We start from the raw sequence: 144,179 nt of genomic DNA, 5'->3' as shown, positions 1-144,179 counted from the left end.
CTCCACCATAACAATTTCACGAGGGGAGAAACTCCCACTTCCTCAGCCCCAACACGTCTCCTTCCTCTTTCACATTAGGCGCGTGCCGATTGCGTCACCGTTCGCGCCGGGGCAGAGACCAAAAAAAAAAAAAAAAAAAAGAGGCTGATTTCTATTTGAATTCAAGAGCAAAGAACTGCGGCCCGAAGAAAGGAGGGAACAGAGGGAATCTGTTTCGCCTTGGTTGCTAAGCAACGAAACAGCTTCCACTGTCGTCCCACGCCGCCTCGGTTCCGTTCAGTTCAGGGCCTTCCCCGGGGTTGGGGGAGTGGAGGATGGAAGGTGGCTGCTCTTTTTTTCTCTCTTCCTCGGCTTTTAATGTTTTGTTTTGCTTTATCACACTGCTTAAATAGCTCCGGGGGACACAGCAAAGGCGCGCTAAAGAAATGATTGGAATAAAGATTTGGGGTGGGGGGTATATTCGATTCAGTTATTGATTCCCGGTGACTGCCTGGACTAGTCAAAACTATTCTAGTCGTATAGGGCAGAGGTCTCCAACCTTGGCAACTTTGAGACTTGTGGACCTCAACTCCCAGAAGTCCTCAGCCAGCAAAGCTTCTGGGAGTTGAAGTCCACAAGTCTTAAAGTTGCCAAGGTTAGAGACCCCTAGTATAGGACGTATAATATGTTGACATAAACCCATTACGTTATTCCCTTTGGGGATAAACATTGGGAAGTACAGAAAAACAATCACAAATAACAAACTAAATGCACCGAAAGTGGATGATAACAGAAAAGGACATCTAAGGATCATGCAACTAAATGTCGGGGGTCAGATTTTGTACAGGCTGTAAGCACTTTGCACTGGCACCCTTGCTGAGGCCTCTTCTGTGAAAGCTGGCACACGATGCTTTCTTACTGCTTTAATGCTACACAAATTAAAGCCATTGGGGCCCAGGAACCTTTTTGCTTTGCTTCCTTTTCACTGAGGATTAACTGTGAAGCATCAGGTGCTGCCTGGAAAAGCGTCACTAACTGCTCAGGTGCAGGGAGGCTGAGAGAATATAGGCAGGTGCAGGGCATGTTGGAACCCAGGTGTGGAGCTTAATCATTGTCTTATCTTCTGTGCCTGCAATCTGTCCCTTGGGCTAAGGTCAGACAAGGCTTTAGGGCTCAAAGAGACAGAGGATCCCAGAGAAGGAATGATGAGAAATATTGTCTGCCTATCCCTCATCCATCTGTGCTTGTGATCCCTCCGTTGGGCTAACAGTAGCAACTGGGCTACATTTTTAACAAAATATTTGTGTGTGGAAGAACAGATTAAATATTCCCCCTGATGTGAATAAAGTAGAAATTATAGCAAATAAGAAATAATGTGAATAAAATAGGAATCATACAGAGTCAGATATATGGGCTCTGGGGGACCCTCTCTATTCACATTATTATAAGGGGAAGACGTGCTTAGATACATGAACTCTGAGAGAACCTCTCTATTCACATTATTATAAGAGAGGAAAGTGCTTGTTGGAAATTACATTAACAAACAGTTAAACCCCATTAAGTGGTAATATATCTTCTGAGACCTAGATGTCACAAAAGGACCACCATAGGGAAAACATCTGAGTGACCTCACTATGAATGACACAAAGATCTATATGTTACAAAGAGTTACTTAATCCAATAAATTTACCCAAGGACAGTAGTAACTCTCCCATTAGCAACTCCGAGCACTTAAGGAAAAGTTGTGTGGCTAAGATAATTTTATAAACTAAGATTAATGCTTTAAGTAATTAGATGAACTTATTATCCAATGTATGTAACCATATAGGGAAAATTGGATGTATGATCTCATGATTAACCATATATGGAAAATGTATGATCTCACTGAATCCTTTGTCTTAGAAATGTATAAAACCATTGTATCAGAGTTCTCTCCTTGTTCAAAGCTTCATGTACAAAACTGGCTCTGAACCTTGCGCAATAAAACTGTCTCTGGCTGACCTAGGAATGTTGCTTGGTCCTTCCATTCCACAACACCCCAGCCTTATGATCAGGAATAGAGGAATTCCTTGAGTTGCTTCTTTTAAGAAAAATGCATGCTCTATTCTATGTTTGCTTTTGTTGTCCTTGGTAGGAGATGAAAGTGTTTTTTTTCCTGTATGAGTTCTGCCCTTGTGGGGAAGCAGAAGTTTTATAGCAGAATATTCATGTACAAAAAAATGTATTCATTTTATTTATTCAATTCATGCTTATACTAATATATATTATCTAATACGTACTCAACAAAATAAATAAAAATAAATAAAATACATTATAAGGGATAGCCAAATCCTAGAATCTAGTTATATGCTTTCTACCAGTAAAAGAGTAAAAGATTGAAGTTAGTTAGGTGCTAGGCTTTATTTCTCTCTTTAATATATTTATTTTATACATTAATCTCAACCCTATTTTTTTCACTGTCCTCCTTCACTTTCATTGCCTGAGCTTCTGGATCATTACAGTAGTATCGTGAACATAGTGCAGGTTATTTATTTTTTTCCATACAATTTTAAAACATCATTTTGTTCCATTACATTTTCCCTCAAAATATATTCATAAATCTATGAGAATGGAATTCTCAGAATCATATATTAGTTACTGATAATATTTAGTTCTGAGGTCAAAAATGTCAAATATAGAAATGCATATGCTAATTTCATTGCTAGCTTAGTTCTTCCATTGAATCTATGCTATTTGCTCTGGATAAACAATACATTTTTAAACTGAGGGTTTTCTTTTTTTGATAAGGCCAAATAAAACTGGTACACTGTTCTGAATGTTTTTCCCAGCAGATGGCAGAATGGTCTCCTGACTAATATTTGTATGTTTCATTTGGGAGAGACACAGAATTCATAGAAAAGCAACAACACAATCTAACATACACTTTTTGTCTAACATGAAAACAGAAAGAACAAAATAATACATTCAATTGGATTTCCTCTCTCTTTCAGAACATTTCTCTGGAATATTTTCATCTGTTAACTTCTACATAAGCAAATAGTATTAATATTAAAGGGCTAAATGGTTGCAAGCTCTTTAAATATAAACAGATGAGTCTGATGAAGAATCTTATCCATCTAAACTAAATTTAAAAATTGTTTTTCTTTAAAAAAAAGTATCCAAAAAGTTTTGGATTACATTATCTCCTTCCCACCAATAAATTTACAAGTAAGCTATAACCTTCTCTCATTTTCCCTTTTTTATATAGCTGTCAAATTGAGTTCGTTGAAAGATTTATTCATAAATTTCTTTTGCAATAGTTTTTTTTAATGTTTATGAATACAAAGATGAAAAACTAAAACAAACTAAGGAAATATAAAAAGTAAAGGAAAAAAAAACAGAAAAATGGAAGGGGTAGAAAAAAACAGAAATAAAATATATAAAAGGTGATTTCTCCCTCCCTCCAGATAAGTAGAAACAATTTGACAAGTATAACTTAATGCCTTCTGTAGTACTTCAATTTTAAAAAATTTCTTCTTCCCATATTTCGTCCCACAAATTTATTTCAAAAAAGCATGGTCTTTGTAAACAATCTCCTTTAATAGAATGTATTATTTAATGTTAGCTTTATGTCTAAATACATATAGATTTTCTCTAATATACTTTTTATTATTATTGATAAATTGCATTGTGAAATAAAGAGAACTATGAATTTTGAATTTTAAAAAAGCGTCTAGTCAAAAGCTTCCAGTGACTATATTTAAATACAAATTAAACACCACAACTACCGTTTTCCCCAAAATAAGACATCACCTGATAATAAGCCCAATCGAGCGCATGGCAATAAGGCCAAGCGCTTATTTGTGGGTTCAAAAAAAATATAAGACAGGGTCTTATTTTCGGGGAAACATGGTAGCAAAATGCTTAGAGAGTGATATAGAGATGGAGAATTAAATTAAGGGGGACATCCAAATACGAAAATGTAGCAATAATTTAAGATTTAGACTGGTTGTATACATGTTCAAATCATGATAGTTGAAAAAAATGTATCCTTGGAAAATTGGGAGTCATAGACTAGCTAAAGTTTGAGAGCCAGTTTGTTGTAGTGGTTAAGGGACCAGACTAGAAACTAGGAGATCCTGAGTTCTAAGCCCACTTTAGGCACAAAAACAGCTGGATAAGCTTGAGCCAATCACTCTCTCTCAGTTCTAGGTAGTTGGAAATAGCAAACCACTTCTCAATAGCAAATTTTGCCAAGAAAATTGCAGGGACTTGTCCAGGTAATTGCCAGGAATCAATACTGACTTGAAGGCATGCCAGCGCATACATGAGTGTGACACACAGACTAGACAAAGTTGAGGTCACCTTGGAGTTAAATAATGCTGAGGACTGTTCTAATTTGGAAGAAAGAATTTGAAAACCCAGTTCTAGCAAGTTATTGGCTCAGTTTTTTTAAAAAAATATTGAATATGTATAGACATATAGACGTAACATGGTATGAACTGATGATACATTTCTTTTTGTATCTACTGAATTTTTCAAAGAATGTTAAAAAGAATTGGCTATCTATTAATCTATGCTGGAGATACAAACATTTAAAGATATGTTAATACATGAGATTTAGTCATATCCCCTGGTTTTTCCATATCCTTAGTACCCTATGAGGTCTTCATCAGAGAAATTAGATTTAAAGACATTAAGGTTAAAATATATCTCCAAAATTTGTAATGTATTAATTATGATAAAATTTAGACCTATCATGCTTGGAGAGGAAAAAATGTTACATATTCTTAGGATAGTAATTGTGCAACATAAACCAAAGGTTGGCTTGATGAAATGTGTGCACTGTCAACCATTGAACTGGCTCTTTATGCACAAAATGGATGCATTACTTTTTAGTCATAGACAATATTAGTGCTTCTTTCCCTTCTCTTTTGCATACTTTGTATTATGTTTGTTGTTGTATTGAAGCAATCCTTTTTGTTATGAAAATTAATTTGGTGAAACTGTTTAATTTGACCATAATTCTATTAAATATAATTTAAATTTAAATATATGTGTTAGATTGGGCGAATGAAGAGACGGGAAGCCAGGCTCATACAATGAAGTAGGTGTATTGCTTCACTGTTAGTATCTAACAATATGCTTTCTAAGCTGCTCAGAATAGTACAGTAATGCAGTATTTGAGATCCAACTGAGGAGATTTGAAAAGAAACAATCGTGAGGTAAAATTTATTTAGAAAAACTGGATGTAATTCAGATTCACAATGAAAGAAGGTCAGTTAAAATATGTAGAGTAAATATATATATATATATATATATATATATATATATATATATATATATATATATATATCCAAAATGAGAAGAAAAGCTTACCAACTAAAATAACATGATCAAGAAGAACAATGTTAAAGAAGCTGGTAGAACCTAGAAAGCATCTTTCAATTTCAAATTAGCCTAATTTCATTTTTTTTCACTTGTATTTATTCTTGGACCATTCTTGTTCATCTTTGTTTTAGATACTTTCCTCCTTAAAAGCCACATTAAAATTTCTATTTAAAAACATTGCATACAGCAATCTTTTCAAATGATGGTCCAAAGGCTTCATTTATACAGCCTTCTTTATTTTATAAGAAATAAAAACTCTAAGACTCTAAAAATCCTGGTTGTCATTGCAACTATAATACAATTCCGCAAAGCATCTGAAGGCAGGACTAGAAGCAGTGGATGGAAACTAATCAAGGAGAGAAGCAACCTAGAAATAAGGAAAATTTTCCTTGCAGTTAGAACAATTAATCTGTTAAGGTTGACTCACAAAACACCTTTCTGCTTGTAGCGTGACAGTGAAGCAAAGGAGTGGTATGATTTGAATGTGTAGGAAGCTGGGAGGGAGAGAAAGGATTTATGTGAGCCATTTGCAACTTGAGAAAATCTTACAACCCTAAGGTCATGAGCTGAAGACTTTCGAAGGGAGAATACTATTTTCCCAAAATAAAATGCTTAACCTGGATTGGTGGACAATGAACACTGGGTGGCCTGGGGAAAGGAAAAGGGAGTTTCATTATACTGTACTTCGTGCCAAAACCTTAGAATTGGCTTTGCTTCTTCTGTGCCTGTATGGATCTATCAGTAAAGTTTTACTCTTGGTAATAAAAATGTCCCAGGAGTTTCTTTTGCTGTGCATGCCAATAGGATGGTTGACATAATCAGTGGAACAGCTTACCTTTAGAAGTTGTAGGTGGAAATTTTAAAGAAGAGGTTGGACAACCACTTGTCTGAAATGGTATAGGACCCCCTCATGAGCAGAGGGACTACAAGATCTCCAAGGCCCCTTGCAACTCGGTTATTTTGTTGTTCTGTTACTTGTTAATTGAACCTCATACAGTATAGAAATACATGGTGGCTCTTTCTTTTATTTGTTTAGCTACTAAAGTAAAAGTATGCCGCCAATCTTTTCAGATCAGGAGAACATAGAAAGCATAGAAAATCAAAATCCACCATATGTCTCTCTCTCTACACGATAAAAACTTGTAAGATACATACAGACATGTATATATTGAGAAACACATATAACACGTGCACTATAAGCAACTGAACATAATATTAATTTTCTTTGTTTAATATAACAATAATATTAATATTACAGGCAATTAAATTTTTACAACAAATCTGTCAGCCTTAGACATTTTCAATGAAATCAAATCATATTGATTTTAGTAGAGCTTACTCCCAGTGACAGTAAATGGAAATAAGAGTATCACTGTATTTCTGCTTAAAAGTAAATCCAGTGAATTCAATGAATTTTACTTCCAAGTTATATATACAGAATTGTAATTAAAAACTTATTTATTGTATGATTTTCCTGATTTTTTTCTCAGAAGAAAATCATAATTTCAGGGTTTTTTTAATCATAATATGATAGGCAGGATTCCATCTTGAAATATATTGGCATTTATTCAGCTGGTTTCCTGAATCAGCTGGATTTATTTATTTTACTTTTTGGGGGGGGTTGCCTAAAGACCTTTTTTCCTCCATGTGGTTTGAGTTACATTGCAAAATATAGAGCATCAGAACACTGTGACCCTGACTGCAAGATAATGACACAAACAACCGATCAAGGGGTGGCAGAATCCCAGTTCCTGGAACCCCATGACCTGTTTGAATTCAGAAATTTTGAAAAAAATCTCGATATCTGAAAAAGCCAAGTTGGTTAAAATATTTAGATTGAACATAAAATCATAATAAAAAGTACAGATAGTTCTTGCTTAATGACCATTTATTCAGAGACTGTTCAAAGTTATGATTCCACTGCTGCCTACCTGTTGCCCCAGCTGACCTTCAGCATTTTCTTCTTCCTACTGCTGACAAGGCCTCTTGGTCAAGGCAGCTGCTGACCCTTAGTGAGATTGTGGGAGACCTCCACAAGCCTTGCAAAGCCTATGTGCAGCCTGCATAATGGGCTTGTGGGGGTACCAAGAATAGGTGGGGATAGAGTGAAGGGCAGCCAAAAGGGTAGAGATGGGGGGAGACAGGCAGATGGGAGGAATTAAATCAGAGGCAAATAAGGCAAAGCAAAAGAAGCATGAGGTCCTCACCTAACAGTTTGGTCCTCACCTAACAATTGCTAGTGGGACTACTGGAACTGCTGTTGCTAAGTGGTGTGGTCATGTCATGTTTCACCTGATAGCCACCCCACTTAGTGATGGAAATTCCAGTCTTAATTAGAGTTGTTAACCAAGAACTGTAGTCTAATCTTATATTAGAGGTGCACAATCTGCAGCTGACCCTCTCTCCAGTGCATTCTCTCAATCTCCTCTTTAAAGTTGCCATTAAAATGTAGTTTTAATATGATAGAAGGGGGCAATTATTGAATGTTTGAGGAATAATACTGGTAAATCTACTTAAATAAACAAGAGATTTGGACACTGTCAATAGAAATAGCAATGTTTACTGTATAACAGTACTCGCCTTCATCTTGTCACGTCTGTGAATGAGGAAGCTTTAAGATATCACCAAGTACACTGTTATAAAGGTAATATTTCCTTCATTATTCTGACACCATCCAAGCATAGCCTCACATTATGTAAATGTATTATGTTTCATCATCATCTGCCTTGAAGGCACAGTGAGGTGGCTAATAATTGGTGTGATCAAGGTGTGTTTGGGAGTTTGGAGAGGACACAGGTATGCCACTTCTTTTCTTGCCACATAGGCTTCAAATCTAACTAAAGCATGTATTCTGTTTGTTTTGTTTAGCAAATGCTTATCTTTCAAGTGAACAAGTTATTCTGATACTCAAAAGAGATAATAACACTGTACAAGATATTCATCTGATTAATCAATAAAAATTATTGTTATTTGTTACACAATAGCCATGTCCATATATCTCACATCCAAATCAGGGGTGAAATGCTACCGGTTCGCTCTGGTTTGGGCAAACCAGTAGTGATAAAAACTACTGGTTTGGGCAAACCGGTATTTAGTCTAAAAAGCTACCAGTTCGGGCGAACCGGTAGTTAAAAAAGCTACAGGTTCCTCTGAACTGGTATTTCTGACGATCAGCTGTGCAGTGGGATTTAGCTTTGCTAGAAAGCAGGAAATCCTGTTTTCTAGCAAAGCTAAACTGTGCTGCACAGCTGATTCCTCCCCCTCCTGTTCTACTTACCTTCCCAAGCCTCCCTTTGGCGCCTACTAAGCATTCTAAAGCCCACTGCACAGCTGATTGTCAGAAATCAGTAGCTTTTTAAAATCCTGCTTTCTAGTGAAGCTAAATCGCGTGCCACAGCAGATCCCCCCCCCTCACTTCTACTTACCTTCCCAAGCCTCCTTTTGGCATATACTGCACATGCGTGCATGCGTGCAGCACGCAGGTTTGGTGTGCACTGTGCATGCGCACACAGTGTGCATTTGTAAGGTGACCAGATTTTAACATTGGTAAAGAGGGACATTGTGGGTGTGGCTTATTTTGTGGGCGTGGCTAGCTGGTCATGTGACTGGGTGGGCGTGGCTAGCTGGTCATGTGACCGGGTGGCCATGGCTATGTGTATAGGGACTACTCAGAGGGCTGAAAAGTCATTTCTGACAGGTCCTCACACTTTTGACTGGTCCTCACACTTATGACCATCCTCACATTTATGCCCGTGCAGCATTCTTAACAACCATGTCACTCATTTCACAACTGCTTCTCTTCACCATGGTGACAAGATAGGGCAAAAACGTAAAATGTGAGGACAGTCATAAGTTCGAGGACTGGTCAAAAGTGCGAGGACCAGTCAAAAATAACTTTTTCAGCCCTCCGAGTAGTCCATATGCACAAAAGGACTAACCAGAGGGCTGAAAAAAGTCATTTCTGACAGGTCCTCGCACTTTTGACTGGTCCTCACACTTATGACCATCCTCACATTTATGCCCATGCAGCATTCTTAACAACCATGTCACTCATTTCACAACTGCTTCTCTTCACCATGATGACAAGATAGGGCAAAAACGTAAAATGTGAGGACAGTCATAAGTTCGAGGACTGGTCAAAAGTGCGAGGACCAGTCAAAAATAACTTTTTCAGCCCTCCGAGTAGTCCATATGCACAAAAGGACTAACCAGAGGGCTGAAAAAAGTCATTTCTGACAGGTCCTCGCACTTTTGACTGGTCCTCACACTTATGACCATCCTCACATTTATGCCCATGCAGCATTCTTAACAACCATGTCACTCATTTCACAACTGCTTCTCTTCACCATGATGACAAGATAGGGCAAAAATGTAAAATGTGAGGACAGTCATAAGTTCGAGGACTGGTCAAAAGTGTGAGGACCAGTCAAAAATAACTTTTTCAGCCCTCTGAGTAGTCCATATGCATTAAAGGGTACAGCAATAGAGAGGGATGAAGGAATGGAAATTAGAGTAGGAGTGAGGGTAAGAGAGGGAGGAAGAGAGGAGGAGAAGGAGAAAGGAAGAGGAAGTAGGGAGGAGAAAAAGAGGGTTGGGGGAAGAGAAAGTAAGAAGGAAAGAAAAGAGAGAGGTGGTAGGTTTGAGGAGAAAGATTGCTGTACAATAAAAAAGATGAAAGGGAAGAAAGCCAACCCCAAGCAAATATAAAGATATTAAGATAAAGAATGAATTGTTAAACTTTAAAGAATAAAAGAGAACAAATAGCAATAAATAGCAATAATTAGAAACACATATACAAACATACAATGTATTTTCTTTGAACAGAATATTTGGCCGGTTCACAAATTTAAACAGCGTTTAGTCATTTCAATTAAATTTACAATTTCTATATTTCCTTTTTGCCATATTTATTCCTCATCTATTTTTTTAAAAAAACAATATTACCCTTCATCCTCATCTCTAATCTTAATCAAATTCAATTTTTCCCTTCTATTCTATATTATATCCCTTCCCATTGTCATCTATTTTTATATCCATCCTCACATTGTTTAATTATGTAATTATGTAATACAGTTGTTTAATACAAATTCAACATTTTAATATAAATCAATTAGTTATAAAACTATCTTTTTTGTATATTAATCAATATGAACATGAATATTCCAATTATTTCCATGCAATCCAATTTCTTACAAATCAATTAATTATATTTACCAATAATAATAAACCAAATAATTTCCCCCATATATTCCTCTGAACCACAACTTAACCATTTCTGCTTTCAACACAATATACAATTAATAGTATCTCAATTATTACAATTCCCTAGTTAAATACAGCTTTTTTTCTTTTGTGTTTTAAAATCTTGAACTCTCCTCCTAAATTTCCCATTGTTTGCAGTTTTTCACCTACCTTTTTTGGGGAGGAAAAATAAAAATAAATCTCTCTCTGCCTCATTTTGTCACGTTGCACCAAAGATCCTGGTTTCGGTTTCGTTTCTGCAGCTTAGCTAGGGGAAAAGAAACTGCTTCAGGAACTCTTTACACTGATTGCCTGTAGGGCGGCCCTTTGAAGCCCCGGGCAAGAGTTTAAACAGTTTTTTTTTCTTCTAGCCATCAGCTGGGGCTCAAGAGGCAGCGGGACTCAGGAGGCAGAATGAAAAATCGGGACTTTTTTGAAACGCCGTGGGACGCGGGACAAATTGCTAAAAATTGGGACTGTCCCGCCAAAAGCGGGACGTCTGGTCACCTTAGCATTTGTCACGCAGCACGCATGCACAGCCAGAGAACCAGTAGCAAACTGGTTCGGATTTCACCACTGATCCATATATCCCAGTAAGTCAGAAGTGGGAAGAATTCTGATTTAATATGAATTTCCCAGATGTAGTGAAACAAAATCCCTTTCCATTATTTGTTTACCATGATGTGTGAATCCAGAATATCAGGCAAGGCTCTCTAACTTAAGTTAAATGCTAAAGAAATTTAGAACTATTACAAAGAAATAATTCATTACATTATATTATAATACATTGGCCTTTTTCACATATAGGAGAATATGCTCATTTCATACAGGCATTGAGTTACGTACAGACGTACATAGGAATTTGCATGACCGCCGCAGATTGTATGGAATTCGCGGCGGGAAAAAGGCGAACCACGGCTGCCGCACCAGCAGTTCCTTACGGTGACCAGCTAAATAAATTTACAGGAAAAGTTCTGGAGTCCCGTCTCTTCTTTCCCACGCTTCGAACTCAACACATTGTCTCCTTGTACCCTCTTATCATAGTAAGCTTTGAAAGTAATGCAGAAACCTGACTCAACTCAGCTCCCACTCCAGAAGGAATGCTATGAAGGCCCTTTCACAGCATTTTATCTAGAGTTGCATGGTTTCTCAATGATGGAAACTCTTGCCTTGTCCAAGCATCCCTATCTGAATCTTTCCTCCTCTCCTTTATTCAAAAGGTGTGGGGTTACAGACAGCTCCCCCAATGAATGGAGCCCAATTTCCCTACTTATATTTTTTTGGAGGCTAGGACTCTGAAGAAGCTTAAGGTTCTGTGAGTCTCAAGGCACCATTTTCTCCCTTAGAATTCTTGAACACCTTCCAAAGCAGCCCATTTCCCTACTTATTTTTGACAACCGGCCACCACCCAAATAATCTTAAAATGATATAATTTGTGCACCCCTAATTCAATGTGTGCATGGACATAAAAGAACATAAGAAAACATGAAGGAAGAATATCTGCACATGTTCATATATATTTCAGTCCATTTCTCTATTTCCTCCTAAAACTGGTATCTATGATAAAAATAGTACAAAACTTCTAAGTTTTTAATTTTAATAATCTCTTTCAATTTTTAATGTAGCAGGATCGTGGAAGAGTGCAGCTTTTGTCCATTTTTCAATGTATTATTATGTACCATATTTTTTGCACTATAAGACGCTCCAGACAATAAGACACACCTAGCTTTGGGAGAGGAAAACAAGAAAAAAAAATCTCCCTCTGCCTCTCAGCAATTTACCTCCTTGCAGCAAACAGCAAACAGCCTGGTCAGCTTCAGCACAGCCTGATTTAGCACGAGCAGCTGATTGGTGGTTGGATCGGTGTCACAGAATACGACCCATCAACTGTTCCAGGCTGTGGAGATTGCCGCCACCCATCGTTATTGGCACCGCCAATTGTCACCGCCACCTATCGCCACCTCTATGCTCCCCATTTTTTGCCTCCATGCGCCCCGCTTTCAGCCTCCGTACGTCCCGTTTTTGGCTCATTCCAGGCGGCCTATTGCTGCCTAACGCTGCCTATTGCTGCCTAACACCACCTATTGCCACCTAACGGTGCCAATCACCGCCTAACACTGCCAATCACTACCTCTGCTGATCACCACCACCGTTCAGTGGCTATAGACGGCGGCAGCAATCCCTGATACCTGGAATGGGCCAAAAACAGGATGTGTGGAGGCTGAAAATGGGGCATGCAGAGGCTGAAAATGGGATGCACAATGGCTGAAAATTGGGCACGCAGAGGCCAAAAATGAGGTGGCAATAAGCAGCGGCGATGGGTGGTGATGGCGATGAGCGGTGGCAATCCCCGCAGCCTGGAATAACTGATCAACAGTATTGGTTGTTTTTTTTTCTTTTATATACATATGAGGATATTCATTACTGATGGGGGCAGATGATGACGGAGGATTTTGAACAAACTGTTGCACTAGGATGCTATGTTACCCTAATATGGATGATGGACTCAACAATCCAGTGGAAAGATGTCAAAGAAGACATTATATGGATTATAAATTTAAAGTCATTGATTTTTTCTATATAACGGAATATATTTTTTTAGCAGGGCGGGCAGTGGATTAAAGATATTAAGAATTGTTGTGCATGGCAATTTTGTAGGAAAGTGGGTGGAAATAGGTTAGTTTACTGATTGTTTAGTTTAAGAAAAGGGATGTTTAAGTGATATATTTAGGGGAGTGGAGAAAATGGATAGAGTTGAATAAATGTTAAATTAGGATTTATGGGGAAGGCTGCTTTGAAATGTTATATTAATATACACAAAAGATTAAATGTTAAAGTAGGATTTATTATATAGTTTTAAAGTGGAAGGTTGTTTTGAAATGTTGTAATAATATACAGATATAAGTATGGGGGAGGAGAAAAAGGGCAGATTATTGCTAAATTGGGAGTTTTAATAATATTATGTTAAATTAGAAGTTATCATACAATGTTATAGTAGAATGTTTTTTTTGAAATGTATGGTAAAAGGGGGAAGTAATAATATTAATATTATTAGCAAGTAAGGGTCAGTATTTAGAGGAGGGAGTAAGGGGATGGTAAAATATTATATAATCTGTTATGAATTAGGTTGTTGTTGTGAAGAAGTCACAGGGGGGGGATGGGTGGTGAGGGGGGGTTAGGGAGGAGGGGGGGAGAAAAATGGGGGAAAAATTTGTATTTGAAAACTTTTTCAATTAAAAAAAAAACAGTATTGATCCAACCGCCAATCAACTACTCGTGCTAAATCAAGCTGTGCTGAAGCTGACTAGGCTGTTTGCTGTTTGCTGCAAGGAGGCAAATTGCTGGGAGGCAGAGGCTGAAGGGTGGAGGCCGGTGGGTGGTTGAGGCTTCGGCAATATTTGCTCTATAAGATGCACAGACATTTCCACCCACTTTTTTGGAGGAGGAAAAGTGTGTCTTATAGTGTAAAAAATACAGTAATCTTCTACTGTGCGTGCTTTGGAGTTTTGAAAGCCAAGGTGACCCAAGATTTCATGGTCAGCCAAAGAAATCTGTCTGTCAGTCAGTTTATATAACATTACAGAGAATTTGTAGACATTGTGTATGGCTGAGGCCAGAACTCTTCTTGAAATATGATTTTGGCGGGTGTCAGAGTTCTACCACTTCAAAAAATGTGTCAACGCAGCCCTGCCAGTTCCCACTGGAAATACCTTTTTTTAATGTTTGCATTTATACCTTTCCTTTTTTGCTTGCCATTTTACCTGCACATGGATTAGAGAACAAACAAAAGTATATGTTATCATCAAGAGAGTAAAAGAAGTGAAATGGAAATGGGCTGGTCACATAGCAAAAATAACTGATGGAAGATGGACCAAGGCAATCATAGAATGGATCCCACTTGATAAAAAGCATCCACAAAAGAGACCTAAAACAAGATGGATCGACGACATCAGCAAGTATTGAGGGCCCAATTGGCAAAAGAAATCTCAGGACCACATTGGTTGGAAACATGTGGAAGGGACCTTCATCCTGCAGTGGATAGACAATGGTTAAAATGATGATGATGACCTTGCCTTTTTATGGAAGTCAAGGTCGTACAGAGATCTCAGAACAACAACTCTGAAGCTTAGTCTGAGAGAGAATGACTGGTTCATAGCCATTCTGAAAACTTTTGATTCAGTAGAGACCTGTATCTAGCTTTCCTTGTCCAAATTCAGCACTTCAGCCACAACAATATACCTGGTGAAATACCAATGTGAATGTGGAATTGTACTTCACACTTACTCTACTAAAATATATTTGTGAAAGTTGATCATCCATGCTCAACAGAAGGACTATGCTTCCTTCTGAATTATCTTCAAATTTATGACATTTAGCAGGAGAACAGAAAAAAGAGGTCACTGAGCCATTCTAGAATTGTGCAAAATGTAAATATACAGTAGATATTTAAACTCTATGTTCAGCCAATATAAATATACAGTTTGCTCTTTTACAGTTTATTTTAGATTATAAAAGCGAACAGTCACTTGATTCATTAAACATTACTCTGAAAAGAACTCAACAATCTTGAGACACTTCCCAAATTTTCCCCCTCCCCTCTTTTTTTTCAGCCTGAGATAATCCAATCACAGTCAATGTTGTTTTCCCGACAACATGTATTTAGGGAGTTCTTTGGCATTGGCCTTTCTTCATTCTAGTTACCCGTAGATGAGCTGCCCAGGAAGGAAATAGTGGTGAGTATATAGATATTAGAGATGCCGTTACAAAAAAAGCAGACAAAAGAGTACCATTTCCCAAAAATATACTAGGGGAGAAATAGAAATTTTAATGAAAATAGGCAAGAAAACAGAAAAGATAATATGTGAATGATAGACTCTTCAAGAGTTATCTGAATTTTATTTTAGAATACATAACAGGGACTGCCAAGCAGTGAAAAGTTTCTTGGATTGAACAAGTTCAGGAGTAATGCTTGGGTAACAGTAACTATATATGTGGTTATTCAGCTGTTACATGCAAACCACATCGCAAAGCAACTTCCATCACAACAAAGAGTAGCATGTCAGAGATGAAATGGAAGCCTTTCATTGTTTAGAATATTAACTTTCCAGAATAGAGGGTTAGAGTGCCGGAATAAAGTATTTGGCATTGTGCTAAATAGAACTCTGACTGCTGCCAAGAAAATTCTTCCAGATGACATTCAACTGTAATTTGAAGCCAGTATAGATATACTGTTTGACTAATATCAGCAGGCAAAAAAGCCCAGTGAAATGTTTCCTCTGGGGATTATAAAGGATAACATCTCAACTCCCCAAATAAGAATGAATTCAGGATCATCCTTGTGGCTAATGGACCTGTGTTGGGCTAAACCAACACCGTTTTCTGCCAACTTCAGCACAAATTGTCTAATGATGCCTACAGGATTTATCATTCATAACAACAGTTAAATGTTCTCCCAGTAACAGCAAGCCAGCTCTTTATAGCTGAAAATCAGTACCTCTTTTCTCCTTTTAGTAAAGCCTGTCAAACAGTGATTCCATTCATGCCATATTATGATGCTAAATAATTTCCATCCTCCATTTATTTAACTCCTATATTTAACTTAACTGACACAAAACTTTTAGTGGATGAAGACATTTCTCAATTCTGCCTGTCAGTAATAATGTGAGACCACATAATTTAAGGGTTACTCTCTAGCAAAACTAATGTTAATACATTTGATTTGACAAAGTTTTAATTATTTTGTTCATTTTCTTTGCAGAATCTAACCAAGATTGCAGTTTCAGCAGGGATGGGGAACTTCTCAAATGGGCCTTTTGTTGTGCTTTGTTTACTGATTGCAGGATCTGCTACAAGTAACAAACATAAATTATTATCTTATTGTAATGTTATTAAATGTACTTATTAATGTGATACATTACAAATTAATTCATACATTTATAAAATAGTTGCACTTACTCTTGTTGTTCCACTAATTAAAACTTACTGGAATTCAGGGTTTACTTGGCTTCTTAGATCAGGATAAGACTTGGTTTGCTTAACCATGGTTTGTTAAGTAAGCCCCAATTGGCTAAATTCACACATCCTGCAATAACCATTGCTGGCTAGGGAATTCCACACATCTTAAAGTTGTCAAGGTTGAGAAACAATGATGTATAAATAGTCCTTTTTAGAATTTTAATGCCCATCAAGATCATAAGTCATGATGGTCATAAAATAGGTTAGTCTTCCCAGACTCTGATTTTACAACCTTTTTTTACAGCATTATTTATGTGAATATAGCCATGAATATAAAGTGGCTGCCATAGTCGTTAAGTGAACATGTGGTTGTTAAACAAACCAATGGTTTACTGTGGATGCAATTTTGCCAAACACTGGAAGTGTGGGGCTCTGCAAATGGCTGTAAATATGGCCATGTTGCCACGCATCTGAAACCCAGTCATGTGACCATGCGATAGGGAGACTGACTGTTGAGATTTCAATTCCGGGTCATAAGTAATTAATATAGCCTTTATTGTCATTGTACATCATGTATACAACTAAATTGGTTTTAGCCTCACTGGTGCAATCCGTGACATAAAATACAAACAACATAAATGCCGTAGTATAAAGAATAATCCCTGTACAAGTAATTAGGGGAAAAAAAGAAAAAGAAAACTAGTCATACATTTCCGCGTGTACGTGGAGTGATTGTGGTTGTGTTTAAGAGTCTGACAGCCCAAGGACAGAAACTATTTTTAAACCTATTTGTTCGGCTGGCTATGCTTCGATGTCTTTTGCCCGATGATAGAAGTAGCCCTAAGGTAGTTCCATTGTAACTTTGAATGGTTGCTAAGGGACCAGTCATATGTGGAGTCAATACAGAGCATAGATGAGTTATTGTTCTAATTTAGTATAAAATAATTTCATATGTATTTTATCTTTCCTGCAGAATATTCAACTGAAGAAAAATTGAAGTATAAATTTTGCAAACATTATGTGGAGATTGTATACCTTACAGGAACGCTGAAGCCTACAACATTCTGGCATGTGGACTGTCATGATCAAGGTTAATAGTTTCTATAGAATTATTCCTGTAGGTCCTCTGGAAAAGATATGGGTAGCTGTTCACTTAAAAAAGGAAATGTTAATTAAATTAATTTCATAATTTAAATAAAAATGCAACACATTTGTAGTGAGGAAAACTATAATGCATGTCAGTGGTGGGTTTCAAAAATTTTTACTACTGGTTCTGTGGGTATGGCTTGGTGGGCATGGCGGGGAAAGGATACTGTAAAATCTTCATTCCCACCCCACTCCAGGGGAAGGATACTGTAAAATCTCCATTCTCTCCCCACTCCAGGGGAAGGTTACGGCAAAATCCTCATTTCCTCCTGATCAACTGGGACTCAGGAGGCAGAGAATAGATGGGGGTGGGGCCAGTCAGAGGTGGTATTTACTGGTTCTCTGAACTACTCAAAATTTCTGCTACCAGTTCTCCAGAACTGGTCAGAACCTGCTGAAACTCACCTCTGATGCATGTGTTCCCTCAAGTCATTGTTTAGATGTTAACAGTCTATTGTAAAGAAGGAAATGTTAACTCCCAAGAAAGATAAAACACATTCATTAGCTATCTGTTCGTTTAATTATATCCAGAATATGAATATGTTAAAGTTCTTTGAAAAGGGAAGGATTTTCTAGGGAGCACAAAATCTTCCTGGCTCAAATATTTTAAAAGCCTTGGATTATGTGTCAATTCCAAGAGTTAATTAAACCCAGATGAGATTAGCAAGCCTGCAATACAGAGGATAGTGGATAGTGGGATTGTGATGACAATCTTTATTTTTTTCCCCCCAGATTATTTTTCTCTTGGAGACATAGTTGTACAAGGTAAACGTAAACCTCATAATAGGGCTGTAATAGTGAAGGATGAGAATAATGGTCTTCTTGGACATCCCAAAGGTTTGAGGTATTTAGAAGATATAAAATATTGAACATTAGTATTTTGTTTACTAATCCTAAAGATACAATAATACAATAATTTGCCTGCCTGAAAAAGATAGGCCAAAAAGCTTTGGCAAAGAGGCTATAGATGTTGCCTGAAAACCTTCTCTGAGGATTCAGAGTCATAAAGAATACTGTTGGATATGGTGCCCAATGAAGTCTCTCCAGTCTTCTTTTTCCAGGCTAAACGTGGCTAGATTCTGCATAAGATTTCATTTGGAGACCTTCTACTGCCCAAACTAAAAAACTCACAGGATTAATTGGAAATATTATTCTATTCTATTCTATTCTATTCTATTCTATTCTATTCTATTCTATTCTATTCTATTCTATTCTATTCTATTCTCTCTAACCTACTCTACTCTACTCTACTCTTCTATTCTATTCTTTATATTAAATAATTACATTATTTCTTTTGTCAATGCAGATAACTGCATTTCTAAAGCAACAGCATGGCCCAGAAACAATACACATATAAATAAATATGACTTGTACCACGGTTATATTGCACTTTTTATTTCTTGTATGTAAATATTGGATTTGCATCCTATTCATTACAGTGAACAATTACAATTGTTCAACAATTGTTAACAATTGTTAACAATTCTAAAAAAAAAAGTATGCAACCTTGACTTTTCATTTTAATAATGGATTTCGTATCTCGAATTTTCAGAGAAATATGGAGAAATTCAGGCAATAACAATTTTACAGTTTTTGAGATGGATTGTGAACATGGGTTCAAAGCCTTAGGAAATGTAGTTGTTAAAGGCTCTAGCCTACCTCCTGATCTGCCTAGCTACAGGTAAGCCTGGTTGTCAAATTTCCTTTTTTTAGTGGTTCTTTTTTTTTAATTAAAATATTTTAATGATGATGTGGATGTTATCCATTCAGTTGTGTCTGACTCTTGGTGATTCTATGAGCTATGTCTCTCCACATCTTCTTCCTGTCTTGCTTTTTTAAGATCCAATTTTCACAACCATAGATAGCTAAGGTGAACCCAATAAAGTGGACTAACCTATATTTGGTTTTAATGATACCATTAAAATAATATAACAAGACTTCAATAAAAGATTGGAGAATATAATAAAGTTGCTTCAGAAATTAAAACTCAAAGCCAAACCATAATGATAGCAAACACTATGGAAAATGTATGAGTTGACTCTAGTCTCCAAACTAGATTAGAAAAATAATGTGTAGATATAAAAAAAATAATAACATAAAATATTGGGGTAAAAGTAAAAAATAAATGGCTAACATTTTGAAAAAGAAGTTGGAAATCTATTATTATTGTTTTTATTATTCTTACATCTAATTTTTCCTCCAAGGAATTCAAAGTGGCTGCACAATTCTCTATTTTACCCATACTTATTTTGCCTACTCCTGTAAAATAGATTATGCTGAGAGATAACTCATGAAAATTAAATTCACATGTGTTGCTAACCTATTATTTATTTCGCTGTAGTTTCAGAGGTGGGTTTCAGCAGGTTCTGACCAGTTCTGGAGAACCGGTAGTGGAAATTTTGCGTAGTTTGGAGAACCGGTAGTAAAAATTCTGACTGGCCCTGCCCCCATCTATTCTCTGCCTCCCGAGTCCACCAAGCCATGCCATGCCCACCAAGCCACACCCACAGAACCAGTAGTAAAAAAATTTGAAACCCACCCCTGCGTAGTTTGTAAAGTAAACCACAACTGGCTGGGTGTGCATAATACAGTATGCTGAGTCAAGCTACTATAGTTCATAACACGAACTATAGTAGTTTGAGTCATACAGCACATTTTGCTCCTAAGGCCGGGGACACTTGCAGGGAGAGGTTAACTCAACATTCTGTAGGCAAATCTTATTTCCTACACATATTTCCTACACATCTAATGAAGTCAAAGAACATCCTTGCTGCAGCAGTCACTACCAGGTATCATCTTTAGGAAGGAATGGGCAAGCTCCTAAGTTAGTGTTATCATGAGTCATTTGATATGCGTTCTGTTTCAAAACATGAGTATCTCAGCTTTGTTCAAGATTCTAGCTTTCTTGGTAGTAGAAAGGTTCCTAGTGAAAATGTAGCTATTCTACATCGATCAATCAGTTCCAGAAACTGGTTTCACAATAAGAGATTTGTGGAATGAAAAACAGTAGCACTCTGGACCTTCCTGAATTTAGGCTGGAATTCTAGGGTCAACTTGGATGGAAATATTTTCAAAATAAGTTTGAGATAGTAGGCTTCTCCATTTTCATATCTGCAGTACAGCCTTGTCTGTTAGGTAGTGCTAAGCTTACCTTTTCTATCCAAATGCTTTTTGGTACAGCAAAGATACAAAAACATAATCCATGCCTGGTTGCTAAAAGCCTGAAATTAGGCACAAAGTAGCTTCACATATTCTGAAACATTATTTTCTGGTATAGTTTCTGTATACCCAGAAGCCACTCATCTGTAGGCTAAATGTTAAGATTCTAACTTATGCCCTTATATTTTAGTGTTTGTGGCTATAATCCATAATTCAGAACCATTATCTGTTTCTTAAGTTAATAAACTAGAAAAATAATTTAGCTTAAACTAATAGAAACCACAAGTTAGAATGAATTCTGAATTCTTACTTAAGAAGCAGAACAGATATATTACAATTATGAATAAAATGATCTTAAAAAGTGCATTGTAAACTGATCAATTTCTAGATGCGTCAATGAAACTATATTAGTAAGAGGAAAACTTCGTCCAATCTGGGAAGAGATTGGTCATGTAAAACGTACAAATATTGGAGTTTGGGAAGTTGCAAGAGATCCTTATGTAGCACCAGGTAAATCTATTCAGTACTTCTACTTAAATTAAGAATAGGAAGATTATGGAGAAGTGGATCCTTTATTTTGATCAGCAAAGATGTTATATACATCAGCTGCTTAAATCCTGTTTGATTGATATCAGGTAACTGTGTTTTATACCCTGAAAAAATCATTGAACTGGGAAGGTGTAATGTTTCTGTAGTATTTAAAATATTTTTTCTACTTTATTTTGTGTGTAAAGAGAACTATCTACCTTATTTTGCTTTAGTTAGTTTAACTATAATCTCTTCTCTCTCATTATGTATATAAGCATATAGCATTTATATCAATAATGAGTGGCATATAAATTGAATAAATAAACAAACAATAAACTATTCTAATCTATGCATAAACAGATACATTTATAATTACCCATAAAAACAAACAAATACACACACATATGGATGCTGGGAAGACATTGATAGTACACAAAGTGAATATATTTGGCTAATTTGGAACTTGTACTACATATAGCCATTGAAGAGCTATAAAAGAGCTAGTAAATTATGACAAAGAAACAGAATTTACTTTTATAAAATATTTTCAATAATGAAACAGAAATTTAAAAAGTGACAAAATGCTTTTATGGAGAAACACCCATCTTTCACTTCACTTTAGAAAATCAGTCTAGAATGTTCAGGTGTCAGTCTATGTTCAAATTTGAGAGCTTGGTGGTAATTACTATGCCTGTTTTTATTAGCTAAGCTTCTTTGTTCCAAAATTCTAAGCAATACTTCACATTATTACAAGAGAAATATGCAGATTTTTTTAAAAAATATTATCTCTGCTTTTAGTGAAACATATTAAGTCCTTTTTAGATAAATTATAAATGTAATTCTTGTGCTACAGTCCTAAAAAGATGTAATTAACTAATTACTGTGTGTTTAGATAGCATATCTGTGTGGACTTTTGTATTTGGGAAAAACCGCAATATTCATGCTAAAACGGTCTACGCTTTGAATCAGAATAAAGTGATGAATGAAAAATATGCATCTATCCTGTTGATGAAAAAGAATCACAGTGGTAAGTTTGCAAAGGAGAGCGCTGTGCTCTGCAACAACATTTGAATTGTGTGTTGATTCTTTCAGGCATAATCCTAAATAAAATATGTTACCCAGAAGAATTTAGCCTAAGCATATTTTATTTCTGCTCAGAGCACTTTCTGCCAGCTAACATTAAGAGGAGAGAAACATTAGCATTGCTGAAGTTACCTAGTTTGGGTAATGAAACATCTGCAAGAAAACAATGAAGCTCAGAGAGCACCAAGGACCCTTCATTTCAACCCCAAGTTACAAATATTCTTCTTTAAAGATAAAAAAACCAACCAAGTGATATGATGTCCAGGACCACGCCAGATATTTATAACTGACATTACTCTTAAATGAGCAGCAGTTTAGGGTAATTGGTGTTATCAATGGGAAAAATGGATAAGAATTAATATAATTAACAGAATTATGACAATATTACAAGACAAAAAGTTCTAGATATTGTACAGTGTTATAATGGAATCGTACTAAATTCTGTGAATATTTAATTTGTATATAAGATACTGAATATTAGAATAATAGCATTAGTTGATTAATGCCATTAGAAAATATTTTTATACTACTCTACTACTATCAAAAGATAATTTGATAATTGATACTCCTAGTAAATAAGAAAGATTTGGATCTGCCACCTAAAATCTACATAAAACAAAATTAAGAATGAAAGGGACACTGAATCTGTAATTGCTACCATCAAATGCAGTGTTTAATAATAAAAGAAGTACAAGATAGATCTATCATTTTATTCTAGGTGTTTTCAAGAAATAGGGATTTTAACTCCCAAAATTTTCAGAAATGGCCATGCTGTCTGGGAATTCTGGGAGTTTGCCCATATTTTTAGAGGGCAAACAAGTTTGAGAATCTTGAGTTATAATTGTGGACATTATTGGAATAAAATAATATTTGGATCTTAATCTGGGTACTAGGGCACTACATATTAATTATAAGAATATTTATTAAGTAATTCAACATTTGAAATATTAAGGAAATTATTAAACAAAATTTATACAATAGCAAAATTAAAACACATTTTGAATCAAGATAATTTGATTAAATATTTGGGAAGAAAGATCTCTGATGAAATTTGGAGGTAGAGACGAGAAAGAGTCACCTTATAGACAACCTGAAATAGAATGTACAGTCAAATGGTATTAAACCAGCAAAAGTTAGAATCTGTACCATTCAAAACACCGGGGAAAGGATGTGAATTCATTTCTGGAAGTAGACTTTTGGAGAATTAAATGCCCTTCCCAAGACATGTACTCTGTGTCTTGGGCGTGAGCCAGGAGTTCCTTTCCTCGCTATCTGATAATTGAAACTCTGAAAGTAGAATTACATTTAAGAGTGGGGACTAATCTGATAGTGCTTGAAGTCTAATCCAGTATAGGGCACATCCTCTTTGTATGAGTTTTGAATTTTTATTAATTTTTTCTATAAAATATTTTATCAAAACGTATCAAGATGTCCATATCAAAAGGTACGGCATATATCTCTCCTCATTAAACGAACTTTCTATCTGTTTCTTTTTTTTATTGAAAAAGTTTTCAAATACAAATTTTTCCCCTTTTTTTTTCCTTCCCCCCCTCCTCCCTAACCCCCCTTCGCCACCCATCCCCCCCGCGACTTCTTCACACCAAAAACCTAATTCATAACAGATTACATAATATTTTACCATCGCCTTACTCTCTCCTCTATATACTGACCCTTACTTACTAAAAATATTATTAATATTATTACTTTCCCCTTTTACCATACATTTCAAAAAAAAAAAAAGCAGTCTGCTATAACATTGTATGATAACTTCTAGTTTAACAGAATATTATTATAACTCCCAATTTAGCAATAATCTACCCTTTTTGTCCTCCCCAAAACTTATATCTATGTATTGTTACAACATTTCAAAGCAACCTTCCACTTTAAGACTGTATAATAAATCCTACTTTAACATTTATTCTTTGTGTATATTAATATAACATTTCAAAGCAGCCTTCCACATAAGTCCTAATTTAACTATTCAACTCTGTCCATTTCCTCCACTACCCTAAATATATCACTTAAACATCCCTTTTCTTAAGCTAATCCATCAGTGGACTAACATATTTCCACCCACTTTCCTACAAAATTACCATACACAACAATTCTTAATATCTACAATCCACTGCCCACTCTGCTAATATATATATATATATATATATACATATATTCCGTTATGTAAAAAAAAAAAGACAATAACTTTAAATTTATAATCCATATAATATCTTCTTTGATGTCTTTCCACTAGATTGTTGAGTCCCCCATCCATAATTGGGTAACGTAGCATCCTGGTGCAACAGGTTTCCGGTTTGCTCTTCGTAGCCACCAGACGGTCTCTTGGGACCGCCAGCCCCTTCGCCTGTAAAGAGCCGCCTGTACAGCGCAAAGGCGGCTCGAAAAACCCCATTTCCAGGAGGAAATGTGGGATAGAGCAGGTGAGTGTAGGTAGAGCTCTCCGTAGCCCCCAGGGGTTTTTTTTTTACTCTTGGGGGCGGGCGGAGGAAGCTCCCTATAGCACTCGCCGCCCGCTCCGGGCGTTGGGAGACTTCTGCCTTTTTGCAGAACAAGGCTACGAAGACAAGCCTTTTAAGATATTTAACAGATTAACTAAAGATGATGAGATTTGGATTTGGATCTGTGACCCTAAATTGCAAGTATTAATACTTATTTTACAAAGGATATTCAACAAAGTAAAAAAGACCTTTTAAAATGGCGATTGCCGAAACTGGAGCAGGGAAACTGAAAAGAGAAAGTCCTTCCGTTTCTTATTAAGTTACAAAATAGCAGAATAAATGCTCCTGGTTACATTTGAAGGGATTTGAGCTGGACCTGTGACCTCGAATTGCAAGTATCTCACTTATTTTATAACAATTATTGAAGAAGGAAAAGGAAAAGGAAAAAAAGAACCTTTAAAAAGGGCGACTGCCGAGGCTTGAGAAGGGGCTGAAAGGGAGAGTCCTTCCGTTTCTTATTGAGATACAAAGTAGCTGAATAAATATTTTTGGCTACACTTTAAAATAAAGCTCTACTTTTGTGTTTTTTCTCTTCCTGGAGATTTGATATTGATCTTGGTTGGAAAGAGGTTTTTTTTTTTCTCTGCTGCCTCTCTTTTCTTTTTTTAAAAAAAAAAAAAAAAAAAAAATAGTTTGTCTGTGTTGAAACATGGCATTAAAGTCGGACAAACAAGCAATGGGGGGGGATTCCCCCATTAACAAATTACGTGACCAAGTTTTAAAGCTCCAGTCTCAGAAAACTGATTTTAATATAATTGAATTTCTTTTGGAGGAGATTGTAAGAAGGGATGAGATTGTGAATCAGAACTTTGAAAAATTTAAGCAGGAAATTAAAGAATTAGTGCAATTAAAGTTTGATATTTTGAACCGAAAGATTATAAAAACGGCTAATGATTTGGTAGGATTTATGACTAAGTTGGATGAAAATACTAACTTATTAGAGTCTAAAGTGGAAGAAATTGAGGATAATTTGGATAATAAAATACAAAAAATTGAAAATGATTTGACAAACACTCAAGATAATAGCTCAGAAGAAAAATCTAAAATGGAGGTTGAACAAAAGTCTTGTAATGCAGAAAATTTACAACAACGGATTGAAAGAGAGGTCTTAATGCTGCATTATAATTTTACAGAATATGCGATCAGACTCAGAGGTTTACAGGAAAATAACAGAGATGATTTAAGGAAAATATCTTCTGAAATTCTGGCTGGGATTTTAAAGGTTCAACCTGAGGAAGTGTTTTGTAGGATTGATAGAGTGTACAGAATAAACTCCTGGATTGCAAAGCAAAGGCAATTGCCTAGAGATGTGGTGATTTATTTTACAGATAAGGAAATTAGGAATAAAATTGTGCAAAATTCCTTCCTTTCTATCTGTTTCTAATTGAATGCCAAAGCTTTATCCTGGAAGCCTCAGCATTACTCTGATTTAAACAGTACAGACTCTTTATATAATAGTCACAGTTCTAAAAAACATTAATATAAGATTATTAGATTTTATCCCTAGTCATGCAGAACTCATCTAGCATCTAACATAAATGCTTTCCGTTACTATTTTCTTTTAATAATGCCAGTTCATAATGGATTTTCTGGGTTGGAATCAGAAGCATCTATAGAAAAGGGAAGCAAGAAGTCAAGAAGGTGGGTGTGACTGTTCAAAACCCACTCTTATCTGCATATGGTGCATACTAAAAAGGGTGTGGGGGTGGGAGTGATTGCATGGTTTCAGGGACAGTCCTGCCTTTTGATCAGTGCTTGGTAGATACTTCTGATTGTAATAAGGCTATTGAATTGTTACAAGAATCTAAAGATCTGACTTCAAATATTTCTTTCAGTATGTGCTGCCTTGGAATCTACGGAACCAACAGGAAGCCCTTTAATCACACTTATTCCTGCACCCACTTTGAATCCTAGACTCCACATCTCTGATCCAAGTACATTTTGTAATGACAAACCTGATGGTAACTATGCTTATCCAGCAAATCCACACAAATATTATAGATGCTCTAATGGGCAGACAGTAGTCATGAACTGTCCAGGAGGCTTGGTCTACAATGCCATCAAGGATTGGCCAAGTGATTTGATTGTGGATGAGTTTTGTAAAGACAAACTTAATGGCAATTACAGTTACCCACCAGATCCACACAAGTACTATGTTTGCTGCGATGGGAACACTGAGCTCAAGGATTGTCCACCAGACCAGATTTTTATTAACTTTGAACGGCAATGCAGTTGGCCACGCAGATTTTTGTAAAAACAAATATATGGTGGCAATCGTTCCTAGTTACAATTAACCTAAAAATTGTATTTGCTCAATGGATTCATGATTTGTTCAAAAACTCTTTATAATGTGATCACTGACAACTGCATACAGCCAAGAGATATTCCTTTTAATATCTGTAATAAAGTAGCAACTAATTATGCTTATTTAGATATATGCTATATAAATACTACAGATGTGTTAGAAAAGGCATATAAAGTCTTGCATTAGTAGCTGAAGTGATAACATTGCATTAAATCATTATTAAAATACAGAAAAGCAGACTGATTTGTGGATTTTGTACCAATATCACTACTATTACTACTACAGCATGTATGTTTGCCAAGCAGCTTTATCAACATTCATTAGAAATATACTGAAACATTCGATGAACATTATGGATTTTCCAAAGGAGAATATATTTAAATAGGGTCCACATTTTGTAAATCCACCAAAAATATTTGAAAGGGATAAAGATTTTAGGCAGACCAATATATTAAACTATTTATCCACGTAAGTGCTAAAAAAACATTGGAGCAGAAGTGGGCAATTAACTTTCCCAAGGGCCACATTAAAAACTGGGACTGTTGTGGAGGGCTGCCCCCATGGTCACTGCCCCCTGCCTCCACCCTGTTCCTCTCCCACTGCCACTACTGCCCTGCCCCACTGACACCTCTGACACTGCAGGCTGGACAGGGACAACAAAAGGGCCAGATGAGGCATGTGAATCATAAAATGCCCAAGTCTGCATTGGAGGGACACACATGTAACAGTAACAAGAGTTGGAAGGGACCTTGGAGGTCATCTAGTCCAACCTCCTGCTCTCACAGACATATACTATTTCTGATAAATGGCTGTCCAGTCTCTTCTTAAAAGTCTCCAATAATGGAGCACGTATAGAGTGGCAAGATTTTGAAATACTTCATTAACTTTGCAAGGCTTTATATACTTGTTGCTATTACTGATGAATCTTCAAAGTAAATGGAAAAGCATAATTAACTCTCATGTCTGTTGATCACTCCATCTTCTTTAGATGCAGCAGTGAGAGCTATTTTTTAATATTGGTACTGTACCACGATACTGTTCTTAGTTTGGAAGTAAGGGAAAGCAATCACTGTTTGGCTTTATACCAGATATGATGATTAGACTCTCTTTCCTCTTCATATTCCAAAACAATAACTTTCATGAAAGTTATATAGGTAAATTTACTGCAGAAAATTAGGAAGCCATATGCACAAGAAATTCTCTAATAAGACCTTGAATTCTGACTCTCTCTTCCCATCTTTTCAACTCAATAATCATGTGGCTACTGATTTCTTGCTCCTGAATATTCCTGCATCTTCCCCTTATTTATAAAACAGATTTCTTTGACATGAGAATATGCACTTCTCCAACTTCCAACTTTATAATGAATTGTAAAATTTATCCTTACAATTGTAATTTTTAAAATAAAGGTGGCAATTGCAATGAAGTTTCCAAAGTTTGTGTGTGTGTTTACCAACCTTTTAACTATCACCCAAATGAAAAGCCCTATTAACAGAATAACAGAGTTGGAAGGGACCTTGAAGGTCTTCTAGTCCAGCCCCTGCATGAAACCCTATACCATTTCAGACAAATGGTTGTCCAATCTCTTCAAAAAAGCCTCCAGTGCTGGAGGACCCAGAGTTTCTGAGGGCAAGTATTATATCATATCCCCTACGACCTTATTAAATGTAACATTTCTAGACAGAAATGGAAAACCATCTTCTTCCTGTCATCCCTAATTACTGGAAAGGTTGAAAGGTTTTCACATCATTTCACACCATTCCTTCATTTACAGCAGTGGTCCTCAACCTTTCCGGCTTTGCTGACCACTGCGAATAGGGAAAGGGTTCTATGTGACCGGCGAGCAACTGGCACGTGCAGTTCCATTTTCTTTCCCGGTGTTTCGGGTGATGTGCAGAGAACTTTTCCCCAAAGCAGGGTGGGTGATTTCATTATCATGTGCAGAGTGCTTTCCTGGTATTTCTGGTCATGTGCAGAGAGCTTTCCATCCAAAACCAGGTGGGTGATTTCATGGTGTTTCTGGTCATGTGCAGTGCGCGATTGGATGGAGAATCGCAGCAATGTTCCCCCAGACACCGATGTTGTGAAAAGAGGGCTTTTTTCCCGTTTGGACTCCAAACTGTCCATGCAGCCCCATTTCTGTGGTACATCAGACCACAGCTGAATGCGGCTGCAAACTTTGCAATCTGCTTGATGGGCAAGGATTTGAATGCAACTCAAAGGAAACCTTTTTAGTCTGTAAAAAAACTGACATCCCACCTCACTGCTTCCCAAAGCTGCCCTTATTTTCAGAGCAAGATACCCTCAAACATTAAGAAATTTGGCCTTTAAAAGAAAAGTTGCAGAGCGGTGAGGTTGCAGAGCGGTGACACCCCAACCCTCCTGCCTTTGCCTCTGTGCAGTTGCCTCCAACTCCACTCTCTGCTCATCGCCGCCCCCCTGACATTCACTCACTCGCCTGCCCACCCGGCTTTCCATCCAGCACACACAGCAAATTTCCAGTGTTGAGATGTCCTGCAAAGAGGTGGTGGCAGCAAGTTGGCAGAGGGGACTTGGCAGTGGTGAGAAGGCTGCTCCCAGCTGGCTGCATCAAGCTAGCAGTGTTGAATTGTCCCATTCCATTGACACAAGCACCAGATATTAAACCAGTCTTTTTCAAGCAACATTAATGAGCTGAACTTTACAGATAAATAGCATAAGCTTTGGTGCATTAGGTATTCTTTTCAAACGTTTTTTGGATGCGATGCTCCAAGATCAAGACTGTTTGCTTTTAGCTCTCCCAAAATCAAATTCTTTCATTCTGCGAAGAAGGAACTGATATTTTTCCACCTGACATGAATTATAAATCATCTCATATCATGTATCTCTTCACCTTTGGCTACTGGTGTTCTTAGTGATGCCCTAATCAAAAACTTTGCTTCTGTATGGTGACACAGTGCTTCAGTCATAGCTGAGACATCTATGGAATATATATATAACCCCAGATTTTGCTTTACCATCCCAAGGTACTATACTTTGTAAGTACAGTACAAAGACATTGTAGCATTTATTTTCTGGACCATACTTCAACACATAGTACTCATTTATAAAATACAGGAATATGATACAATGTGATCTCAAAAATCCAAGTAACAGTTTTGAAATTTAAACTATAACATCTACAGTCCTGAGCGCACTATTCACTATCTCATCCAGTAATAACAAGAAGCATTGAAAACAATCTTAACTCTTAAAAACCTGGTGAAAGAGATGTCTTTAATGATTCTGTAAATGGAGAGAAAGTGCAGGTCATCCACAACCCAGGGAGATATTCCACAGTCTGACAGCAACACAGGTTGTCTCCCACATGTCATCAAAGCAGGTCTCTGCCATGTGCCTCTCTTCACATCTTAATAATCACATGGGTTTGGTATATTTTAAAGACGAAATAGAATAAAAGATAAAAAGAAAAGAGGGCCAAAGTCCATAAAACAAAGTGTTTCAGACATGTGGGCCAACATGCAAGAAATGGAGGGGAGGGAAGAACCATAAAGCAAAACCCTTTTTGGTGCCTCAGAAATCATATCTTCTTAAACTTGGAACAGCAAAAGTGAGATTTGGGGAACAGAGGAAGTGCAAAAGAGTCACAAAACAAAAGATGCCCAGAGAGGGAGAGGAAAAGCTAATGGAGCGGGGGTGGGGGAATCAAAAGCTAAAAAGTGAAATCTGTGTTCATGCTAAGGGTTGGAAAGAGCGATGATTCAGGGAGAGGGCAAAACAGGTACTAGTGGCTTAGGAACACACTGGCATCCACAATGGCAGGAGAGAAGATATGCAATTATAGTGCAATTAAAAACCTGCAACAATGAAGTGGGATTACAAGTCAGAAAATAAGGCATATGGAGACATGCCCGAACAATTGTGGATGATGAACACATGCTCTGGATACTTGGCTGCTTGGCTTAATTTTGCACTTTGACCTGGCTGAGCATCACTGACGGCTCCACCCGAAGCATCAAAGGATTTTGAAGCAGCCTTGTGCTCCAGACTTTCAGGGGGAAAAAATCCCACCTTATGTTCACTGACTTGTATAAAAAGGAAGCTTTGGTCTGGATGCAATTATGATAAAATAAGAGTTTTTCTAGTGATAAGAGTGTAAATTTCATGGTTTTTCAATGATTATTTAGGGGTTCAAATGTCCTTCATTCACAGGCACCAGCTTTTAAGGAACATGGAGATCTTGATTAAGAAAGATTTGGCTCCAATAATGATTTTAAGGCAACCCTGAACGGAGCAAACAACTAGAAAAAGTAGAGACACTTTACTGTGCAAACCCAAGATTGTGATGGCTGAGCTGTCAAATTCTGTCCCTGGAGCTTTCCTTGAAGGGGGTCCTTAAGACACATTTTGCAGTTGTTGAAAGTTTGAAACATTTTTATGTTTTCCCATTTAAAATCGGTTTTCAAAATAGCTGTTACTTCTTGCCACGTTCCTATTATGAGTTAATGCCATTTAGTGTCCCCGTCCCTCTTGCATACCATTAAGTTTTTGTTATGATCCTTTAGTTTTTAATTGTGACAAAAAATTGTGCAGAGAACTTGGAAGGCAGAGAAACGAAGAGTTAAAGACACTTCCCTCAAATTGTATAGTGAGGAACTGTTGCCTTGCTTTTCCCTTCATTCCACCCCCTCCCCACGCCATGCATCAGTTTGAGACTCTCGGAGAACACAAATACCCATAGTTCATTCCCGCCCCCGCCCCCCGCCTGCCGACTAAACCGGTTTGCGACGAAAATTACGGTCTTCGCTAATCCCGTAACAGGCCCCTCAGCTCCGACAGCCCGGCCCGGCACGCAAGAAAACAGCTCGGTCTAGCCTCCCACCGCGGTTCGCGCTTCCCATCTTGGGAAAAGAGGAGGCGTCCCCCCCCCTCGGATCCGGTTTCTCCGCGCCCGCCCCTTCCCGCAGCGTCGGCCGGGCATCTGGAAGCCTTTCAGAAGGACGGCGATGGGGAGCTGGGCCCTGGCGTGGACGGTGCTTTGCAGCCTGGTCGCTGCAACCCTGGGTAAGGCCGGGGGGAGCCCCCCCCGGCGTGGGTCCGACGCTAGGCTCTCGGCAGGAGGGGAATAGGAGTGAGGCGCAGGCCCGCTGCGTGAAGCAAACGCCGGGTCTGCGCCTGGTTAGGGGAGGGTGGGGGTGAGTGATGGTGCTTCTCTGGGCTTTTTTTGGTTGAACCTGCTTTCTGCTTTGGAAAGTATTTTTGTATTCCCTCTTGAAAGTAAAGGAACAAGGGCGCTCCTGAGCATGTGTGAAATGCCCCATCACAGCTAGAAGAATTAGAAGAGGGGAAAAAAAAACCCCTCATGATTCATCCTTCTCTATATCTGTGATTCAAGAGTGGGACATGCTGTGTTATTTTGCTGCCTTGATGTCCCATTGATGTTTCATCTAAAGCTACATTGATCTCTCTTGAGCTGGTCTGTATTTTTTTCTGTAGAGGATAAGAGAGCCAGAAGGGGTAGCTGTCTGTGTCCTTTGGATTGAAACCCTCAATTGGAATATCACCCCAAATGGAAACTGGAGGACCAGAAAAATAATCATTAATAAAAATAAAGGTCATACAAATAAGGGGAAACTTTGGAGTGTATTCCATTGAACATACACAGGAGCTGTGCAAAAGTGTCCACACCATGGACTTTGGGATGGGGAGAAACAGCACTTGACAATTACACACCAGAACTTTGTGACAGTTGGCCCCACTCCTTTGAGCAATGCAGGCTCTTGGAAAGACTTACAAACAGAAATGCCTGCATCTAATCATAGTTGGGTCTATTTCTTTTTCCTGAAATGTTTATGGATGATGATTCCATGAGAATTATTTTTGTCTGTGGTTAAAGAAGGATGCTAACCCGATAATTATAGCAACCTGTGGGAGTTAAATAACCTGAATTATATGAGATTTAAAAATAAAGAAGCTATTTGTAGAAAGGTGAAATTGTGTCTGGACTGAAGAGCTTGCGGTGACTTAATGTTTAGTGACTGAACATGTTGCTGTCTGCTACTCCCAATACTGCATTGCTGATCCCTGGAAAAGCGGAGTTACCTAACCAGATATAAAGTTGCTCTGATACAACAATTGTACCAGTGGTCTTTTTGCTGATATTAGTGTTAACAGTATTATTTTCTCAATGTACAACTTTTGCACTATGGGATTCCGAGTGTTCGGAAAAGACATGTGCCTTTGAAATTATAATCTACCAACATTTATGAAAAGTTAACAAATCAGGGATATACCATAGAATAGTCTCCAAGTTAATGCTTTCAAAAATATGGATTTGTAGATCTGCATAAAATATCTAAAAGAAATCAGACTAAGTTGTTCTGTGAAAGACCATGAAGTGAAATGCTAGTAATTCTAATCATTTATAAACTGAGTATGTTGATCATCCTTATGTTCATGAACATAACAGGATGGTTTGTTTTCAGGAAGACCAACTCACTAGTTTCTAAGGCACTTTTCTCAATCTAGTGCAGGGGTGTCAAACTCATGGCCCATGGGCCAGATGGATCAAGTGCTAGCCCCACCCCCGCCCGGTTTAGCGAAGGGGAAAAAAGTCCCAAAATGTCATGTGACGCTGCCATGATGACACGAGTTTGACACCCCTGATCTAGTGTATTCAAGTGGAGGACTGCAATTTCTTTCATCCTCAGCCAGAATGAAGAGAGACGGACCATGTCCTAATCCTAGTATATCATATATCCTGCAAAAAAAAGAAAAAAGAAAAAAAAAAGAAATTGTGCATAAAACTTCATGAAACACATTTCATGATGAGAAATGTGTTCTCAAGTATTGGTGGCGTGTGGTCTGTTCTCAGAGTATTGCTCCATACCTACTTGAGAACATTTAATATAAACCAGTTATCCCCTAATTTTGCTAATTACGCTACTGTGGCTGAAGTTGAATAAATTACTGAAAACAGATTTCTTGTTGGTTTACAGTTACAACAGACAAAGGCTTTTTTTTTTTTCTTATCATAAGAGAAAAATTGTGTTGTGAGAAGAATACTTCATTATTCAAGATATAAGGATAATTCAGATTAAAAAAAAAAGTTCTGGCAACTTTTTCTAGTATAATTGACTTTTATGCAATGTGTCTAGTGATCCCATAGTTTCTTTGTTTTTACCTGATTTGCGAATTCTGACCATTCTGGCGGCTTATGACTTAAGGTATTATGTGGAAATCTAGGTATTGCAACATACTGTGGTTAAAAATTCTGGCTCCTGAGGAATTTGTTTCAGACAATTTTGATTATGATGTAGATTCAGGCTAACATTTTCAACTGTAGAAAGGTTTTTAAAAGGTACTTTAGACAAAAAAAAAATCTTTTAAAAACCCCAGCTGACTTCCATCCAAGTCTCAGTTAAACCACCATAATAGATTTTTCCCATTTGTTTATAACAGATATTGTACTTCTGTTAGCTCTAATAACATTTTATTAGATGATGAATATTTTTTCCTCCCAAATAACTACCTCTGAATTGTGGTATCATTTTACCTTCCCTAATGAGTAGAAGAAGCTGTTTAAAACAATACATAAGCAAGAGGTCCAAAAAGAGGTCCACACCCTTCATCTTACAAAGCTTCAATACTAAGCTGAATATTGATACTGTGTAGAAGAAGTTTTGTGCAATACCCTTCTTTCTCCTTGCTTTTCTTCTTAGTCCAGCTATCTTGTTCATGTGCCTCACACACATCCAGTTTGCATCTCCATGTAGTTACCTTTCTCTCACTTAATATTCATCCAGTTTCTCCTCTTACTGAAAGGGCATGCATGTGTGCATACTAAGTAGAAGTTGTTTGTTAAGTGAAAGTTGTTTATATGTGTGAGTTCATGTGGGGAATCATTTAATATTATAAGTTATATAATAAAGTTATAAAGCTGCTTTATAATAAGTTATAAATAAGCCTTCGTGGAGGGGAATGTTGCTTCTGACAGCCAAAGATACACACTCTTGTGTGACATACGGAGTAATTTGCTGGGTGGGAGAGAGAAATTTCAAGGTTTGGTTTTAGCTGGTGTTCGTAACCCTAAACAATGCAGAAGAGTTTTGTCTTTTCTTTGGAATTTTCCCCTCCAATGGTTCCTTTGAGGATAGGGTTTTTTAAATTTGAACTTTTGTGTACAAAATGTGTTTAGAACCCTTTTCTTTTTAAATATTTTGATATTGGGAATTACACTGATCTTTGTGCAGTAAAGTGCTACTTGCTTGGGTCTTGTTTTATTTTACACCATTTGTAATCATAATAAAAATAAATACAATTAAAATGAAATCTTGACATATTAAAAAAAACTGTAATATCCTTTTTGGCTGTAGAACAGCATCCGAAAGGACAGACTTCTAATCATTAAATGAGGTTTCCATTGCTAGAGCCAAAGTGCTTCTTGTCAGCTTCACAGAAAGTTAGAAAATATTAATTCTGTTTTTACCATGGGGGATGGAGGGATGGAGCTGTTGGCCCAAGATTGCTAGCGTTAATTGAGAAGACACATTCAAGGCAGTTCCAAGGTGAATACCATAGTGGAACTTTGGATTCTTTGAATCTGGGATAAATAAGAATTTGCTGTGGATCTTTGAAGGAAAGGAAGTTCCAAAATACTTGAAGATCAGGACATTCCAATAACAAGGAGGAAAAAAATTAAGATATCCACTGAGAAGCTAAAATTAGATAGGAAGGAATGGATTGTAGAATGAAATAGAAATTATGGCTGATGACTGAAGTCCCACTGACTCAGTAATTACTTGATGAAAGGATCTAGCTGGCTTTATTTTTAATGCCTAAAACAATTTATTCAGTTTGAAAGTATTTCGTATCCCATTGTCCAGCAGTTGGATGTACAGCAGTTCTCAATATCCCTTGTTCGTTTTTGGACTCATTATTGGGACAAATGAAACCTGCTTGTATCTGGAACCTGGTCATTCATTTGTGTGGTGCTGTCCATGGTGCTGACACCTGCAGCTGATTAAGACTCTCTGCATTCTTTCACACAACCTGAGGGTGTTTCTCCAATGAGGCCCTGCTTGTGATGGGATTGCTATATCTGCAAGCTATGTTAATGATATTTTATTGGTAGCTAGTTTCTTGGCCTCTTGATAGTGGCTTTATATGCTGAAAAATTGTTGAGAAGAACAGGATATGCAATGTTTCATCACTGTGTCTTGTATAATTCAATTTTAATTCCCAGATAGTGTGTCCAACTAATACAATAGCTAATGGATGTTCTGGCTAGGGATCATAAGAGTTGAGGGTTACAAACTTAGAGAAGTGGGATCTAATCTTATTGTGAGTCTACAAATAGTACTTAACAGTACTTTGACTCCTGTAGTCAAAGCAATAATTGAACTATTTAGCCCAACCTTTCCTAGCTTCATGCATTCTAAATGACTTTAATTTTCTCATGATTTCTAGCAGATATAGGCTTTGGTCATGCTAGAAAAAGTCCTGGACATTTTATTTATTATTGTTGCATTTCTTAACATACTATTATGTTTATAACTTGCCTTTTTTGAGAGTTTAAGGTTTTTGGAAAGAATCCTGTGTGTTATGTTTGTCTGAGTTTGTTTCATTGGCTCAAGATCCCCTGTTGAGCTCCATGATTATTTGAAGAATCTGGGTCTCTATAATCAAGTTTTAACATCTTAACAATGTTGGGCATGCTGGCTCAAAATAATTTTACTTGCCAAAGATTGCACATTTGTCAAACTGTTTATTGAGGGTGAATACATCTCTGAAGATTTGAAATGAAAAAGGGAAGTTAAGAAAACTGGACTAGAGATAACCCTTTCCCATCACAAAGAGGGAGGATATAACTCAGTCAGGAATCCAGACCTCTTGCAAATGCCCATTTTCCTCCAGAATAATTGATGAGGAAGAAAAGTTTTTCCCAGTTCTACATACAATAAGGGGCAGTTGCTTTTACTGCATTGAAGGCCAGAAATTTTAATTATTCAAACTTTGTTATGGGAAAGCCTTTCCCATGCTTGGCAATATCCTTGAATAAAATATAAAAAAGTAATTAAATTCAACAATAAATAATTTAAGAAAAACCAATTATGTTTCATGAGTTCATCATCTAAGGTTTAAATGGATATGGATGTACGTGTTATGGTGGCTGAAAGACAAGCACTTGCCATATAGCACCGTGGGCTTAACAATTGATAAAAAAGATGAAGAAGTCTGGATAGACAGCACAGTGGGAGAGAAAAAAACTGAAGAAAAATCAGAAAATACAAATATAATCCTGATGAATATGCATTAACATCTTTCTGCTCCCAGATAGTTGACATTTCAGGAGATTCGGTTTACGTTGCCTTGCCGTTTCATCTCTTCATTGTGTCAGTGGAGGGGAATTCCAGCTGCCTTCTTCCATCTTTTAAAATGACAAAAACACTAATAAGACCACGTTAAAGGACTTGTTTGTTAATTGTTTCTTATAGTCATCCGGTGCCAGGGAAAAAAGAAGGCTGCAGCTTTTCTCTACAGAAAAAGAGAAATGCAACTGTTTCTCTTACAGAAACAGAGAATCAAAGAAGGGAAAGGTAATATAAGACAGAAAACGAAACATGAGTCCTGCTTGTCCTTGTTCAGTGACTGAATGGGGAAATTTTGTGTTTCCTGAGTCTCACTTCTGAATACCAGTCTTTTCATAAACATGATTCATTCCAACAGATCCAGTTTGCAGAATTCTTCTGTATATTCCCGTTAATCCAGTTAATAATCAAGAACCTTACATGGATTAGAGCAGAGGTCTTCAAACTTGGTAGCTTTAAGACTTGTGGACTTCAACTCCCAGAATTCTCCAGCAGCAAAGTCCACAAGTCTTAAAGCTGACAAGACCTCTGGATTAGAGGAAGGGGTGTGGTGGGAGGTAGCACCGAATGTGCATATTTGAAAAAAGACACTATGTTCATAATACTGTTCACATGAGTCATCATAGATTTATGATTGAATTTTGTTTCATATAAACAAGCAAAGAATAGAAGTATTCTTATTTTTAATAAGTGGTGTATAGTAGTGAGTAGTTATCTTACCGTATAAAAGAAATATCTTCATATGTGAGGAAATTGGTTTTAAGATTACGAATCCTGTGCAAGGAGTTTAGAATCATTGTACTAAAATACAGCATATTATATAATGGGTTAAAGTACTGTATTGTCTCAGATTTGGAATATCCAAATTAAAATATCCACTTGATTATGATACTCTCTTGCAACAAATCTATTTACTTAATGGGGTTGTCTGGACAGCAAATTTGGGACAAATGATAAATAATACCAGGCAGTTGAATAAGAGAAAGGGACATTGGGACAATATATGAAGGACACTGAAGAGGATGCACTGAAGTTGGGATCCAGTGAAGGCTTACTGAGTAGTGGAGAGACCAAACTGGCCTACCCAATGAAGAACAGAAAAGAGATAAGGAAAGGCAAAATATTATATGACCAATATTTTTTTAAAAAATAGCAGGCAAAGCAGATAACAAGGCAGACCTGGCAATGATTAAGAGCAGGAAACTTGAAGAAAGAGACAGACGGGCAAATTCTGTCCACACAAGACCAAGCCAAATGCATGTAAAGCCAGCATTGAGAAGAAAGCAACAGACAACAAATGCTGCCTCTGCAAAGATGCTGAAGAAACAGTGGACTACCTGTTAGTGGCTGCAAGAAGATCACAAAGACTGACTACAAACCACAGCATGACAAATCAGTGGTGCATTGGGATATTGGTGCAAGAAATACCATTTGCCTTCAAGCAAGAACTGGTGGGACAACAAAGTAGACTAAGTAATAGAAAATGAAGAAGCTAAAGTCCTCAAGCAGACAGACATCTGCCACATAACATACCAGATTTAACAATTGTGATTGTTAAAAAAAACCCAAAAAGGTCCGTATAGTGGACAGCAAAACAGAAGAGAAAGACTGTGAGAAATCACAAAATATAAGAATCTGCAAATAAAAGTAGAATGACTGTGGCAAAAGCAGCTTTACTTGAAACAACTTAGTATTTTTTGGTCCATAAGATGAACTTCCCCCCCAAAAGTGGGTGGAAATGTCTGTGCGTCTTATAGAGCGAATGTTGCCAAAGCCCCACCCATCTCCCACCCCCCACCCTTTGGCCATTTTTGGCCTCCGCACGCCCCATTTTCAGCCTCTGCACGCCCCATTTTCGGCCTCCATGCATCTCATTTTTGGCCCGTTCCAGGTAGCAGGGATCGCTGCCGCTGCCACCACCACCTATTGCTGCCAATTGCTGCTGCCACCAGCAATCCCCGCCACTAGCAATCACCAGCGATAGGCGGTAGCAATCCCCGCCACCTGGAACGGGCTGAAAACGGGATGCATGGAGGCCGAAAACAGGGGAGGCCAAAAATGGGATGTGCAGAGGCCAAAAATGGGATGCATGGAGGCGGCGATAGGCAGCAGAGGTCCCAGCAGCCTGGAATAGCTGATTGGTGGTATTCTGGGAGGCCGATCCAACCGCCAGTCAGCTGCTCGTGCTAAATCGGGCTGCGATAACATGCTGAACCTGACCAGGCTGTTTGCTGTATGCTGCAAGGACGCTAGCCAGATGAATACCAATGGATGCTGGGAGGCAGAGGCAGATTTTTTTATTTCTTGTTTTCCTCCCCAAAAGCTAGGAGCATCTTATAGTGTAAAAAGTACAGTACATTTTTCAATAACTTTAAAATCATCAATTAATAACGTCTACCTGTCCCAGATTCTTGGGAAGGGTGAAAATGCCAAATCCAGTCTAAACAGCTGGCTGACTGTGTGGGCAACCATAGCAATAATAACATATTAATCTTCTATGCTACCCAACCCTCAATAACTCTGGGCAGCTCACAACAATGAAAGATACTATAATTTTATCAATAACAAATAAAATATGACAAGCATAATAAAGTAGTGGGTCTCACTCTCTTGTCAAAGACATGGGAGAAGGGTCAGAATTGTATACATCCTTTGAACTTTTGGAAAAGAGGCATAATGTAACTGTAATTAGTAAAATGGTTGCAATGTTTAGAGCGCAGGGTAAGCACTTCCAGTCATCTGAAGACAGCTGGTCATGTTCTATATGTGGAGGTCACATGTTTAAATGAAGAGGATTGAATCATAGGAATGAACTCATTTGATATTCTGGGTGGTAATAAAAAACCATAGCCGTGACCAAACCTAAGCATGCCAGAGAGTACAAGAGTTTCTTCCTCTGCTTGGCTAAATTTGACATAACATGATCAACATATGTATATTTTTTATTGACAGTATTTCTAAGAAATACAGGAAGCTGAGTATGTATCCCTCTTTATTTTAATGATACAAGGTTTCATGTAATTCATTTTGTCTGTAAAGTTTTTTTAAAGTAACAAATACTACAACTTTAGATAACGTTGACAATTTACATATTCACTTACCTGTTACAACAATGATCAAGAACATGTATCTTATATTTGAATATGCCATATGTTGCATGTAGTTCACAATCTGTTTTAATTTTATTAAAAGAAACAATGCATTGGGACAATAATCTACAAATTTAAGCAGTGTTTCTGTTTCTGTTTATACTTTAATTTTTATAGAACATAGTTGCTGTGATGATCATGGCCAATAACCAGTGGTGAAATGTAAAATTTGTTACTACCGGTTCTGTGGGCATGGCTTGGTAGGGGGGTAATATGACTGAGTGGGCATGGCGAACTTTTTTTTTTTAACTTTTAAAACCATTTTTTCTACAACCTCTTTGGCTTTTTTTTTTAAAGCCTCTGACGATCCCAGCTGATTTGCCTGATCGGCAGAGGCTTTCTTTTTCTTTTTAAAGCCTCTGATGATCCCAGCTGAGCCGCATGATCATCAGAGGCTTTTTTTTTTTTTTTTTACTTTTAAAAGCATTTTTTCGGCCAAAGAGATTGTAGAAAAAATGCTTTTAAAAATAAAAAAAAAGCCTCTGATGATTGCGCGGCTCAGCTGGGCAATGGGGTGGGCAGGGATTTTTGCTACCGGTTCTCTGAACCACCCGCCTCCATCGCTACTGGATCAGGCGATCCGGTCTGAACCGGGAGCATTTCACCCCTGCCAATAACCCTTTTCCTTGAAGACAAAATGATGTGGATCAGCCCCCAGAAGATATTGTCTCTTATACTAGCTTTTAATTTCCTTTTGTTTTGTAGAAGGCAAATTCCCAGAAAATAATGAACTATAGGTAACCCTCCACTTACAACTGTTCATTTAGTGACAGTTCAAAGTTACGACAGCACTGAAAAATACAACTTATGACTGTTTTTCAGTTACAACCTTTGCAGCATCCCCATAATTATGTGATCAAATTCAAATACTTGACAACTGGTTCTTATTCATGGCTGTTGCTGTGTCTAAAAGGTTATGTGATCACCTTTTGCAATCTTCTTGCAAGCAAAGTCAATGAGGAAGCCAGATTCACTTAACAACTGGGTTACTAACATCAACTGCAATGATTCACTTAACAACTGTGGCAAGTTAAGTTCTAAAATGGGGCAAAATTCACTTAACAAATGTCTCACTTAACAACAGAAATTTTGGGCTCAATTGTGGTCATAAGTTGAGGACTATCTGTATGTCCTTCTAGTATATTTAAATTATATAAATATATGTTATAATTTCTGTTATTCTGAGTCATTCTAATATTTGTAGAAGCTGGCACTTTACTTTGTTACATAGCAGCTTCCTACTAAACTTTTTTTATTTTTAAAAAGATCTGAAAAATATTAAGTCTTAGAGTCTTACAACTTCCAAAGAAAATAACCATTTTCATTATGTTGCTTTCTACATTATTGCTTTTATATTTAAAAAGAAAAAGATAGAATGATGTTTATAGCCAGTGGCAGCAATGTGGGATTGTGAATGGTATAACTTGTGAGAAAGTCATAAATAGTGTAATTAAATTAAATTAATTGAATATTTTAAAAAAAAATTGGAAAAACTTACAGTTCAGTACGCAAATTGTGTGAGATTTCAAGAAAACCAAAATCTTACAAGTTAAGGAGATTTTGGCATTCTTACCTAATATCAGAGAACATCTTACATGATTTTGTAAGATCTAATGATCTCACAAACATTTTTCAAATTTAATTTTAAATTTTGGGATGCCCCTGCTATTGTGAAAGACCATGTAATGATAGCTTGCAAAATTCTGGAAGGCCTTTGACTATGGGTCCCTGAGGTATTCCTAGAGGCTGATGTGTAGGAAATTTCAGGGTGTTCCCTGTACAATGTTCTTAGAGCAGGGGTGTCAAACTCAAGGCCAGGGGGCTGGATTCAGCCCACGGGGTACTTAGATCTGGCCCGCGGGGCCGCCCTGGAAACAGCAAAGGACCAGCCCACGGTGCTTCTGCCAACAAAAACAGGCTCCCAAGCTCTGTTTTCGGCTGCCGTGGCGTCCTGCAACCCTCTGCCAGTGAAAACTAGGCTCAGGAGGGCCCGTGGCAGTCAAAAACTGAGCTCGGGAGCCTGTTTTCACTGGCAGAGCGCTCGGGACACCGCAGGTGCCCCCGACAGGAGTGACATCAAGCTGGCCATGCCCACCCTGCCAGACCCATCCCAGTCCCCCGAGGTCAAACACAACCCTGATGTGGCCTTCCATGAAATTGAGTTTGACACCTGTGTCTTAGAGGATTTCTCACTGCTTTCTATTTTCTTTGGAATTGATAAAGGGAGTGTCTTCTTTCTCCTTTCAGTCTCAGTCTCAGCTGATGAAGACTGCAAGTGGTACATAGACAGAAATGGCTCCTGGCACCGTGGCATAGACTGCAACTTCCCTTCTTTCTGCTGTGGTGACTGCTACCATCGCTTCTGCTGTTTTGATATCAGGAACCTTCTCACTGAACGGCAGCAGAAGCACTGCATGGCCTTTGGGTAAAAATATGTAATAGCCACAGGAGGTGGTTGAAAGCATCAAAATTGTGATTGAAGACTTGAGTTACCTCTTAAGTGCCAAAAGAAACAGAGCAGAGGGATATAAGCAACCCCTCAGATAGATAGATATACTTGTTCTTATGACTGAGATATACTGTAACTAGGGGCTCAGTTTGATCAGAGTAGAATGGAATGGGGAAGACATGCTTCATCCTTTCTCAGGAGGGTGTCCAGTTTTCTGAAGTCAAAATACTTCCTAAATAGCTGTAGTAATAGCAATAGCACTTAGACTTATATACTGCTTCACAGTGCTTTACATTCCTCTCTAAGCGGTTTAGAGTCAGCATATTGCCCCCAACAATTTGGGTCATCATTTTACCCACGTTGGAAGGATGGAAGAATGAGTCAACCTTGAACTGGTGAGATTTGAACTGCCAAATTGCAGGCAGCTGGCAGTCAGCAGAAGTAGCCTGCAGTACTGCACTCTAATCACTGTGCCACTGCAGTAATGGTAATTATGGTTGGAAAGAAAGGCCATGGGGGAAGGAATGAGCTCTCCTTTCTTCCTTGTCCTGATCAAATCCAATTTCCCTTGCAGTTAAATCTGAATGATGGAGTCAGCACCCAAAGTTTTCATGACTCACACGTGGTAGTTGAGCCTTGATTATGAACCCATGATTTATAAGCCATGAAGCTTGGTTCACATAACTTGCTAAGCCAGAACCGATATGCTATATGGATTAAGTTGAGAACTGAGACACTAGTTGCACACTTTATAAGAGTTGAAGGTGGAGAGGTTGAAATCTCTAATTGTCATTGTCAGAGAACAGCAAAAACTTCCAAAGGCAAGTAAGTAATCATGTGGCGTCTATGTTTTAACTGTTTTTAAAGCAACATGAGACCAATTAAACTGTAGACAAATGTATATAAAGGTCATTGGGTGTTGTTAAGAGAACTTCTAACATAATTTTTGATACGTAGATCTACTTGCCTAAACTTTTCAAGCCTTTTTAGGAATGCTGAGTAGGAAGAGTTTCTAACACATACCTGATATACCTTCACACATTTCCTATAACTAGATCCAAAGTACAGCTAGAAAAGTCTTGTTCAAGAATAAATGGTGGATATTGGATATCATTCCCAAATGAGACCAGGCCTTACAGAGCTCCATAATCCTGAAAAGATTTTTTTTTAAAGTTTAATTAGAGCGTCCTTTTTCAAATGCTGAAGCAAGATTTTTTCTTCTGCTATCAAGAATTTTCTACTTAGATTGGCCAACTCTCTTGTTGATATCCTTTTGAATGAAGTTGTGATTTTTATTTTCATTTTCAACCATAATGATGATAGTAAGAGTATTGAAAACTATTGAATTTAAGTATAGTAAGTACAGCATTGAAATATTGAAATAATTTGATCTATTCCTTCAATGGTTTCTGAAGCATAAAGTGGAAATTCTTATATTTGTAACTGTGGGACAGTTTAAAACTATTTTAAATAGTTTTTTAAAATTATTTTTAAGATAAACCCATTTGTTTGTATCTTAATTAAATCTAATCTTCAGTAGGAATGCACAAATGTGTTTAGGAATTCCTCTAAGTGAATTTTGAAGGGGGGTATTGTTTGAGGAATTCATGGTCAAATAAATACTACCAACAAGATTCTCATCTTTCCTCTTCTTCCATCCCTGTATTGGCCCAAACAGGTCACAAAAGGGCTGGGGAAATGGTGCATTTCTTAAAGCAGCTTTGTTAAAGTCCATCTTTGCTTTAAAAGTCCACCTTGATCACAATCAGCCCAGACACTGCCCAGACACTGGTTCTTTTGTGCATCATTTCCTGGACTGTCCATTTGACAGTGCATGACACCCCGATCCATCCAAGGTCTCAAGAAAGGAAGAAGCCTTCTTCAAATAATATCTGAGTGCTATTGCTACTACATATTTCTTTTAAAATATTACATAAATCAGGAGGAGATTCCTTGGTCATCTGCTGTGTTTTTAAAATATATTTGCTATATTTGACAGGTTTTTTTTCATTGTTTTTTTAACTGGACCCAAAGATGGTGGGCAGTAGAAGGTGGGCGGTAGAAGTGACTGGATTTTTTAGAATTCATCCATCCCTGTCTTGTAGAGGAGTCATTAGTATCTGTTTCAGTAGCAGATTCTGTAACATGAACATAATTTATCTTTGTCTGTGCTCTGCAGTCCGAGGACCATTGCTGGCATCGCTTCAGCTGTGATTCTCTTTGTGGCCATTGTTGCCACCATTGTCTGCTGCTTCCTGTGCTCCTGCTGCTACTTGTACCAGCGACGGCATCACATGCAGACTCCTTATCAAGGTAGAAAATGCCCTTCTGTTGTGACCTACTGGGAGAGATTGGGAGGAAACTGGGAATGCTGGAGGGGGAGTCAGTTGACTGATAAAGTCATAAATAGCAACTCAACTCAAGATGGGGAGACATCTGTTTTAATTAATTCTCGCTACAAAGGAAAATGGGGATTTCCTAGTACAATTCCAGAGCTCCATATTTTACTTCAAAGTAGCATTATCTTATTGAAATCTACGTCATTCTTGTTTTTTTGATTTTGCCAGCTACATTGGGCTTTATACCAAAATCTTCTCTCTCATAGATGTAAGACCATACTTCAATTAGTCTTATGCTGCTTAGAGGAACATTCTGATGGGAGAATCTTTTCCAAAGTCAGGCTGCCAGAGAAATGATTGCAGCTGCAATCCAACATATCTCTACTACAAACTAGAAAATTGGGAGGAGAATTATCAATAATGTTTGTGGTGACCTGGATTCAAAGGAGGAAAGGTGATGCACCCCAGAGAAGAGATTATACCTACTGGTATCTCCTGAAATCAAACATGTCTTTTCCTGGAATTGTGTTATAAGGCTGGGAAAAGATGCGGCTTCCAACAGATGTGATGCCCAGTGTCCATGCATGCTCCAAGCCACCTCTTCTCCTTCAAATCCAGATTGCTCCACAGATTTATTATCAACACAGACCATGCACTTAACAAAAGTTTGTCAAATCCAGGTCAAGAGATTCCACTTTCTGGTTATCCTGATCAGCCGCCAGACCCTTATCCCATGGATCCAAAAGCAGGGCCAGCATTTCATCCTGGATATGCCCCTGTGTTTCCCTACCCACCTACAGTTCCAGCACAGTATCCTCTATATCCACCTGGGCCACCATACTACAATCCTTCAGGTAAGAAAAGAGTATAAAGTAATGATAAGCTGGACTTACTTCCTATGCAGGTATTGTGCAGACATATTCGGTATGAACTCTCAAAATATCATTCAAGCATTATAAGAGCTGCAATTCTCCAGAGACATTGTTAAGAAAATGTCACACACAAATGATCCACAATATTCATTGAGTCATAGGCCCAGAACAAATCTTGGTAAGTGTAGATAGAAGAAATTCTATTAATGCTTGCTTCTGATTAGACAAGGGTGAGCTTTAATTGAGTTTCTTGTGAGAGATTTAATCTCTTCAGCATCTCTTAATTGGTAGGACAAAGATTGATTAAAACTGAGGATGTATTGAAATAACATGAAACATCAGGAAAGGAAAATTAAGGTTAGAGGAACAAGAACAAAGAAAAACATGGAGGTAGGTTTGTCCTATAAAACCCAAATGGCCATGAGTAAAGCAAGGCAAAATAAGAGGCTTCTCCCCCTAAATACTACAGTAACCTGAAATGTAGCAATGTAACAGAATAAAATATATCGAAATATGACATTTCCACAGGACTTCTATATCAGGGCTGCAAAGGTGATGATCACTAGATGACAACAAAGAGTTCCCTTTGCTATCACCTAGCAGTTATCTGGATTTTTGCAGGCCAAAATATGGTAACTTTATAATCCTCATATATATGGAGAACAGCTAACCTTGAATTAGACCCAGTTTCACATTTGGCATTTCTGTAAAAATCTGCTTCAAGTTCAACTTTTTGTATGGCAATTTACTGACTTAAGCCTTCCTACTAGTTTCCTATCCAAGTACTAAAGTCTAACCTTGCTTTATTTTTTCAAGACCAGCAAAGATTGGCAAGGTGCTGCTAAGCTTATTCTAATGGTCAGTTTCTTTCTTCTGCAGCTCCCCCACCATACATCCCACCGCAACCAACACAGCCTAGCACTTGAGAAGAATCTTGGAGGACTAATTGAAAGAAGACTTTCTCTATGGGCCTGCTAACTCCCTTTTTACAGAACTTGTAAAAGTAGGGGGACTCCTACTGTCCTGAAACTCCAGCCTGTGTTAGTATTTGCCAGTGTTTTTTCTAAACTAGTTATTCTGCATGGTAGGAAGCATTGTGACTTTTAATTCTTTTCTCCACTCAATCCAGATATTGAGAGAATCACCTTGTCCTCCTCACTTCCTATGTGGTTCAGGAAGTAGCTGATGATTACAAATGCAAGTGCACAAAGCTGGTGCAAGCACCATTTGTGTAATTTGACAGATTTCCCCTCTCTGAAACCAACCTTTTCAGAGGGAGTGGTAGGCAGATTGCCTCCAGGGTTTTGCAAAGACTAAGTGAAACTCTCTTTCCCTAAACTGCCAGGAGCTCAATTTTAGTTCCATTCTTCATAACTTCCAGGTGATGCTTTGTGTCTTAAGGAAGCCCTAAGGCCTAAGATGGATATACATATTGAAAGTCTGAAGATATTTGGTGCTGCTAAAGATCCTTACACTAAGTAGATCTTGATCAGAATCTGGAGGAGAAGCTGTTTGAAAGCCCATAAAGATTCCCAAATAAAGCTGTAAGTGCAATTAATACATAGGAAAAGCAGATGAGCCTAGATAGACTCTTTTAAAGATGAGATGAGGAATAGACAAGAGAAGAAGGCACGTTGTTTTTGGTGCTCCACAGCACAGAATGATAAGAAGTCCAATATCTGAAGATATAGAGATCAAACTGGGGGCATTTCATATACAAGTGAAAATACAGATTTTCTATGTTTTTCTAGGGAAAAAAAGGGTGATAAAAGTAATTCTTCTCAATTGAGCATAATTCTGATTTTCAAAGGGATTTTTTTAATGATTTCTCTATTGGATTGAAATTTCTCTTGTGCATTCCACACCATTCTAATGAGAGTTAACCTTTCACCATCATATTATAACTTTCAGTATAAACTGCCCTCATAGTAATATGAAATCTCGATATTTGAAAAGATAAAGTAAGCATTTAAATCAGATTATTTTTTTTCTAATGGCAGAGGTTGATTTCACATGTTAACTCTGTTGCCCCACTGTAAAGAAATCATACTGCCCATTTCCCAAGGAACAAAAACAACCTGCCAAGAACTGGCATTTCAGATGAGCAGGGGCAGAATTTAAACAGGCTTGAAAATGGTTCTGCAATGCCATTAGGGAGATGCCTTAGTTAAACTACAGATATGGTAGTTGGAGGAGTATTGAAATCTTAGTCCATTCTTTCCTGGTTAGTTCCATTTCTATACAAGTCCTTTCCCCGCAGCATCCAAATGGGTTGATCTGGAGTTTCCAGCATTCCTGGCTAACACAGCTTTCCCCAATCTGGGCATTCTTCATGGTTTCTTTTTCAAATCCCAGAACTCATCAGCCAGCATCTTTCACTTTGTTTTTATGCAAATGTGAAGACAGGACAATATCATTTAGAATACTTGCTCCTTTTGTTTTTAATCACTGCCCAACAGTAACTGTAAGAATTTCTTTCAAATCTTATATGTTTTCTCCCATGGTGAGACCCCTTTCATATACATAAATACATGTTCTTTCATAATATTCTAACTCAGTTTAGATTCCTTTCTTTTCACTAAGAAAGATTAGTTAAGATTAGCTAGCCCCTTTACTTGTCCTGAATCCAAACTCTCAGATTTGCCTCTGATCAATTAATTGTACTCCTGAGGCATGGAAAATTAAGAAATTAATTAAGAAATGGGTGCCTATTATTTATGCAGTATAGCCTATTTCTCCTGAAAATCCTTGTTTATTATGGCTCTATCTGCATCTTATTGTGTGCAAAATCTAATATTCTGCCACTGGAATGTTGCCGAGAATACTGGAGTTCTCTGTTTTCTTCCTGACTATGGTCAGTCTGGCCATTCTAGGGCAGTCTCAGAGATTTCCAGAACAGAAAGTCATTTGTGGTGTAGTTTAGAAGCTGTTGCAGAATAGTACAGTTTTGCACATTCCTGCTGCATTCTTGCTGCATGGCCCAATTTATCAATCTGCCACTACATCTCATTGTTCTTTCCAAACATCAGCAAGATTTAATGTGATAAGGTTGGACAGTCCCACCTATTCCTCCCCACCTGCTGAAGGGATATTAACTTTGTACCTTCCAGTATTGCAAAGGCTGTATTTAAATTATTTGGAGCACACAGAGAAGGGCTAGGAAGCAAAACAAATGCATGATGCTTCAACCAGAGTATAAAGACAATTCCTGTGCAAGAAAATGAAAAGGCCACCATGTGCTATGATGCCCACTAACTTCATGGCTACCAGTAACTGGGAAAACGTGTTAGCCCAGTTGAAGAAGCCATGCATTGGGCATATGCCTTTTGATGTTGCACAGAGCTCTGCAAAACCAAAGTGTTTAGCAATGCTGAAGCAACACAATGTAGACATCCTCTCCATGCGTTTGACCATTTCTGAGTCCTGCAAGAAAATTTTGGAGGAAGGAGTTAATTGAGTCAGCCCTTTTGCTCAAACCACATTCCCACTGTGTGGGAATGGCATGCTGAATTGCGGCAACAGTTGCACCGCTGTCTCTTATTCTAACCAGAATGGCAAACGTTTGCTTTGCAAAATGTTCGTTACAATGTGAATTAAAGTTGTAAATACTGATTAAGTTACTGCTATGTGTGTTTGTGTGTCTTTCTTCTACTTCTGCTGTATAGTTAGCTGATAGGTAGTCCTAGAATAATTTCTTAACAGGAGAAATAAACTTTCTTTTGCCAACAATTAAGAACTTGATAAAGGAAAATGTTAATATTTGATACAGAAAAGAGAAAGCATTTCATTCCTTCCAATGCATTGAGGAGGGTGTCCACAGGGAAAGGAACAAAGAGCCTTAATGTTTCAAATGAGTATGTTTTGCTGATTTTTAAATTTAAAATTTCTCCTTACTTAATTTATATGCCAGATCATCCCATCTGGTATGTCTTAAACACTGAACAATGGTCTAGTTGCCATAGAAACATGGGTTTCTGTTTGGATCAAAGTTGGTATTCAGAAAAAGTTTTGGCCCAGTCCAAGGTTTTAATAGTTGTTCACTTGCAGAATTTCCAAATATTATTTTCTCTTTCACTTTGGAACAGCCTTCCAAACCCTGGCTTTCTCCAAATGCATTAGACTTCAACTCCCATAATCTGTAGTTGACACTGCAAATGGCCAGAGATGATGGGCTTTGAAGTTAACTAGACTGGTCTTTCTGAAACAAAGCCATCTTCCTTGATGTAACCTATAGTGACCATTGCATTGGAGTCAGGATTGTTTGCCACTTTTAGATATGCAGTATATAAAAAGACAGGATAATTAATAAGAATAACCACAGACAGCAATTGCCATCTCTGCAAGAAACCAATGAAACAGTAGATCACCTAGTTAGCAGACAGACTACAAACAATAGTATGACAAAGTACAAACAATGGGGCACTGAACAGCTGCAAGAAATACTGTTTGCCTGAAAGCAAGAACTGGTGGGACCACAAAATAGACAAAGTAACAGAAAATGAAGAAGCTAAAGTCCTCTAGGACCGTGATGGCGAACCTATGGCACTCGTGCCCGAAGTGGCACATGGAGCTATGTTGCCTGGCACGTGCAGCGTCACCTGTTCCTTTTCTGGGTTTCTAGCGCACATGCGCACGTTACGATCAGCTGGCCTATCCGGCAGTGCCGGAAACCGGAAGAGCTGGTCTTCCGTTTTCCGGCGTGAGCATGCACTCTGGGCAGCTGATCGGCGTGTGTGCATGTGCGGCAGTAACTGGAAGACTTGCTGGAAAACCGAAAGTATCTTATCTGGCACGTGCATGCCCCCTGGGCAGCTCCTCTTCCTGGTCGCGGTCCTGACAAGTGCGCACAAAGTGCTCCGCCATCACTACTCTAGGACTTTAGAATTCAAGCTGACAGGTATCTGCCACATAACACCCAGATTTAAGAATTTTGATTTTTAAAAACCCAACAAAGTCTGGACAGTGAAAGTTATAGTACCTGAGAGAGCAGAAACCAATAGAAGAGAGAGCAATAGAAGTAAAAAAAAACCTGGAGAAAATCACAAAATACAAAGACTTGCACAGAAAAGTAAAATGACTGTGGCAAAATAAAGGTAGTACCAATACAGGTAGTCCTCAACTTACAACAGTTCATTTAGTGACCATTCAAAGTTACAACATCCTTGAAAAAAGTGACCTAGGACCAATTTTCACACAACCGTTGTAGCATCCCTATGGTCACATGATTTATTCTTCAGATGCTTGGTAACTGACTCATATTTATGACGGCTGCAGTGTCCTGAGGGCATGTGATCAGCTTTGGAGTCTTCTGATAAGCAAAGTCAATGGGGAAAGCAGATTCACTTAACAACCTTGTTACTAATTTAACAACTGCAGTGATCCATTTAACAAACCTGGCAAGAAAAGTTGTAAAATAGGGCAAAGCTCACTTTAAAAAATTCTCACTTAATAACATAAATTTTGGGCTCAATTGTGGTCATAAGTTGAGGACTACCTGTAGTATACTAGGTGCCTCAGGTGACATTTCAAAGTTTCTGGAGCACCACTTAACACCACATTGACAAAATCAATCATCAGTCAATTGCAAAAAGTAGCTTTACTTGGAACAACTTATATCCTGCAATGATACTTTTAACATCATACATCTGACTCTGCCACATTCTTGGGAAGGATTCGATGGGTTGATAAAAATGCCAAATCCAGTTTAAACATCTGGCTGACAGTGTGACCAATCATAATAATCCTCTGACCTCTTTTTCAAACTCTTAACTGATTTATTGAATCACACACATAGGCAACTACAAGGGGAAGCGTCAAATGATGAAATGTGCACTGAAACTATGCAATGAATACTTTATTCAGCTGTTAAATAGTAATTTCCTAAAAGGAATGCAAATTGCTTTAAGTTGCACAAGTGTTGTTTTTCAAAGATCTCATGCTCATTATATAACTGGACATAAATATCCTACATCCTGGTTAACGGGATATTTTTTCCTCCAAATCAGCCTCTTGAAATATATCATGAAGGGACCTTTTTGATTTTTTTAAAAGCTATTTTTCACAAGTCTTTTCATAACTGGGTGGAACCTTGAATAGGCATTTGCCATATCTGCCATCACTTCAGTCTTAGATCATTTTCACTAGATTATTGTCATCTGCTAACAAAAATCACATCTTCACTTTCAGTAACAACTCTTGGCAATTTTCCTTCTCTAGAGGAAGATTCCTCAACAAGACCTAAGTCTTGCAGATTTTCAGAAAAAGAAGTCAAGTTCCCACAGTGTCACAGAGCAAAACAAACAAGTCCCGGTGCAATCAGAGGTATAGCAAACACTTCCAAGGCCTTTGGTGTATAGCATTGAGTGCTCAGGCCTGTGCAAAAACTCCTTGGAGTATCTTCATTGCTTCAAGCAGGCCCCCAGCAATTGAAAGGAGAGCATTTTGTTTGGTAAGTTGCTTTTCATGTTTCTATTTGTTACAGTAAAGTAATAAAACTTGAAATTCTCCTTACCTACCAGTGGGATCATTGTCTCTGGATCTTCAAAAGAGCTATTTATCTGGCCACTGCCTGACACTGGATAACACACTTGCTACAGGTTTTCAGATGGATGCTGAATAACTACCAGTGGGAGATGGCTCAATGGATTTCCTCAAGTGATTCGCAGAATCCTTCCAATTCTTACACCCTTTTATTCTATTCCTGCCTTATAGTTGTGGAGCTGAGTTTGCAGAATCTTTGCCCAAGAAACAGCCTAAGTACAACCCTGAAATGGACACATGCCTCTTTTTAGCAGTTTAACAGAGTTGGAAGGGATCTTATAGGTTGTCTAGTCCAACCCCGCCCCCCCAAGCAGGAGACCCTACTACACCATTTCTGACAAATGGCAGTCCAATCTCTTCTTGAAAGCCTCCAGTGATGAAGCTCCCACAACTTCTGAAGGCAAGCTGTTCCATTGGCTGATTGTTCTCACTGTCAGAAAGTTTCTCCTTATTTCTAGGTTGAACCTCTCCTTGATCTGTTTCCATCCATTATTCCTTGTCTGGTTTTCTGGTGCCTTGGAAAATAGCTTGACCCCTTCCTCTCTGTGGCAGCCCCTCAAATATTGGAAGACTGCTATCATGTCTCCCCTGGTCCTTCTCTTCACTAGACTAGCCATGCCCAGTTCCTGTAATCGTTCTTCATGTTTTGCTCCTCCTCAAGCCATGGTATCTATCCTTCCATGCCTGCCAGGATTCAGTGTTGTTGGGAAAGACAACGGACTTCATCCCTGCCTATTTAAAATGTTTCTCAGAGGCATCTGTTTAACTCCTGTTGCAAAAAGGACATTGTGCTAAATGGCCATTGCCTAAGGGGGTGGGGACATGAGTGATTGAAAGTCATGAACTATTTTGTGCTCCCAGTACAGGTAGTCCTTGACTTACGACCAGGGGTGGGTTCTAGTTACCTTTACCACCAGTTCGCAATGGGATCGCGCACATGCGCGAGCAAACGCCTTGCTTCTGCACGTGCGCAGATCACTGATGATGACATCTGGGGCAATGGGCAGGCTTCCCGCCAGTTTTACTACTAGTTCTTGCAAACTGGTCCAAACCGGAGGCAACCCACCACTGCTTATGACCACAATTGAGCCCCAAATTTCCATTGCTAAGTGAGACCGTTGCTAAGTGAGACCGTTGCTAAGTGAGACTGTTGCTAAGTGAGACCGTTGCTAAGTGGATTTTGCCCCATTTTATGACCTTTCTGGCTTCTCCATTGACTTGTCAGAAGGTCGCAAAAGGGGATCACATGACCTCAGGACATTGCAACCATCATAAATTTGAGTCACTTGCCAAGTCGTCTGAATTCTGATCGCAAGACCGTGGGGATGCTGCAACAGCGTAATTGTGAAAAACCGTCATAAGTCACTTTTTTCAGTGCCCTTGTCACTTTGAACGGTCACTAAATGAACAGCTGCAAGTCAGGACTACCAGAGGGTGGTCCTCACAAAACAGCCCCCAGGAAAAAGGCAAGGCCCGTCACTTCCCCATAGCAATCCAAGGCTCAGTTTTGGTGGGAAATACCCACCCGGAGGAGCTGCCCCAACTTCCAATGGTGCCCCACAGTCACGTGGTCCAGAGGATACGCGCCACAGAACTGCCCTTCGGCTGCCCTCGGGAGTGAGGGGGCCAGCGGTTCTTGTCCTCGCCAAATCCGCCACCAGATGTTCTCCTCCATGGTCTTCCTTCTGGCGACGCCGCGCCAAAAAGCAGCTGTTCGTCCATGTCGCTCCGGACCTCCTCCGGGATGAAGTTCGACTCGCGCTCCCGACTCCGCATCGTCCCCTCAGGGCGCCTCTGTCGCCTGCCGGTTGGCTCTGGTCCGCCTCCTCGCTCTCTTCCTCCGCACCCGATCCTGCGGGAGAGCTCCAGGCAGCAAAGCGCGTGGCACGACGGCGCAGAGGGCCGAAAGCATTGGGGTCGTTGTGGGAAGAGACGCCCATAGCAGGCCCTTTCTCTAAAGCAGGGGGTCTCCAACCTTGGCAACTTTAAGACTTGTGGACTTCAACTCCCAGAATTCCTCAGCCAGCTTTGCTGGCTGAGGAATTCTGGGAGTTGAAGTCCACAAGTCTTAAAAGTTGCCAAGGTTGGAGACCCCCTGCTCTAAAGCCTCCCCGCTGTTTCGGCTGCCGCTCTTTCGCCCCCTGGCGGAGGCGACCTTCGGGGAAGCAGAGGCGAGTACTGTAACAGCTCCATAAGCAACGCGTGGTTAGGATCGGTGCGGCTGCTCGCGTATGTAATATCGTTTTCACGGTAACGTTAGAGAAAGGGCCTGCTGCTGTTGCATTCTTCTAAGACAGTGTTTCTCAACCTTGGTAGCTTGAAGATGAGTGGACTTCAACTCCCAGAATCCCCCAGCCAGCAGTGCTGGCTGGGGGATTCTGGGAGTTGAAGTCCACCCATCTTCAAGCTTCCAAGGTTGAGAAACACTGTTCTAAGCGGTTTTGCAGCCTTCCGCTCCAGTCTACAAGTGGATCTAGGATTTCTGGGCGGGTTTCCTATCCAAGTACCAACAAGGCATAACGTAGTTTAAGTTTCGGAATCAGACAAAATTGGGCTGCTGCTGCTGCCCCCATCTTAGCTTTAGCTGAATTTGATGGGGCAGTTTTCAGACTCTCTCTCTCTCTCTCTCTGGTCTTATTGGGGAAGAGTTCTGATTTTCGTGGCGGAGGCAAAGAGTTATATCTCTTAGTACCTGGTTAAAACTTGCAGCAATGTTATCCCCTTGAGTGACATGTTCTGATTCTTATAATTTTAGATACTGAGCCATACTTTGGATGGGGCCCTCTCTGTGTGGGATGTTGGGACTGCAGCAGTTTGTAAATGAGATAAATACATTTGCTTCAGAGGTGGGTTTCAACAGGTTCTGACCAGTTCTGGAGAACCAATAGCGGAAATTTTGAGTAGTTCAGAGAACCGGTAGTAAAAATTCTGACTGGCCCCATCCCCATCTTATTCTCTGCCTCCCAAGTCCCAGCTGATTGGAAGGAAATGGGGATTTTGCAGCATCCTTCCCCTGGGAATTGGGGTGGGAATGAAGATTTTACAGTATCCTTCCCCTGCCACACCCATCAAGCCATGCCATGCCACACCCATCAAGCCACACCCACAGAACTGGTAGTAAAAAATTTTGAAACCCACCACTGATTTGCTTGCTTGCAATCTGCTTCTTTTCTGCCCACCAGAATGCAACCTTGCCATTTTCCAATAGCTTAGAAGGGCCCTCCTGACTATTGAGCAAGACACCTCTACTGCCGTTGGGTGCCGCTGCCATCAACTCTGGTGACTCAATCTGAACTAGTTGGGGAATGTTGTTATTCTTGACCAGTTGGAGCAGGTAGCAGTGGAATGCAGCCATGTTCTGGAAAATCCAGAGCTATAGTTACTCTGCCACTGCAAAAGAACCTTTAAAGCAGCTTTTAAAATGTTCTAGGTATTACAAAAAAAAATTATTCAGATCCAGAAAATGGCACATACAAGAATCAACCATTCCCACCCTCAGCTCCATTCCAGAATGATCTAAAAAGTTCAGTGGGTCTGATTTCCAGGTGTGTGTATAGCATTGCTTTCTTGAAACTACATTAATTCCAAAGAGAGGGCTAAGAGTATCCTAAAGAAATTACAGATCTTAATAATGGCTGGAGTATTAAAATATCTTAAAGCCATTAAATCAGTGGTGGGATTCAACCGGTTCTGTCTGGATTGTGCGAACTGGTAGCGGTGACTGTGGGAGGGTCCGCCCACCAGCCTGGACATAATGTGTTATTACACATGCACAGAAAGCTGTGCTCATGCACAGGTGGCACGTGCAAACGAAGCTAGTGCGCGTGTGCACACGCTCCCATTAGCAAACCGGTAGGGAAGGTAAGTGAATCCCACCTCTGCATTAAATGAATTAATCATCTCTGTATAATCATGAGTCTGTGTATTCTTTCTGAAGATACATATTACTGCAATTAAATTTATTGTGATAATGTCTGCTTGCACAGATGAATTTCTCTGCTTCACAGATTTCATGAGGCCCCATAGTCAGAATCTTTCCTTGCTACAAAATGTATTTTTATTGGTTATGTGCCATCAGATACTTTTCAACTTCTAGCGACAGCATAGAGTTTCTCCACAACAATCTGTTGTCAGGTCTCCCAATGGTACGGTCCTTTACCTTTACAACTGTTTAAACATCTGGCTTGCACAGATCGCTGATGACGACATCCGGGCAGTGGGTGGGGCCTCCCACCAGTTTTACTACCGGTTCTTGCGAACCGGTCCAAACCCACCACTGGTACATTCACTGCTACAGTGTCTGTCTGCTTTGCTGCTGATCATCCTTTCCTCCTTCCTTTCCCAGTATTGGAGCCACAGTACCGGTCTTTGCATAATATGTCCAAAGTAGGATAATTTGAGCCTGGTCATTTATACCTCCAATGAGTTGCTTTGGATTGATTTATTTGATGATCGATTGTTTTCTTGGCTGTTCATGGTACTCTCCAGAGTCTTCTCCAACAACAAATGCTACAAAATATGGGATCATATGTGCAGGGTCATAGTACTTTCCCCAATGTCTTTATACTCTTTTTCTTCCAAAGTGTGTTTGGAGGAAAAGATGGAATACTTGCAAAAGTATTGCAGGTAGTAGCACTAGGAACTATCCACTTGAAAGCAACATTTGTCTCTTGATAATATGAGGTAAAAATCTTGCCACATGAGGGCATTCTGTCCCAAACTCTTTTTCATTCATTACAGTGCTGAGTTATTACCAAAATTGAAAAACCAGCTAATAGAGAGCAGAGAGCTCTTCCGGTTTAAGGCATAAGCAATTTCAGCATTCCGTCTACATAGCCCACTTAAAATCCATTGCTTCACTCTTTTTACGTAGATTTTTCTGATCATGATTGCAAGATCCATTGCTTTAACTCTCCCATTCTGTTTCTAATGCTTAGAAAATAAAAACAAAGTGCCCCAAAACTTTGCCTGTCGTCCAATTTCTGCTCTCGTGTCAACTAAGAAAAAGCATTTTATACAGAAATGTTTTGATCATAACAAATTGTTTCTTTAGAACACCTGTTTGGAATGAAGGCCTGGAGTGGGCTTTGTGCCATTTTGGCTTTACTGTTTCATGCTTTCAGGAAAAATTACATTGAACAACTCAGCTTCTTGCCATTACTTCTGGGTAGGTTCTTGGGTTCTTTCAGGGAGGAAGGGAATGAGGGTTGATGAAACAGTATCTACTTACTCTGATGTAAAAGTGGTACAATATGAGACTATAAAAACCAGAAGCTTGTTTTTCAGTCAAGGGTACCAAGTATCATTATGTATAATTTTTCTATACTTGTTGTTTCAGCCCTGGCTAAACTACTCAGGATTAATGGGCTCTGTGCATCTATATTAAATTATAGCATTCTCTCCAATTGAAGAAGCCCAAAGTGTCTTTTGGTGCCAGACATTTCAGCTTTACTCAAGATACTTGAATGTAAGGAACTATAAATGTCATGTCATGTCATGTGATAAAATGCATTGGAATAACACATTCCAGAAGACTTTTCTTTTGATGTAAATTATGTTGGAATTCTACCTGCTGTTTTTAGAGGAAGCCTGGCTGTGAAGAAAGCGGGAACCTCCTCTCCTTGCAGATATAGAGGTATGGAAGGAGCCACAAAGATCACTTTTCCTTCTTTTTCCAGGATTACCTGACTGATCATCAGTCTGGACTCTCACCCTTAGTGGATTGGCCAGACTACTTATAAGCATATGCTCACACGCATGCACCAGCAGGCATTCATCAGTAGGTCCACAGCTATCACAGCTATGATCAGGCTATCACAGACCACCCCTTTTCCTATGCTTATGCTGTGTGTCTCTCACACACGAAAAGGTGGTGAGGCTTCAGTAACCTGGGCACTTTCAGCATAGTTCTTGACTTCTCCCTGCTCCTTTGACAACCCCGATACCCATGGTAAGCAACATGACACAGTGCAGAAAGTGAATAAGAAACAGTAAGCCAGACTGCAGCCTGTTATAACCATAAACCAAAAATACTTTCTAAGTTGTGGGAAAATGAAACTTCAGAAGATATGGTATTGTTTTCATACCATCTGTCATTTGTGTATCATGAAAGCATCAGCCTCTCCTGATTATCCATGATAATTATCTATAGAACATTTGCCAAATGTGGTACAAACTTACAAAATCAGGGACATCTGTGACGGCAACAAGTCCGTAGGTATTTCAATAACAAATGTGTATTGATTGACAATAAACAGACATGCACATGCAGTGACAATGGCAGAGGAGCCGCAAGAATGGAAACCAATAAAGAAAAGATGGGGCTGTGAATGGCTAAGGGAGAGCTGTGTCAAACCAGGCGTTGTTTTTCTTCTCCTCCGGGCTGTTCTGGGCAGCTGGAAGGCTTCCCACTCTTGTGGAGTGCAAAGGAATGAAGCTTTGCTTGGGCTACTCCATGCAAAATGCCCAAATATAGACATTTCTCTGGGCTTCAGAGAAATAACTCAGCTGCCTTGGACTCAGTCGGATCTTCAGTTTTTGCAGTGTTGGCCAGCAACCCAGTGATCTGGCAGTAAGGGAGAAGCTACTTCCCTCTGGCACGATGCCCCGCACACTCAGACCACACGGAGGATTTGTGTTTGTATGCAAACAGGAATGTTCCACTCCAGTGGAAGTGGAATAGAATTTCTTAAAATTCTATGCACAGAACAACTTATGACCATCAGTGCTTGTCTCCTGAGGAGATACACCAAAAGTCCCCTATCCTAATCAGTTTGCCCTTGTGATTTGCTCTGTACTGCAATTTCTACAGGGATGTAAGGAATTTTCCTACTTCCATCTTTTCTGTGACAATATCCTCTACAAACACTTACTATACTGTACATACATAAAGTTGCTACTTTTTCATTCTAATGCTAGCATTAACTGTATTGTGATTAAATTTTGAGCAGCTTTAAATTAAGTAAAAAGGCATCATCAGATCCTGAGTTCAAGGTTATTATACTTTTGCATCTTTTTTTTTAAGATCTACGTAATTTATCACAATAAAAGTATATATTAAATTCTATACTCTGGTCAGTAGTTAGAGCAACCTTTTTGTCGTCTCAGGTTTTAGAGCCGAAATGATCCTGGGAATGGAAAATCTAAAATAAGAAATCTGGCTTCAGTGATCAGACCAATCAGAACCATATTACCCATTGTGAAATAGCTATAATTTTAAACAGTTGGGAGACAGGTTGGAAAATGATTCCATTGAAGGGTTTTAGGCTCCACTTTGTGGAGTCCAGCTCACACATCAATCAAGTTTGTACTTTCTGTACAAACTAGCACATCTGAAGAGTTTCACAGCCTCTGGGTCAGAATGTTTCATTACTCACAATCAGGGGACATTTTGTGAGCTTTATTAATGAAAGTGCAGGCAATGCTATACATAATGCAAAATTCAAGAGAAACAGTTGAAAATGGCAAAAATGTCTGCATTTTGAGATCACGTGCTCAGGTGGTTTGTCTCTTGGTTTTCTTTTTCCCTCCATTATTTTTGCAAATGTGATGAAAATATAAACCTTTCTCTTCAGCAAGCATACCTTTCCCCTATCCTCTGCCTATTAAAAGATAATTGAAGCACACATAACATCTCTTCAGATATTTCACAAATGTGAATAAGAACTGCTTGTCTCTGTTTCTTCATTTGGTCAGAACAAGAAGACCTTTGTCAAGTAATGATCTCCATACATTAGCCTGGTCATTCTGGTTGGAGATGATGGGAAATGGAAACCAACATATCTCGGTAGGTATACCACTTGTGTTTGAAAATACGAAGACATGCAGTTTGGGAGAGGGAGCTGTATTTTTGTTAATAGCTGTGAATTCTTGCTGCTTTCTATCAGGCTGCTGAGATTTCTTCAGTGCTTTCCTTATTTGGAAAGAAGATGAAAAACATGTAATTGCATACACTTGCACACAAGCTTGCATTATCTCAATTCAGATACACTTTGGCATTTTGTGTGAGCCATGAAACATGGCTCCAAGAGAGTTAGATTTATCTGTTCATTTATATATTAATCTCTTAAAGTCACTTAAACGCAAAAATATGTTTTAATTTACAGCCCAAGCCAGAAATTAATTGAATTCAATACTTGGATTTAGATACAGGAAATTATTGAGCCTACCAGGAAGCTAAACTGGTTTGCTGATGGAGTTGCTCTTGCTTCATTACCCTTCATAGAGCAAATAAAATAATAATAAGAAAATAGTCCCTTTACTATTGTTGTCTATTACGTTCTTCTTCAGGTCAAGTATTTGGTGCTCCCTGTCCAGTTCATGCTGTTTGTGGTATCTACTTCATTCAAAGCTGACCCCACAAACCTGATATCCTCTTGAAGTGTTGGTCTACACTGTCATATTTTGCATGACCAATGAATGGGGATGTGTAGCCAGTACATACAGAAAAGCCAGATTATTATTATTATTATTATTATTATTATTATTATTATTATTATTATTATTATTATTTATTGAATTTCTATACCGCCCTACTCCCAAAGGACTCAGATGGGGCGGCGGGGGAGATTTTTGAGACTGAAAACAGATTCAACAATTTTCTCAAAATATTGCTGTCATTCCTCTACTATAACAGAAATGGAAGGGACCTTAGAGGTTTCCTAGTCCAACCCCCTGCCCTATATCATTTCAAACAAGCGGTTGTCCAATCTCTTCTTAAAAACTTCCTGTAATGGAGCACCCACAACTTCTGAGGGCAAGCCATTCCACTGATTAATTGTTCTAATTGTCAGGAAATTTCTCCTTATTTCTAGGTTAGGGTTAATTTCCATTCATTGCTTCTCATTCTGCCTTCAGGTGCTTTGGAGAATACTCTCAGGATCACTTCATACATTCCATTTGTGGTTTATTTGCCATGTCAAGACTCCTTACTGATGACTGACTTCAGTGTTCTGTCAGCATCCCATGCCCTTCATCAGGACTGATGAGGGTGTATACACCCATGTGATCCAACCGCAATGTGATGCTAAGGAGCCACATATTACCAGAAAGTATTTGACAGCTATTATGCTAAAAATATAATTCATGAAACTGGGATTCATTTGGAGGGAAGGAAGACCGAGTTTGCAAGGAAAGGAAGCTGACACAGAGTAGATGGAGCACATAGCATTCTCATAACATGGCATATTGATGGACATTTCCAAAACAATGTTTCTTCCTTGAGAGTGTTTCTTTCCACAAATCAGCATAGTTTAAAAAAGTGTTACAAAAACCTTCTGGTCCCCAAATTTATTCCCATGTCTATAGTAAACAAATGTCTTGAAAGATATTTGATGTGATCTTCTAAGTTATGGCCCACTTGATTAGATAAAGTTCAAACTGATTGTTTGCCCCAAGCCCTAAAGATGCTCCTGAATTTTTCAAAGTTCAGCTGATTATATATGTGGACTCCTTGCCTTTTTCATTACTTCCCACTGACAGCTAAGCTTGCTCTTTTTCTCTTACATGAATTCTAAAATTAAGTATTGTAAATTCTAAAATGAGTTGGGAAACTGCTGTTTACTTCAGAAGTAGAAGCAGCAGAGCCCAGCAGTAATGCAGTTCATTCAGCTGCCTTTGCTTACAGCTACATCATGGCACCATGACAAGTCTTTAGCAATCAAATGTGGAGCACATACCCATTTCTTTTCACCAAAGGAGCCATGGCCTGTAAGAACCTGTGTTTGCTTTTTGCTATCCGAGAAATGGAATCCTTGAAACCACAGAGACATTGAACAATGACTTTTGTCTCCACGATTTCTCCCCCACCCTCCTGCTTCAGTACACAGGCAAAGCAGAACATGACATTGCCATTTCAATCGAGCAGCGATGGGCATAAATGTGACATGGCTCCATTTAGAGTCTTCTTGTACTGACAGTATGCTGGACACCTTCTCATGATGCCGCTGCTCCAATGTAGCTGTTTAGATGTTCCTAGTGGCAAGCGATTGCAACGTTGCTGCCTGGGAAATGATGAGATAAACAGAGATACCCCAAATTCAGACTTCTTCAAGGTTGATCACATTTGCCCCTTTACTTTCTGAGCTCCCACAAGGAAAAACTAGACAAAAAGCCCAAATATACCATATCTGCAGATCCTTCTTTTCAGGACAAAAACAAGTTTTGTTATTAAAAAGGACTAAAAATAAATATAACTTCTTCCTGATAACAACGCCTTTTGGCAATCCATGTAATTCTTGTATCCAAATTAATCCCACAGAGAACACGGTTCATCTGGGACTAACACAGGGCGGGCTGTTGCTCCGTTGCGTTCTTCTCATGTAAACAGTCACCCGAGAGACAAACACAGTGATTCAACCTTGGCAATCTCCACTGTCCAAGATTCCGCTCCCTACTATTGAAGTAACTTGGGAACCTCCACCTGCCAAAATAAGACATGAACTTAGTACAAATTCTCAAGTTAGAGGCATCTAATGGAGATCCAAATAGCAACTCAAGGTTAAAGCAGTTCATCAGACAAACAAGCATGTTAATATCTCCTCTTTCATTCTCTTCCATCATCCCTTTGTGGCTCCCTCCCATCTTAGATAGCTTTATTATTAAAAAGCACATCCTAATTTAGATTAGTCCTAAAATAGCTTTGTCAAAAAGGGGTTGTCTGTTGAGAATGGTGTTTTTAAAGGCAGATGCTGAAACCTAAAAGATCTTGATATCATGTCTCAATTGCTGTCTGTTTCATCTCCAGAAGATAATTGAAGAGATGATCTTAATAAGTGGGTAAACAGAGGTGGTGTTTTAGCTATCCATCTTCCCACAGAATTGCTAAATGGAAGCCGTTTGTGTGTGAAACTCCAACAGGAGATGAAGTGTTTTTTCCGGTGGGCCAGTCTATCAGGGCAACCTGATTATGACATGGAGGATATTGCTTCATCTTTTCAGCTCCAATCCAGGAACCTTCGCAGGCAGTCGCTTTCACGACAAACTATTTTTGTGTTGAATTTTATGTTTACCGACAAAGAAATAAAGGGAGACTAGTATAGATCTATTTCAAGCTATTTAGCTCTCATCAGCTAGCCATACTCTTCTGGGATTTGAATCCAGAAGCTAGCTGATGAGAGCTAAATAGCTTGAAATAGATCTATACTAGTCTCCCTTTATTTCTTTGTCAGTAAACATAAAATCCAACAGGAGATGTTAGTAAATGCCTAAGGAATGTAGCCCCTGGAGAAATGCTCCAATCATTAGACACAGAAATGTGAGGTGACTATGTGCAAGTAAGCATTAAAATAACTAGCATTATCAATGTGATAGCTTTATTGAACCTAGCAATAACTGTCAAGTGTTGCATCCCAGCATGGTATATATGGCACTATGCATAAAATATGGAGTATAAACCACAAGGTTCAGTCAATGTGTATATTATAGATTAGTGCTATAATGATGTACCTTTTTCAACTGCTTCTTGTTGCTAGAGCGAATGGCAGCCAGAAGTTGATCTCTGGAATTCTTCTCCTGGGGAGGAAGTGCTTTCTCCACCATCTTCCTCTGAGTGGCCGGAGAAAGGGACAAGCGTAAATTTTCATTAATCAAGGGAGGAGCAGGTGGAGGGGCTAGAGGTGGGGGTGGGGGAGGAGGAGCATCTGGGGTGCCAGATTTCTTAGGAGGAGCTTTAGGGGAAGACCATGGGGAGGTTTTGGGAGATGGTTTTAGAGAAATCTTTGGTGAGCCAGCTGGCAAGCATCCTGCCTTTGGCACCTCAAGGAAGTCCTTCTTCTCCAGCTTTTCCTGGGCCTGTTTCTGCTCTTGTAAGCGTTTCTGTCTCTGTTTGTCCATATTCCTGCTTAGCAGGTTTGTGACCGTCATGCGTGGCCCAGCTAATTCAAAATGGTAGCCCAGTTTCAGCAATGTGGTGTTCTCTTTCAGCAACTTGGCTATCTCCATCTCGGTCTTCCCTCCACAAATATGTCTCTGATTGTGAAAGCGCAGCTCCGTCAGAGTGTTGTTCTGCAGCAGCGCACGAAAGATGGCCAGGATCCCTCTGCCTGTGATATGATTGGAATCTAGATTTATACTTGTCAGACTCTTATTGGACTTTAGCATGATGGCAATGGCAAATGCAACATGATCATCAGCACGCGTGTTGGTCAGGGCAAAGACCTTGACCACCGTGTTGAATTCCAAGGCCTCAGCAAAGCGTACCAGGATCTCATTGTTGATGCAGTCAGAATTGTTGACGTTAACTTCTACCATCTCTGGGTCATTATTCTTGATCTTTTCCAAGGGTTCATCAAAGATGCTGGTGGCATCATCCTCCTTGCTCTGGCTTGAAGAACTGTCTGCAGATTTAGAGGTGCTGCTATCAGGAGGCTCTTGGATAATGTCCTCTTGCTCTACAGTTGGGACTTGTGTTTCTGGAATTCCTTTACTATCCTTCAAGGGTTTCTCTTTGTTGTCAACCTTTGAGCCTGGCTTTGTAGTTGAACTTATTTCTGCTGCTTTGGTGGGTTCTTTTTTATCTTCTCTCTTTGAGACTGGCTTTAAAGCTGATCTTTTTTCTCCTATTTTTTCACATTCTTTTTTATCTTCAGTCTTTCTGTCCCACCCAGTCCCTCTCTTATATTCTGCCGCCCTCTCTTCTCTTCCTTTATCATCTACTGACCTGCTCTTTAGCAGTTTACCCCTTTCTTCCCCTTTCACTTGGCCTGTTACACGTTTATCTGCCGCCATGGATTTTTCTTTCTCTTTGGAAAACCTTTTTTCATCCTTACTGGTTTTCTCTTTTCCTTGTCCTAGTTTGTTATTGCTGTCTGTTTCATCTTTTCCCTTCTGATTTGCTTTCTGCACCTGTTCTTCTTTTTTCTCTTCCTTTATTGTATCGGGAGTTCTACTTTTTTTCAGATCTCTGCTGTAAGGCTCCTTACGTTTGTCTTCAAGAACCTTTGCCTCTTTCTTCTTCTCTGTTGTCTTTGCTTCCTTGTGAGTGGGGAGAACAACAAAAAAAACTTGGTAAGAAAGAATGATCTTATCAGAGGTGGGTTTCAGCAAGTTCTGACCAGTTCTGGAGAACCGGTAGCAGAAAGTTTGAGTAGTTCGGAGAACCAGTAAATACCACCTCTGACTGGCCCCGCCCCCATCTATTCTTTGCCTCCTGCGTCCCAGCTGATTGGGAGGAAATGGGGATTTTGCAGTAACCTTCCCCTGGAGTGGGGTGGGAATGGAGATTTTACAGTATCCTCCCCTGCCACGCCCACCAAGCCACACCCACAGAACCAGTAGTAAAAAAATTTGAAACCCACCACTGGATTTTATGCATGTCATCTTGAGCTTACAGAAAAAAGACAAGATATATACGCAGGAATAAACATTTAGTAGAATAAAAACCAGCAACCAGTCAATGAAAACCAGAACTAATATTATTGCCATTTCCAAATATTAGTTAAAGCTAGTTATATAGATGCCTAGTTAAAATAAAAACTGCATACAACAGTGGTGTTGTTAGCACAGAGTGTCACAGAAGAAGTCTAGAATTGGTAGCTACCAGGCAAACTGTACCAGTTATTGCAATTGGGATGCTTTATGCTGAAGCTCCACTCAGTTATGAATTGGGAGAAAGGTAGAAGTTGGTACAACCTTACAACCATGTTTAGCAATCATTTGGGATTACAACAGCACTTTAAACTTACAACCATGTTTAGAAACCATTTGAAATTACAGCAGCACTTTAAAAAGTGTCTTGTGACCATTCCTCACACTTATAACCATCACAACATCCCCACAGTCACATGATCAAAATTTAGGTGCTTCACAACTGGCATGTCTTTTACAATGGTTGCGGAGTCATGTGACTGCCATTTGTGACCTTCCTGCTGTCTTCTTACAAGCAGATGCAATGAGGGAAGCTGGATTCGCTGAATGATCGCATGATTCACTTAGCTTCAGTGATTCGCTTAACAACCATAGCAAAAAATGTGGTAAAATTTAGCATGATTTCCTAATTCCTTGCTTAGCAGCACAACCCAATTGTGTTGCAAGTTGTAAGTCAAGGACTACTTGTATAAATATGATGGATACTAGATGCTAAGATACTGAAGCAAGATATTTGAAAAATGGTCAGGGTCATGGAATGAAATCATATTCTTGCAAGGGGCAAGCTATATGTGATGACTTTTGAACCTGATATGCTGGTGGTAGTGTTCATAAAGATTACTTTTATAGGATCTAAGTTATTCTGCTTAACTCGGTTAGTTTCAGATGAAATGTGTGAGGCCAATCTTTTCTTCAGTGCATTGATGGATTTAATTTAGCATCCCTGAAATGCTGCTCAAATTCATGCTGTGATTTTCCTGAGAGTGCAGAACCAGTGTTTGATTGCTATGATATATTTTGACTACTGTTTCTGGGATGAGCCATATTGTTGGTCGCATTTCACCTTTCATGCTGTAGCTTTTTAGGGTTTTGTTTTTTTTTATTTGATTTATATGCCGCCCTTCTTCGGAGACTCAGGGCGGCTTACAATGTGCTCAGCAATAGCCTTCATCCTTTTGTATATTTATACAAAGTCAGCTTATTGCCCCCACAACTGGGTCCTCAATTTACCTACCTTAGAAAGGATGGAAGGCTGAGTCAACCTTGAGCCTTGGCGAGATTCGAACCTGCAGTAATTGCAGGCAGCTGGTCTTAATAACCAGCTTAATAACAGGGTGCCTTAGACCACTGTACTACCAAGGCTCTTTACTCTCAGGGTTACTCTCCCTGATACGTTTTCATTATCAAATACTTATCTATGTCATACAATACTTCACTCCTTTTAATTAATATTCTGGTTGCTTATTTTTAGGAAATGATTTGTTGTTTTAAATAAGAGGCTCATTAATAGAGCCCAGTTTATTTCATTTTCTGCAGGTGATTTCTTTAAATCTATATTCAGCTGGTATGTGTATAATCATATAAGTGTTACTCTTCCTATATCTGTTTGTTTATTGTTTTTGCTGCTCTTCCTCCCTTCAGAAAGTAAGAATTAAAAGGCTTTTATTTTACAATACTATATTGTCAATCACTACTGTGTTATTGATCACACAACTGATTAATCACACAGTTGATCAAACTCATTAGACTTAGCACTCACTAGGCTTTCTGCTGCTTTTCTGAAACCTTTAGAACAGCGTTTCTCAATATTGGTTCTTAGCAATTTGAAGATATTGCTAATAGTTGGACTTCAACTCCCAGAATTCCCCTTGCTGCCTACGGAATTCCAGGAGTCCAACTCCAGACAACTTAAAGAATTTGGCAAGGGTGAGAAATGCTGTCCTAAAGGAACTCCAGTGAATCTGCAAGAATTGCAAGACATACAGGCAACCACGGATAATCAAGCAACAGTGGACGATCATGGGCAATAACCCAATACATTGCAGAAATGATACATTTAGAGTTGAAAGGTACTCTTCACCACTTACAAAAAACATACTCTCCAAAATTACAAAATTATTTATGCTGAAAGTCAGTGATTTAGAGAATATTTTGTGGGCATTCCAAGATTAGTCTTGGTATATATTTTCTGCAACAGTAGCTAAATAAATCAATAAGCACAAAACCAGAAACTGAGTATTTCAACTGAGGAAGCCCCTTGATTCATTTACTGTTAAAATGTAATTTCGCATCTCCCATTTTGGACTCAATATAACTGAGAAAATGCAGCTGTGCAAGGTATGTTCTATTTTGATCCTTAGACCAAGCTACTTGGGCATAAGGTACCCCTTCAAATAAGCATAATGTTCCACAACCAGAAAGAGCTGGGCCAAAATAAATAATTGGCATCAGACAAGAATGTTGTGACTAATCGGCAGCATGTTTTAAAATTGGAAGAATAACATGTGGATCACCTGCCAACAGCTTTAGAGGCTCAAGGGGCATCTGGAGCCTTCTGATCCTATTGCTTTACCTTGTTCATTGGTATTGCTGCCTGCACTTTCTGCTTTTTACCATGACAGTCAGAATTGTGAGGAGAAGCACAATTAAATACACAATATGCATCCTTTCTCTGAACACTTTTATAAGTGGAACCCCCTCCCCGCAAAAAAAGATCAAATAAATAGAGTAGAAAATGAAATTAGCCAGTTTGGTAAATGGGAATTCAGTCTGCCACTAGAATTACAGATCCAATCTGAGTCAGTCACCAGGATCAGAGGTTTAGTCTTCCGAGTTTTTAGACTTGTGCTGGAGCCCATTCTCATGAGGATGGGCTCCAGCATTATGTCCAAAAGCTCTGAAGACTAGACCAGAGATTTTGTCTTCTGAGGTTCATGAGAATGGGCTCCAGCACAAATCCAAAAGCTCAGTGTCAGCATTCCAGAAAAACCCAATTCCAATTAAACTCCGAGGCAAGCATTTTCTCAAAGTTCCATTTATTAGAGTAGGTATACTGGCACATCTGGGAAAATCCAAATCTGAGAGTTCTGGGTTTTCTCTCAGTAAATCAAAACCCCCAAATCCATTCCCTGGAGCCATCAATCCATCACATGCTCCAATCACCATCCGTCCCATCTCCAGACATCACTCCAACCACTCCTTCTCCAGATGCAGGATTGTCATGACCTTGACCGAAAAGAAGAATGGTATTTTGTCGAACTACATTCCCTCTACTAAATCCCCCCTCCTACTTTCCCACACACAAGAAGGTGGCAGTGTGGAAGCTTCCGGTGCTAATGTGGCTTCCAAAGCTGACACTCGGAAGACTAAAGTTCTGGGCGTGGTGCTCCTGCAACATTATGCTGGAACATGTATGTTTGCCTTCATTTACTAGAATTACAGTTGTCACTCTTAATATCAGCTGCTTTGGATTACATAATATAGCTTCATTTCATTTGTTTGTAAAATAACACAGGGAAGGTGCCAAGTGCTTCTCAGAATACTTGTTCATCAGTGTATAATATGACTGAAAGTGCAAGTTGAATAACTGAGAATTAAGAAAAATCCCCACAACTCTATAATCTTTTACAAAGACATTTTCCTCACCATTTATTTATTGCATATTGCAGTGGTTCCTAAATTGACACATTTAACCTTTTCCCCAATATTAAATAATTCCTTTACATCCAGATTTTTATACAAGTGTCTCATGGCAGTCCCAAACTGGATCCTTGACTCACAAAGAAGCAATTATACATTGCTCTGTGACCCTCAGGATTTGCCCAAATTAACCCCTTGAGCTTAATTATCTCCAGTTTAAGAACTATAGGCATATTGTATCCATATTCCTGCAAAACTACTGTGCTGCTTAATGAATGTTAAGCAGAAACTAAAACGATGGCAGAGGCAACTGGAAAACAAGAGGAATGTTAAAACTTGTCAGTGTTGTGTAGATCCAATTAAATTCCATGAACCAGGTGAACCAGGCACATAAATTACACAATAAAGAGAGATACATGAGAATCATTGTTTTGTTAAAAGAATCAGCAAATAAAGTACAAAGATTATGAACTTAAATTATGTTTTGCTATTTCTGCTGAAAATGAGAAAGAACTGTCATAAAACAGTTGTTTAGGATGTATTAAGCCAAATTCTCTGGTCAATATACTTGTCCTTTGGAGTGGAATCACGATGTATTAAACATAACATCTAGTTCTCCATTCCCATGTAAGAATAGCTTAGCTAAAGTATCAGACTTGAATCTCCCAGGCTTATATGGATTTTCATTTTTGGCATTAGCAGGAGTCAGTGATTCTCTACCTTCTGGTTCAAGAAAATCTACAGAAAAGGCCATCTGTTCTAAAGAAGTTGAAATAACAGATCACATGATTCAATAGAGTTTGCCTTAAGCTGTTGTTTATATATCGAAATAAGCAAGTTCCGTTTTTGGAAAACAAGAATCTGTAATTAGTTTGAGATTACTTGGCCTTATTTGCACTGTAAGTATCTAGAGTTGCTCTTCATGGTTAGGAATACAAACAAACAAAATATTCCAGGGTGGACAGTTTTTTAAAAAAGTTTTTTATTTTTATTTCTCATAAATATAATTAAATGTACAGTCTCTTATCCATTGTTAACCATACATATTATCTTTTGACTTTCATATTAGTTCATTCTTCATCCTAAAAAATTAAGGTATATTCGGGGTTGCTCTTCTACCATTCCCTCTCTCTTATTTTATAACAACCTTTCCTCTCTTTCTTCCCTTCCCTTCCTTCTTCTATCCCTTTCTATTTTCTTCTTTCCTTCTCTCCTTCCCCTTCCCTTCCCCCACTCCTTGCCTCTTCCTCCCTTTCTAGCCCTCTCTCCTACTCTTATTTCCCATCCCTCTCTTCCTCCCCTTTTCCCTTTCTTCTATCCCTCTCTCTCCTTTCCTCTCTTCTCCTCTCCTATCGGTCCCTCTACTCCTCTCTCCATTCCCACTCCATTGTTGTTTTCATTTTCAATTCAATATATTTATGGTGGACAGTTTATGATCTCATTTATCTGAAGTAAAACATCCCAAGGATCACTTAATATTTTTCTCCTCTCTTTGCTGCTGCCATATTTGAAGCTCAAATGCAGCCTTACTAGAATTACACCATCATCCTTTTCTCCCTCTCCTCAATTTGCAGTCCAATCCTCCTTATTGTTCAAAAAAGAAAAGAAAAAGGCAGTTACTGTGTTATAGTATTTAGCTCTAGTTTTCTCAATTAACATAGTTTTTTTAATTCACATGATACAGTAGATCATAAAGTTGTGGTAGGTTGATTGTTTGTGTCATAATTACACACAGTTTCACCTTGACTAGCCTATTCCATTGTCAGCTAACATTATCATATGGTGCAATGTGTGAATCCAGAAATGTGCTTTTTGTTAATTTAATAATTAAGGTGCAAGGAGTCTTGGCTATTCAAGACCTGTCTTGCCATTAACATTGCATTGCCCAAAGCAAGGAAAGAAATACGGTAGTTACACTGTATTGATTCAGTATTTTTTAGCCGGGTACTTTGTCTTTTAGATTATACTGTAGCTGATTCTTCCAACTATTGTGCATCAAATTCAGGCAGGATTTATAATAAAGAGATGTTAAATTTTGATAAAAATCAGATTTTAACTAATGCTCTTGCATGACACTGAACAATCAAAACCCAGCCACTGTAATTTTTTTCATGCTCAGAAAACCTTGGAAGTTTTTGAAGCACATTTTGACTTTAATTTTCTTAAACTTTAAACCTCTTTTCCCATTATTTTAAATTTCTTACCTATATAATTGGCATGCCTGCAAATAACAATACTACTAGAGTAGGGGGAAAGAACATAAAATTTGACTATAAGATGATCTGAGTTAAAATATGTTAGAACATCTTATTTCATTATCACATCATGCCACTGCCGTATCAATGCTTTTGAGAAGAATAAGATTGATATAAAAATCCCCAAGAAATCTCAAACAGTAAATCAAAACTTACCCATTATATAAATGAAAGAAAATCCAGATAGATAGTCTAGAATTTCTTTGAGTTTAGGGATAAGATAAATATAATTAAGATTAATCTAAGAATAAGATTACATTTTGAGAGGACTTTCAGAATTATTTTACATTAATTTACAGAATAGTGATTCTCCTATGAGACTTTCATTATACAAATTACAATTACCGAATGGAGTTAGTTTTCCACTTTTAAGCAGTTTTAGAATACAGCTCCTCTTTGGTCTGCACTTTCCAGTTATTATTTGATTTTTAAACATCTTAGCAAGTATTTGGATTTGTTTTTAATATCTGCATATAATTCCACAATAGTGGGATAGAGAAAGAGATGGATAGACAGATAAATTTGACCCTTCAGGAATATGTTCAAACTCAGCTCTTCCAATGAAGCATTAGTAGGCTGATTGGTGCCATTTAATCTGAATGTATATACTGTGTTTTCCCGAAAATAAGACCCTGTCTTATATTTTTTTGAACTCTGAAATAAGCGCTTGGCCTTATTGCCATGTGCTCAAAAACCCGATTGGGCTTATTATCAGGGGATATCTTATTTTGGGGGAAATAGGGTATTATTAAGGTGTTCTTATTAGGGCTGATTTTGTTTAATTTTTGATGTTTCTCTCTGTTTTAAGAACATCTTTTATAGATTTTTTTAATCTGTTCAGCATCATTAACCATAGCCTGTCGGAGTTAGTAGTATACAAGTTAAATGAATGAATGAACAAATACAACTATTGTTATAAAAAGCTTGATTCCTATGCCATCTAAATACTTAAAAGATTGAAGGCTGCCAATTCTTGTTGCTTTTGAATCTGGTCAATTTATAAACAACCCAGAATTATAACACTAAAGCCTTGTTCATGTGTGCCATCCTATATGTGATGCCATGTTGAGAATGCAGAAAATGCCTTCCAGGTTCACCATGTCTTATAACTCTTGGCACAAACTTTCCATTCTTTGCCCCTGCACTTCCTTTAAAAAGAAGCAGTCCTTTAGGATTAATCACAAATGTTTTGACAAACTAAAATGGAGCTAGTTTCTCCTTAAACATACGAAAGCACTGAAGTACTGTTGGTAATTGCTGGCAAATGCTGAACTTTACTCCACTGCAATGTTCCCTTAAAAGGAAAAGGCAACTTTGGAAATGTCTTGTTTTGGAATCTAAACAATGATGCATTCATCCTGCCTTGATGTTCTTCAAGTGCAGCTACTCTGCTGGATTTGGACCCAGAGAACAAATGATTTAGATATTATTAGCCTATACCAATAAATTTATTCAAAAGAGCTGCAAAACTTTGCAGAAGTTGGAAAAGAATATAAATTATGAATTTGTTTCAAGAACAGTTAACAGTCAAAAGTTAATAAATAGTACCTGTTTTCTAATAAATGTGAATAAAAACTATGATTGGATTGACACATCATGCTAATCTTGTTTTGTGCAACAATGGTTTATTGAATAAGCATAAATCATACTTTACAAACCACAGCAGCTGGATTCATGCAACCAAACCAAATTAGGACATTCGGGTATAGTGTGACGCTTTAACCTAATCATTGATCCCAACTGATATTGCCACTTACAAAGGAAACAGAACAGAAAAGAACAGAACAACAGAGTTGGAAGGGACTTTGGAGGTCTTCTAGTCCAACCCCTTGCTCAGGCAGGAAACCCTATACCATTTCAGACAAATCGTTGTCCAATCTCTTCTTAAAAACTTCCAGTGTTGGAGCATTCACAAATAGTTTAGAGAAATATTTTAACTCTTTCCTCCAGCCATTTTTTCCAACATTTTTTCTTCCTCCTGAGGATATTAAAAACAAAGCAAAACACTTCAATGGTACCAATGGATTTAAAACGAAACTCTTCTTGAGGAATTTTACAAAAGATGTTGCTAGGAGAGGTGGTTTTAAAACTTCTGCCTCTTCCCAGAGATTCCTAACCATGCAAACCATGCATTTCATACAGCTTACAATTTTTCTAAAGATTAGGTATACACTGCATGATAAAGAAAGAGAGAGGAAAAAAATACCCATATATAAGAAATGCAGAGTTTAGTCCCACAGGACTGCATAACCTGGCCAGAATCAGTTTATCAGCTCACCAGGAATATTTACAGTGCAGCTCCCTTTTGCTTTGAAGGCTCCAGCACAAAAATATGTTCTAATGCAACGGTTCTCAAACATGTTGGTCTTACAAGCTCTTTATATTCTTAAAAATGATAAGGTAAAGGTAAGGTAAAGTTCCCCTCGCACATATGTGCTAGTTGTTCCCAATTTAAGGAGGCGGTGCTCATCTCCGTTTCAAAGCCGAAGAGCTAGCGCTGTCCGAAGATATCTCTGTGGTCATGTGGCCAGCATGACTAAATGCCAAAGGCGCATGAAATGCTGTTACCTTCCCACCAAAGGTGGTCTCTATTTTTCTACTTGCATTTTTTATGTGCTTTCGAACTGCTAGGTTGGCAGAAGCTGGGACACGTAACTGGAGCTCACCCCGTTATGTGGCACTAGGGATTTGAACCACTGAACTGCCGACCTTTCGATATACAAGCTCAGCGTCTTAGCCACTGAGCCACTACGTCTCTTTAAAAATGATAGAGGGTCCCAAAGAGCTTTTGATTATCTGTGTTGTATTTATCATTCTGTATTGTATTAGAAATTACAATTGAGAAAATTAAAATATTTATCTGGCTCCTCAGACCAAAATCTATGACAGTATATATAGCCTTCAAGCAGTAATCCGCATAAAGAATATCAGCTTTTTCTGTTTGGTGCTTTTCAGATTAAATATTAGCTGAACGGCCTCTGAAAGGCAAAACTGGATTTCAGAAAGCACAGAATACTGGAGTTTATCAACCTGCTCTGTGTAATGCAGTTCTGGGGAAAGCTCTTACAAAGTACCTGCCTGAGGTGACTTAGAGTCAAGATGGTGATTCTTCTCAACATAACTTCTGTCAAGATGCCATTGTACCTATATTTTCTGGCATTCCTAGCAATATTTTCATTTTAAGCGTACCTATTGGTAACAGAAGCAGGTAGGTGTTTTCTGTTTTGAATATCAGAGACAGTCTCCTTGTTTTTTTATTTAGATCACAACTGTCAAATTTGCGCCGTCACGTTGCCGTCACGTGATGTATTGTGATGTTTTTTACCTTTGCGGAGCTGGGGTGGGTGTGGCCTGCACATGACACATCCAGCCCACAGGCTGCCAGTTTGACACTCCTGATCTTGGTGACGTCCAAGACTTGTTAGTTATGGGTGGTCCTCAATTTATGACTGTAATCAAGCCTGCAATTTTGGTTGTAAGCTGTGACAGTTATAAAGTAGGTCGCCATTTGACCTTGCCTGACCTTTTTTGCAGCAATCATTAAGTAAATGCTGCCATTCTTAAGCAAATCCATTATTCACTATGAAGTGGGTTTGCCAGAAACTGGAAGTAAACACCAGTTTCCAGCAAAAACATTGTCAACACAGTCACCTGACTGTGGGGTCCTGCAAACTGCCATAAATGCAAGACCAGTTGCTGAATGCCCAAAATGGCAAGGATGGACTTTGGAACTTCAAATCTGGGTTGTAATTAGCTTTTTCAAAGTCTGTTATAACTTCAAATGGTTGCTAAGCAACCAGTTATAAGTTGAAAACTAGCTGTAATTGTAGATTTGATAGACTTGAATAAAGAAAAATTTCTAATTTTATCATTAAATGGTTAAAAAATACATTTGACAAAGTACGTAAACTGTATAAGCTTGCTGTACATTCAGATTTCCCCTGGAATTCATAAAATGGATCAAGGTATTCTATAGGTCACCCACATCTAAAATAAAGGTTAATGGTATGTTTCCTCCTACTTTCCCACTATTTAGAGGACCTAGAGAAGGACGTCGACTCTCACCCTTGCTTTTTAATATCTGTATGGAAATCTTGGCCTGTGCTATTGGACAACATAGGGCCTTCTATGGAGTAGTAGTGCATAATTCAGTTGAATACAAATGCAAAGGACATTCTTATTTGCAAGTGACATTCTTTTGTCTTTTGTCTTTTGTCTATTTCTAAACCTCACATTACAGGTAGTCCTCGACTTACTACCATAACTGAGCCCAAAATTTGTGTTGCTAAGTAAGACATTTATTAGTTGAATTTTGCCCCATTTTATGACCTTTCTTGCCACATTTGTTAAGTGAATCACTGCAGTTGTTAAGTTAGTAACACGGTTGTAAAATGAATCTGTCTTCCCCATTGACTTTGTCAGAAGGGTGATCACATGACCCTGGGACACTGCAGTCGTCATAAATATGAATCAGTTGCCAAGCATCTGAATTTTGATCACATGGCCATAGGGATGCCGCAATGGTTGGAAGTGTGAAAAACAATCAAAAGTCACATTTTCCAGTGCCTTTTAACTTTGAATAGTCACTAAGTGAACTGTTGTAAGTTGAGGACTATCTGTACAATGTTGATGTAAATGAGAGATGCCTTCAGTAAAATAGCAGAATACAATATTAACTGATCCAAATTGGAACTGATGTTATTTGATGAAAATTTGCTTATCCATTAATCCATTTAATTAATATCAATTCCATATTTGTACCAGATTCATTAAATATTTATATATGTGTATACCCAAAGTCAGTTCTTTGTAATAGAAATAAAATATAGAGAGAGATTTCTTCAAATATCGATAGATCGGAATTATAATGCTTCACCCTATGGAGAAAGATGAATGTTCTCAAAATGAATATTATTCCTAAATTAATTCACATTTTGAGAAGGTTCCATTCATATATCTAGAAAATATTTTCAGAAAATAAATTCTTTGTTTAGAAAGTTTTGATCCACCTTGGCTTGGATGGTCAGTATTAGGATTTAAATACAGACAATGGGAGACTATATTAACTTCTATAGTTAAGTGTGTCAGTGGACCTCAAATTACAACTTACACAACAACAAAAAATATTTAGAATTTCTTGACTCCATATGCAACAAAAAAAATAATATTTAGAATTTATTGGACTCCATGATAAGTCATTTACAAAAGGACTGTAAAAAATAGAGCCCTGATGGCGCAGTGGTTAAAGTGCCGTATTGCAAGCAAACTCTGCCCACAGCCTGACGTTCGATCCTGACAGGGTTCCAGGTTGACTCAGCCTTCCATTCTTCCGAGGTTGGTAAAACAAGGACCCACATTGTTGGGGGCAGTATGCAAATAATGCTTACATTGTAAACTGCCCGGAGAACACTGCAAAGTGCTATGGGGCGGTATATAAACTTAAATGCTATTGCTGTTGCTATATGCTCTCGTAATAAATCAGCTAGTACCAAATGCAAAAAGGTTATACATGTAATGTCAGCTTTCTACATACTACATACTACCACATGTGCAACATCTAACATCTTGCTTCTTATCTTTAATAAATACTTATTTTGATACACTGTATTAGCATGCACAGCTGAACATTTAAATACGGTGCAGAATTTGTTGCATTTACATACAAAAAGATGTTCAGCAAAACATGCAACTTTTGTTCCATTTGCACATGGACTCTGGTAGAATAGGGCTGTATATATTACTTTGGATTTGAAACCCAGAGATGCTATGAGGGATGTAAGGGCATCAACAACTAATTAAACCAAACATATAGTTTCCTGGGATTGAGAGCAGTAACTTTATGGAGTTGGAGACAGGAACGATGCACTTTCACCTGCTCCACACAGTTCAGAGCCTTCAAATTCAAAGTTCTGCACTTTCCTATCACAGAAGGCCCTGATTTACAAGTGCGTGATAAATAGCATGTCCAATTGAGTATACAGCTGGTGATAAAGCTAGACCAGGGGTCAGCAACCTGTGGCTCTGGAGCCGCATGTGGCTCTTTCACCCCTCTGCTGTGGCTTCCTGTCATTCAAAATATGCATCACAACCGCCAATGTGCGACACCTGCCGACACGCAATTTATTGAGCTTTTCAACCCCTGGTAGGCCAACCATGGATAAATCCAAGAAAAGAAAAGTTTCAGAAGAAAACAGAATGTTTAATTCAACTACATATGCTAGTTTTGTGGGTGCTCAAGAAATAGTCAGCACAGAAAGGGTTTTGTGGCTCCCGGTGTTTTTTTTTTCCTGTGGGAAGCAGGTCCAAATAGCTCTTTGAGTGTTTAAGTGCAGACCCTGAGCTAGACTTTTGTCATCTTTTGCGGAGGTGTGTGCAATTTATATTATGCGCTCTCTGTCAGCCATACAGCCCAATTAGATAATTAACAAGATTACAAAGAAAAATGACAGCTTTATATTACATAGAAGACAGACAGAATGAATATTTAACATCGAACTAGTAGAATGCCCCAATAATTATAACAGAGAAAGAAAGATTAGGGTTTGCCAATAAGGGAGCCAGTCAAATAGCAATACAGGGCTTGGGAAGTTTCTTTGACCTTAGTGAGAAAGCACTGGGGTTCACTATTGCACTAAGGCAAGATTATTTTTAACTGTGGTGTGATGATTTTGCCTCAACTGGCTAGGTTTTTACATCACACTAAATCATAAGCCATGACTTAGAAATTTGATAATGAATGGGTTCTAAATGAATCAAGCCACCTTTTTTATCGTTATTGTTGAGTAACCCAGGATTTATTGGTTTTATATACCATTCAAAGCCAAAACCAACCAAATCACTTAAATGTTCATAATATGGCTGCCTGTGTTATGAAAGAAAAGTGGATGTGAAAGCATAGTGATCTTTGTGAGTATACCACATACCAGGATAACACGACTGTTCAAATGAAAATGGGAACAGAGACTCTGCCCCTGCAAGTGTAGGCTAAGACCCCAGATGTTAACCTATGTTAACTCTACTTCAGCAGTTATTTAATGATATAGAAATGCCTCACCAGACAATTTTAGAATTGTGATCTAATTAAAAATTGTGGATGACAGTTCCTGGTTTGGTAGCACTCAGAAGGTAAATAAGGATGGTCTTGGTTAATATTTGGATGGAATTTCTCCAGGAAATGCCTGAGATGTAGAATAGACAGAAAAATAAAAACAAATAAAAACTTGCAACAACAACAAAAAAGGACAGCAAACCATCATTGCGAAGAAAAATCAAGAGTCAGTCCTGACTTGAAGGTGACTTTAACTTTTTACTAATAGCAGATTTCATATCCATATGTTGTTGCTAGCAGTTCAGACTTCTTAGTTCTACATTTTCTTTGGGAAGCTTCCTTTTATGGCCCTTTTTACCAGAGCAAGGCAATTCCCAGGCTGCAGTTGACTCATGTCTTTGGACTTTTCAATCAGACACAGTGGCAACAGCAAGTTAACATTGAGTTCATTGCTTTAACATTGAGATTTTTGAAGTTAATGTTCTAGATCCAACTCTAAGGCAATTCTGGCTTCCTTTTTATCATAAGGAAAAATAAATATGGTCAAGTGAGACCTGCAATGAATTGTCCAAGTATGTCCACACCTTTGAAAAAGGAATGTTCCTGCATGGGAACATATCTATCCAGCTATGCTCTCCTCCACAATGCACCATTTCATCCTTCATCTTCTTCATTTTGTTGTTTCCCAAATGATACTCATCATTCCTTGGCCTTTAATCAAATTTTTTTTAGAGAGGATTACTCCCTCACTTTCCACCTCTACTTCAATAGCTAGCAAGCAGCAGTGAGCAATATCAACTCTTCTGAACTGCAGCCTACAGTTAGGAGACTGGATCCATCTGGCACAATATCTATTACTTGCTATTCCTGGACCGCATTGTTGTATCTCCCAGCCCCCTACCCCCAAGTTAAAGGAACCTGGATTTCAGTCCTGAGTCCTTAACTGCAGTACTCTGGACTGATTTATCAGAAGCTTTTACAGTCAACTTAGAAGACTTTTTCCCATGTTTTTTTTAAATCTACATATGTTCACTTCTGAAATAATGATATGGTTTGCCTTTGTCACAGAGACTTAAATCCAATTTAAAGGCACTTCCATGTTGTTACTGCTTCCAGTTTTCAACCCTTCAAAAGCAAGGTGAAGCTGACCTTCATTTATCCTCACACCCCGACAGTTAACCTAAAGAACCATGTTATGTGAAGAGAAAAAAGAACTCTGAAGAGCAGGGTCAAGTCAGAGTTCCCACCAGTGAAAATACTTCCTGCCCATAAGGTCTGTGGAGCTGTAGTCATTCAAGAGAAAATGCATATAAAGCAACAGAGCTAATAGTAAATTGACTTTGCTCCCAAGCCCTCTCAGAAAAAATCAAGACAAATAAAGTCACAGTGGCCAGCAACCTGAAGAGGGAGTGGCCATGATCTCAGTAGACTTTAGGTGGCCAATAAGAGGTGGATGGATCCCTGTCCCTAATTTCAGGGTAGGGTTGCTACCGGTTCGCCCCAATTCGGGTGAACTGGTAGCGGCAGTGGGAGGCTCCACCCACCCATCACCAAAAATGCTCTGCGCATGTGCAAAACCTTCTGCATGTGTGCAGAAGCGCTGCGTGCTCACAAAGCAAGCGAGCGCACCCTCACACTCCCAATAGCAAACCGGTAGCACTGGGATTTGAATCCCACTACTGCCCTGATTATATAATCCCTAGAACTGAGACCAAGGAATTCTTAGCCCTGTGACAAGTTTTGTAACTGAAGAATACCATTTTCATACTGGAACTAAAAAATTTTAGGTTGTATCCATAGCAGACTAGGGATAAGACAGAGTTGACATCATGAGGACATGTTCCTTAAAAATGATGACTGGATTTACTACATGCTTGATAAACTGGGAGATAAAGAATATTTATTTATTTTATTTCCAAAAATTTATATGCCGCCCTTCTCCCTAAGGACTCAGGCCGGCGAACACAGGTTAAAACATACAATAATAAAAGGTAAGGTAATTAAAACCCAGTTGAAACAACGACAATAAAATAATAAAACCTAAGGATCAGGATCAACTCATTTGTTGAAACAGCCAAGTCTTTAAGTCCTGACGGAAGGAGCGGAGATCAGGCGCCGTCCGAAGCTCAGTGGGTAACTCATTCCAGAGGACAGGAGCGCCTACAGAGAATGCTCTACCCCTGGACGTCGCCAGCCAACTTTGTCTGGCCGACGGTACCCTGAGGAGGGCAGCCCTGTGTGAGCGGACAGGACGGTGGGAGGCAGGTAGGAGATGGTCCTGCAAATACCCCCGACCTAAGCCATGTAGGGCTTTAAAGGTAAGTACCAGCACCTTGAAGCGGATCCGGAGGACCACTGGTAGCCAGTGCAGCTCGCGTAGGAGAGGTGTTACACGGGAGAAACGGGGAGCTCCCATAACCACCCGTGCAGCCGCATTCTGGACCAGCTGGAGCCTCCGGGTGCACCTCAAGGGCAGCCTCATGTAGAGGGAGTTGCAGTAATCCAAGGGAGAAGTAACCAGGGCATGAGTGACCGTGGGAAGGGCATCTTGGTCTAGGAAAGGGCGCAACTGGCGCACCAGACGAACCTGGACGAAAGCCCCCCTGGTCACGGCCATAAGATGGTCTTCCAAAGACAGCTGGGAATCCAGGAGGACACCTAAGTTGCGGGCCCTCTCGACAGGAGGAAGCATTCCCCCCTCATCAAAAGTGATGGGACTTCTAGAACACGAGACACTGGCATCCATAGCCACTCAGTCTTGGAGGGGTTGAGTCTTAGCCTGTTCCTACCCATCCAGGCCCGTACCGCCTCCAGGCAGCGGGACATCACGGAAAGGGCATTCCCGGGGTGGCCCGGGGTGGAGATATATAACTGAGTATCATCAGAATAGCAATACAATTCATTTCTACTTTGTGCAAGTCTTGGTCTTTCTTTCTCCAAACATTATTTTAAGCTAGTCCATTAAATAATCACATGGAAGACAGAAAGTGATGTCTATATCTCACTGTACTACTGACTACCCCAAAGCATAGTATTACCATGGGCAAATTTGGACAGCATTCTTAGAAATATTTATGAGAACTCACCTGGGAAAGAGTAAAAAAAAAAAAAAAAAAAAACCAAGAGAGAAACAGTATTTACCTCCCTGCCTTCTCTTTGGCCATATGATGTTCTGGCTGACATCTCAACAAATAGGAATTCAAGTACAGGGGCAGAATAAGAAAGCAGCATTTTATTCTACTGCCTGAATTTCAGCATGGACATGCATTTGTAGAAGCATGGTGAATGGCGCTATTGCTTACATTATCAACCAATGCACTAGACTAAAATGTGGTTGACTAATTTGTGGTTCAGCATATTTGTGCAAACCCTGATAATTGCATTAATAGTAAACCATGGTTCAATTAACTATGGATTACCATGTTATGCATACAAATCATGTTTTTCATTTACATAATAGATTAAGGCTTTAGTAACTAAGTCATGCTGAGTATCAGCTGAATGACTATATGTTTTTGGAATCTAAGGGAAAAGCAGTTGGATGAGAAAGTATGAAACTTTTGTTCTTTCAGTTGCCACAGATGTCCACCTCTTCCCCAGGAAATAGCCCCTGGGGTTTTGTTATAGGAAAACAACAGAAACATATAGTTTGGTATGAGGTTTATTTGCAGTTATAGCTTTTTTTATAGGCTGGCAATTTCTCACAATTATAGAATAATACTCACTTGAAACTGGGGAGAGGGTTTTGACCTTTTGGTTATGAGGGGCTTGAGGGTTTTGACCTTTTGGTAGGAACAGAAAATAAAGGTTAACTAATGCCTTCTGAGCTGATTTTTTTGGCTCCTTGAGTGTGAAAGTATCATAGGGACACTCATTTCTATTTTTGGTTGTTTATAAACAGCTTACTGGTCACCTATGGTTGTTTTAACATTCAGAGAAAAAGGTGACATGTTATCTAGTTAGAATACCTTTAAATATAACTTAGTTTTGAGATTCAGGGTAGAACCTACTTTTTTTTCTCTGAACAGTACAAAGCTCATCAGATTCATGACCATATATGCTCCAGAGGTTTTATGGTTTGAACCAATTGATAACAAAAATTTTAAGCTTAGACAAATTAAGCTGGCCATAAATCCAAGAGAGATTACTTGAAATAAGGGAGAAAAATATATGCCTGCTCCAATCTATAGAGTCTGCTTTATCTTCTAATTTGACAGCTAGTTGTTTATACTGAAAAAGCTGTCAGTATTAAATCAAAATGTATTGAAACATATTAGGGAACCATTAGTTACAGTATATTGCTTGGTAAGTGTATCTCAGCCAGGAGATCCAAGGATTCGCCCTCTTTTTCAGCTGTAGAGCTCATTATGGTCTAGATGTTGCCTTTCAACTCAACCCACTCATTACAATCTTTACTACAGGTAGTCCTCGACTTACGACCACAATTGAGCCCAAAAGTTCTCTTGTTAAGTGAGATATTTGTTAAGTGAATTTTGCCCCATTTTATGACTTTTCTTGCCTCAGTTGTTAAGTGAATCACTGCAGTTGGTATGTTAGTAATCTGGTTGTTAAGCGAATCTGGCTTCCCCGTTGACTTTGCTTGTCAGAAAATCGCAAAAGGTGATCACATGACCTTGGGACACAGCAACGGTAATTAACATGAACCACTTGCCAAGCATCTGAATTTTGATCACATGATCATGGGGTTGGTTGTAGCTGTGAAAAACGGTCATAAATCACTTTTTTCAGTGCCGTTATAACTTTGAATAGTCACTAAATGAACTGTTGTAAGACAAGGACTACTTTACTGGATCTTTGGTTTAATTTAGAGGTTTAGTTGGTTTGTGTGCTGTGGTGATGCTGTTAGTTGTTTTCTGAGATGTTTTGATGTGTGGTAGCATTATCCTTTTCATAGCTTGTGTTGGTTGTGCTATAGAAGCTTAATAATCAGCCACTCAATTCCTTATTTCCAGCAACTGCTATTCAGAGATATAATGTCTTTAAACATGGCAATGCCATTTAGAACTAATTGTTCTAGTACTAATTGTTGATAGATTTACTATGCCTCTACTAATTTATCTAATTTTAAAGCCTAGATTTTGTAGGACAGGCACAGTGTTGACTGTTAGCAGAAGGATCAAATTATTTGGCATAAAGAGAAATTAGCATGAATTAAAAACAAGTAGCTGTGCAACAGTTTAGAAGATAGCTACATGCATATTGAATCTCATCTTAAACTTCTACTTTCCCTGCTGTTAGTAAGGCATAACTTTGACCATGATACAAGCTCAAATAATCAAGTGCTAATAAAGCTATCTCAGAGGTTATTTCTGCCTCTTTATAACTGGGGTGTATTTGTGTAAGCAATAGCACCTCTGCTACTGTTATGTCCACACAGAATCTATAATTGAATATTCTGATAAATTAGTTGGCTGAAATGTCTTAACCATCTGTGCCAATCTGTATATCAATAACAGAACACTCTACACTCAATTTTATGCTTAAAATTAAATCCCTTCCACCTCCAAAAAATGTAATATAATAAAGGATACTAAGCTATAAGTTTTGCATCTAGCTTCCTGCTTCTGGCAAGCTGGCAAGAGCTGGAGGATGAAGTATGCCAGATATCCCCTCCAAAGATTCATTTGGACTATCCAATTAAAGCCAGTATTGCATAGCAGTGCTGCTGTGGCTGCCAAGACAATTGCAGCTGGTGCGCTTATGCTGGTGCATATGCGCACCAGCGTGCCTACCGTCCCTGCCTTAATGTTTTCTTTTATTCGTATCTTTTTCATGTGTTTATAATTATGTTTACACTTGTATCTGTCATAAAATACATGCTTGACAAAATAAATAAATAAATAAATAAATAAATAAATAAATAAATAAATAAATAAATAAATAAAATAAAATCTCTATTTGCACAAGGTCTTGTAACTGCAGCAGTAAGAAGCTAAATTTAAGCACAATATCTGCACAAATATCAGATGACTGCATGGGCTTATGTAAGCAAATTGGTAGCATCTTATAGAAAAGTGCTCAGCCTTGAGAAAATTATTATAAAAATGGAAGCCAGTATGCTAGAGGTTAAGGGTTGAATTGATACTGGAAAGATTTAGATTCTAATCCACACTTAATACAGAAGCTTGATGTGGGTGGTTTGTGGGCCACTCACCTTTTTCTCAGCCCAATCTATTTTACAGGGTAGTTATCATATTGTCATAGGGAAAAATATGAGGGCAGAGTACAGTGTATGCTCTGTTGAATTCCTGAAGACAAAGTGACAAACAAATAAAGTTACTTATATAGAATGTCAAGTCTCTTAACATTCAATTGCATTGTGCATTCTGGAACGACATAATGAAACATGAGAATGAAAAGGCATCAGTCTTTCTTTATGGAAGAATGTAGACAACTTCTGGGATCAAGTGATTTGTTCTCCCCATATGGTGAAGAACTATGTGGTGTCATAACAAACTTGGCCCTTGTAGCCTTCCTACTGCTGCTTTCAGATGTGTTAATCCATCTGCTACTAACAAGCCCGAGGAAAAGAAAAGGAATGAACAGGATATTTTTTCTCTTTCTCTCTAGAGACAGAAAGAGAAGAGAGTCAGCTCAGAAATATCATTTTACTGTAAGATGATCTAAAAGACCAGATTTACTACACTAGAGAGTTTGACCACTGGCCAACTAGCTTTGTTTCCCACAGTTCAGCATTACAGAACAAAACTTCAGAGTAAGTAAGATAGCAATCCCCACTCAGAGACACTGAACAGTGTTTTAACGTGTAAATGTTAATAGAGCTAATAAAGCTAAGTTTTTATCTTAGCTTGAGAAAGCTATATATTTTGTTACACTCTGACCCATTGTATAATGTTAAAAACAAAATACGTGACATGAAGTAATTTATTTGGATTTGGGTTTTTTTTTTTTGTTTGTTTTTTAATTTGATTTATATGCCGCCCTTCTCCGGAGACTCAGGGCGGCTTACAATGTGCTAAGCAATAGCTTAGAACATTTTGTTAATCAAAAGATGTTCAGAGATGTCCATTTTCTCAATTTGTCAAAGGGTTCTACAGTGCTTCAGTCATTAAGTGGAAGCTAATTCTTGGCCACAATGTCTAAATTAAGATTGGACTACTTATGTACTTGCACAGTATTTAAAAAGTCTTGCTCCAGATAAAAGGTTTTATTCTGTGAGACAAATATAAATCCTCCATATGATTCAAATTATCTATGAGGAAACCATTTCATATTTTATTTTATTTTATTTTATTTTATTTTAAATTACTTATTTCTTATTATAGCAATGTTTAGAGCGTGCAGTTATGAACTCCATTAATAAACCCATGTAGAGCCTTTGATTCCCAGGAATGATTGCAAGATTCACTCCTGTGTCCTTTAATCTACACAGAGAATAATTGTTCACCAATGAATAAAGCAGTCTATTTCAACTTGGTGCCCCCTAGATGTGTTGGGGGCACCAAATCCTTAATGCTCAGTCACCAGGCTAGATAAGATTGAAATAAAGAGAAACATGCCATAAATCTGTGGAAGCCTAAAGTTTTCTGGAGGTCTTTCCTATGCAAGAATCAAAGAGTTTGTGACTCACCAAAGCAAAGACAATTCACTAACCTCTGGGTACTAAAAGCCTAAAGAATATGTTATTATTACCTCTGCTTCTTGAAATGGCAAAATCAAGCCTCTTGCTAGCTATAATACATGGCGTACATAACACATAGCATCCATAGCTTCAGTTCAGTTTAGCGAATTACAAGTTCTAAAGGGCAAGAGTATGGTCTACTTTGCTTCCTGCTATTTTTGCCAACTTTCAAGTTCAAGATGCTTCCTGTGGATCTCTAGAATGAGCCAGAAACAATGATCTTCAAGAAAGATCATTCTGCTGAAATACCATAATTCTGTTATTATTGTCCTAGCCATTTTTCCAATCAGCCAGCAAAACAAAATAAACTGGCATGCATATTTTTCAAGTTCCTCCCCTCCCATAAACACTTGAGTTGTTTATTAGCAAGGTTATTAGCAAGAACTGAATTTGAAATTATCTTCCTGGTTCCTGCTAACTAAAGTTGTTACTTTACATTTGCGTAATATACCAAATCATCAGTAAGCCTCTGTCTTTGGTTAAAGAGCTGTGGGAATGGGAAGATGTGTAGTGAAACTGGAAGAAGGCATGATCTCTTTCGCCAAGTATGGTAACTTAGCATATTATCCAAACATGGCAATAAGTCAAAGTAAAATAGAGCTGTAAGGAGACAAGCTTTCCAAAATACATTAACATTCTAGTAGATTTTAGAGAAATAAAGGAAAACATTTTTGCATAATGTATTTCTGATAAATGCTGAGATTTTAATATGCTTTTGGAAGAAGTCAACCAAATTTTATTCCTTGGATCACACTTAAGGGGGAAAAACCCCCATACCATCTGCAAAGAAGTTATTCTTCCTATCCCTCTGCCAAATTTTACTTGGTGACAGCTGCATCCACTCACCCACTTGCAAGACAAGCTGGCAGAATTTTGCAGGTCTTAGACATCTACATCTGAGACAAAATATACAGCCCACTTTTTCATCATTTGGTGCATGCATCTATTGTTGTGTTCTCATTACATGTTCCCACTTGGTTAACTCGACCATGATTTATTCAGCTAATCTGATTTCATACAGTACTAGCTACACCAGAGGAGTTGCTGCAATAATATTTTCAAGGATTAAATGCACAAATTTGGAGAGTAATCAAAACAGTCATTTCAGGACCCAGAGACTAGGCAATATCAGTTAGTATGGTGGCAGCTTGCTGGCTATTCCTTGAAATTAAAAGATGAGCCTCTCCTGTTGGGACTAACCTGTTAAGGCTGGGGTCAGTTTGATAGGTATAATAAATAAGAAAGAATATATATAAACATTATCTTTAACCAATGCACTAACTAATGGTTTAACCAAACCAAGGCTGTGAAATTATCCCAGTTTTCTAAGTTTCCACCAAATCAATAACATGTGGGATGAATTCAAACTATGTTAGATTAACACATGTTGGCAAGTTTGTAGCTCAGAATATATATATTAACAACATACAGGTAGTTCTCAATTTACAGCCACAGTTGAACCCAGTATTTATGTTGCTATGTGAGAAATTTGTTAAGTAAGTTTTACACCATTTTACAACTTTTCTTGCCACATTTGTTAAGTGAACCACTGCAGTTGTTAAATTAGAAACATGGTTGTTAAGTGAATCTGGCTTCCCCATTGACTTTGTTTGTCAGAAGGTCACAAAAAATAATCGCATGACTCTGGGGATGCTGCAATTGTCATAAGTGTGAAAAATGGTCCTAAGTCATTTTTTCAATGTTGTTGTAACTTTGGTCATTAAATGACTACCTGTATTCTGTGCCTCAAACAAACAAACAAAAAAAGCTGCCCTTAGATTTTTGTTTTATGTTTTTTAGCTTGTTCCGTTTGGGCTTGTTTTCCTAATCCACCACGTGAAGCCTCTGCTTCATTACACTTATGGACAGAAACAGCCTTGCTTGTTGCAAGTTAAGGTTCTTTTTTTCCTCCAGGGATCTCTTTAGTACTGGATAGATTCAGCTCCTCCCTATCTACATTTCTACTTAGTGCTGGGCAAGCAAGTGTGATTGCTGCTGGCAAGACAAAGTCCACTGATCTAGCCTCACCTCTCAAGGAACATAATGTAAAGCCTGGGTTGCGTAAAAAGCTAAATAAAAAATGTAATAAACTACTGTATGGTGAATGTTTTGAAAGAATTTAGTCCACTGTGATTTATGTAGTTATCCTAGGTAAACAAAATACAGTTTGGCACATTTATAAACATAGCATAGAGCGAGCTTACCTCCCATCATTCCTTGTCAGGTGGCATGACATATAGGCTGGACTTGAACAAAACACTACTCTAAAATGCATTTGTCTATTGGTATGAACCCAGACCAAGTAACATCTTATTTTCAGGTGGTCTACAAATGCAGGCTATTTAGTAAGCCATAATTCTATAATAAACAAACATATTGTAGAATCACATGGGTACTTATCTCACGTTTTTTTCTAGACTTCAAAAAGATTGGAAATGGAATAATCACTCTACCCCACGGTTTTTTAAACAATAGGATTCACATGAAATAGTAAACATCAACAATTAAAACAATTTTGACTTTGCATACTATGCAAACACACCCCTTACAGTGTTTTGGTGTTAGCTGCTATAAAAGGCAAAGAGAGTAAAATAGTGGTTGGATTTGTTTAATAATAATTTATTAAATGTCAGAATAGATATTTGGACACTTAGCATGCCCAACATACTAAACTGTAAACCGTGATTTTACAAAGCCTAATCATTGAGTTAACTCATGCCACCAATCCATACTGTGATTTGTCTGATTCTGACCTAGAATGTCATATAAACCTACTGGTAGTTTTGTGGTTTTCAAACCATCCTTTAAGGCTTACCATTGTGGCACAGGACTACTCAAGCTTGTTCAATAATTTATCATTAAAGTAAATGATGACTTTCACAAATCCAGAAAATGTGGGGTGACCTTCTACATCTTATCTCTTGCAGTAACTAAGCACTCAGATATCAGCACAGCCACAGAAGCATTAAGACCGGACCCCCAATATTGTAAAGCTAGAACCAGAAACAGTTTTGGGGCTTTAACCCAACCTAACAGGGAACAATTTTCACTTCCCTCCGTGAGACAATTATCTCCAAGTTCAAGAAACTAAAAAACTGTTCTGTGAGAGCGTTTACTTATGTTAATAATGTTATATCATTTTGACTTTACACAGTAAATGAACTTAATCATTGTGATTGACTCAATAAACATGATGAAACAAACATGATTTAGTAAGAAGTGTAAACCCATTCACTGTTTTATTCAGCAAAGCTTTAGGAAAATATTTGTGACAATGAAAAGCAATAAATGTATACCTTAATGCAGCTTAATAAACTTGATTACACTGATCAAGTTTATGAAAAAAGGATGTGCGTTGCATCTTACTATGAAAAAGCAATCTTTTTCTTTTGACTTTCTGACTGGGTTTAGAAATTGCAAGCCTCCCCCTGCCCCAAATGTGGTGTTTTAACTTAGCAAACTGTATAATTCTAGCCATAGTTTACAGCTAGCATTACGCCCCTTATACTAATGCAACTTTCCCCAAAAGCAACTTACATCCGTTGACTGTTCCTTTGGAATAAATTTCTTGGTCTCCTTTTCACGGTGGCTGAGTGTTTCCTCTCGATTGCACTTGCCACTCAATTGCTTGTCAGTTTTATCTCTCTGCTCGAGGCCTACCGGAATGCTCCCATCTGTATCAGATGAATCCAGCTCTTTTTCTAGCTCCTCCATCTCTTCTGGAGACAAAGTGGATAATAAGTTGTCAATATCTGGATCTTCACTGACTTGCCGTCGGTATTTTGCTACTCTAGACATCTTGGCAGGTTGCAAGAGTACACTCTGTATATGTGTATCTATATGTATTTGTGTATATATTAAAAAGCAAGCTTAAAAAAACAGTTGGGATTTCTGCAAAACCAGGTTCTTTTTTCTGGTACTGTAGAGGTGTTGAAATGTTATATGTAAGAAACCAAACCCCCTTTACAGCTTGGATTATATTGATTTATGCAGATGTAGAGAAACTGGCCAATGAAAAGTGACAACAGTTCAGCCAAGCAGAGGAAAGCCAATCATACAAGACAGGAGGTGGAGCTGATATCCATCAGAGGAGTTTGAAACTTGAGGACATTCCAGGGAATCTTGAAGTGCTGCATGACCAAATTTAGTCTTGAACTTTTAGGTTTTTAAAGGCAATGAAAGAGAAACTTGCACATTTTCTAAAAAGAAAAGCAAAACAAAATTCCCTAAGCTGCTGGCTCGCTGCATGGATGCAGAAATGAAAACAAAATCTTTAAGTATATCAACTGCTCACAGATCTACAAACAAATGCATCTCCTTATTGGCATGCAGTGTCTTATTTCACTTCTCTCAATAATATGTACAATAAGAATATGCCTGAAGCTTTCTTAATTTAATGAAAGATTCAGTTTGTTGAAAGCAGCATATCTCCTACTTTTCCATTGAAAATACAGGAGTTTTCAATTTGATATTTCTTTGGAATCTTACACAAAATGAATGATAGAAAATTATAGTTATTATTATTGTACAGCACACTTCCAATGCATAGGTCATTAAAGAAGTCCCCAACCCTCATCAACATGCAGTTAAAATCTAGCTAGAAAGCCCATCAGATTTTCTTTTGAATACATTTGCATAGAGTTGGATTGCCTATCTACAATTGCTAGTAAGTGGAGACCTGAGTATAATAGGATGTATCTTCCATTCTAATCTGGGAGATTTTCAGTAAAAAGTTTAGATCTTTCAGTCCTTCTCTGAAGTATCTTCTGAAGATGTTACATTGCTAGCAAAATATAGGGACAGCAGGGATGGTAGTTTCTGAGTAGTTCTGGAACTATTAGTGGAAAGTTTTTATTCCTCAGCTTTTATTTCAAAAACTCACTAAATGCCACAGTAGCATTATTGAAAATTGTCAGGTTTTAAATTAATTTATTTTCACAAAATGATGGTCCACTAAGACAGGGGTGTCAAGCTCGATTTCATTGAATTGAATCATTCGATTCTCTTTCCCTTTCTCCTTTCCTGTCCCTTCTTGCATGCTCAAATGCAAAAGGGGAAACATTTCTTTTTGTTTTGTTTTTAGTTTGTTTTGCTAGGCTATGCCACTGCAGTGCCCCCCCCCCCCCGAGCTCCATTTTCTCTGGCAGAGGGCTGCAGGGGACCGTCACAGCTGAAAATGGAGTCCGGGAGGGCTGCTTTGCTGTTTCCAGGGTGGCCCTGTGGGCCAGATCTAAGCACCCCGTGGACTGGGCCTTGAGTTTGACAACCCTGCACTAAAGTATTGAACAAGTACTCCATTCATGAGCATTCCAGGTTGGGGAATTCTGACCCAAATATTTCATATCTTTTATTATGCAAATAATATGGAGGGTTCATACCTCGTTCTGCTTTTTCTGTGACTCACCTTCTCCATCTTCTTTCACCTGCTTTGTAATGGCTAGCGTTCATGTTGGAAGGTCATATATAGAAATGATGCTGAAAAATTAATGCTTGCTTCATTGTTTGACATTTGCATTAAATTTTATCCAGTTTACTGGTTTCAGCTCTGTTCAACTTCAAAATGAGCTAGCCAATAGCATGTTGGAGAGTATCACCTTGGGGATGGTTGGTTTGCATCATAATTTATTACAGTATGTCTTAATGATATTTGAAAGAAATAATAGGCTGATGTCAAAATAGAAAAATGTAATTCCCAAAATGCTACAGTACTTATATAATCGAAACTGGATTATGTCATTAAGAAACATGATTGAATGAACATATCAAATTAATTATCACTGTATTAATGCATACTTACACTATTTAAAAATGTGTTTTCAAAGTGCACATTACCAGGGCCTGTAAATTTTAGCTCAATCTAATAATTGCCAAAGCAAAAGTCAAAATACATTTTTTTAATCTAGGATTTTCTCCCATCCCCCTCAGACCTTTCCTAAGCATAATTTTTACAAACAATGCACTCCATCTGCTGGCAGTCACTAATATTACATGACATGTAAAAATGTTATTATATGATGTAAATATAGTGCAATACTTCAACTTTGTGTTACTGTAAATAAAAACCTCACTGGCCTTCAGTCCTCTACTTTTGTTGAACTAGATAGATGTTTGAGGTATGATGTTGTTACTTTGCTTTTAGTTTCAGTATTTGGGGCTTCTTCAATGCAGTGCCAAGAAGGAAACGTGGTAATACAGTTTGTATATTTTCCTGACAAAAACATCAAGAGTCCAGTAGCAATATTTCCAACTTTTTTTTTATTAAAAGGCATAGGTCTTGAGCAGCAGCTCATTTCATCAGATGCATGAAGTGGCTTGATCGATGTAGGATTTAAATTGGAGTGAAGGGGAAATTGTTAAATAATAAGGTAGATGCAATCCGGCTCACATATAGCCTGCATAACCAACTACAGGTGGTCCTTGACTTACAACAGTTCATTTAGTGATCAAAGTTACAATGGCACTGAAAAAAAGTGAGTTATGACCAGTTTTCACACTTAGGACCATTGCAGCATTCCCATGGTCATGTGATCAAAATTCAGATGCTTCATAACTGATTCATATTTATAATGGTTGCAGTGTCCTGAGGTCATGTGATCCCCTTTTGCGACCTTCTGACAAGCAAAGCCAATGGGGAAGCCAGGTTCACTTAATCACCATGTTACTAACTTAACTGCAGTGATTCATTTAACAACTGTGGCAAGAAAGGTCGTAAAATGGGGCAAAATTCGTTTAATAAATGGTTCGCTTAGCAACAGAAATTTGGGGCTCAATTGTGGTCGTACGTTGAGGACTACAAGTACTTTCCCTTCCCTTCCTCCCTATGTCATCACCATTTAAATCTTAATGAAATTTGTTAATAAGTACTACTACCAGAAGAGAGATTAAAGTTTTTTTTGCCACCATACACTAACTTGGCTCTCCTTCTACAATGTATAGTCTCGATTCATTTGATATGCATCATCAATCTCCAAAATAAAGCCTTTGTGACAGAGGTCGAAAAATCTGCACACGTCCATGCTCAGGAATGTTCTTTCCCTGGTTCACTCCTTATTTTGGCATGCAAAGGGCAGTCCTATTCAGTCATAAAAGATCCAATTACCGGATGCTAGGATCTCTCTCCAACACAAGAGACCACTCTTCAAATGTCATTACTGTACTGTACATTTCTCACCTCTTGCTTCCTAGATGAAGTTTCAGTGAGGGCTTTTCATTATTCTTGTGACGGGATAAAAAGGCTATCTCAACAAAGCAAACATGGCCATATATGGGTTATTTAGTAGTCTCGGGCTGGTCTAATTCACATGTGCAAATAGACAGGGATCAGAGGCAGCAGAGGGACATGGGGAAAACAATGTGCCAAGGGGCAGAAAGAGGCAGAAGGTAGAATTTGCAGCTTTATAATTTTTCCATCTCAAGCTTTTCTTTAGACACTGCACCATTAACAGCGCAGATATACCAGTGTTCCTTTAGTGCAACACCTTTATCTGTGTGCTGGAGGTTATGTAGTTATTAAGTAGTGTCCATCTATAAGTCATGTCCATCTCTTTGTGACTCAAAGGACCGAAGTACGCCAGGCTCCCTTGTTTTCCACTGTCTCCCGGAGTTTGCCCAATTATCCATGTGGTACACAAGTTCAACCAATCACACATGTCCTTTTTTTACCAAGGATTTTGACCAAGCACAATCATCTTATTTTCTTTTCTTTTCTTTTTTTAGCAGCAACCCTAGGCCCGTGATGGCAAACCTATAGCACGGGTGCCACAGGTGGCACACAGAGCCATATCTGTAGGCACATAAGCATTGCCCTACCTCAGTCCAGCACACATGTGCGCGCTGGCCAACTGATTTTCGGGCCTTCCAGGCCTACCGGAAGTCGGGAAATGGGCTGTTTCTGGGCCTCCAGGGGAGTGGGGAAGGCTGTTTTCAGCCTCCGCAGGCTCCTAGAAAGGCTCTGGAGCCTGGGGAGGGCAAAAAAATGGGCCTACTGGGCCCACAGGGCCAAAAGCAGGGGGAGAGCAGGGGGGGTCACGTGCACATGCGTGGGGGGACGGGCACATTGAATTATGGGTGTGGGCACATGCACATGCAATCCCCATTACCCCCGCTTTTGGCACACTACAGCAAAAAGGTTAGCCGTCACTGCCCTAGGCCAAGGGTGGGCAAATGTGACTTTTACAACCTGTGGACTTCAACTCCCAGAATTCCTGAGCCAGCTTGGCTGTCTCAGGAATTCTGGGAGTTGAAGTCCACAGGTTGTAAAAGAGCCACATTTGCCCACCCCTGGCCTAGGCCATTCAGATGAATGTACAAGTACTGTGCAGTAAAAAGAACTTAACCCTTTCGCACGTGAGCCAGAGAGTCAGGAAATGGTAAGGAGACGTCATTTAAGCTCCCGATAAAAACTATTCGACCTTGACTTTTTGGTCCCTTTCGTTTTATCCTCAGCATGCCCGTCGTCAAAATTGAAAGTATCCGTCGAATCGAGTATACCGAATCGATCCAAGCAGATCGTTTAACAGCGAGTTATTCTTTTGCTTTCTTACGGGACCCCTGATGCTAGAAAACGTTTAGGCACTGCCTCCGCCCGCCCCCCTCCCTTCATTTATAACACAGAAATCCCAAACTAATTTTCCTCCTCCAGCATTTTCCTTCGGCCCGGCGTCCCTCATGCAATCGGAGGGCAACACGTGAGCCGCCGTTAAGCTCCGGAACCGGGCCTCGTTAGTAGAGCCGGCCCCTTCAGGACTGGCAGCCAATGGCTGCGCCTGGCGTCGCCGGGCCTCGAAAGCCGCCTGATTCACAAGCCGGCAACCGTCTGACTCTGCGCGTCACGCCGCGGTGTGGAAACCGGGACGAAGATGGAGGAATACGCGCGAGAGCCTTGGTAAGCAATGGCCGTGGCACTCTCCCTGCCTGGTTTTTTTTTTTTCCTCCCGAGCGGCAGCCGGCTCCGTCCTTAATGGGGGCGCCTGGAGACCCCGCGTCCTTGTCCTTTCTCCAGCCGGTCACCTTGGGCGAATCAGCTGTTCGTTCCTCATAGAGGGCAAAGGACTCGGGGTATCCTCGGGGCGGGGACGCCTTGTAGTCCGCGCGGCTTCTTTTAAAAGTGGATGGGCAAAGGGATCCCAAAGAGGCAGCTTCTTTTAAGGGTGGCCGGAACCTGGCGGCCTTTGACCGAGAAGCGACTCCTAGCCATGAGAAGGCACGTGGAATGACATGGCTGCGCGCGGCTTTGTTAGATTGAACGTGCCCTGAGGGACTCCTTGCCGGTTTGGCAAACGGGTCGTCTTGAAAATAGCAGCCCAATTTCGACTCCATCTCCTGTGGGAGGTAGGAGAGTCTGCGGCAGTGTTGCTCAACCTTGGCCGCTGGACGATGTGTGGACTTCAACTCCCAGAATTCCCCAGCCAGCAGAGCTGGCTGGGGAATTCTGGGAGTTGAAGTCCACACATCGTCCAGCGGCCAAGGTTGAGAAACACTGGTCTGCGGGCTTTAGGTGCTGCAGAATTACTGTACAGTTCCCAGCAGCTAACCAACCCCATCAATGCAGCACTATTTGATCAGTTCAGTTCCCGGTAGCTAGCCAAAGGGTCTTGTAAATGGTAACTCAGCGCCATATGTACAATAGAGCAAGGGGTCTCCAACCTTTCGGACCTCAGGGACCACTAAATTCATAATTTTAAATCCCGCGCGGACCACTAGTGTGGATCTGCCTAATGACTGGCTGGGTGGGCGTGGCTAGGTGATCATGTGACTGGATGGGCGTGGCCAACTCGATGTCGCTCATGTTGAGGGGCGCCTCGCCAGCCTCTGCTCACTCCTCGCCTGCCCACCTGGGCTCCTTAGGGCCCCAACAAGAAGCAGTTGTTGGACCTAAGAAGCCACCGCGAGAAAGAGTTGGCAAAACAGCTGGCTCAGTTCAAATTGGATCTGACTGAGGAGGCTCAGCAGAAGCGCCTCACTGGGACTACGAGCATAGGCTTTCCAAGCAGAGGGAAGACCTGCGGGAGTGCAAGGCCAGGTACCGGTGCCTGGAGGTTCAGCGGGCTGAAATGGTCAGCCAGTTCCAGGCCATGATGCAAGACTCTCTGGCTCTTTGTCACCAGGGGCTCTTCCCTCCAGCCTTCACCCAAAGGCCCGCACCAGGAGGCTGAAGCAGACCCCAAGTCAGAATTTCTGTCCCCCTCTGACCCGCACAAAAAGACCCCGAAGGGGGAGACTCTCTGCAGCAACACAAACGTTCATTGTAGTTTGAGGATCCCTGATTTAATGCAATATAAAAAATGCAAATAATTTTCCTGCGGACTACCAAAATTTTCTCGTGGACCACCAGTTGGTGACCGCTGCAGTAGAGGGTACCCCCATCTCTGCTATTAATGATTACACAGTATTGCCAGAATATTTAATTGGAGACATATACGGTAGTTTGCTATCATCATACATTGATAAATCAAAAATATCAATGGGCCTTTATTAGGGCATGTTGCAATGCTCTCCCCTCAGCACTGTTACAGCGCAGATACCACAGTGTTCCTTTAGCGCATCATCTTTGTGTGGTGGTGGTTGTGCAAGTCACTGTCCGGTTCTTCATGACTCCATGGACCATAGCACTCCAGGCTCCCCTATTCTCCATTGTCTCCCGGAGCTTGCCCAAATATTTGTGTGGTATAGAAGTTCAATCAATCACACATGTCTTTTAATGCTGTAGAATAGATGTTATTTGATAAAACATGATAATCTTATTTTCTTTTCTTTTTTTTTTACCAGCAGTCCTAGGCCTTTCAGATGATTTCTATGTTGATTTCTTTCTTCTGACAAGATGTTTTATGCAACATATAATGTTGCAAGGTTTTGTTACCTAGAATCAAGACTGTAGTAGAGGGTCCACAATGAAAAATAACTGAAACATATACTGTATTTGTCTGTTGGTTTTTGTTTTGATTTTTTGAGGTTGTGTATTTTTAGCAAGCTAATGGACATAATACATTGAAGCTGAAGTATCTGAGGAATTGTTTGCTGTGATAAAGTTACAAGATTTATATATATATATATATGTATATTTAGCCCCTGGAGAATAGTGGATGATTGTGGTGGAGCTTTCACAATGGGAGCCATTGGCGGAGGCATCTTTCAAGCCATCAAAGGATTCAGAAATTCCCCAGTGGTAAGTTAATTTCTAGAGACAAGTTTATGATTTCTTTTTCTATAGTATTTAAATACAGAGTTTTGGAAATAATTCGGTGAAAATAATTTTTTATATTTTAAATTTATAAAATTATATATGTTATATTTAGAATAGAATAGAATAACAGAGTTGGAAGGGACCTTGGAGGTCTTCTAATCCAACCCCCTGCCCAGGCAGAAAACCCTACACCTCTTCAGACAAATGGTTATCCAACATCATCTTAAAAATTTCCAGTGTTGGAGCATTCGCAACTTCTGCAGGCAAGTTGTTCCACTTATTAATTGTTCTAACTGTCAGGAAATTTCTCCTTAGTTCTAAATTGCTTCTCTCCTTGATTAGTTTCCACCCATTGCTTCTTGTTCTACCCTCAAGTGCTTTGAAGAATAGTTTGACTCCCTGTTCTTTGTGGCAGCCCCTGAGATATTGGAACACTGCTATCATGTCTCCCTAGTCCTTCTCTTCATTAAACTAGGCATACTCAGTTCCTGCAACCGTTCTTCATATGTTTTAGCCTCTAGTCCCCTAATCATCTTTGTTGCTCTTCTCTGCACTCTTTCTAGAGTCTCAACATCTTTTTTACATCGTGGTGACCAAAACTGAATGCAATATTCCAAGTGTGGCCTCACCAAGGCATTATAAAGTGGTATTAACACTTCACGTGATCTTGAGTCTATTCCTCTGTTTATGCAGCCCAGAACTGTGTTGGCTTTTTTGGCAACTGCTGCACACTGCTGGCTCATATCTAAATGGTTGTCCACTAGGACTCCAAGATCCCTCTCACAGTTACTACTATTGAACAAGGTACCACTTATATGGTACCTGTGCATTTTGTTTTTCTTGCCTAAATGTAGAACCTTGCTTTTTTCACTGTTGAATTTCATTTTGTTAGATAGCGCCCAATGTTCAAGTCTGTCAAGATCCTTCTGTATCTTGAGCCTATCTTCTGGAGTGTTGGCTATTCCTTCCAGCTCATCTGCAAATTTGATGAGTTCCCCATCTATCCCCTCATCCAAGTCATTGATGAAGATGTTGAAGAGCACTGGGCCTAAAACAGAGCCCTGGGGTACTCCACTGCATACTTCCCTCCATGTAGATGCAGTTCCATTGAGGACTACACGTTGAGTGTGGTTGGTCAGCCAGTTATGAATCCATCGTAACGAATCCATTGTAACATCATAAATTTATTTATATATACAACATGAAGCACATTTTAAAAAATGCCTATTTCTCTGAAATAATAAAATCATATAATTGTGGAAGGATCCACAAGTATCATGTAACCCAACTCTCTGCAGTGTGCAGGAAAATCAATTAACCCACACTTGAGAAGTGGCTGCTCAGCTTCTTCTTAAAAACCTCCAGGGATATGGGTTAAAAATACAAAGTAAAAGAAAAAACCCTTTTTACTTTTGGGAGAGCTCTTTACAGCTGTTGCTGCCTGTCTCAGCATGGTGATGAGTAGAATTTTAGCTTAGCATTATCAGTCTCAGGATCATAGATTAAACTCTATAGATTGTAAATTGAATAAAAACCTTTGGTATTACTCTTAATAGTGTATTTTTACCTTTTCCAGGGTGTAAATTACCGGTTGCGGGGTAGTTTGACAGCTATTAAAACCAGAGCACCTCAGCTGGGAGGTAATTATTGTTGTATATTATTATTCTCTGTTTTAAAAAGTGATAACATTTCTTGATGGACATGATCTTTACTTTTCTTTTCTGAAGAAGGGGCTACTATAGCTGTGCCATTATCTGCTCTGTGCTTTTGACAATGGAAAGAAGAGAACAAAAGCCTATTTTAAATCAGGAAAAGATAACACTCATATTACATTTGTCAATATATTTTTTACTTGAGCGTTTCCTTCCTAGGTGGAGAAGGAAGACCACCTTTTTCAAGGGCCCTGTCTACCTAAGCAGGGAGAAAAGAACACTTGATAATTATCTTTCAAGATTCAAGATATGAGAAACTTTTTTTGCCTGGCTAGAAAGTAGATTTCTTCTTTCCTGTCTAAGTAAGGACATAAAGTTATTTAGAAGCATAGATCAATACTTTCAACAAGCATATACATTTGTGATAAAATATGTCTGTGTTCAATTTCAGTGACAGAACAAAACAGTTATCTTAAAATAAGTGCTCCCATGTGGCTCCCCTCCTGCGCGAGCTGCACTGGCTCCCTGTGGTCTTCCGGGTGCACTTCAAGGTCTTAGTTACCACCTTTAGAGCGCTCCATGGCTTAGGACCGGGGTACTTACGAGACCGCCTTCTGCCACCAATAGCCTCTCACCGCCCAGTACACTCCCATAGAGAGGGGCTTCTCAGGGTGCCATCAGCCAAACAGTGTCAACTGGCGGCCCCCAGGGGGAGAGCCTTTTCTGTGAGGGCACCCACGATCTGGAACGAGCTCCCCCCAGAGATACAGAAGATTCCGGATCTGCGCACTTTCCGCCGTGCCCTCAAAACATTCCTGTTTCAGCAGGCCGGCCTGGCCTAACTTTCCCTTTATATTGCTTTTTGATTTTATTTTAAACTGGGATGTCTTGAATTATCTAGGACCAGAGTGTTTAGTATATTTTAATTGGTTTTTTATTAACGTTTGTATTACATGTATTTTTATTGTTCGCTGTTCACCGCCCTGAGTCCCTTAGGAATAGGGCGGTATATAAATTAAATAAATAAATAAATAAATAAATAAATAAGTAAAAGAGAGTAAATTGTTGTCATTTAATGTATGAACTGAGAACTAGCTTGGCCTGGAGATTAAGGCCTGGGCCAGGAGTGGTGAGGCCTGAGTTCTAAATGTGTCGTGGGTACAAAAGCCACATGGGTGGTTTTTGAGCCAAATACTCTCAGCCTTTTGGGGGGGGGGTGGCAAGCAATTTCCAGAAACTACATGATCTTGTCCATATAATCCAGAATGAAGAAGAAAGAAGGGGGGGAAGTATCTTATTTATTAAGCGAACTGCTTTGAAAAATTAAGGAGATGCAGAATTTAATCAAATGTTCTTATCTTTTGGAATATCCCTAAGGAACTTTGGTTGGCGTTAATTATAATTCCTTTTTGTGTTAAATTCTTGAATATTTGACATGTTTGTTCATAACCATAGTTTTTTTTAAAAAATTATTTATATGCCGCCCTTCTCCGGACACTCAGGGCAGCTTACAATGCGTTAAACAATAGCCTTCATACTTTTGTGTATTTATACAAAGTCAGCTTATTGCCCCCACAAACTGGGTCCTCAATTTACCTACGTTAGAAAGGATGGAAGGCTGAGTCAACCTGAGCCTGGCAAGATTCAAACTTACTAATTGCAGACAGCTGGAGTTAAATTACAATGCATTAATCTGCTGAGCTATTTTGTTTCTTTTTGAACTTAAGATAAACATTTCTCTAGCTTCTTTTGCTAGGATCCAAATTTAAAAATGACCACTAAAACTTTGGTTATAAATTTTGAATTATTTTTCATTCAAATAGGTAGCTTTGCTATCTGGGGTGGCCTCTTCTCCATGATCGACTGCAGCCTGGTGAAAGCAAGAGGAAAAGAAGATCCCTGGAATTCTATTTCCAGTGGTGCTTTAACAGGGGCCATTTTAGCTTCAAGAAGTAAGGACTATTGTAGAGATACTACCTATGAACATTTTTAAAACTTTCTGACAGATGATTAAAATGTATAACGAGGCTTTATCAATGCATATTCTATTATTCTTAATTTTTTAACAACATTAGACTTTCTTGAAAGGATGGAGGGAAATTGTACCTAAAGTTTTGGAGTGATATACGTGACCTTTGGGGCTGCAGGTTGTACCCGCCTGCTATATAAAGAATCTACACTTTAATTTTCAATGTTTTTTAGCTTTACATTCCCATTTTCGCCTTTGGAAAGAATGACTGATATCCCTTTCTTCCTTTCTAGTCTCCTCTGGGTTTATTTTATTACTATTTTTATTCTTTTGTCCCATTATGTTTTTGTGTTTTGTATTGTTCTTTGTTTTTAAATAACAGATAACAGTAACAGAGTTGGAAGGGACCTTGGAGGTCATCTAGTCCAACCCCCTGCTCACGCAGGAGACCTATACTAGGGATTTGAACTGCCGACCTTTCTGGTCGACAAGTTCAGTGTCTTAGCCACTGAGCCACCTAGCCAGACATAAATGTTTAACAATTACAAAGTGCTGAAAGCTGGATGGTTATTAATTGAATTATTATCTCTTTTATTCATTAAACATGAAACTCAGTCAACTGAACATTTAAAAATATGTCACAAATACGATTGACTGGTGCTAATGATTGATACAGGTTGCTGTCAGTGTCCTAGGTATCAAATAATATAATAATAATAATAATAATAATAATAATAATAATAATAATAATAATAATTAGATTGACATTTCCAACATAACATGTAATCTGATGTATTATTATAGAATGATTTTTAAAGATTATTCTACTCCTTTTTTTTTAATCCCTTTTATTAGATGGACCAATTGCCATGGTTGGATCTGCAGCTATGGGGGGAATTCTTCTAGCTTTAATTGAAGGAGCAGGTATCCTGTTAACAAGATTTGCATCTGCTCAATTTCCAAACGGTAAGACAATTGCTTAGTTTCATATGCTGTAAAATCTGATATTTAATTCTCTCACTGAAAAACAATTTTACTTCTTTTAAAAGTTCCATTAAATATTATGGGAGTTATTTTCACTGCAATAAATTTGAAAGCATTCAAACTAAAACATTTGTGGATACTTAAAATTATCTGCAAACTTTTAATACTTTCACAAAACAGGCATCAAAAATTGTGTAGTAGTGGTTTCATAGAGTTGCCAATTTTAGTTCCATACACATGACAGTAGTTTCTTAACTGTTGGTGCCTTCCCAATTGCATGTTAGTATGATACAATCATACCCTAAGAACTCCAACTTTCTCCCTTGACCCTAATGGAAACATTCAGGGCAGCAATATACTGCAGAGTGATAAACAATTGCTGTTTTTTTTTAATTGCAGGTCCTCAGCTTTCTGAAGACCCATCTCAGTTACAAGCCTCTCCCTTTGGAGACTACAGGCAGTACCAATGATTTCTCCTGTTTCTGTTGAACTTTAAAGTTTTACCTTTAAAAGGAGAAGCAAAATGCAGCCTCATTTGAAGACTTTTCATCGGATGTGTACATGTAGATGTTACTGTATTTTTCACAATATTTAAAGGATTATGAATAGAAATTATCACTGTAAAATAAATATGAAATGCCTGCAAACTCCATAGATATTCCTTACCTTAAGGATCAAGCAACATATGGATCTGTGGTCTTTTTCAGTGTAATACAGATTATATCACTGGGGATATAACCACCATGTAATATGAAAACTTACAGAATGCACTAGCAGAATATGTGCTGGTAACAGACATCTGCAGTGAGCTGCGTCGTGTTTCCTTCCAGGTAATCAGAAAGAGGTACAAAGTAAAGAAGAAATATTTAATTTCCTTTCAGTTTTCTTGTAAAGTTAATATAACTCTCCATAGTGAGAATGAAATATTAAGGGAGATCGTAATAGTTCTTTACTGAATATTTAAAAGGATATATTATGTTGGCAAAAGATTCAAGGACTATTTTTGGCAAGAAATCTGTTTTTTTTTCTTGAGCTTTTTTAATCTTTGGAAAATAAGTCTTATATGCTGTTCATGTCACAGTGGATGAAATGTTTGTGATCAGATGGTGTACTTTGCATGTCTAAAGTTCCTTACCCTATCTGCACAACAACACGATTGTCCTTCATAACAGTCTTATCTGAAGCTTGTGTGTTTTCAACTGTTGTCTGTTTTAAATGAATTTACTATTTTTTCCCAAGTAATTATACAAAGAATAGAAATATATTACCTATTTTAGACTAAACATGAGAATGAAGTATTGCTTTAACAAGACAAAATGCTGTATGAACTTGTTAACTAGTTTGGAAAAAAAGAATAGAGTTAGGGATGTGCAGCGTTTCACACGCCAAGGGAAAAACATGATTCGGAATGCCTGGGGGGTGTTCATATAGCATCTGTTGGCAATTTGTTAAAGCAGCCATGTCTTCCTAAGATTGCATGCCTATCCTCCATAATGGTAGCATGATGTTGAGAAAAGACTTACGTGGTCTGGAGTTGCTACATGCATACCCAAATGCACACTAAAATAACTTTATTCCTAGTAATCTAAAGCAGGGGTCCCCAACCTGTCAGGAACTGGGTCGCACAAGTGGTGCGCAAGCGAGCAAAGTTTTGTGTGCACGTGTGGGATCTAGGTTGCACGTGAAACTATCCCTTTCCCACCCGCCCACCCCTGGTCCATGGAACAATTATCTTCCATGAAACCAATCTTTCTGGTGCCAGAAAGATTGGGGACCGCTGATCTAAAGCACTGAACAGCCTTATTATCTTATTTATGTGTTATTAGTTACAAAAAATCTGGCAACACAGAATAGTCTTTCTGAAGCTAAAATTAAATTACTACCCTCCAACGGCACCTGTGTTTTATTGTTACATTTTAAAATGCATCTTCTGTACGAATTCATACATGTATCAACTTTCTGTGCTTTTTGCATTGTCTTGAAGTAGTCAACCGTGGCTGGGCTGCACCATTTCAGATAAGCATTTAATTATACAAAGATAATTTATCTTAATAGAGAAGACAGAGCTTAAATTCATTCTCCATGTGGAAAAATTTGAAGTCTTGAGAGTTCCTATCTGTACTCTAAAGTAGTACAGCCCCAGGATTGTTGTCATTTTAAATAAGAATTGAATTTACTGTCTTGCATGGACAATTACATGTCAATAGCACAATGGGATTCAATAATACTGAAGATTTTTAGATAAAACTATTCTAAGAAGTTAGCTCTAATAAATTCACAATTATCAAATTATTGGGTTTTTATGTGTGTTCTATCCTTGCAAATTTCTACTTAAATTAGGCCACAATTGAGATACACGATGAGACATTGAATGTTTTTGAATGTTCCAGTATTCCTCACGCTTTATGACTTCATAGAACAGGATGAACAAAAAGATCCCACAAAAGTTCCTAAAATCAGACCAGACTGTATTGCCATGTCTTGTGTACTGTGCAGTACACAAGTTGATCACTTCAGATGGATTTGATCAATGGCACAAAAAGAAGCTTTTCCTTCACCCTGCTTTCTAGCTGATTTAATCTTTTTTCCTCCCCAAATGATGATGATGGTGATTATGCAATCTCTCCTGAGGCTGTCAATTGATGCTTAGTCCCTGCAAGTGTAATCAACCACTCTGGCAGTTGCTCTGAGACAACTTTATGGTTAATCATAGAACCATAGAGTTCTCTAGAACTAACAGAACTGGCCTGCAAGTGTTGGCAGCTGCTCTGAGCCCTAGTTGGAGCATAGAGTCCTCAGAGCAACTGCCAGAATGGCTCCTAACATCTCAGGGTTTGAGCAGTGGTGTTAGCAACTTCACTATAAACAATGGTGACAACGGCAGTGGTAGGAGGGTAAGGGGGCAAGCAGCAAGAGAGGGAGAATCATGGAAAATCACAAGACAGACCTCTGAAGGCTATATTTGAATTGTGGGTAGTCCCCAACAATGAATATGTGCTAACTCTGTAAACAGCTGACTCTGTAAACTGCTTGTGGAAGGTTGTAAAGCACTGTGAAGCGATATATATAAATGCTATAGTGCTATATTAATCCATGGTTAATCAGGGTTTTGAATTCACCCAATTTTTTCATATTGTCAGGGTACACTGAACCACAATATGTCTGCCAACAGTCTTAGTTTGGTTGAAACAGCAATAATGTTTGTTAGAAAATGCCCTAAATGCCTGAAAATGATGCCCTGTTCAATTTAGGCTGGTGCTGTCATCCCAAATAACTTCTGAGATGGAGCTGCGTTATGTTATCATGAAGAATGAAATGGTGGGTGCTGTCTTTGCATCTTCCTCAACTGAACCAATGCAGCAACACTCATCCTTTGTCTCCAGTCCATCTCCTTGATGTCTATATCGCTGCTTGCACCAGTACTTTTACTAATGAAATTAGGAAGTTCAGAGAAAAGAGAAATGAACAGAACTTGGAATATAGGAGTCAACAGCAAAAAATGCTATGTGCCAGAAAGAGAGAGAGAAGGCAAATGGCTTTCCCTAGGCAGTGTTTTATTCCCAGGCAGAATTTTTGACACACAAGATTTTTTCCCTACAGTCTGATTAGATGTACAATCCTTGCTTATTGAAAACATTATTGTTAAAATAACTACTATGCTGACATCAATATCTAACCACAAACATCACAAAACTAAATTCATTTCCTCACACTCTGCAGTTAAAAAGGCCACCAGGGAAAGGAAACATGCCTTTTTGTAAAACGTGCTTGATTCTCTACTAGAATCCACATTATAAAGGGAATAGAGAAAATTAAGCATAGGATAAACGCAGTAAGTAAACTTTTTAGTAAATGCTTACAAACTAAAACCCTCAAGAGAACTGATGAGCTTTCTGCCAGTAGAGATAAGTAAATGCAGCACTACTTTTCCAGTCCCCACCCTCCCACAATTTGTTATGTGCAGTTAGTTCTCATTCTTTGGGTAGTCTACATTCTGGTCTGGGTTTAGGGGAAGAATGTTCTCATGCATGTAAATTATGTTTATCTTATTTTGGTGGATCAATGCTTTTCAGGCTTGAGAGACAGAATGCCACTGGGGTGAAGGGAACAATGACAATAATAACAAGCAAATAAATAGAATTTTGTATATCTCTTTCCCTTATTGTGAATATTGATAAACATGGTACTAATGATACAGCTTTTGACAACATACTAAGCTATAATGTGATTAGTTAAGCTATTATTCAGAGTCATCTAAACTGTTGATTACATAGTTTTTTTTTTTCAAATAGCAATAAGTATACACTTACTGTATACACTTACTCTGCTTATCAAACAAATACCTATTTACAAATGAATCAGAAATGTTGCTATTATGATCCCATAACAGTTTTATCTACCTCCCCACCGCCAATTAACACTGAATATATTTGCTCTTTCATATTGGAACATTTACATATCTAAACAGAACATATCACCTAGGTCTTAAGAGCTACTGTACGATGACAATTTGTTAGCAATTTTTTCTCACCTGTTTTATTTCCATTTAGTTTTTTTAAAAAAATAATTTTAAAATGAGAAAGAAAATACCAACTTCAAATACACCTGCATTTCCAACAATTCCTCTGGGTGCCACATGGACTCCAGAGGCATCAATAAGTAGTTACCCAATGCTTTGTTTGCTTTTGGTTTCCAGCTCTTTTGTAACTGACCACAGCCACCATGACTACCATTTTGTGAGAGTGTCCATTACCTGCTTTCAAAATTTCAGATGAGTCTCTCTCTCTCTCTGCATCAAAAAAGTTGGAGAACCTTAACATTCCCTATAACAGAATGTTATAACAGGCCTATATCCGTTTTTTTCCTCCCTGATCATGACATTTTCTATTTTTCAATCATTACATTTCCTTCTGCATACGTCCATCAATAATTTTATATTTGAAGCTTCTGATTCCTTTAAAAAAAAGAATTAGACTTTCTCTACAAGTTTACACTTCCAAGTACTTAAATTTACCATTGTTCTATTTAACTGCAACATAATTCAAGCCAATCATAACTTCATATTCTTACTTTATACTGTTTTGAAAATGAGTAAATAGTCTGCAAAACTGTTTTCCAGGATATTCCATAGTATGTATAGTATACAAAAGAGTCAGCTGGCTGCATTCAGTAAAGTGGTTAACTTTTTAATGATAATTTTAGTAAATGTTACAATTAAAGAATACAAAGTAAAAAAATAAAATAATAAAAAGAGAAAGTGCAGGAAAGGAAAGTAAGAGAAAGAAAATAAATATTTAAAGAACTGGCTTCTCAGTTATATGCAGTATAAACAATTTTTGTAATTTATACCTTCTCTTAAAAGGCAACAAAAGATTTCTTCTTTCTGTAGCTCATCATATCTTATCTACAAACCCTTAAAGCTTGGTCATTCAATCCTGGTGAACAAAAGCCCATTAAGGCGGGATGTCAAACTTGCATCAGCATGACGGCATCACGTGACGTATCTGAACTTTTCCCCCCTTTGCTAGCCTGGGCGGGTAATGGCCAGCACGCGATGCATGCGGGCTGCGAATTTGACAGCCCTGCATTAAGGGTTGCTAGAGATAACAACATACCTATTTTAACTTTGATCACATAAACTATTTCATTTTGAACAATCTTGATCCTTAATCCCCTCAAATAATGTCTTAGAACTTGATTTATTTTCATTTTTTTCTTTGTTTCTTCTCACAAAACTCTTCAAAACTTTAACAAGTCTCCTTTGTAAATTCAATTTGGAAAAGTTATCTAGGTCATTCTTTTGGTTTGTTAATTGAGTATCCTTTTAATTTTTAAGACTTTATCTGGTTTCATTTGTATATCAAGTGTAGCATCTTTTTTTATATAATTCTTGTAGCCTGCCATTTTTAGATTGCTTTCAGATCAATCTTAACCCCGTGTGGTAAAACTTGTTCTTCTTCCATAATGACTTTTAAAAACAGCCTATCTATAATGGCAAACACTCTTAAAATTAACTTCTGGATCACAAATATCCATCAGTGTGTAAAAGTATTTTGCTCCATTCTGTATTAGTAAGTCAAATTTAAATGTTCTTTTCCTTTAATTGTAACTTCAGTTCCTTCTGGTTCCCTCTAGTGTCCAATCTTCAAAGTCCCATCCTAACATGTTTTTTAAAAGAATTCAAAATAACAGCATTTTCCTGTGGCCAGAATTCTTATAATGAATTTGAAAATCTTATTTCAAAAACATTTGGATTCTTGGTCCCTTTTTAACTTTCCAAAATCAATGTTCTAATCATCCTTTTGCTGTTTATTAAAACAATTTTTTTAAGTCCTTGTATTTAAAGCCTCTTTTGGTAAGGATTGAAGGAAACTCACCCATGCCCAATAAAATTTGTCATTCCAATGGTTTCTAATAGCAATAGCAATAGTGCTTAGATTTATATACCACTTCATAGTGCTTACAGCTCTCTCTAAGAATTTACATTGTCAGTATATTGTCCCCAATAATTTGAGTCCTCAGTTTACTGACCTCGGAAGGATGGAAGGCTGAGTCAACCTTGAGCCGGTGAGAATTGAACTGCTGGCAGCCGGCAGTCAGCAGAAGTAGCCTACAGTACTACATTCTAACCTGAGCCAACACAGCTAGATAACTCTAATAGCTGAAAAGCAGTTAATAAGCAATTTAAAAAAAAAAATAGAAAAGGAAACATGTGAACCTGGGGTTATTTTGAAGTCACCAAATGTAGTGAAGATGGTTTTCCTTTGTCTCCCAGAGCTCCAAACGGATGTCTCCTCGCAAGAAGCAACTGTCTGGAGAACTTATGGGTAATTTCAAGTCCTCTCCTTGTCAAGAGAGGAATTACGAAGAGATTTTAACAGAGCCAGAAGTCCCCAGTAAATAAGTTAACTTTTCACGTAGCTGTAATATGCTTTTAGAACTGCTGATCTTTATATATCTGTGCCACTATTTACATACAAGATTTGAAGCATACAATAAGCTTCTAAATTGCCCTTGCCCTACAACCATTAGAAACCTTTGCAATCATGAACTACTGTATCTAAAGATATTAGATGTACAGTTTGCCGAAATTTCAGGTAACATATTTAGTTTTCAGAATAGCTAAATACCATCCAATTCAGATAAATGTTAGCCAATTTTAAAAAACCAAGATAGTGTTAAACAATCAGAATAGATGTTCAGTTAAGAATGCAGGTTCATTCTGGGCAATTTATGAACAAGGTAAGACTAATATTACCAGTATATATCTGGTTTAAGGCTGAATAATAATAACAACTGTAACTCATTGTCTAATTTAGGTTTGCCATTTGAGTACTGTATTCAGATAAAGGATGATAAGATAAAACTAAGACAAACCCATATTGATCTCTCTCCTTTCTCTCTAGAGATTGTTACTTATTTCTGCCGAAATCCAAACAACTCATATTAGCCTTAAAATGGATACTGTACTTTGCATGAAATACCTGATGTTTTTCTTCTGTGTTCTGGTGTTTGTAAGTATTATAGGACTGTGCTTAAAATAAATCCCCCTTCAAACTTGGTTCATTACCTAAATGAGAACTGCTTAAGCCTCGTGCATCATCTCAGGTGGATGGTCGGTTATCTTATTTGCTAAAATCTGAAATGCTTCCTTATCGTGCAGCGTTCCTCAACCTTTCCGGATTTGTGGACCAGTGGGGATGGGGGATGGGGGAGAGCATGGTTCTGCACAAGTAAATGGAGCTATGCGTGCTTGCTTCTCCCCCACCCCCCGCTGCTTCTGTGGCCCGGTTCCAAATGAGCCATGGCCCCAGGGTTGGGAACCCTATTGTGTATATACACAGTGGAGAAAAAACAGGTATGCTTATAAATGCTAAAATTCTTATAATGAAATAATGAAATTCAGGAAAACTCTGATAGACTGTACTTCAACATAAGCAATGCCCTACTGGATTAGATCCAGCAATTTGTTGTCATAGATGCCAACCAATTAAAGAAGGAAGCCCCACTAATTCCAAGCAGATAGTCTTCAGAAACAGTCACACGGCCATCAGTGCTAATAAAAACTGATTCCCATGACTCCCATGAATTTCTCCAACCCATTTTTTAAAGGCCAAACTGGTAGCCAACATCATTCTTGTGGAAGCAAATTCCAAAATTACATTGTGTAAAAAAATTTTTTTTTGCCCAATTCTTCCAAGATTCAGTTTCATAGGCTTACTGTATGTCTAGTTCTAGTATTTTAAGAGGGGAAAATATTCTTGTCTCCTTTATCCACACCATGTGTACATTTATATGCTCGATCATATCCCCTTTTGGCATTTTACATTTGCTCACATTGAATGATGTCCACCATTTGTTATTTTTGTCCTGTTATTTTCTGTTTTATGTGTAATTTTATATGTCTAGGACAGAATTCTCAAATTTTTAAAATTCTCAATCTGTGTTCTGTAGATCAACATTGGTCTGCAGAAATTCACCTGGTGGTCTACCACAAACTCTTATGAATTCACCAGCAATCTGCAGGAAGTTTGCATGGGACTAGCTAGCCTCTTTGGCTAAAGAAAAACAGTAACCTGCCATACAATAGATAATTTCTGGGTTTTTGCTAAAAGAAAATACCTAGATACGTTGAAAAATTGTCTACCTGGAATGGGATCTAGAGTTAATATTCTTCCAATACTGCCTCGTTCCTCTGAAATAGAATCTTTGCAGCTTTAAATTGCCAAAAGATTTTCCACAGAACGCTGATATGTGAGACTTGTAATGTCTGTTAAAGGTGTGCTTCGGTGTCCAGATGGCAGCCTCATAGACCTCTTGTTAATCTCGCCCAAAATTGTATCCAACTACCCTTGCCTTATGAGCCAGTCTTCCCCTTGGAACTGGATTCCTAAGGGAATACTATTTTCTCATCAGAAAAACTGTTAGCTAAGTTAAACACTGCTAGAATTTTTAAAACAGTATTTATAGAGGACTTTTACATTGAATGGTTATTCTGTGTATTTTTCAGATTGGATCACTCTGCCTTATTATTGTGGCTATCTGGGCAATAATTGACCCTAAAAGAATTCTGGATATCCATCCAAACTATTTCTTAAAAATAGCAGCTTCTATCATCCTCCTTATGGGTCTACTGCTCTCATGGCTGAGCTATTTGGGCATATATGCAACTGTTGCTGAAGATGTAAAGCTGTTGAAGAATGTAAGTGAAGGGAGTTCACTGGTATGAAGACTGAATATTGATGCAAACATACATTACAAGAGATTTGTAAGTTTGGAATTCATATCATGGCTTTGAAACATCATGTGCAATGGCTAAGAATAATGCAGTCCGGTAGTTGTGAGACCTGTGGTTTAACCCTGCATATTTCTACTAGATGCAGCAAAAATTATTACGAGAAAATGAATTTAGGATTAAAGTATATTGTCATTAATAGAGATCTCCTGATTAGGCTGATACATGACATCCAGTTGTAACATTTTGTACGGAAGCATTGGGATTAGATCCTCCCATGCTATGTAGCATATCGGACAGCAAAGTATCTCTAGCAGTTTGTGTCTTCCCATGTGATGCTTTGAATCCTTAAATCTTCCATAAACATTCTTCAGAATGTATTTTGAGATGTCCTCCTGGTCATTTGGAATTGTGGGTGGGGAGGTCCATCTCACTGCCATCTTGGGGATTTGATTGTTCTCCATGAGGAGAATATCACCTGCAAGTTGTAGTTTTTTGTGTATGTATGGAAGAGATGGGCCTAATTCTGCATGTTATTTTCACTTTACAGCTCGTCATAGTGGTCCTGGTGATCTCCATTGTGAAGCTTCTGGTCACTATACTCCTTTATTTCTTTGCAGCAAAGGTAATAATGAGTCAGGGATTAGACCACATATCTGAAATTTCTCATCCTTATTGCTTCCTTTGCTATCCTAAAACCTCCAAAACAGTTCTATTGCTTTAAGAACTCTCTTCATATAAACATGAGCTTTTTTCATGTAGACATATCTTTGAATCAATAGATTCCCACTTGCTAGAGAGGATCATAGGGAAATAGATTGCTTATTGAATTTGTCATACACTGGCCTTGTGGATGAATCTTGAGGAAAAAAATGCCTCTTCTTTGGATTTCTAATGTATAATAACTGGTAGAAGAATATTTAGAAAATATGATTGCTGGCATAAAACTTCACATGCTTTGACATCTCTATCATGTCTACTATAACCACTTGAGGCTTTGTACTTGGTAGCGAGATAAATTCTACACTTTTTTTCAGATCCGTGACAAATACCTTGTAAATCAGCTGGCCAAGAAGTATGAGGGAGATGATGGCACTAATGTATACTCTAAAGCTTTAAATGGCTTCATGATCATGGTAATCAAGAATGAGCAATAATTTTATCTTAAGGTCATGAGATTTTGTCAGTCATGTACATTTGCAAAATGGTATATAACCACAATATGTAAAATGAGTGTGACACCTAAATATTATATAAAAGTCTTATATCCAATGCAATATGTTCTCTCAAAAGCCTTAAAATTGAAAGAGGAATTAATATAAATGTTATATTATAATTAATATAAATTCCTTTTACATGTATTTCAGAAAACAAACAAGTATTGGCTATTTCCTTAATTAGATAAATTGAAATTTGTATACTAATTTGAAAGAGATGTAATCAAATTGATCCGTGTTATCATTTAGTTGAACATTTTTGAAGAAAATCGAAAGATTATACAAGAGTTTTTAATAAAACTGTAGGTTTAAATCTATTTTCCTAAGGACATACAAATAAGTAACAAAACAAGTTAAATCTTTTTTGTTGTTAGGTCTCAGGTGTAACATAACAAAATAATGAAAAACTAAAGTCTTTCTTTGAATCCATGGTACCCCGTTTCCCCGAAAATAAGACATCTCCTGATAATAAGACCAATTGGGCTTTTGAGCGCATGCGCTAAAAATAAGCCTCCCCCAAAAGTAAGCCCTCCCCAAAAATATTTAAATGCAGAGCTGGAAATCATCTTGCTCCACGCATCCCAAAATAATAAGACCTCCCTGAAAATAAGGCCAAGCACTTATTTCGGGGTTCAAAAAAATATAAGACAGTGTACTTGATACTATAATATATAATAATGGCTTAAAAATTAACATAGCACAAAATAATCTTAAAGGATCCTTTAACTGATTCTTAAAACAGAAGGTTTTGCTCATATTTAGTCTCTGTTTTTAAGTTATATCAACAAAAACTTGTAATAGATCACCTCTATTTATAGAAATATATTTTGGATAGAAATACTTTATTTGAAAATATTTCTCTCTTTAAAATTACATATGTGTGACCATGTGTGTGTATCGGGGTGGGTTTTACTTACCTTTACTACTGGTTCACAACGGGAGCACGCTCTCTTCGCTTGCGTGCACTTCGCTTGCATGCACAGAAGCTTTTGCGCATGAGCAGATCATCAATTATGACATCCGGGGGTGGTGGTGGAATCTCCCGCCACTTTTACTACTGGTTCTAAAGAACCGGACAGAACTGGGAGCAACTCACCACTGGTGTGTATCCCAACATAGTAGGAGCATTAGAGACTGTGAGGCCTAGGCTGGGAGAGTGGCTCCAACAGATCCCAGGAACAACATCAGAGCTCTCTGCCCTGAAGAGGGCAGTGCTAGGAACAGTTAAGATAATATGCAGAACCCTTAAACTCCCAGGCCTCTGGTAGGGGAATAGAGATTGAGCAGGACACATACGACCCATAGGGTGTGTGTGTGTACATGTGCATGTGTGCATTTCTATATTTGCCTTGCTATGTAATATATAGTATATGAAGCCATTCTTACTTAAATTTAGTTAAACTTTGATTATGTATACATATAGGTAGCCCTTGTTTGGTAAACATAGTTAGGACTAGAAGCTCTGCTCTTAAAGTAGTTACTAAATGGCAAATCATGTAATTGTGACTGTTCTTTCCTTTTCACTCTCCTCTACCCTTTGGAATACTTACCCTGGGGCTTGAGGCAACTTACTGGCAGTTGCTGCCTATAAATTACATGATTAATTAGTTTCACATTTTCTGTTGCCCTATGGGAATGCTCACCCCAAACTGGGATATTTAGTAAGAAGGGAATTAATGTTTGTATTAAATTCATTGGAGAGGAAGGACTACAATAAGTAATCAGGCACACAAGGGGGAATACACATCAAAAGCAATGTGCTGGGAACAGCCATTATGCTATGCAAACATAGCATGATGTTTTATATTTTCCATTGTGTGCCCGCTTACTCTATTGCAATCCCTTCTTCTCCAATTTCTCCCCTAGGGAGGAGGAAAAAAAAGATCCATACAGAGATTGGTTGTAATTTTTCTTTCTTCCCACACTTCAGAGTAGAAAATTTGGTTAAACAAGTGTGAGGGAGAGTAGCTGTTTTATAGCTGTTACAAAAGTCAAAGAAATTCTGATTAAATTTTGAATAGTTGTACAGATTTTAAACAGGAGCAAGTGATCCTTCACTTACTTTAGCTATAAACCATTTAGGACTTTCACTTAAACAGAGTGATAACCAGTAAAATTACAATACTGGTGCACACAATGCATAAAATGAGAGTTATAACTTGTTCTTAATAAGCATTCCTCATTCCTAGGGAAAAGCTTCAGACATTAGCCTTCATCACAATATAGGCACAACCATTCTAATCATAAACATAAAACTAGTCTAGCATCCTTAAATACAGTTACTTCTACATCTTGTTTCTTATAAGAATTAACCTGATACAGAAAGAATAGAGAAATGATATCCAAAGATGTTGAAGAAAAATGGTAAATAATGCAAACTTATGAAAATTACCTTTTCTAAATACTTTATCACCATTTATCATTACTACCGGACATTATTATGAAATTATCATAACATGATACTATTTATTGACAGCCTAATGTCACTATTCTTGAATTCTTCTAAACACATCAGCAAAATAAAATAAATAATCCCAGGAATTGTAGAGAGAAATGGTTGCAAAAACTTAGAAATTCAGATAGCAGAAAGTATCTGAAAGTAATTAACTTAATTAAATAACTTTAGGGGGCTAAGATTTTATTTCTATACTTTTGTTCTTTTTTAGTTTCAGTGTTGTGGAATTTTAGGATCTAGAGATTTTCAGGATGCTGAATTTTTCAAAGAAAAGCAGCCCCGTGACTCATGGCCACAAGCTTGCTGTACTCGAGGCAAATCCCCTGAACCTGAGGAAATTCTGGATGTGAAGCTCTGTCAGGAAGGAAAAGATGGATATGTCAATAATTTAGTAAGGATGTTTGCTCATCTGCATGCTATATAATCACTGTAATCCTTAGACAAAGAGTTCTAGAGAGAAATTTACTGATAACTGTTAAATAGGACCTTTATTGATATAATTGCTCTCCTGCTTTGGACTCTAATAATGTAAGTAATTAATATTTGCATTTTTAAAATTCTCACATGCTTGTCTGCCAAAAGAGAATGTTGAATCTCTTAGAAAGTTTAGCATCTTATTCATAAGTACTGACTCAAAGGCTGACATACACAACAATTATTAGGAGAGCAAATTCTGTGTAATGGTTAAGAAGTTGGATTAGGACTGGCAAAACCGAAGTTCTAGGTCACACCTTAGACACAGAAAAAAAGCTGAGTGACCTTGGGCCAGTCATTTTCTCTCAACCCTAGGAAGAAGGCAATGACAAACCACTTCTGATACGTTATCACATATCATGGACTTGTCCACATAATTGCCAGGATTTAGTTAAAATTAACTTAAATCCCCCTCTCCCCAAAAGGTGTTTACGTTATCACTGGAATATCTTTTAAGGTTTATTTTAGTCATGCGTACCAGCTTTACAATTTAACAATTGCTTTTCAGCATATATAAATTCAATTTGAAACTATCAGTATCAACTCTCAAAATAGTCCAAATATGGTGCTTAAATTGGGCCCCCCTTTTCTTTCAAAGGAATTCTCAGGACGTGTAGAGAGGATGAGAAACCATCTGCTAACCAGATATATAGTATAGCAAGCCCTTCTACAAGTCAACATCTTGAGAGATATTCATGTTGTGTATTTGGGTTACTTTAATGCTGGAGAAATTTGCATAATGATTCTTTTATTTATTATAGGGCTGCTCCCAAGTAATTGCATATTTCTTTTCTTGGTACACATGGACTTTTGTGGGCTGTTGTTTAGGAGTATTAGCTGCTGAGGTAAGCAGGCATAAGTCTATTTGTGAAGTAAGCTTCATATTTTCCTTTGGCCCTCCCCCTTTATTAGATTCAATAATGTGGTTTATTTAATTTAATGTGTTGATTCTTTCCAGAAAATACAAACCATGGCTAACAAATTATAGCTTCAGATGATCAGCATTTGATGTACTTGTTTTTTATTTGCTTTATATCCCTTGTGAAGATTCTCCCTAAAAGAGTATAAATTTATTAATTAAATAAGTTTTACTTTGGGTTTCAATCATGGGCAAAGAAAATTACTTCTCTTGATATATCAAAATCTCTTATAGAAATAATGGAACTACACAAAAAATAAGAGGGAGGGGAGCTAGTTTGTTCCTAAATATTCTGATTTCTTACTTTTTTTTTATTAACCAGGCATGATTTCCTTCTGGAAAGAGGAAATTTGCTTCTTAAATTGATGTTATATTCTAGCTTAAACAAAACCCTGAGGCAGTTTGGAAGTTGAACTAATATATCCATCTTGATATTTGTTTCAGATATTTGTTATGGCAACTGCATGGTACCTGCATCGCAAATTAGATGATTGATCTAGCTTGCTAATTCAGGAGAAAATTAAACATACAATACTGGGAAAATGTATTGGTATTTCATGTTTTAGTTTTTTTTTTAAAAAAGGATAGAAGCACTATCTTTCAGATACTCCAAAACTTGAAAGGCCCAGCTGAGGAATCATGGGTACAAGGTACCTGCAGCCCTAGTAGAGCTGTGGGGGGTCCTAGTTGGAACACCATTGTCATCTCAGGCCCTGCACCTACTTTTTTTTATCTTGGTGCGTAGAATAACAGAGTTGGAAGGGACCTTGGAGGTCTTCTAGTCCAAACCTCTACTTAAGCAGGAAACCCTACACCACTTCAGACAAATGGTTATCTAACATCTTCTTAAAAACTTCCAGTGTTGGAGCATTCACAACTTCTGGAGGCAAGTTGTTCCACTGATTAATTGTTCTATCAGGAAATTTCTCCTTAGTTCTAAGTTGCTTCTCTCCTTGATTAGTTTCCATCCATTGCTTCTTGTCCTACCCTCAGGTGCTTTGGAGAATAGCTTGACTCCCTCTTCTTTGTGGCAGCCCCTGAGATATTGGAACACTGCTATCATGTCTCCCTTAGTCCTTCTTTTCATTAAATTAGATGTACCCAGTTCCTGCAACCGTTCTTCATGTTTGTTTCTTTGCCAGTGTGAGAAATGTCTCTTGCCTTCTAAAGCCCCTTTCTCTAATACATGTTAGCCCACTGGAGTAAATTTTATGTGAGAGACTCATAGTAAGTTGTGTTCTTATCAAGTATTTCAGCCCTGCTTAAAATGCCTTGATTTGGTATTTTAATATTTCTCATTTTAGATCATCACTGTAAATGCTTTATCTGCATTGCTGTTTGCAGGGGCATAATACTACCATTTGTGTATTAATAACAATTCAGTGGGTATTCAATAGATGCTAGATGTAAAAATGAAAAAATGGTGACAAGAATTCAAAAAACTACATGTACTGCTGGTTGGTGAAAGAAAGGATACTCTTGGTATTTGAATGTTACTGCAGTTCTGGCAGTCTATTTGACCACAGTACATGGACTGGTATGAGTGTTAGACATAGATTATCCCAATCCCATTCCTTACCTCAGACAACTAAAAATGATCAAACAACAACTTTGCCAATTTAAATTGTTTAAAGGTGAGGGGGTGAAGGTCTATAGGCGGGTTCAGAAAAAGTCAAGGTGGTGATTGCAACTGTGTGATCAAAGCTGTACCTTTTTTTTACTTGTGTCATGGCCACTAGCTTGATTTTTTTGAATCTTGGATTCCCCTGGAGTTATTCCTTTATTATATCAGTATTCAAACATGATAAATAAATACACAAGATGAAACTCATGTATATCCTTTAAAAATAGAATAGAAGCAAAATATATGCCATAGTACTATTACTAACAGACTATAGAACAATATGTACAGTCATTCATGCCCTAGTCAACTCATGGCTCAACTACTGCAGTGTCTTTACATTGATCTGCCCTTGAAGAATACTTGAAGCTTCAACTGGTCCAAATGTAGCAACATTGACAGTGATGGACATGCGTCTCCGTTATGTACACTCACCACCTCAAGATCCTCATGGAGCTTGCTGGACTTCCAGGTGAGGTTCTATGGCAGATTAGATGTCTCTGAAGACAGAAAGAGCTGAAAGTAGTGAATGAAAGCCAGTAGTGATTTCTAACCAACAAAGCTTTTCTGGATAAAGGAGAGATCAAATGATTGCCCACCTGCACTCTGGACCTCTCCTTGTGCTGAGATGGGATGGAAGTCCTGTGGTTTTCTCATCAGTAGATGGAATTGGATTGAAGAAGAAACACTGTGCTCACATATGCAAGTGCAGTCTTTTAAAGGATATTCAGTTTGACCAAATGCTCACTTTAATTACTTTCATATAGTCAATTAACAGTTGGAAAAAAAATGGTCTTTGAAAGCAACAAGACAAAAAGATAGAAGATGGGAGGAGGAGAAACTTGCTTTTTCATCTTTGTAATTGACTTACTTTCACTTTTGAATTATAAGTAAAAGAATGGCAACCATCAGAGCTGCAAGGGTGAGGGAAGGAGAGGATTATTGGAGTAACAATCTGTAAAGATGAAAAAACTTAAAAAGCAAATTAAAGAAACTACATGACAAGAGAGCCACTTAGTCTAGTGGTTAAGGCACAAAACTAGAAAGCAGGAGTTCAAGTACTGCCTTAGCCATGAAAGCTGGCTGGCTGATTTTGGCCAGTCACTGTCTCTCAACCCAACTCACCTCACAGGGTGGTTGTTGTGAGGAAAATTGGAGGAATGTGTGTTGGATATGTTCACTGCCTTGAGTTACTAGTACAAACACAAGTGGGATGTACATAAATAAAATAATAAAATAAAGGAGAAGTTAAATTAATGACAAAGTGGAAATTTTAGAAAGTGAAATAGAATAATAAATAGAAAGATGAGAAAAGGTTTAGACCCATGATGGCGAACCCATGGCATGGGTGCCCAAAGTGGCATGTGGAGTCATGCCTTTTGGCATGCATGGTGTCGCCCGTTCCTCTTCTGGGTTTCTGGTGCACATGTGCCCGCGACGATCAGCTGGCCTTTGTGTGTGCAGCAGTGTCGGAAACTAGAAAAGCTGGTCTTCCATTTTCCGGGGTGAGCATGTGCGCCGGCCAGCTGATCGGCACCTGCGCCTGCACAGCAGTAACCTGAAGACTTGCTGACCAGAAGTTCATTTCCCCATGCCAGCTCCTCTTCCTGCTCACGGCCCAGACAAGTGCGTGAAGTGCTCCCTTTTTGGCAATCGTTGCCCCGCATGCATGCACTCCCTTTTCAGCACTCAGTGCCGAAAAGGTTTGCCATCACTGGTTTAGACAATGTGGCTTTACTGGGATTGAAAAAGAAATACTTGAGATTTACAGCAATTTCAGAGAATCCTGGAGAAGACACCAGAGAAAAGGTTGTTCAGTCTTCGACAAACTTTTTTTTGGAATAGGATGGTGACGCTGCTCTTGCTGAGAGAGCGTCTTGTGCAATTTAGCAGCTGTGAGCCACTGCTTTCCTCTAAGTCCCATCCAGAAGCAGCAGCCTTGTTGAATGCTGTTTCTCTCAACCGCAGCGCTTTCCAGATGGAACTTAAGAGGAAAGCGGCGGCTCACAGCTGCTAAATTGCCCAAGACGCTCTCCCAGCAGTGCAGAGAGAAACAGCCATTGCCCCAGAGAGCAAAGATTGAAGGGACTAGGCCCAGAAAGGCTGCTTGGTCGAGCTTCGCTGTGGCAGAAGCCGCGCATGCGTGCGCTCACATTTTCGGTCAACTGGTGGTGTAATTATTTGAATCCCACCACTGACTGTAAAGTCCTACTTTCTTATCTGAACTCTTCAGCTTTAGGTGTATTCTGTAATTCAGATTCAAATATACCCTATTCCTTTAATTTATTTGGAATATTATTTCTTATTCCTTTTCTTTATTCTGTATAACATTATTTACCTGAAAGGGGATATTTGGTCAATACAAATGTACAATCCAAATTATGTGTTAATATATCATGTAGCTACTTCCAGGGAGCTTCTCTCCATTATAGAGATCCTAATTTTCAGTACTCTGCAAAAGCTGTATTACAAATACTAATACAAGCAGCATAGTTTACATTGTTGTTAATTTTATTTTAGGACACATCTATCTGCATATTAATTGCCTACATGGGAAGTCACTGGCCATGCTAAGAATTTTCCAGATATGCAAAAGCAAAAAGAAGGAAAAAAATGCTTCTGAGATTTAGAGAATGTCACCTTATTCCAGTAGATTAGAAAGTTTTGGTTCATATTAAGAAAGCCAAAAAACCCCAAAAATTCAGAATAGACAGTATAACTTAACCAAAGGGGGGGGGTCTATAGTTACTCATATTAGTTGGATTAGTTACATTTTATGATAGGTTACACTTTAAATATCATTACTTTAATGTACCATGTTACATTATATTGCCACATAATAAATCTGTATAAATATTTGATTATATTTTGATTCAAATATGCCTGAGAACAGAGTTCAGAGAACAAAATCACATAATAAAAAGGAATCCAGAATTAAAATTCAGAATATATGTTGAAATGGCAATCAATTTAATATATAATGATTTCCTGTAAATCTTCGATAGTTTTTTAAAATATGGATGCAAACTATCCATGAGGACTTTGTAATTCTTATGGAGAAATCAGAAATGTTGTTAAATGGCTCCCAATGTGTTTGTTTAAAGAAAATTAGAAAACCTGAATAAAATGGAGTTGAAAGTGCTCAGTAGAATAGCTATCACCTAAGGTTGGGTCAGTTGACTCTGCTGTAAACAGCTGCTTTGCTTTGGGCTTGGGCCACAGAGTAAATTTGCATTCCAGGTGACAATGTCACATTTTATGTTGATCTGAAACACCTTTTACAGTTCTTTTTTCTAAAAAAAATTATTTTTCCAAAAATAAAATACAAATACTGAATAAAAGAAAACAACGAAGTAAGAATTATAAACAAGATACAGAAAAATGAAAATGGAAAAAAGGTTTATGCAACAAACATAAAATTAACAGTAAACATATGACCTCCACCCTAGTTATCTTTGTATACAGTGTCAGCTGCAAGGATTGTGTGTGCCAAATATTGGAAAGAAAAAGGAATGTGCTGACACTGGACAAATGGATTTTGAAACTGCTGGAATTGGCAGAGAGGGCAAAATTAACTGTGTTGATTAGACACAATGGTTTGGATAAGTTTGGAAGCCATTTATGGAATTTCTGCAAGTTAAATATAATAAGGGACTATTAGCAGAGGGCTTTCAATTTAATATATTTTGGGGCATTAACAGTTAACAGCTTGTATCTCACACAATCTAATTAATTCAATCCCTTGCATTGCGGTTCTACAAATGGCTATACATTTTTCATCTATACCATACTTGTATATTGTATATTACTATTTTACATCACATTCTCTTAACAAATATCTCAAATATACAAATCTATTATCAAATTGACTAAATAACAGTTCACTGTAAAAAAGTTGTTAACTGTTAACCCTCCCAAAATATATTAAACTTCAAAGCCTTCTGTTTTCAGAAATACCATATAGGTCAGTATTATTTTGTTGTAAAGGTATAACAACATAATCTTGCAAGTCTGAATATGCATCATTCTTCCTTCATCTATCGTTATGTGATCTAGAGAAGGGCTTGTGCGAGATATTTTCTCAAGTTACTTTCTTGACTGAGGTTCAGGCCTTTTTTTATCTGACTATTGTCTTGGTAGCAGTTCTTCCTCCTAACTTTAAGGCTATTCCTTCTGCAGAATGATATGAGTTCTGGAGGACCAAGGTTGGGAAAAACTATATTAGATTATGGGACAGCTGTTTAAATTACATTCATTAGTCAGCATTTTATGTAAAATATTATGCAATCATAATTTTAAATTAGAAAGATTCATTAAATATGTGTCTGGACACATTTTGTTAAGAAAAAATATCTAAAAATATTTCTTCAGCAGTGCTGATGTACAAAATATCGTTCCTATGGTTTTAGAAAAAAGATTGCACTTCTGTAAAAATTACTTCATCTGTGAACAGTTAGTTACTCACCTGAGTCACTTATTGTCCTGTCATTTGCAAGGCCGTGTTGCAAGGATGAAAACCACAGAAGTGACTCATTGGCCCTACTTACTCCTATAGATATATTTAAATCCTTATTGAAAACCGCCGCACACAAAGACAATCATTTTTCTTTATGTGGCTTCTCAATTCAAGTACTAACAGTGATGGAGCTAGAACAAGCTATCTCTGAAGCCAAAGAGCCCATCCTTGAGTTTGATTTAGAAGTTAACAGATCTAAAGTTACACATTATGCTTCAAGGAACTTTTATCACATCACCTTCATCTCTCTAAACTATCATTTAAAGATACTAAGCTTGAATAGCAGAAACACAGGAAGTTGTTTTTGAAATACAGTTGTTTCCTAATACTTAGCTTATTTCAGCTTCCTATCTCAGTGGTCCCCAACCTTTTTGGCACCAGGGACCTATTTTATGGAAGACAATTTTTCCAAGAACCGGGAAGGGTGGGGAGATGGAGAACACAAACTAGATTCCACACAAGTGCAGTTTCACTTTCATTCGCTGCTCACTCCAGCTATGCAGTCCTGTTCCTAACAGGCCATGGATTGGGTCCTATCATACTGTTTTTTCATATAGAGCTACAAACCTCTCTTCTTGTGGGGAAAAACAGATTGATGCAAAATAATCCTGGAAAGACTCAATTGGAAAAGGAGGGTCTCTGACAAGCAGAAGACAATGCAAGTTGTAGCCATCATTTGAAGAACATTGTTAGTGGGCTTTTATGCTGTAAGATGATCAGATATATCATCATTAGGACTGAGAACACAGAACTGATTTCTTCCACTGCATCTTCGATTCTTATATCCAGAAAGGATCTGTCTGCAAGCAATGTTCTTATACTGTGAGACATCCTGATGATTCAAATGGAGTCAGACTTTAGGCTTTATCCAGATGCTTATGTTACTTATGATCAATGAGTCAGACTGAGTGTTAGTTACCAAAATATGCACACAATTAGGGTCAAAGGTGGTACTATTCTCTAGGTTCTGCTTGTCAAAATTTCCTTTGGCAAAGTGCCCAATGGTGATATAGTTAGCACACCTTGGTCTTGATGTATGTGATTTGTAAGTGCCCAATGCTACAAGCCCTTCATGGAGATAGCAATCTGGGTACTCCTGAGAGCCTGTATAGATCTGGATGCGGAAGATGGGGGCAGCCTGCCTAAAGAGAAGTGTGAAGGAGTTGCCAGCAGAAGGGGCCTTACCCCAAAAGTAGCCTATCACACTACTGTAAGCCTTACTGGGCGTATAATCCTGAAATGTTCCAATATCGGTTATTATATCTGCTGGGGGATTGTCAGGGATCTTAGAGAAATCCTCTTCAAAGTCTTCATCTTTCAGTTTGTTTAGTGTGCCCTGGAAGGAGGAATAGTGACCAACATGCTGGAAAAGGGATTGCCTGAAACGAATTTCCTCCTTTTGTGTAAGCAGGAGACGGAAATGCACAAAAAGCCAATCACAAGGCATCTCTTGGTAAAAGAGCATGAGGAATCGAGCAAGCCGGGGGATGTCAGTAGAATGGTAGAGCTTGGCAATGTAACCAAGTTTGGAAAATTCCAAAGTGACCCAAGAGGTGCCCTCCTGGGATGCCAGATTTCTTTTGATTACTGTGAGGAAATGTTTGGTGCAACGGACATCATCCTCAATCATGAGGTAGTAGGTGGAGAGGTTGGATGCAAAGTTCATGAGGTAAGCATAATCAACATTCTGTTTTGATCGAAAGCGCACCCGTTCCTCAGGATCATTAAAATTCCTTTTTAGGCCTTCCAAGGGAGGGTAATACTCAAGAGGTGTGTGGATAACTACTACATTTCTCTGATGGAGCTGATCAGGAAACCTTCTGGCAATTTCCAACGCCATTTGAGAATTCCACTTATGGTCTGTATCCGTTAAATGTACCACCACCACCATTTCCTTCAGCTCTTCTTCTGAAGATTGTTCAAAGATGGATGTCAGGGTATCCAGGAGATAGTTTTGTCTCATCCGCTGGATAGAACAGAGTCCTAATGTCAGAAACTCTGCAGTGAAAAGAAAAAATGTATGCACCTTGTAAGTTTGAATCCCGCTACCCAGGGTGTCAAATCACATACCTATTTGTTCTGTATATTTGCAGCCTTATGTAGCTGATATATGCATCAATCAACAAGAAACCCAAGGCACTAATTAAAAACAATTGTCACTAGGTTTAGAATAAACAAGTAAAGTAATTTTGCACTGATGGAAATTATTACAAGAGACAGTAACAACTCTAGTTTTAGGGATTTTAAAATACACTGCTCAAAAAAATAAAGGAAACACAAGCAGAAGACATCCGAGATCGGAATGAATGAAATAGCCTTATTAAATACTTCATTCGTTACATACAGTAGTTTTGTGTTCCCTTTAGTTGTTTGAGCAGTGTATAAACTACTGTATGTAAAGAACACAGTATTTAATAAGACTATTTCATTCATTCTGATCTCGGATATCTTCTGCTTGTGTTCCCTTTATTTTTTTGAGCAGTATATTTAGACAAATTCCACGTCCAGGTGTAGAGACAATAAATAGAAAAGGAGAGATGACTGCCTTCATGTATGTTTTCAAAAAAAAAGTTACTATCTTATGCAGCAGAAGTTTTATTATGTTCTGTGTTCCTATATCACTTTCATGCATTGCTAAATGAATGTAATTCTCTAAATCAGCCTTTCCAACACAACATGTTCGTTATGGGACGGTGGAAATTGAACTCCTGTTATCTATACATGGAGCCTGATTGGAAAGCCTGGGCCATTTAACAGAAACAAGAATCCTGCAATGTAATAAATCTGTTAATTTCAAACATGTTAGGTCATACTTTGTTTTTATCTCCTTTAAATATTCCAAGAAAAAACTATAGCTACCTGGAACAGCAGTGCATTTCCTTAAGGTGCATTGACAAATTTCATTGAGTTTACAATATGCAGCTACTGGTTTGCTGGCAGTCAAATCAGAAATAAAGAGAAGGAAAAAAATGGCTCTCCACGATAAAAGTACAATAAAGCAAGGAGCAGAAGCATGGGGGAGGATGAAGCTGACCAAACACCAATAGCTGCATATTTCTTATTTCCATCAAAAGTGCAAGTGCAGTGCAGTGCATCACTTGTGATGACATCACAAATGACACTATTCAACAACATTTTGGTGTGGCACCAATTTTAGAGAAAATTAGAGAAGGCTGGCTCTGCTGGTATGGACATGTCCTGAGAGCAGCACCTTCCACCATTGCCAAGACTGCCTTCCAACTAGAAGTTAATGGCCAGCAACCTCACAGGCGTCCAAAACGGAGATGGCAAGACACTATCAACAAAGATATGCAAGCTACGGGTCTGCACTCTGGAGACGCAACTGACCGTGCAAAGTGACATTTGATGATCCGAAAAGGGGATTGCGGGAATACACTAGGAAGAAGATCAGCAGTGTAGGTGACAATGGCTCCATAAAGGCATATTTGGCCAATTGCCCACAACAGAGACACTCAATCCAGAAGTACTACTGTTCCCTCTTAAATCAGTCACTCTTCTTTTTATATTTCTTAGGCAGTAGGAAAGATATAAAAGGCAGTTTGGTGTAGTAGTCAAGGCACTAGGCTAGAAACCAGAGACTGTGGGTTCTAATCTTGCCTTAGGTACAAAGCCAGCTGGGTAACTTTGGGGCTACTTAATTTCTCTCAGCCCTATGAAGGAAACAATGGCAAACATTTCCAAAAATGTTGCTAAGGAAACTGCAGAGACTTGTCTAGGCAAACTTCAAGAGTCAAAACTGATTCAAAGGAATCACACATACTAAAAAAGGATATATAGTAGGTGCCTATTCCTCTGCTTGCATCATTTCCTCTCCTTAACTATAACCCACAATTCTGATTGCTAAAGGAGAAGGGAGACAAATACCGAATTAACCGTTGAGCTGGAAATGAGACACACCAGCCAACTGCATCCTCTTGAGAATGAGAGCCTGAGCAATAGCAACAGCCCCATTCCTTCTCTACTTGGAAATAGGAATGAAGAATGATCTGCCATTATACATTCTGCTCTACCAGCTCTATTACCCACCGGGTGGCAGCATGAGGCTACCACTGAGCAGAAAAAACTGCATAGTTGTCCTATCTTTAAAGATAAATTGGCATGAATATTATTGCTCTTTTGACTAAAGGTAGGAACAGAGCTTTATTTTTGCTTTAAAAACCTTAGCCACCACAAAGGCCTGCTTGTTTTGATGTCCTAAAATGAATTCCATTTATCTTTGGAGCTAGTCCTTGACGTTACAACTGTTGCACCACCACATGATCACAATTCAGGCTCTTGGTAACCAGCTTGTATTTGCAGTGACATGATTGCTATTTGTAACCTTTCCAGCTGGCTTCCTGTAAGGAAAGTCAACTGGAGAAGCAGAATTTGCTTAATGACTCGGTAATTTGCTTATTATCCATGCTGATTCACTTAAATGCCTGTGGTCAAAACGATTATAAAATTGGGTCTGGTCATGTGATGACTCCTTTTATGACTGCACTAACTTATGATGGAAATTTTGGTCCCGCTTGTGGTCATAAATCAAGAATTACCTATATTTGATCTGCCTTTTGCTGCTACTTACTTTTCTGGAGTGGAGGCAATCCAGCAAGGTAGTCATAAGAGATATTCAGTGTGTTGGTGGCATTGATAAACTTTCGGAGGCTATAAACGGTCCAGTGAGTTGCAATATTGTGCAGACCCACTGTTTTAGCCCACTTCTGAACATCATTCTGTGAAGAAAGAGACAATAATAGTAAACTTTCACCAAATCAGTACAGTAGCTTTCTATGGCTATGAAATTATTTCAGTAAACCAGGACTAAAACACAAAAAGTGTCTCTGAACTTCCAAAGTTTAATAAACCTTTAAAAAAAAAGAAAGAAAAGAAATGGAAACTCAGTATAGAATAACAGAGTTGGAAGAGATTTTGGAGGTCTTCTAGTCCAGCCCCCTGTTCAGGCAGGAAACCCTATACCATTTCAGACAAATGGTTGTCCAATCTCTTCTTAAAAACTTGCAATGTTGAAGCATCCACAACTTCTGGGAGCAAGTTGTTCCACAGATTAATTGTTCTGTCAAGAAATTTCTTCTAGGTTGCTTCTTTCCTGGATTAGTTTCCATCCATTGCTTCCTTGTTCTGCCTTCAGGTGCTTTGGAAAATAGCTTGACTCCCACTTCTTTGTGGAACCCCTTTGTGGCAACAGACAGGAAGCAGCAGGTGAAGCTAAGTAGAATCACATCGGATACCTGTACATTTAGCACAGGGCCCCCCCAAGGATGTGTGCTCTCTCCACTTCTCTTCTCTCTATATACCAATGACTGCATCTCAAACGATCCATCTGTTAAACTACTGAAGTTTGCAGATGATACAACAGTGATTGATCTCATATGAATATGAATCTGCATACAGACAGGAGGTTGAACAATTAACCTCATGGTGCGACTGGAACAATTTGGAACTGAATACACACTTGGCCAATAAAGAATTCTATCATCTTTCTTTCCTTCTTTCTTTCTTTCTTTCTTTCTTTCTTTCTTTCTTTCTTTCTTTCTTTCTTTCTTTCTTTCTTTCTTTCTTTCTTTCTCTTTCTTTCTTTCTTTCTTTTCTTTCTTTCTTCCTTCCTTCTTTCTTTCTTTTTCTTTCTTCTTTCTTTCTTTTTCTTTTTTTCTTAAGATATTGGAACACTGCTATATGTCACTCCTAGTCCTTCTTTTCATTAAACTAGACATACGCAATTCCAGCAACCATTCTTTATATGTTTTAGCCTCCAGTCCTCTAAGCAGCTTTGTTGCTCTACTCTGCACTCTGAGACTCTGCAGTCTCAGTATCTTTTTTTACATCGTGGCAACCAAAGGTGGATGCAATATTCCAATGTAGTTTTATCAAGGCATTATAAAATGTAATTAACACTTCATGTGATTTTTTTATTTTTATCCCTCTGTTAATGCAGAGGGACCCCATTGGCTTTTTTGGCAGCTGCAGCACACTGCTGGCTCACATTTAAGTGATTGTTCAATGGGTCTCCAAGATCCATCTCACAATTAGTACTATACTATACCTGTGCATTTGATTTTTTATTGCCTAAATGTATTTCATCTGATTACAAATATCTGGAGAACAAGGCCATTGGTTGAACATCAAGGACCAGACTTATGTCTGCTGCTTCTGCTTTTTATTTGTGGGGTGGGGCTATACCTGGTGCCAATCAAAATTTTCTGTGCATTCATTCATTTCTGCCTGGGTTGAGGGAGAAAATAATGATTTAAAATAAGCCTAAAGGAGGACAGATTTTTATTAGTTGAAAACTCCATATTGGCACCTACCCATTTATCTTACAAATAAAACTACAGGACAATGTTCTGTGTATTCGCAATACCTGCAAGTCCTGAAATGGTGAGTCAATGTTCATAGGATGTCATAGGCACCGTAATGATGCCTTTTGTTGCATTCTGCAGGAGTGTTTCATTTTAGGTAAAGGAAATCTGCTTTCCATCCCATTGAATACAGATAACTCTTCTTCCATGTATGCTAATAAAATATTAGTTTGGCAGCTATATAACGAAAAGTCTCCTTTAGCAGGCAAGTCTGGTATCTGAAGTAATAATAATCTTCTTAGGAACTGGAAATACATTTTAGTTTTGAAGCAGAAGTCTCTATATATGCCACTGCTTCACCCTCTGGTTCTAAAAACTCTTGCCATGACAAGGTTGAAGATAGATGTGTCTTAGAATTTCATTCAATTCATATTTTTAAGAGTATCAACTAGATCTGTACTTTCTAGACTAAGATGCTGATTGAATTTTTGCATTCCCAAGTTTTATGGAACTGGTTTGTTGTTGTGGCTAGGGCATCAGGCTAGAAGCTGGTAGGCCCTGAGTTCTAGTCCCATTTTAGGAACAAAGTCAGCCAGTCACTGTCCCTCAGCCCTAGAAACAGGCAATGGTAAACTACTTCTGAAAAAATCTGCACATGCAATTGTCCATGCAGTTCTCAGGTGTAAAAACCTGACTTGAAGGCATACACACAATTTTTGTGACACATGTTTTAATTAAAAGACTGCATTTTAGAATAATAATAATGCATACTTAGTGTAATTGTTTTTTTAAGAGTTAGATAAAATAAAAATTTAATGGTACAGATGTATGACCTTTGAAGAAATGGACAGAGGCTTTTCTTCCCATAGTGGCCACAACCTGGATGGAACACTAGTTCTTTCAAAAAACAGCACTACACTGTGCTTTCCTTACCTCAGACAGTATCGGGAGAAAACTAGGCAGCAAATTGTCAATTCCATCATTATTTCTTTGTACAGATCAGCACTGACATTCTGCTTGATTTTCTGTCAAAAAGTTTTAACAAGGGGCTGCTAATTTCTAGGCTGCTTATCTCTATCCTCATGTTTACTATAAAACGGTGGACAAATCAGCATGAAAATAGAGAACTTGCATCCAAGAGAGGACATAATTTAGTTAAAACAGTTTCTTGAAAATACTCAAAATTTATGAAGCAATTTTGGGACTTCTAATAGAACAAGAACTCAACAACATGTGTTATTCTCTCTCTCTCTCTCTCTCTCTCTCTCTCTCTCTCTCTCTCTCTCTCTCTCTCTCCTCTCTCTTTCTCTCAGCAAATGTGTTGTTACACTTACCATCACAAGATCTTCATGGTGCCAAGAAGCCAGATTCATGATTAGTAGGAACAGAAAGAGAGAAATGGCTGTTGCAAGTGATCGTTTCAGGGAACACCTCATGACAACAGACACTTTGGAAAGAATGTGTTAGAAGCTAGTGAATTTGCAAGCATTCAGTTCTCACCATGTCATCTGGAAAAAAAAAAAAAGAAGATATTATAAACATTTCTCAATGTCCTTATACAACACAATCATGCCGGAGTCAGACACTAACGGTATTGCCAACATATCTGTACTGGAGGTAAATCAGGTCCCAAAAGTTTAACAGCCATTGATTGTAAATTGTAACATTTATCTTTGTTAATATAAAAGATACAATTGATAAAGAAACCAGGAAATGTAAAAATGATTCAAGTCAAATAATGAGATTTTATTGAAAGCCTTGTCAGGCAGTTTAATATTACAGAAGTATCAAGAAGACTATAGAGAAGATGCTAACAAAATTCAAAAATTCAAGAGCTTCTTGCATCCACAAAACAGATTATTTATCTAAGCCTGATCTTTGCCTTTTCTACTGCTAGGTTTGAAATATTGAGTTTCTAGTGATTAATTGTCATATCCTGGCAAGCTCTAAAATCTAAGGCTGCTCTGAAGGGAAAAAGCCTTGACAGGAGGTCTCAGCTTTACAAAGAAGAGTATGTCAGGAAATTTAGTCTGGCCAGGCAACATTCATAAGCATATTTTATTGAGGGACTCTTGAAAAAACAGCTCTGCTAATGAGGTTTCAAATTACCAGTCCACTCAACTCACAATTCTTTTAATCTAATCCTGTCTACTAAACTCCTTTTTTATGATGCTGCAATCCCTATTCAGGATAGAATCAGGGTGACTGGATGGAGCTGTTTACTTGCTGGATGTCCTTCCTGGATGCCTATGGGAAGTTTGCAGCAGATGTTTTTTCTTTGCCCCCTAGGAGAGATATTGCTGCCACTATTGAGGATTGAACTCTCAACCTTCCAAGTGGGAGGTGATCGTCTTCACCATGCCCTGCTTTTCTAATACTAACTACTGGATATCATATAATGCTAGAATGGGAAGACTCAGGATTGGCTAGGGGTTGAAATGCTAACACATTTCTCCACATGTTCAGTTACAATCTACTTCTGTGCTTTTCCTATCAATCGGAAAGATAATAAATGTGCATCTTTTTCTGTCTGAAAAACTTTCCAAATCAGAAATTATACCTTCTCCATTACATTTGGTTTTTCAATACTTGCAGTATTACTCCTCCCACCATACTTCTTGGTTTCTGAAGTTTACATAGACATTACTTGCACATTTCCAACATCTTTGCAGTTATTATTTGTGCCCGGTTAAGCAGAGAACATGGGAAGGAAATGCAATTGTTATCTTTGAGAGCAAATGTTCTGAAATTAATTAGCTATATCAACTAAAACTTTTTTATTAGTTCATCAAAGTATAAAATACAAAGAAAAAATGGAAAAGTAAGAAGACAGGAAGTTATTTTATAATAGTTATTTAATAAACTAATTATAAAAGTTTTAATTGAATTAGTTATATCGATAAAGTATAAATGTTAAGAAAATACCTGATTTTATTTATTTAGTAAGTTAATTTAGCTGAAATTGAAAAATTGAATCCACTGAAAAATTACTCAGGAGGGTAATGAAAACAACATAAAGTTTAAAAACCTAAAATATAATACACTATAAAGTATATTCCACGAGAGGCAAATTCAACAATCAGAACAATCAGAGTGGTCAGGCTCATAAATCCTCTTGACCCAATGCTTTGGGGTGGAGTGGGGATATGGTCTTCAAAACCTCACAAAAGCAAGATAAGGCTAGAGCCATATGGATCCTGGGAGAGATAATATTTTATAGGAAGTGCTGAGAAGGCACATTTCCTGGGTCCTGAAATGACTTGGCTTGAGAGATGGATCTAGCTAGATCTTCTATTGGTAGAGTTATTTGGAGATGGGCAGTTCCACAAATAACCAGACTCTTGAAGGCTTTAAACCACCTTGAATTGTACTGGTGACCGGAACAGCTCATAAATAGAGGTATTACATGGACATGTTCAGGTATCCCCATAACCACCTGAACTGCTATATTCTGAATCAAATATAGTTTCTGAGGGTAGCCCCATATAAAGTACACTGTAGTAATACAGATGAGAAGTGACCAAGGCATGAATTATGTGTAGATTCTGTTAATCCCAGAATGGGTACAATTGGTGCATAAGATAGATTTGCTCAGAAGCCCTTTGAGCCGTGGCTGCTAGCTACTATCAAGAAAGACTTGTCGATCTAGATAAAAAATGGAGTCCCTGCAGATTTTACTCCGCTAGTCAATGCCAACTATAGGGGGTGGTGCTCTTCTCTGTTTCAAGGCCATTAAGCCAGCGTTCTCTGAAGACATTTCTACAGTCATGTGGCCAGCATGACATCTCAGAGCACTGTTACCTTCCCATAAAAGTGGTACCTGTTTATCTACTTTCATTTGCATGCTTTTGAACTGCTAGATTGGCAGGAGTTAGGGTGAGGCTGGGAGTTTACCCCTTTGCGTGGCACTTGGGTCTTGAACCTCAGCTGCTGGCCTCCCAGGTGACAAGCCCAGCATCTTAACCGCTGACCCACCGTACTGCCCTAGGAGGACCCACTATACCATTAGGTCTAAATGCTAATTTCCCCTTGCTGCCTTGGAATTATGGGAGTTGGAGTCCACACATCTTCAAGTTGCCAAGATTGAGAGACACTGTTCCAGATCTAGGATGCTTTAATATTCCCAACCAGTCTTGCTAGATTTCAGTCTATGTCTGTTCCTTCCATCTCATCTGACACTGAGCCAGAACACTTGAGCAGTCAGGGGCTGAGATGTATAATTGGCAACTCAGGTATAGATGGGAAGAGATGTATAATTGGCAACTCCATGCTTATAGATGACATCACCCAATGGCCTCATGTAAATGTTAAACAGGAGAGAGAATCAAGCCCTAAGATATCCCATACAACAATAGTCTAGGACTGGACTTTCTTCAACTGGATTTGTGATAGGCTGCATTGAGGACTGTGAAGAAATTGTGAACCCAGTCACTTGGAAGTTTGATAAACTGTTTGTTTCCAGACTTCCTGAGGTTAAATCAGTCAATGTAGTTGTGTAGCTGTTTAATTCTGATGCAAATATATTTATCAGAGGGATTTCAGTACAGTATTCCAAGCCAATGCTAATTCACTTAAACTGAACTGCTGCCAGCTTATATTGTGAGAAATCAGTGGCAAACACAACTCTCGGTTTTCAGACAAGAAGTCTAGTATTGTGGTTTTGAAAGCTATTCAAAGTGTTTCTCTGCAGTGTTACCTCAAAGTCAAGTTCTTTCAGCAGTTGTTCATCTAATTTATAGGTGGCTCAGTATATTTGTCTATAAAAATACATGTTGAATCTAATTACATTCAGACAGATTCCATTCATTCCATCCATCCAAAACAGACTATAAAAAACCTAAGAAGGAATCAAAAAGACCAAAATACCAAGGACTTCACCATCCAAAATAGATTTTTGTAACTGAGCTCGCAACAACAGAGGAATAATTTGTTAATGGTTTTACAGTAAAGAATTATATTATTTTAATTTGAGTAGATTATTCACTATCCCTCTGCCAATGCAGTGAAACTCTGTTATTAGAAGAGATAAGCCAAATTTTTAATATCCTCTTTGAGTTAAAACCATATTCTAGTATATATTGCAATTAGTGTACTGAGTCATACATTGGCAAACAATCAAATAAATAAAGCTCTGTAATAAATTATCTTTCTTGGTTCAAGCAATGAATAAACACGTTCCTTAAAATAATTTTATCAGCAGTAATATAAGTCAAGATGATTTATTTATTTATTTATTTTATTATACTTATATGCCGCCCCTCTACCAAGGGACTCGGGGCGGCTTACAGAAATTAAGACAATAAAAACAGTGAAAAAAATAACTACACAGACAATCAATATAAAATCCATCCAATTAAAAAACCAATCCTCAGATCAGCAAATTTGTTGGAAAAGCCATGTCTTCAGCTATCGGCGGAAAGAGCAGAGGTCGGGGGCCGTCCTGAGCTTCGTGGGTAACTCATTCCAGAGGGTCGGTGCGGCCACAGAGAACGCCTTTACCCTGGGTACCACCAGCCGACATTGTCTGGTCGATGGCACCCGGAGGGCAGTCCTATGTGAGCGCACAGGGCGGTGGGAGGCAGGCAGAAGGTGGTCCTGTAAATACCCCGGGCCCATGCCATGTAGGGCTTTATAGGTAAGTACCAGCACCTTGAAGCGAATCCGAAGGAACACTCATAAACAGCTTTGAAGTACAGCTAGAAATTGTAAGATATTGACTGCTTGTTGATGATTGATCCTATGAACATTTTCTGGGTATTATGAGTCTACTATCATTCCAGTGCCGAAGAAGCCCACCGTCAAGGAACTGAATAACTATAGACCAGTTGCTCTAACATCTGTAGTTATGAAAACATTTGAAAAGCTAGTACTGTCTCACTTGAAAACCATACCGAGCAAATAGATCAACAGATGATGCTGTTAATATGGCTCTGCACTACATCCTACACCACCTTGAATCTCCAAAAACCTACACAAGGTCCTCTTTGTAGACTTTAGTTCAGCATTCAACACCATCATTCCAGACATTCTTCTAACTAAGCTAAACCAGCTAGCAGTACCTGAACACACTTGTAAGTGGATCATAAGCTTCCTAGCAGACAGGAAGCAGCAGGTAAAGCTAAGCAGAATCACATCAGATACCTGTACAATTAGCACAGGGGCCCCACAAGGATGTGTGCTCTCTCTATATACCAATGACTGCATCTCAAACGATCCATCTGTTAAACCACTGAAGTTTGCAGATGACACAACAGTAATTGATCTCATTCGAGACGGGAGGTTGAACAACTAGCCTCGTGGTGCAACCAGAACAATCTGGAACTGAACACACTCAAAACCGTAAAAATGGTGGTGGTCTTTAGGAGAAACCCTCCCATACTACCACTTCTTACAATACTAGACAAGACAGTATCAACAGTAGAGACCTTCAAATTTCTAGGTTCTACCATATCTCAAGACCTAAAATGGACACCTAACATCAAAAACACAACAAAGAATGTTCTTTCTGCGCCAACTCAGGAAGCTCAAACTGCCCAAGGAGCTGCTGATACAGTTCTACAGAGGAATTATTGAGTCTGTCATCTGCACCTCTATAATTGTCTGGTTTGGTTCTGCAACCCAACAAGACAGACACAGACTTTAGAGGATAATTAGAACTGCAGAAAAAACAATTATTACCAACCTGCCTTCCATTGAGGTCCTGTATACTGCACGAGTCAAAAAGAGGGCTGTGAACATATTTATAGACCCCTCGCATCCTGGACATAAACTGTTTCAACTCCTTCCCTCAAAATGATGCTATAGAACACTGCACACCAGAACAACTAGACACAAGAACAGTTTTTTCCCGAACACCATCACTCTGCTAAACAAATAATTCCCTCAACACTGTCAAACTAGTTATTAAGTCTGCATTACTATTAAATCTTCTCATCGTTCCTATCACCCATCTCCTACCACTTACGACTGTATGACTGTAACCTTGTTGCTGGTATCCTTACGATTTATATTGACTGTTTCCTAATATGATTTGATTGCTTATTTGTTCCCTATGACTATCATTAAGTGTTGTACCTTATTATTCTTGATGAATATATCTTTTCTTTTATGTACACTGAGAGCATATGCACCAAAGACAAATTCCTTATGTGTCCAATCATACTTGGCCAATAATGAATTCTATTCTATTCTATTAGAAGGTAGTTGTGTGCATTTCATTCAATATGAAGAAAATTCAAGTGAAAAAAATTAAAAACAATAGCCCGAATTTCAATTTTTCTCTATGGATGGCATTCTAAGTTATGGGAAATATTAACTACAGTATTGATAAGATCTATTTTTATCTTTTGAGTGAAATTCAATTATGGATTACTTCATGAACACAGCAATGTATGACAGATTTCATACAGCTATGGCAATAAATCTTTCTCACTCCAGAAACTATCCCTACGTTCAATAGCTTGGTATATATTGAAAAGTATCTGAAAGATTCAACTAGTGCAAAGTGCAGCTGTGTGAGCTCTTTTGGGTACCAAAAAAAGGGCACATGTAACACCTTTGCACTGTGAACTGCACCAGTTTGCTTCTGGGTCCAGTTTAAGCTGCTAGTTATGACTTATAAAGCCCTACATCGCATGGGCCAGGCTACCTACAGAACCGGCTTTGCCTCATCACATTGGCCCAGCCCACCCAGTCAGGCAGGGAAGATATGTTGCAGACCCCATCAATTAAAGAATTCTGGCTGGTGGGGTCTAGGAAGAAAGCTTTCTCTGCCTATGCCCTATGGAATATTATTCTCCTGGAGGTGAGGTGGGCCCCCGTTCTCTTGGTCCTCTGAAAAAGGGCCTTCCGTGGGAAGTCCAAAGGAGCACACAATGGAGTTGGTCCAATTCTCAGACACTGCCTGGACAAGTCCCTGAAGTAGTTTTTAGAGTTGGCTTGGCATTGCCTCCTTCCAAGAGCTGAGAGAAAGAGACGAGCCCAAGGTCATCCAGCTGGCTTTGTGCCTAAAGCCAGATTAGAACTCATGGTCTCCTTGTAGCCTGATGCTATAGACTTCTGCTATTGACCAAATTTCTGGAATATGGGGATAAGAGATAGAGGGAGGAATATAAACAGTTATCAACAGCAAATTCTGATTAGAAAGTTGAGATGGAAGCAAGGCACAGATTCTTACGGAGAATCTTGATGTTAAGGCTGAGACATGGATACTTAATCCTGCACAGTGTCTTCCTTGACCCATTCTGGGTACTGCTGGAAGTTTCAGGGATATTTAGCTCTCAATATGCAAGTTATTGACTCACCATGTTTTCTGGAACAGAAGGATATCAAATTGGATAACACAGGACAAAAATGCAAAATTCCTTTTCCAACTGGCATGTCCCAAAGGTGCTTTTTCAAAGGCAACTGGACTGTACCTTTGAAAAAGCACCTTTGTGACAACCATGATCTGGATGACTGAGAATCTCCATAGACATTTCCCTAATGGCAATATTCCCAGAAAGCAGTGACAAAGATTTGTAGAAGCCTGCTAGCCAAGGAGATTCAGGATCAGTCACTGTTGAATCCATGAGGGGAGTTTTTTTTCATTCAGGTTAGTGGGCAATTAGAAAAGCTAAATTGAACTGGTGGTATAGTACATTGTTTTTTTTTTTCAAGTTAGAGATATGGAAGCAAAAGAGGTATTTTTGGAATTCCATGTCAGATATTAAGAGTGTTAAGAATTTCTACAGAGGTTATAGCAAATATAAAAAATCTCTGAACTTCATTTGGACTGTATATACTGGTAGTTCCAGTCTCTGAAGCAAGAGAGAGAAATCCAGTCTGTCCGCTTCTCTAGGAAGGTTTGATTACATAAAACATTATTAAGGAGGAGCTGCTCATGAAGTGTATTCAATGCCATTTTTCCTCCTCCTCTTTGCTGCTTTTTACTTCCCTGTCTACGCTATAGCTCTGGAATTCTTTGAACAAAGGGTAAAGTTAAGGCAGGAATCTCTAATTCTCACACCAAATTAAGCCATTTTGTAAAGGATGCATAGTAGAAACCCTCAAAGAAAAGGAAATGAGCAATCACGATTGCTGACTCACAAAGGTGGAAAGAAGAGACCCGGGATTTAAACTTTTACTTCTATAGAAGGAAGGATTCTGAATAGCTATTAGGGACAGATCTGTATGCATTGACTTCTTAATTTTCTGCAATAAATCTACTATGCTAAATTTATTGGGCCAGTTTGGGAAGAGATTAATTGTGATAATCTGATATGAAGCCCTGAGAGTGGTCATCCATCAGAGTACTAGCCACATTTCAACTCTTCTCTTTTAACCCAGGCAAAGTCAGGACATTCTGTTGCTTGTTAGTATCAAGAAAACTGGGTTAGACACTAACTTGCATTATAGGGTTTAAGTCTGAGGCTCCTTAATCTAAAGAACCTTCAAACAACAATCCCCATAAATTGGGAGCAATAGCATGCTGCTGGACCTCAAATGGTCAAGATTTCAACCTCAGATTCTTATTTAGAAGGAATTTCTTGAGGAGAAGGAAGCTGAATTCAGATGACATTTATATTGATAAGTAGTCTGCAAGCTTACTGGAAAGAATTATCTCCTTCCAATCTAGTGGCCTTAGTGGATATGGCTCAAAGAAGTGGCATCTGATTGATACAGCTACTTACTACTAATACTTTGAGAAATTATTTTAAATTAGTATATTACTTCTACTGTTTGACTGATTTTTATCATATATTAAAAGAACAACATTACCATCAGCTACAAGAAAGAGGAAATCACCAAAAGTCTCATCACTCACCCACTGCCTTAGGCTGTTTCAAACCCTGTTGTATTTCTAAGGTTAAATGCATTAATGATTGGACATCTTCCTATAATCATAATTAAATCTTCGTATTTTCCAACACCTTTTGCCAAAAGCAACATTAAATTGTTGAGAAAAATAATGCAATCATAAGAAAAACCTCCATATACCTAATAGAGTAATATCCTTATTATACCAACTCAACATCATGTATTGCTTTGCTTACCATCTTGCCAAATGCTATATGGATTTGAACATCAGCAGTTTTTTTCATCCTTCCTACTGCCAGCCCATTAAATAAAAATAGGCAACAAAACATCTCTTTAATAGTTTCATGCAGACACTGGAGAGAGACAAAACACTTCCATTAATCAGCCCAGGCAGCCTGTTGGAGAAGGATACCATAATGCAGGGAAATGGAAAGACACTGACGGTTCTAAGAGGAGCAACCGAATCTCATCCACTCTGCCTGTTTCCTGATACAACCTTTCTCAGAGGCTGGCCAAGGTAGCAACTGTTGAAAACCAGGCCTTCAGTCAGATTGAAGTGGATTCTTAAAATAGGAATGGGAGTGACTCTTACTTGGTGGAATTAGATTATACTAAATGCACATGTTCAGGTTTAAGCTTTGATTAAAAAAAACAGAAGGAATAATACATAGAGATTTGCTAAGGCTGAACAAAAACTCTTTCCTCCTGTATATGTTTTAGGCTACATTCATAGGCGGTTGAAAAATTGATCCCTTTAGATTTGTTCTGCAGCTTTTTCAAGCAGCTGTTTCAAAAGAACAACTCAGCTCTTGCAATGTTAACTGCTACTTGAGAAGTCCCACAAGACAACTCTTTATTATAGTCCAACATCTTTCATGCCTCATTGCGTAAGTAAGACATATTTAAAATCTAACAGAAATATAATAAAAATATCCCATTTACAAATGAGGCAGAGGTTCCACTAGAACATTCTAATGAATTCTAGAAACACCATAAGTTTCTGTGTTGGAAATAGTGTAATGCTGATATATGTTGAGGTTCTCCCTGAGACCTGAATGGCCCCCACATTGATGGTATTTTCAGAGGGTCTCAAAGCCCAGGCCTTGGGTGAGGGTGACTGAAGCTCTCTTCTGGGTAGTGTGGGTTTTGTTTTGGTTGCTTGGTTTTATTTCTTGTTTTTATTATTATACTTTTATTGTTTTTTGTTTACGCTTTTTATTTGTGAACTGCTCAGAACTGCTGGGAGACAAGTGCTGTAAAAATATAATAATAAAATAAATAACAATGCCTTATGGAAACGTTTATGGAAGAAAAAAAGGATGCATCCAATAGTTCTGACTGTTGTCAATCTTCAAGGAAAGCGACATAATATTATATTGTTGAATAGCCCACGAGAGCAGAGATCCACCAACCTTTAGGACGTCAGGGGCCACTAAATTCATAATTTTAAATCCTGCGGACCACTAACATGAATTTTTTAAAAATATAAATAGTATTTAGTGCAATATAAAAAATGCAAATAATTTTTCTGCTGACCACCAAAATTTTCTCACGGATCACCAGTTGGTGACCACTGCACTAGAGCAGATAGAAATATATGGGCTTAGAGATTACTGTCAAATATTCAGAGTAGCTGGCTGTTGTAGTTATGCATCTGGCTAGAACTAATGGGTAAAATTATAATTTCCATCAGTATTTGAACATGAAAAACTTTACTCTTCTATCAACTCTCAGTAGTTCTGACTCCAGCATAAGGCATATGTCTTGTTGGCTGAAACAGAGCACTCAGATATAGACGCAAAGTTGGATTTAAGTCTAATTGAGCTCCACCCAGCAATTTGACCATAAAGGGCTTCAGGGCCACTGCGTCCTTGTCTATAAAAACAATCTCAGGAAAAATGTCTTAAGTCTTCAGGTAGTGAAATTCAGCAGCCACTCAGCACCTATTTTTATTTACAGCAATTACGGTAGTCTGTTCATTAACACTATTGCTTATATATCCCTAGCTGGTCAGTGAAGATCATAATCTTCAACTTTAATTATTTAATTACAGGCTAAGCTCTGAAAGCAATATTGAATCTTCAGGCTCTCCTAAAGCCAAATACGGAATATGATAATATCACTAGGTTAAAAATCTAAGTTAAAAAGATTTCTAGTGGGGCTAAAAAGTTGACCATTGGCATTAAACTGCAGGAGACAACCAGACTGAGCCCAAGGGAGGGGTCAAATGCATCATCAGTTTCCAGCTCCTTTGCACCCACAAGAGATCTAAGTCCAGCCCACCTTGAATTCTATTTATTCTTATCTATCGCAAATTTGCTTTGACCTTTGGTAGTTCAAATTCTTGTAAAGAGCATTAGAATGCAATAAACCTATATTTATTTGAACGTCCTGATTTCCTGTACTTGACATTAACTTTAACTTCAACATTTTATTTTTGTATAATTTCGTCAATTGTGGAGTTCTTATGTTTATCGCACAATTTATTGTACTTATGCAAATAAAGTCTGCTTATGCTCCAATCATTTAAAAATTAAACTGTTTTAACAATAAAGGGGAATAGCAGTGCCAGAATGGTTTCCCCCACATTAACATTAAATTTAAGCATTTCAGCTAAATAAGATTGCTATTGGAAATTTTAAGCCCTTTCATTTGGTTGATTTCTCAATTTTGGCAATACATACAGAAAGTCAAGTTGGATTGGGAGTCGGCTACTAGATTGGGTAGAGGCTGTTATTGAGGACAAGCATATAAAATTTGGAAAAGAGCTCCCAGAGTTCTACTGGAATATGACATGCAGTTTTGGGTCCACTGCTCAATACAAGTCAGAATTTGGCTATATCATTATCTCTGGAGGTATAACTAGCTGTCCCTATATACCCAGCCTCTTTTTATCTTTTAAAAAGGATTTTGTACTTCTATTAATTTCCAGAAGCAGTCCAATGGTCCTATCAGAGGGTCTGGCTTTATATATATCATAAAAATTCCTACGGAAGTTGTCCCCCTGCTCAAATCAACTTGCAGATTAATGCATTTAACTGCTTCCTTGAGATCAATTTTTGGTAAGCTCTGAATAAGCTTCTCAAAATGAGCCGCAACAGAAATATTGATGTCACTATCAGGACGGAGTTCTATCCCTAAGCACTTAATCAGACTCACTAAACTACATGAGTCAACATTCATGTATCACATTTTTTATTAAGTTATAAGGTATTGTAAAATACAAAATACAAAAGCAAATAAGAGGACCAGGGGGAAGGAAAAAGGAGGAAAAGTGAGGAAGGATAAGGAAAGAAAAAGAAGCATTGACTTCCTACTCTCTCTGTTACAGTAGAATAAGGCATTAACAACGTATCACAACTTTTTGTTTTTCCATAATAGTCTGATGAGTCAACATTCAAAGTCAACAGCAGATCCTGGCAACAAATAATTCCCTTGAATGGACTCCTTTAACAGGTCCACTGAAAAGCTATAAATCAAGGCAGCTGGACATCTCTGTCAAGTAACAGCTGCTTGCTCTTGCAATCCATAGAGATGTGAATAAGCACGTGTCAGAAAAGTAACTTTGATGATCTAAGCTCCCAGATGAAAGCTTAAACAATTAGTGATAAACAAATACTCTACCCCCCTAGCAGACATTTTTTTAAAATCTGAGAGAGAGCTAACTATATTTAGAAACGGGTCGTATATTTTGGAGCTTTTCCGAGGTTTTGGAAAAATAATAGAGCCGGGAAACCTAAAACAGGTCGAAGGATGACTTACTTGGAGAAACTGCAACTGAATTTTGTTAACTTCTCCCAGCTCAAACCGGAGCGCCACATCCGTTGCTCGGGCTTCGTGCAATGAGCAATCCGAAAAAGAGGCGGTTTCCGCAACACCGTTTCGGGGGAACTTCCCAGCAACTCCTCCACCCCAAAAAGCCGTTGCTCCCGACAGAAGTAAAGCGCCTCTCCGGTCTTTTGTCTAAGCAGCCCAACCCCGACGCAAATTAACCTTTGTCCGAGAAACGCAGACCTCGCCTTAACGCTCCTTCCTTTAATTGGATGCCATTTCGACAACAGACACGTGCCCAGAGCCTGCAAGAGAAAATAGCGAAAAGGCCCGCGAGATTTATATGCACTTCGGGGGGCAGAACTAGAGAGCGGCCTACCCTGCCGCGCGGTCAGCAACTGTGGTGGGCTAAGCTCGGGATCGAAACGGGGGTCTCCTTCGAGCCCAGCCTTACTTTCCTAGTGAGCCGTCATGCCCACGCCGAGCAGATGTCGCCGGCTCCTCAGCCGCGACGCAGCAGTTCTTTCTCCGCCGGTCGGTGGGGCTCTCTCTCTCTCTCTCTCTCTCTCTCTCTCTCTCTCGGTCTTTCTTTCCCGGTCTCTCTCCTTGAACTCCAGCCTCCGAGGAGGCGTCTCTCCGAGGGAAACGCCGAGCTTCGCCTTGCGAGCCTTTGACTCCCGCCTTCCTCGTTCACTTCGTCCTCGGCGAGAGACCGGCTTCCATTTCGCCTTGGCCGTTTCCCGCGACGCGCAGTCCACCAGTGGGGCTATAAGCCATTTAGGGAGCGTTTGACGGGAAACGTTCCCGTTGGCCAAACCTCCGCGTGCAGCCTTGCCCGGCCGCCTGACGACGAAGAAAAAGCTCGAGCGAAACGCGGAAACCAGTTTCGAGGCTCTCCCGGGTTCCGCCGCTGCTGCTTGCTTTGATTGGGGCATCCCCGCAATTCGTTGAGCACCGCCCGCCTCTGGGCCCACCTCGCTCCGGCATGTCTGGGCGCCGCGGCTCACTCTTGTTTCTTCGCCAACTTTAGAGCAGCTTTTCCAACAGGCTTCCAGCGCGGTTATTCAGCCCCACTGATGGCTGTTTCTCCACTTTCCACGAATGTGTGGGGAGGGCTAT

General features: G+C 38.5%; 6 protein-coding genes across 8 annotated transcripts in view; 3 read left to right on the top strand and 3 right to left on the bottom strand.

Annotated features, from left to right (window-relative positions):
- Window positions 1-32, bottom strand: part of KLHL12 (kelch like family member 12) — a 19,180-nt gene extending 19,148 nt beyond the window's left edge. For all 3 annotated transcript variants that reach the window (XM_070939914.1, XM_070939913.1, XM_070939915.1), the window contains exon 1: window positions 1-32. This exon is cut by the window's left edge. The gene's annotated coding sequence lies outside the window, so the exon portion shown is untranslated.
- A 32,202-nt stretch (window positions 33-32,234) lies between these two features.
- Window positions 32,235-50,038, top strand: SHISA4 (shisa family member 4). Its single transcript, XM_070939911.1, has 5 exons — window positions 32,235-32,322; window positions 43,025-43,202; window positions 45,406-45,539; window positions 46,246-46,419; window positions 47,317-50,038. The coding sequence occupies exons 1-5, from the start codon at window positions 32,265-32,267 to the stop codon at window positions 47,361-47,363; spliced, it is 591 nt and encodes a 196-aa protein (XP_070796012.1). The 5' UTR covers window positions 32,235-32,264; the 3' UTR covers window positions 47,364-50,038.
- A 12,144-nt stretch (window positions 50,039-62,182) lies between these two features.
- On the bottom strand, window positions 62,183-90,868 carry LMOD1 (leiomodin 1). Its single transcript, XM_070941609.1, has 3 exons — window positions 90,485-90,868; window positions 64,423-65,949; window positions 62,183-63,397 (listed from the first exon to the last, which is right to left on the bottom strand). The coding sequence occupies exons 1-3, from the start codon at window positions 90,743-90,745 to the stop codon at window positions 63,371-63,373; spliced, it is 1,815 nt and encodes a 604-aa protein (XP_070797710.1). The 5' UTR covers window positions 90,746-90,868; the 3' UTR covers window positions 62,183-63,370.
- Window positions 90,869-95,725: 4,857 nt separating this feature from the next.
- TIMM17A (translocase of inner mitochondrial membrane 17A) lies at window positions 95,726-104,995 on the top strand. The gene is made up of 6 exons (XM_070939910.1): window positions 95,726-95,831; window positions 98,012-98,111; window positions 99,706-99,769; window positions 101,605-101,733; window positions 102,606-102,716; window positions 103,134-104,995. The coding sequence occupies exons 1-6, from the start codon at window positions 95,806-95,808 to the stop codon at window positions 103,202-103,204; spliced, it is 501 nt and encodes a 166-aa protein (XP_070796011.1). The 5' UTR covers window positions 95,726-95,805; the 3' UTR covers window positions 103,205-104,995.
- A 607-nt stretch (window positions 104,996-105,602) lies between these two features.
- LOC139314319 (tetraspanin-18-like) lies at window positions 105,603-130,870 on the top strand. Its single transcript, XM_070939907.1, has 9 exons — window positions 105,603-105,628; window positions 109,510-109,561; window positions 110,141-110,248; window positions 111,745-111,936; window positions 112,520-112,594; window positions 113,007-113,105; window positions 115,853-116,032; window positions 116,877-116,960; window positions 130,805-130,870. Exons 1-9 carry the CDS (start codon window positions 105,603-105,605, stop codon window positions 130,868-130,870), a joined length of 882 nt encoding a protein of 293 aa, XP_070796008.1.
- LOC139314320 (alpha-1,6-mannosyl-glycoprotein 4-beta-N-acetylglucosaminyltransferase-like) lies at window positions 124,011-130,980 on the bottom strand. Its single transcript, XM_070939908.1, is given in 4 exon segments — window positions 124,011-125,169; window positions 127,760-127,907; window positions 130,826-130,933; window positions 130,936-130,980. Coding segments are annotated over 4 exon segments (1,449 nt in total). The 3' UTR covers window positions 124,011-124,021.
- Between the last annotated feature and the right edge of the window lie 13,199 nt (window positions 130,981-144,179).

The sequence above is a fragment of the Pituophis catenifer genome, unplaced genomic scaffold, assembly GCF_029215685.1.
Source record: "Pituophis catenifer annectens isolate HBS135680 unplaced genomic scaffold, rPitCat1.0.hap2 SCAF_3, whole genome shotgun sequence".
In the NCBI taxonomy this organism is placed as follows: Eukaryota; Metazoa; Chordata; class Lepidosauria; order Squamata; family Colubridae; genus Pituophis; species Pituophis catenifer.
Note: the sequence above shows the minus strand (reverse complement) of the source record. Positions and strands in the feature narration are given on the sequence as shown.

Excerpts from the sequence above, each read along its gene's own strand:
- SHISA4 (XM_070939911.1), top strand. The coding sequence starts at position 32,265 with ATGGGGAGCTGGGCCCTGGCGTGGACGGTGCTTTGCAGCCTGGTCGCT. Across the intron at positions 43,203-45,405 it reads AAGCACTGCATGGCCTTTGG|TCCGAGGACCATTGCTGGCA; the intron begins GTAAAAATATGT and ends TGTGCTCTGCAG. Across the intron at positions 45,540-46,245 it reads CATGCAGACTCCTTATCAAG|GTCAAGAGATTCCACTTTCT; the intron begins GTAGAAAATGCC and ends TGTCAAATCCAG.
- LMOD1 (XM_070941609.1), bottom strand. The coding sequence starts at position 90,745 with ATGTCTAGAGTAGCAAAATACCGACGGCAAGTCAGTGAAGATCCAGAT. Across the intron at positions 65,950-90,484 it reads CAAAGGAACAGTCAACGGAT|GAAGCAAAGACAACAGAGAA; the intron begins GTAAGTTGCTTT and ends CCCACTCACAAG. Across the intron at positions 63,398-64,422 it reads ACAAGAAGCAGTTGAAAAAG|GTGGAGGTTCCCAAGTTACT; the intron begins GTACATCATTAT and ends TTATTTTGGCAG.
- TIMM17A (XM_070939910.1), top strand. The coding sequence starts at position 95,806 with ATGGAGGAATACGCGCGAGAGCCTTG. Across the intron at positions 95,832-98,011 it reads GAATACGCGCGAGAGCCTTG|CCCCTGGAGAATAGTGGATG; the intron begins GTAAGCAATGGC and ends ATGTATATTTAG. Across the intron at positions 99,770-101,604 it reads CAGAGCACCTCAGCTGGGAG|GTAGCTTTGCTATCTGGGGT; the intron begins GTAATTATTGTT and ends TCATTCAAATAG.
- LOC139314319 (XM_070939907.1), top strand. The coding sequence starts at position 105,603 with ATGGTGACAACGGCAGTGGTAGGAGG. Across the intron at positions 109,562-110,140 it reads ACTGTCTGGAGAACTTATGG|AGATTGTTACTTATTTCTGC; the intron begins GTAATTTCAAGT and ends CTTTCTCTCTAG. Across the intron at positions 111,937-112,519 it reads ATGTAAAGCTGTTGAAGAAT|CTCGTCATAGTGGTCCTGGT; the intron begins GTAAGTGAAGGG and ends TTCACTTTACAG.